The 142,573-nt window shown below is 48.3% G+C and overlaps 2 protein-coding genes across 5 annotated transcripts; one reads left to right on the plus strand and one right to left on the minus strand.

Moving 5' to 3' along the window:
• Window positions 1-14,605: 14,605 nt before the first annotated feature.
• On the plus strand, window positions 14,606-51,590 carry PTPRE (protein tyrosine phosphatase receptor type E). Of its 3 annotated transcripts, XM_069461020.1 has the most exons (20): window positions 14,606-14,744; window positions 18,331-18,430; window positions 18,697-18,770; window positions 20,435-20,571; window positions 25,466-25,556; window positions 28,759-28,835; window positions 29,499-29,535; window positions 31,220-31,317; window positions 33,786-33,905; window positions 35,025-35,188; window positions 36,651-36,786; window positions 37,187-37,336; window positions 37,698-37,791; window positions 38,917-38,993; window positions 39,905-40,039; window positions 42,000-42,125; window positions 43,045-43,211; window positions 44,625-44,760; window positions 48,641-48,749; window positions 50,869-51,590. In XM_069461020.1, exons 1-19 carry the CDS (start codon window positions 14,633-14,635, stop codon window positions 48,713-48,715), a joined length of 2,106 nt encoding a protein of 701 aa, XP_069317121.1. In that variant the 5' UTR covers window positions 14,606-14,632; the 3' UTR covers window positions 48,716-48,749; window positions 50,869-51,590. The 3 variants fall into 3 exon arrangements, with proteins under 3 accessions (XP_069317121.1, XP_069317119.1, XP_069317120.1); XM_069461018.1 differs by lacking the exon at window positions 50,869-51,590 and having other exon boundaries at window positions 14,633-14,744; window positions 18,703-18,770; window positions 48,641-48,724; XM_069461019.1 differs by lacking the exons at window positions 14,606-14,744; window positions 18,331-18,430; window positions 50,869-51,590 and adding an exon at window positions 18,564-18,616 and having other exon boundaries at window positions 48,641-48,724.
• A 6,973-nt stretch (window positions 51,591-58,563) lies between these two features.
• MKI67 (marker of proliferation Ki-67) lies at window positions 58,564-85,187 on the minus strand. 2 transcript variants are annotated; one of them, XM_069460297.1, is made up of 15 exons: window positions 85,096-85,187; window positions 82,974-83,052; window positions 82,767-82,882; window positions 80,042-80,108; window positions 78,073-78,118; window positions 76,503-77,582; window positions 74,976-75,151; window positions 73,692-74,007; window positions 73,485-73,603; window positions 73,196-73,367; window positions 71,179-71,334; window positions 69,366-70,234; window positions 63,144-69,005; window positions 61,846-62,289; window positions 58,564-58,642 (listed from the first exon to the last, which is right to left on the minus strand). In XM_069460297.1, the coding sequence occupies exons 1-15, from the start codon at window positions 85,185-85,187 to the stop codon at window positions 58,577-58,579; spliced, it is 9,660 nt and encodes a 3,219-aa protein (XP_069316398.1). In that variant the 3' UTR covers window positions 58,564-58,576. The 2 variants fall into 2 exon arrangements, with proteins under 2 accessions (XP_069316398.1, XP_069316399.1); XM_069460298.1 differs by lacking the exon at window positions 76,503-77,582.
• Between the last annotated feature and the right edge of the window lie 57,386 nt (window positions 85,188-142,573).

Genomic DNA, 142,573 nt, shown 5'->3' on the forward strand with positions numbered 1-142,573 from the left:
TGTAGGAATGGAGGGAGAGTCCTGTTTGTGAGTGCCACTGGGTGTTCGGAAGGAGTGTGACAGAAGACAACTTTAAGGGACAGAGCCTGTTGAGAAAAGCGATCCTATAAACAGTCCCATAGCAGACAGAGGTGTGTGCCATGTCTGAATGTTTGTATCCCCTCCAAATTCATATGCTGAAACCTAATTACCAGTGTGCTGGCTTTGGGGGGGGGGGCTTTGGGAGATGATTAGGTCATGAGGGGGTAGCCCCTATGAATGGGATTAGTGCCCTTCTAAAGGAGACTCTGGACAGCTGCCTTCCCCTCTTCACTGCGAGGACACAGCAAGAAGGTGCCGTCTGTGAAGCAGGAAGCAGCCCCTCGCCAGACATAGGACTGCCGGCACCTCGGTCCTGGACTTCTCAGCTTCCAGAACCGTGAGGAATCTCTGTTGTTTATAAACTACCCAGTCTAAGGTATTTTGTCATAGCAGCCTGAGCTGGCTAAGTGTGTAAAGGGAATTTTCTAAAGACAGGGCCATGTTTCTGTTCACTGTTGAACATGAGTAGATGCCGGTAAATAGATGAATGAATGAACCAAAGCAAGAAGCTCCCACGGACTGACTTTCCGTAGACCCGGATGTGGCCCTGCCTCTGCCGTCCTCTTGGGTGTGACTCGGACCAAATTGCCTGTACTCTGTGCCGTGGTCATGTCAGCTCTAGAAAAGGACCCGGGCCCTCCTTCCCAGGCTGGCTGAGCACAGGATGAGGGGCTGTGAGATCGCCCAGCACGTAGCGCTCCCGGCATCCAGTCGGCCCTGCCCGGGACATCGGGATAATTCAGGTTGGGGTTGGAGGGAAGCTGCCCTCGCCGCACCCCGGATTGGCGGGCGAGGCGGGAGCTGCACCAGCAAGTGTGCAGCGGACCAGGGTGGGGACTCCGCCCCACACGTCCCCGCCAATCCCCAACAGGGTCAGTTACTGTCCAGGGAGGTTCTGAGGCGGCTCCTCTGAGTGATGAACTATAGAGAGTTCTTTCCTGAGCTGCAATTTGGGGGCAAGTTTTTTCCCAAATAACCAGCGGAGCAGTTATAAATAATTCATGTGCATTGTTTGGCCCAATTAACATTCCTCAGAAGATGGGGCAATTCTTTGAAGTCGTTTCCTTCCAGTGTGTGTCGAGGGGGACATGGGCACACCCCTGTTGCGCTGGGCCACGCTGCTGCCCTAATTAGATATTTACACAAGAGACCCAAGCGAGGAGGGCAGATTTATTTTTAATAAAAGAAGATCAAAATCTGTGTATCTGTGGCTCTTTCAGGAAGACTGAACCAAATTAAAAAATCTCCTGTAACTGAATAGTGGGGGGCTGAAGAGGAAGCGTTTCATGGGGGATTACTAAAACACGTTGCTTTGCGTCAGAAGAAAACATCAGGCTTCCCCCCCCGTGCCAGCCCCAACTTGGAATTGGCTTGCTGGAGCTCTGAGTTTGTGCTGGTGAGGGTCAGATGTGCCCTCTGCGTCTGGAGAGCCACCTGGACCAGACCTTGTGGCCGGGTGTCCTCCTGTGGGGTGGCAGCCAGGTGATGCAGGAGGAAGGAGGCGGGTGGGGTGATGCAGACAGGAATGGGTGGAGTGGGGGCCAGCTTGGCACTCCGTAAGCTCAGGGACCAGCCCAGCGGGTCACACAGGAATGCAGCCCACACCTGGTCTTCCCAAGAACAGACAGATCTCCAGACTTTCATGTGGGACCCCCACTTTTAAATATTTCAAACTAATTTAAAACCTTTGAACATGCAGGGATACACCTGCTGCTTCAACCCAGCAATTCCACCTACAATAAACCCTAAACACATGAAAACCATTTGTCCACAAAAAGATTTGTATCCAAGTGTTCATGGCAGCTTTGTCAGTAAGAACAGACAAGTTGGAAACAGCCCAAGCGTGTGTGAAGCGGAGAACGGAAGGCAGGCTGCGGCACGTCACGGGACAGACGCCGTCCAGCCGTGATGAGGGTGGGCCGCTGGCGCCCACGCCCACAAGGACCACGCTGCTTCTTGGCGCAGCTGGGTGGGGGCCTCCTCCCCGCTCCCTGGGCTGGTCCTGACAGCGCTGGTAACAGCGCCCGCCCTTGGGGGAGCTTTCTGACAGACCCATAGATGAGCTGCGTCTGCAAAGCAGTTTCCGGCCTTGCTCTCTGCATGACTTGCCGGTCACGTGGCCTTTCTGATCCTCAGTTTCCCCAGGTGAGAGAGAGGAGGTGGCAAGACCTGCCTCTTAGGGTTGTGGTGAGGATGAAACAAGAAAACACGTGGAGTGTGCAGCCTGGCCTCAGAAGGTCCCCAAATGGTGCCGTTCTTGCCGAGTTGCTGCCTCCCTCTCACCCAGGCTTGGCCTCGGCCTCAGAGGGGCCTCGAACCCTAGGGAGTGAGCAGTCGGGACTGGACGTGGCTCCAAAATGCCCAACGTCCAGGGTCCTCTATGGGATTCACCTTGAGAAGCATTAGCCTGGAGCATGGAAGTGCCATTCTGCGGCTCTTTGATGGTGTGTCCAATCATTCATTCATCCTGTCCACTCATTCGTTGACGCGTCTAATCATTTGTTCACCAAATATCCCCTGAGCATCCACCATGTACACGGGGGTGGTCCCCAGGGCTCGGGCGGCAGGGCTTTCAGGTGGAGGCCAGGCTCTGCAGGGGACGGGGGCAGGGGCCAGGCAGGGTCCTGCAGGAGGCGTGTGGTGCTCGGCACCCGTGTGCCCCTCCCTGAGGACCCTGACCCCTGCATCTGGGCTGTGAGGAAGGTAAAGGTGATTAGTCCAGCTTTGCCAAGCCCAGAGCACTTGTCCCTGGACAGTGACCATAGTCACCTTCTCAAAGAAATGCCCAGGGTCTCTCAGGACAGTCAGGAGTTTTTCCTTGGACGCCCCAAAGGCTTTGCTGGAAGGTGGGGTCTGTGTGTGTGTGTCTGTGTGTCTGTGTGTGTGAGAGAGAGAGAGAGAGAGCACACACTGGACACGGGGCCATGGTGTGACTGTCAGGTGGGAGGCAGAGCAGCTGTGTTCAGAGCAAAGTATTGAGGACACTATCTTTGGTGTCTGTTAATTATTGTTTACTTAGTATCTGTAGAGGTAACTTTGCTGTCTTCAGGGCATTTTTTTCTTGATCATAAGTAGTCTACTCTGTAATAATAATTTGGTTTTGGTAAGATCCAAAGACTATCCCAAACAGAATCATCTTCTCACGGCTTAGGTGGTAATTTTTAATGAACAAAAGGATTTAATGCTGTTATATCTTATTTGAAATGACAATCAGCTACTACAAGGGTAGGAAAAAATAATTATTGGTAATTTTTGAAGGTCATGAAAAATTGTGAGACATTGTACCTTGTAGCCTAATACTTGAGATTGGGCAACAAAACCTTTGTCTCTCCTCCTTGGCTTTATGTGACCCCGTTCAGTATCCAAGAGGTACCACCTGTAGATTTCCAGGGGCTCCTTGCTTTGTTCTTTCAAGACAAGAAGGATGGTTGTCATCCATACGGAAAAACTGATCCAAGAAAAGTCTAGCTGTATAGAGTTCATTGCTGCCTTACTTGGCCCCAGCAACAGAAACACTGTAAGCGTCCTGTTCTCCGCGTGGGCAATTGGTCGTATGGCTTTAGGGTGTGTGAAAATGTGCTTTTGAGAAGCTTCCTGTGTCTTCAGCTATCTGTGGCTGTCGTCTTTATTGGAATGGAGGAGGAAGACTTAATTCTTACAGAATAAACTCTTCACTTTCTATTCATCTTCAAGAGGACACAATGCATAATTGAAATTATGCAAATTAGCATGTGGTACATAGGAAATTGAAATTATCCCTTGGCAGACTTACTGACGTGCCAGTGTGCTCAGAGGCCCTTCCCGGTGACCTGGGCAGAGTGCCGCTTGTCCTCAGGGGCCCTCGCCCATGCTGGTGCCGCCCACTGAGCACCTGGTCCTGCCAGACCTGGGGTGGGAAGCCCAGTGTGGGCAAGCGCGTCAGGGTTGGGAGGTGCTGGGGGCTTTAACATTTTCTGTGTGTGTGTGTGTGTGTGTACGTGTGTTTTAATTCATTGATGAAATCAAGTCTAGTGTAAAATCCTTAGTGTACAATCCACAACAAGCATGCACAATGGACTTCAGTAGTGGTTTGGATTTTTGTGTGTTTTTTAGACACAGTCTTGCTCTGTTACCCAGGCTGGAGTGCAGTGGTGTCATCATAGCTCACTGCAGCCTTGAACTCCTGGGCTCAAGTGATCCTCCTGCCTCAGCTCCTGAGTAGCTGGGACTACAGGTGTGCACCACTATGCCCAGCTAATTTTTTTTATTTTTTGTAGAAGCGGGGTCTTGCTATGTGGCCCATAATGGATTTTCTGAATTCTTGGTTGACAGATTTCTGCTCTGTTACTCTGTCAGCATCAGGGAACGAGGTCAGTGTCACGACTCCCCAGGGAGGACACAACGCTTGGGCTTCCCTGTCCTAACCTCTGACGGAGCTGCTCTTTTGCTCAGGGAAACCCCTTCCCCAGCCTCTGAGCCTCCCCAAGGAGGTGAGGTCAGCACGTAGTCAGCTGGGTGTGAGACTAACAGCAGGTTTTATTGCTCCACTTCAACATGAGTGGACTGAAGACACTGCCTCCATGGTTGCCCACATAGTCAGGAGCAGAGCTGGGGGGCAGGCAGGACCTCCGTGCCCTAATCCTGACCCTGTAGCTTCTCCACACACAGCCCCACGTGGAGGGAGCCGGGTGCCACTCCTCATCCCCCGGGACCTGCCCAAACTGTGTGCCCTCCCTACCATGCTGGGTCCGAGGGCTTCCCCACTGGGACCTCGTGCAGGGATTTCAGGGACACAGCGCTCCCCAGCTCCCACCCCGCCTCCTGGGGCTCCCCCTCTCCCAGGGCATTCATTCTGTCTATGCCCGTGGACCTCGGACATCTCTGAGCACACCCACCTCTGTGTATGGGGGGACAGGGGACATGGGAATGTGGGAGGGAGGCAGGTCTTTGTTTCCCTGACTGTTTGCCTGACTGTTTGACTGTTTCCCTGACTGTTTCCCTGACCACCACATCCAGGTACTTCCAGAGGTACAGCCTCCCCAGCTGAGCTCAGAGTTCAGTTTCCTGAGCCCTGGGAGTTCCTCCGTGTGTCTCAGGGAACCCCAGCAGGTCTGGACCCTGGCAGGCCAGGCGTGTGTGCTCGGGGGGGGGCAGACATCAGGCCACAGACGAGGAACATGGCGCACTGTCCCCCTTCCCCCTTCCCCAGAGTCTCTCTGCTCAGCCAGCCAGGTGCCGGGCAGGTGCCTCACCTTCCTGGAACTCCCTGTCCTCATCTCTCCACCTGTCTGAGGCAGAGTGGCATCTGTTTCTCTGGGGGTTTGTCAGAGGAGAGTTAGACGAAGGCACCCCGTCACCCTTACTGGCCAGAACAAAGTAGGCAGGCACTCCTCCCTCCCTTCCTCCCTCCCAGCTGGCCGGCACCTGCTCTCACCCTGCCCGTCTTCAGTGCAGGAAGACACAGGACAGCGCCCACTTCCAGTGGGTCAGCTCACACTTGTCCAGAGCCCAGCTGGTCCCCTGCCCAGTCCCTGGAGGACACTGTGGGCCAATTCGGGTCCCTGCCCACTGACAATAAGCCAAGCCAGAGACACTGCCAAGCCTCCTGTCTTTCTTTCTCTCTGCCTAGTAGCCTGGTATTTTGTTTCTCTCTCTCAACACGTGGACTGCTTTGCCCACCTCTTTTAATGTTGTTTCCATGATTTTACACTTAGGTGTATGCAGTTACTTTTGTTCAAAAGCAATTAAGTCCCGACCTTCACCAGTGGAGATGAAAACACACTCTTTGTTTCTTTTCCTTTTTAACAAGCAAAGCCTTCTCTGAAGAGGCAGGTTCACTGTGGGTACATCTGAAACATGCTGAGTTACAAATTTTACTGCTAAGGGTTTTAAAAATTATTATTTAGATCTCTCATCCATGTTTGTATAGTCACACCTGAAGCTTGGAAAATGTTTGGATTTTTTTTCCTCCTTTAGAAATCGTATCTTTTTTATTTGAGTTTTTGTTTTTCCTCAAAGCATTAAAAAATAATGATCTTGTCCTATGAGCCATATTGTCCTGATTTCATAAAAGTAGGTGCAGACCAAGAGTCACCCCAGCCGCAGTTCCCCTGCCTGTGGGCGAGGCGGCTCATGATAGAACTGACTGCCCAGGCTCCACCTGGGGGGAAGGTGAGATCGGGAGGGGCTCACGGCGCCTGGTACGTAGACAGCGCTCAGAAAGGTAGGGTTGTATTATTAGTGATTATTCCAGAAAATTAACGCATCCTTCCCAGCCTGTGCTTCCTATGTGAGCATCCGATGACGCTCACTTGTCTGTGTGGGTTCGACCCAAGCACCGTCCCCTCGTGGCTGCCTGTGTGGGCCTGTGGGGGAGGGATGCCCAGCACCCCAGAATTTGGCCCTCGCTGGCCAGCGCCCCACGGACCAGGCGAAGGGGAGCCCCGAGCGGTAGTGGGAAGGCAGCGCCCAGCGTCCGGGATGCTCATCTCCCCATTTGTGAGTGTCCTGGTGGCAGCTGAGTGACTTCTGCTCTAGGATTCATCCTCGGGTGACAGGGTCTGCCTCACGCTCCTGGCCTGCCCAGACACGTGTGGGTCGGCATCTGTGCACGGTTGTGGGAGATCCTGGGAAAGTGGGCAGCGGGCTCCTTCCAAAGGGTCTCGTGGTGGTGTGTCCACCTCCCCATTCATGCTAGTTCCTGGTCTTGAAGGACCCCAAAAGCAGGTTGAGATCTCTGACAGGGGAAGCTCAATGGTTGGTCTTTCTCTTTGTGCTTTCTGAACAAGCCCGGATAGAGGGGAAACTGGTCTAGACCAGAGATGCTGGCCCTGCCTGAGCCTCGATCTGGCTGAGAAAGGGCCCCCCAGGGGCCGCTCAGGGAGCCTGTGTCTCAGGCAGAAACCGGGAAGCTGAGCGGCGTCGCAGGGTGGGGGACCCTGGGCACTGAGGCCTCCCTCTTCCCCAGAATAGAGCAAAGTCATGGGGACCCCAACTTCGGCTGGGGGCTTGGGAGCCTCCAGAGGCAGGAAGCCAAGGACACTCTCAAAGCAAAGCTTTGGGCTTCCAGAGAATGCTGTGCTTCACCAGCCCATGTCAGATCCTGGGTTCACAGAACTTTCTAGAAAGATTAGCCATGTTTTTCAGGCGCACGGGGAAGTGAGGAGCTCTCCTCACCTTCAGGTGAGATCTGAGTCACCCTGCACCTGCTCCTTTCTGAGTCCTTTCTGTGAGGTCAGGTGGCCTCTCTCCTGGCAGGCACAGGGGCTCCTGGATCTCATGCAGCCACACCTGGGGTTTGGTACCCTGAGTGCCTTGTTGAACCCACCGCCCACCACGGGGCCGTGAGCCCCCTCTGTCTCCTCTTTCTCTGGCTGTCTTTGGAGGCAGAGTGACCTGCACTCCCAGGGAAGGTGGGCAGGTCCACAGCACGCCTGGCCCGGCTGCACCCTCCCTGTGGGCAGATCTCAGAAGGCCGCTGCCCAGCGCAGGAAGCTCCCCCAGAGCCCAGGGGAAGGGGCTGCCCTTTGCATCCCCGGGAGCCACAGTCCCCTCTCCTCTGTTATCCAGGCCTCTGAGCAGAGGGTCAGAGGGGGTGCGGGCCTCAGAGTTGTCGAGTGCCTTTGGTGGGAAATGGCAGGAGGACCGTGTGGTTTCCAGTGTTTGCCGCTGTCACTGTCCTTTCTCACCATTACTGCTGCGCCCCGAAGGGGGTGGATGGGCCGCGTCGCTCGGGTCCTGCTGCTGTCCTCTCAAGGTGGTTCAGGCAGTGGTTCTGCCTCCCGTAGGACCTTTCTGATGGGCCCCCAGGGTGGCCCCTGGTAGAGCACGTGTCTTCTGAGTGAGGCGGGACCAGGCCCCCGAGGAGCATGAAGCACCTGTGGGGGTGACTCCCCCAGATGAGGGGCGAGCACAGCCACTGGTCAGACCTGAGCGAGGCCGCGTGCCTCACCTGGCTCAGGTGTGAGCCTGCGGGACAGCAGAAGGTGGAACAGACTGGGTAAGGTGAGGATCAAGATGTTTTAGGGAGAGAAGGAAGAACAAGAGCTCGTGTCAGGATGGGTCTAAGAGACCCCCGGCCCTTCCATCTGCGTTCTCTCCAGGGACCGGGGCCCTCTGTGGCTGAGACAGGCCCATTTTCTGCTTGTTGGTCCTGGGTCCTGTCTACTTTCACAGTGGCCCCATATTTTTCACCTTATAGTAATTAAAAGTTAAACTTTTAGTGATAAAATGATATTTACATTAATGAAACCCAGGAAGGGTTCGGTAGATGGCCCACCTTGCTCCTGCCATGGTCTTATCGTAGGAGGGGAAACACGTGCAGGGAACGGTCTCTCTTCAGCAGTGACTACGTCTGAGAGATGACAGCCATAGTCCTCTCTCTTTTCCCCTCCCTGTCCTGACGTAACATGGGTGACACTGCCCCCTCCAGGACCACAGGCAGGTTAGAAGAGAAAACGTGCCCTGGACATGACGCTGACTCCTTTCTTCCTCCTGCCACTGTGGGAGAAGTCCTTGAGCCTGGGCTCCGCCTGGCCACGGCTGCACCAGCCCCTGAGCTGTGGCCCACGCCGTGGCTGTGAGATGCCGCTGGTCATCAGAGTCCACGGGAAACGTGCGAAATGACAGGTTATGTGTTTTGAGATGTCTGCAGGAAATAGAGGCTGAAGAGTTTTCCATAGAACTTAAGAGAACAGTCTGAACTGTCATCCTACACACGCTGGGGCATTTATTGTTCAGTGTGAATCTACAACTCTTTATTTAAATCATTTTAGTAACACTTTCTGAATGTGCATTAAACGTGTGGGTGAGGAATAAACTAAACAAGGCAAAGTAATAAAGTTGATGATAAAGTTAAAATTTGTTATAATGTGCACAATATATTTATCAACATTTACCATCTACCTCAGGGGCTATAATGGTATCACTGACCACATAGAAGCCAGAAAGAAAAAAAAGCTGCTAAGAGAACGTCAGCATCTGCTCAGTGGCTAGTAGAAACTTGTGCCTGAGGAGATGAATGGAAGAGGCATTGGCTGGCCAGAGGCATGACTTTCCCTTTAGATCAAATGATGATTCTCAGTCAATTTCGCTCACCTTCAATTCAAAATTTTGTTGTGTGCTTACAGAAGATGAAGTGAAGGCTGCTAATGCTCCCGATAGTTGAATAACTTCACAAACCATCAGATGATGCCAGTTTTAGATCAGTGTCATTTTCAGTGATTTTCGAACAGAAAATTAGTTTACTCTAATAGTGGTTTCATTATTTTTTCATGTATGTCATGAAATTCAAATACAACTTAGAAGTTCCTTCTGCCAAAAGTGAACCCTTGACTTAATTGCTAATGTCATTGGACATACAATTGATGATAATATTGATGATAAAATTATTTGTGTGAAAATTATGAATACAAGTGTATAATTGTTGGTGAAGCTCAGCGTTTGTGATCAATGTGTTACACTTGGAATCGATTGTGCTGTATACATCATTTGTAACTGTGTCTAAACAAATTGGGTATGTTATCAGTTGAAACAGAAGCTGTGGATTTCAACATTTATAAGTAGATATATTAATACATACACAGAGTAACTAAATTGCAAATTCATGGTCATGAGGCTGATGTTGAATTTTCAGAAATACTTCAGCATGGTAGCATGCACTTTCTCTCCACTGCTCACCATCAGTCAGATCTTAGAAATGTTTAGGCATTTGGAGAATTTCTTTGTAAATCAACCTAAGTGTTTACAAAGATGGTGAACTTTTCTGCAAACAAGGCCCTAAACGTTGGTTGCATTTAGTTCTAAACTAGTTGTAAATATATCACAGAAGAATTCAACAAATAAAGCACCAACACACACGCGCACACACACACATGCACACACACAAACTCTGGACTTTTGAAATTTTATAGAGTTACAATTATTGAAAACAAAGGTTATGAACAAGAAGACATTAAAACTTATTCCTATAAAAGTAAGAAAAGAATAAAGTGAATTAAATGATGGAAGTTCACAAAATGCTAATTTGAAAAACTTGCAGGCAATTTTACGAAAAAATTAAAACGTTAAAGACACATAAAAATACATTAAGAGTAAAACATATTATTAACAGATAAAGCTAAGAAAGTGAATGTGTACCGAGAATATTCTGTTTACATTCTCATTTTTATTAATAATCAATACATAAATGTTTTTTAAAATATTGCTGTAATGGATACAGATGTTAATTTGGTTTTTAGAAAGTTTTTTTTTTTTAGTTTTTAAAAATAGTTTGTTAATGGAACTACTTAATAGGCTCCCAGTTTAATAAAAGCAAATCCCTGGTCAATACATGTTTTTGAGAAGCATGTAACCCTGTTTCAGTGCCCTCCTTCACTCTCAAAGGGGTCCTGGTTTGGATGAGAAATTATATGCACCCATTCCAGAGGCTCTCTTTAAGTGCAGTGGCTTTGAAACCTGAGTGTAACTCCCAAATTGTTATCCCCTGATCACTTGTGAAGGAACCTCATCTGTTTCAGAATCAAGAGCAAAAGAGCTGCAGGTGTTGGCCACGCAGGTGACGGGTTTGGCTGCAGAGAGAAAACACTACCCTCTTGGAGCTGCAGGGGGCAGTGTGACCAGCCCACCCCTGGACACCCGACCAGCTGGAAGGGCAGGGTTCCTGGGGGCAAATGTCCTGAGAGCCCCAGTCATTGGGGTGGCCAGGTGGGGAGGAAGTCGGGAGCTGAGAATGGGGAGGGGGGCACGAGAGACGGCCCCTGCCCTCGGGAAGCTAGTCTAGAGCCCCAGCACCCAAATCACCTTCCCCAGCCCCAGGTAGTGTGGTCCCAGGAAGGAAGACTCTGTCTCAGGTCGTTCGACGTCAGAGGCTGGTGGGATCGAGGATAGGGAGAGGAGGGGGCAGGGCGCCCCAGAAAGGGGTCACTGAACAGGGCTGTGGGGTGGGGGAGGGGGAGATGGGGGGCAGGAAAACCCCTCTGCTGCCCGTGGCCTCCACCTGCCTCCCAGTCTCCCGCCAGCTCCCTTGCTCTGCCCCTGGTGTGGCCACTTCCTTGGGCTCCTCTCCTGGAGCCCCCTCCCCAGCAGCCCCCTCCCCAGCAGCCCCCGGGAGCCTCACCCTCACACCACATCTGCCAACCACCCCTCCCTTCCGACCGAGCCCCAGACTCAGCTCCTGCAGGCAATCTCCCCTAGCATGTCCCACTGTCCTCTGAAATTCCATGTCTTCTTACTCCAAGGACAACAGGATGTTGCTCTGGATTTCGCTGAGGGCTGATGAGGTCATTTATCTCAGAACTTCAGGTAGCTTATCATACTTCATAGGAGATCCGTAAATCATAGCTTACATTTTTGCTTTACGTTCCAAGTTAAAAACCATCTTTATTCTCAGACTGGAGGCCCCATTCACCCTGTCTCAGCTGATGAATGGGGCCACTCCTGCTTTACATCCCAAGGTGGAAACCCCAATACCTCTGGCACCCACTTATCACCCACACCTGACTGAGGACCCTGCGTGAAGTCCACCTCTGAAACCCCTCTCGCTCCATCCCCCTTCCAGTCCCCCACCCCAGCTTAGCCCCCTAGCCCATACTCAGATGAGCACACCCCAAATGTTCACGAGCATGGGACCCACCCAGGAATCGTAAGAGGTGGTGGGTCTGGGGGCCTGAGACTCTGCATTCTTCTCCGGCTCCTGGACCACTCCGGGGCAGCAACAGCCTCCCCTGTGCAGAGCTGAGGTCTGGCTTCCAGGGCTCGCTCAAAGCATTGCTCACAGCCAGGGTTTTCAAACTCCATTCCGTACAAATGATTCACCCTCCAGATGTTCAGATTTCCTACATTTGGCATTGGGCCCAGGAACGGGCATCTTCCCTTAGCACCCTCCGGCAATTCTAACAGTGTAAGTTGTCGACAGGCCCAAGCCTGGCTCCACTGGCAGTTTGCCCCAGACTGTCCCTCCGCACTCATCTGGGCTCCCTCACACGCCAGAGGTGCCGCAGACTGAACTGTGAACTGCCAGGGCAACGGGGCCTGCCTGGGCTTCCTTCACGCCTCTGTCCCCTCCGCCTTCTCTTCCAGATGACTCTCTCTATGCCTCATTTCGGGGGAGGGGTTGGTGGGCTGCCCTGGTGGAATCCCTGTCCCCCACCCTGTTCCTTGGTGCTGTGGCCCAGCTCCGGAGCATGGCAGGGGGTGTCGGGGTGGGCGGCTGCAGCCTGTTTTCCCCCTTGGTGGGCAGCTTTGGGGCAGAGACAGACTGCCCGACTCGAATAGCTGCCCAATGAAGAGTATCAAAAAGGCCTCCGATGGAATAAACAGACAAATTTCTAATCAAGTTGATGGCTGGTTGACTTTTGAGAGGAGTAAAAATAAAATCTGCCTTGTCAAAAATAGCCTATTTTGATCATCTCAGTTCTGGAGATCACACATATTTCATGCCCTACATACTTAGCATTTGGTAGGCTCACGACAGACCCTGATTAAATACAAATTCTTAAAATTCTGCATGGTTTTAATTTCTGCTTCAAGCGTTATTTTTGTTCGGATTTGTGTCTGTGCCTAGCAGGGAGCTTGTGCAAGCCCTGGAGAGCAAATGGCCAGGGAGGGGCGCTGTCCTCGGCCTTGGCGTAGAAACAGGGCGGTAACGGGGCTCGGGTGACAGGACGGGCTTAAATGCTGCAAGGTATCGCCCTCTGCTGGTCACACCGGGAAAGCCAACTGCCGCTTCCGAGCAGCGCTTCAGACCTGGGTGCCCAGTAGAAGGAAATGATCTCTGTGTTCGCATGGGTGCCGGCCTCCTAAATCAGCGAGCATTTGGAGGGGAGGATTGTCAGATTAATGCATGAGGTGAGAAAAGATGGTTCAACTAGGAATTCTGCATCTCTGGAGTTGGATTAAACCAATGAATACTGCCCAATTACTCTGTCATTTACTCAAGCGTATTGAAAGTGTCAAGGCAGGGTGCAAAAGGATCTTAAACTGTGTGGCAACATACGCAGCGCTGCCTGTGCAGGGCAGGAGAGTCTCCAGGGGTCCTGGGTTCGGATCACGGCCCCTCCACGTCCTGCAACCTGACTTTGAGCCAATCCCTCTCCCTCCCTCTCCCTCTCCCCCTGCAAGGGCTGAGAAACCCCCGTTTCTCAGCCCTTGCAGGGATAGGACCCACATAGAGGGCCCGGCACACAGTAGGTGCTCACGCAAGGAGAACTATCTGTGTGTCTAAGCCTCACTTTATACATCTAAAATGTATATTTTGGAAATAAAAACGAGGAAGGAAGTAAAAGTGCTGATTGCCGCTATTATAGCTGTTCTGGGCTAATTGTTATAATGTGCTCGTAATGGTTTCATCTTAATAGTGGCGATTACTGAAAAACAATTAGGATTTCTCACGCTCATTCAGATGCCTTCTCTAATTACAAGCATTAGTGTTCACCGTGCAAGCAGCCCCAGGAATGAATGTTTCTTGGCCTCAGTTCTGAAATGGGGTCCATTCATGTCTCCAGGGGAGGCTTCCTGGAGGAACGTGCTGTCAGTGGGGACAGAGGCTGACCTTGGACGGGGTTCAGTGGATGGGAAGCGGGAGGGGCCCACACCTCCACCATGTGTCTGCATTGTCACCAGCAAAGCTCTTTGGGCAGGTGCCACTGCCCAGCCTCACCCATCAGTGAACCTCTCCTGGGGGTTTCTGTACCACCAAGGAGTCCCTGTCACGTTCACCGATGACCTAAGATGTTTTGGCAAAGTGGAGCTCCAGGTGGGGGTGGGAGGTAACTACCTGTGGGTTCCACTTTGCAATCTGGGTCTTCCCCAGTGCACCCCCCTGCCCCCCAATAAATGCTCACCTCCGTCCCCAAGTGCCTAACTGGCTCTGTCAAAGATGAGCCAGCTGTGGCCCCTTCTCAGAGGGAGCTGCCTCTGCCTCACCTGAGAATCTGGACCCGAGTGCAGGCAGATGCGAGACCACGCGGAAGCTTCCGGAGCCAGAGCGAGAGTGTAGGGGCAGCGGAGAGCAAGGAACTGGCTCTGCTGGGTGATGAGACACCTTCCAGGCCCAGGCGACTTCTGAGCTGGGCTGAAGAGATGATGTTTCCCAGGCAGAGGAGAGAGAGAGGAGGACGAAGGAACAGATGTGTGAAAAGGGCAGTGTGGCCAGAGAACAGGGTGTGAATGGGAGGTGGGATTACCCGGGGGGGTGGAGGGCAGATGATGAAGGGCCCAGGATGCCAGGCTGAGTCACCCAAATGTGACTTCTGCCGAGTGCCGTGTGTCTGGGACACTCAGCAGGGGTCTGGGACACAATCGCCCTGGGTCCAAGTCCCTGCCTGGCTCTCACTAACCATCAGCAGAGGTGGGCCTCTGAGCCGCAGTCCCCTCCCCTGAATGAGTGTGAGTGGTCACAGTGACTGCATCACCCTGGTGTCCAGAGCTTCAGTGAGGTGATCGGGAACATGACAGGCAAAGCTCTTGCTCAGAGGAAGCCCTGGCACAAAGTCAGCTCTTCCTGCCCCCGTCATCGTGCCGAAGGCTGGTGGGCACGTACCTGAGCCTGTCCCTGCCTCTCCGCAGGTCCGCCATGGAGCCCTTCTGTCCGCTCCTGCTGGCGGGTGTTAGCTTGCCGCTCGCCAGGGCTCTCAAGGGCAACGAGACCACCACAGCAGAGAGCAACTGGACCACCACGACCTCAGGTAAGGACCCGCTGCCTCACTCTCACCTGTCCTGGCTGCACAGCTGATGCCCCAGCTCAAGTGCGGTGGCCGGGGCTGCCGCGCATCCCAGAAGAGCCGATGTCACAGTGTGGAGGGGTCGGGCAGGGGACTCCTCCTCGACTGGGATGGGGGCTGCCTTTTGTTCTGTTCAGGCCTCCCCTGATTGGAGGAGGCCCACCCAGACTGCGAAGGGCAATCTGCTTTGCTCAGGGCGCCAGTTCAAATATTAGTCTCATCCCAGACACCCTCCAGACACACCCCCAATAAGGTTTGACCAAATATCTAGGCAACCATGGCCTCGTCAGGTTGGCACATAAAACTAAGCATCATACTTGGTCGTAGCAAGGCTTAGGGAAGACAGAAATTATTAATATCGGCCTCCCTCCAGGAAACCCTTGTTAGAAAATGCTTAGAAGATGGCACCATGCAGGCTGGGTCAAGGGTTCAATCCCCACTCAGCTCAAGGGCCACAGTGTGGTTTTCTAACCCTGAACAAATGTCCTACGCTGGCCCCAAGAGGAGGGAGGAAGTGAAGGTCCCTCGCTGGCAAAGCCCCCAGCCAGGAGAGCAGTTGTCAGAGCTCACCCACCTTTTTCCTCCTCACGTTGAAACTCCAAAGAAATCCAAAGCTGCAAAAAGGAAGGCCAGAAGCTGCCAGCAAATACTAACTGCATTCCCCGTGCTGCCCCTTGGCAAGCCGGCCCTCCAGGTGGGGTCATTGGTGGTGTCCAGGAGCCTGGGACACTCAAGACCTGGGGACCGTGAGTCCCTGCACTTGGCAGAGGGGAGCTGGGCTCTGCGGCTGGTGCCCGGCACCCACAGGGATGTTCAGTGAAACAGTTCAACCCACAGTCCCGGCTTGTCTTCCCAACTCTAACCGATTGGCCATTTACACTGCCCTGGCAAGCTGCTGGGAGGCACCTGTTCCCATTCAGGAGCCATAGGGCAGAGCATCCGTTTGCCCAAAAGTGCAAAGGACCTGCTGGAGCTTCTCGGGCACTCCTGCAGGTGGCGCCGTGGGCACCGTTGGAGTGATGTCCGCCCCACCCCTGGGGCTCTTTAGTTTATCGGAGAACAAAATTATTGGCTCATAATATTGCATGAATGGGAGGGGGGTTGCTTTCAGGAAGAGGGGACTGTCATGTGACCTCAGCACCCAGAACAGAACCACATGTGAAAGTCAGCTCGGCACAGCCTCTGCCAGGGCCTCTGGGCTCAGCCGCAGCTGCTGGTCCCACAAGCCGGAGGGAAACGGGTCTCGGGCTGTAGATGCTGCTTTGGCCTAGAATTCTGCGGGGGCGGGGGGGGGCGGGGGGGGGGGGAACCGCTCTTCAAATGGTCCTCTGATCCCTGAAAGAAGTATGAAGTATCATTTGAGAGGATAACACGTTGCTACAATGTGCTAAAGCAACAGGAAATTGTTTCATTTGCTCATTGAACACAAAGTATTCAATATTCATCAGGACACAAGAAATTGAAGGTAAATATTTACAAATTACATAACAGAGTGTCATTACCCATATTATATAGGAAGAATTCCTAAAAGTTAATATGGCAAAGAACACAACAGGAAAATGGGGAGAGAATATGACCAGGAAATACAAATATCGAATGAATTAGGTTTCACTAATTATGGGAAAATGCTTAACCCTCTAGAAATTAGAGAAATGCAAATTAAAATGACATTACCATTTTACCTATCAGATTGAACAAAATGGAAAGGATTGCTAATACCCAGGAGAACAGAAATTGGCTCCGTCATGCACTATGGTGAGCATAGACGTTGGAATCTTTGGGGCTGGCAGTTTGGCAAGTCTACAGAAACATGGGCGAGATACATAAAGATATATAAATAATTTGCAGAATTATAGGTAATAGTGAAAAGGTTGGAAACAACCTAAATGTCCATCGCATTTGGTCGACCCGAAAAGTGTGATTACACAGAATGAGGAAGCTCCCTGGGACGGACGTGGCGCCTCCCCGAGACAGACAGCGGATGAGGCGGGCAGGCCGCGGAACCGCCCGATCCTGCCTTTCATCTGTTTTCTTCACATTTAACGTCGCTATATCAGGACGTGTCTAAAAGTTGGTAGCTCTTCACAATTATAATTAGTATCTTTTTTCCTTTCATAGTGGTTCTTAAAATAACTGTACTTCTTACAATCCACCAAGCCTCAGATGAAATGAGAGAGTAGTATGAATCTATTTATTTGCCAAACCTACATATTTATGAATGTAAATTTATAGGAGAAAATGTCAGGAAAAATACACTGCAAAATTTTAACTATATTTAACTCTTGGATAGAGAAAGGTTTCCTGAAAATTGAAAATCCTAGGCTTGAGTGTGAGTTGGGACCTCAAACCATCACCTACACTTGGGTGAGCTGCATCTCTCCAACGAGGACGTTCTCTGTCTCTGGGGGTTCCTGGGGGAGGGGAGACTTGGGGTGAAGGCGGGAGAGGAGAGGAGGGAAGGACAGGAGGGAAGGACACAGTGGGAGCAGCTGTGCTCTGGGGCAGAGACAAGGCGGCCCCTGGAAGACCCGGCTGTTGATGGGAGCTCAGACACAGGGCAGTGGGCGGCCACACTCCAATCAGATTGCCCTTCTCCTGTCTCCTCCCAACTCACACTCAAGCCTAAGATTTTCGGTTTTCAGAGCCAGAATATATGTAAGCAAACACGCACACATACGCACGGCAGCACGGGGGTCTGTGCTTTGAAGCATACGCAGGAGAGGAGCCCAGGGGCTTCCTGGAGGAGGGGGCCTTTGAGGAGTGGGAACAGTTTGGTGAGGAGGCGGCAGTGCGGGAGACTGGGTGGAGCAGGAACGAAGTCAGACGTTGGGAGGGTAGGTGGGGTGTGAGGGTGGCAAAAAGCTGCCGGTGCCCATCGGAATCTGGGCGTATGGGGCAGGGCAGGTCCTGGGAAGCCACAGGCCACAGGCCTGCTCTCTGGAGCAGGGTGTGAGGATATGGATCCCTCTCTGGCTGAGGAAGCTCAGCCTGGCAGGTGTGCAGGACAGAGTTGGAGCGAGGGTGGTGCCTGGTGACACTTGCCCTCTGGCAGGTGGAATGGGGAGCAGGCAGCTCTGGAAGGTTGGTCACAGCATGCCAGGCCGCAAGGCCTCGCCCTGCCCCAGGGCCAGGCAGCTTCCCCAGGCCTTGGGCTGCTTCTCACCACAGGCCCTGGCGCTGGGCTGCGCTGAGTCAGGCTCCCCGCGCTGTCCAGGGTCCGAGCAGTGAGCACCTGCACCTCCGCCCTCCTCCACCTCGCTGGGGGAGAGCCAGGAGCCCTGCTCAGGAAGCCGAGCAGCTGGGCCAGCAGGCCACACGAGGGTCTGGGGGCCTTGTCCCTGTGGTGCCTTCCCCAGGGGCCTTGGACAAGTCACACCACCCACTCCTCAGTCCCGGTTTCTTTCTCCGTCCCTCTGTTACTTCATGGGGATGGTGGAACCACTTTGCAAACTCTAAAGGGAGATTCTGTGGCCAGGAAGAAGGGCTGATGGACGGACACCACTTTGCAAACTGTAAAGTGTGTGCCGCCATGTGTCCTTTCCCCCCGCAGGCCCTGGGGACCCGGGCACCGCCCAGCCGCTGCTGGCCTGGCTGCTGCTGCCCGTACTGCTGCTGCTCCTCTTCCTCCTGCTGGCCGCCTACTTCTTCAGGTAGGAGTGTCCCCGGCTGCTGACTTGCCCCGACCGGCTCAGAGGAGGAAATGAGCCTTCTCGAGGCTGCGGGGCGTGGGCCGCGCGAAGAGGGAGGCCGGGCAGCCGGGCGGGGGGACTCGCGTCGGCCGGGCCCTGGCACGGCTCAGCCATGAGCAGCAGGAAGAGCTTCTCCCGGCCCTCCTGGTGGGTATCCCTGTGCTGGGGGCTCTGGGCTCTCTGGAAACCGAGATGTGCTGACACCTAACGCGTCTTGTGCCCCTAAGGTTCAGGAAGCAGAGGAAAGCCGTGGTCAGTGCCAACGACAAGAAGATGCCCAACGGAATCTTAGAAGAGCAAGGTACGGACAATCCTCTCTGGGCTGGGGTTCGGGAGAAAATATATTCTTTCCTAACAGACGGAGGGCAGTTTTCTTTCTTTCACAACACTTAAAGTAAATTCTAAATGCCTTCAGCTTTGCCACCGTCACCTCGCTTTACCTGGTATTATGCCATCGTTTATTTATGACTGCAGAATTTCATTATTTCAAAACTTTACTTAAAGGCTCAGTTCCCTCTGGTGTGGAACAGACGTTTGAGACATTGTGTCTGTGGCTTTTTTGGAGACTGTTCACATCCTGTCGTTTTCACAGGGCTGTGACATGTAGCACTTTTCAATGAGCCTTATGAGCTTCTTAGCTAAGACTGATTCGTAAACTCTTCCACTGAAATTGCGCTGTCTCGGGGTCAAGCTGAAAGAAGGGAAATTGCTCTAGTGAAGTATTCGCAGAGGATCAGAGTCCGTTTGGGGCATTTCCAGCGTTTAGATTCAGAGTTCAGTTTCTGACGTGTGAGGGGTTCTCACACAGAGAGATGGCAGAGGAAGGTGTGTCAGGCAGAGGCTTTAAGAAAAACAGTTCACCCCGTGACTACAGCTGCTGTAGTCAGCTCCTACCTCACCGTGCTGTGGTTTGGGGGACACATGTGCCGCCAGACTTCAAATAGAATGTTAACACCGACCCTGCGTTCACAAAGAGAATATCAGCAAAATACCTACCCGAGACGCAGCTTTGTAGTGCTTGGGGGACCCGTGGCCCTGGTTAGAAGGCAGAGTGTCCCCAGGTGCCACCTTCCTGCCCTGCTCCTACCCTGCACGTTGCCACAGCGGGATGGGAGGGAAGAGGGTGCGGCTGGCGGGCAGCTGAGAGGCCCAGGGAACTCATTCTCCTCCCGTCTGTCATCGGAGCCAGCCTTGGGCGAAGCTTTTGGCTGGGCTTCAGAACGGCTCGACTCCGCAGGTGGGAACAGGCTCTTCTGCAGGTATGACAGCCAAGTTATCACGTTCACCTCGTCAGAACCAGCTCATTCTGCAGGAAGAGAAGCTCATGCTGGTGACTTCTCTTGCCTCTCATCTGAGCTGGTGGAGGCGATTGGTCCAAGCTCTCCCTTGAAGCCTGTCCTCCTCCTCAATGCCTCTTGTCCCCTTCCCCAAACAAGGATGTTCTCCTATTTCCCTTGGAGCTTATCGAGTTTGGAGAACCAGGACTGATTATTACAAAGAAGAGAAGGCTGCCAGGGCCTCCTATCCTAACCGATTTCCAGGCTGCTCTGAGCTCGCACCCAGAAACTATAACTGCTCTTCTCTGTTTCCAAACCTGGAAACCTGAGCTGGAACATGGAGCCGCCTCCAGTCCTTCGTGGAAGGGGCAGGAGCCGAGGGAAGGAGAGGTGGGAGGGAGGGTGGCTGGATGAGTGGTCAGGGGAGGGCACAGACTGTCCACGAGGGGGGGACCAGCTAGTGCTGGACAGAGGGACACCACCACTCGCAGATGTCATGGACACATCACAGCAGGCAGACGCTGGGATTTAGCGGCTCAGGCCAGGCTTATCGGTGGCTACGTGATCCAAGACGGCTGTCCCTGCCTGCCCCCTTGCCATTTCCTCAGGATTGGCAGTCAGTTTGGTTACTGAATCACCTGCCCAGGAATGTGGCTAAATGGCCCCCGTGTTTCTTTCAACCCCACAGAGCAGCAAAGGGTGATGCTGCTGAGCAGGTCCCCCTCCGGGCCCAAGAAGTACTTCCCCATCCCCGTGGGGCACCTGGAGGAGGAGATCCGCATCCGCTCGGCCGACGACTGCAAGCAGTTCCGGGAGGAGTTCAACGTAAGTGTGGCAAGGTCGCCTCTGTTTTCGTGCCACGTGGTAGAGACCGAGGAAATACAGTGTCACAGGTGGGAGGGGTCATCCCAGAGACTCAGAACCCTTCGTCAACGGTGACGCTGGGCCACAACCTGCTCTCTGGTGCGACGCTCCTTCCAGGACACGTATTCCTCGTTTGTAAGATGAGACAGTTGAGGTTTGTGAAGGCCCCTTCCAGCTCAGACACTGAGTGTCGAGTTCTAATATCAACTGTGACAGAAACACTGTCATCTCGATAACCTGTAGGGCCAGGGCCCGAGCACGGCACAGTGTGACGGTTTCATGGTGAAGGCGGCAGAGCCCCAGGCCATCCTTCATAGCCTCGGGCGCTCGAGCCCCCAGCTGGAGTGGGAAATGTCCCTCCTCTGAGCCACCCCCTCGGGGGCTGCCTTGAGGGGACACTGGCCCCGTCTGCCGTGTGTATCTATGTGACTGTCAGGTGGAGGATAGATGGGCAGACAGACAGACAGACACAGAGACAGACCCGGGGCGTGTTGTCCCGGGTTTTGCTATTCCGTGTTTATCCCTGGCAGTGTTTTGAGTTTCGTTTTATGAATCTTCACCTTTCTGTACACGGCCTGGTGCGAGTGTCGCGCTCGGACGCAGAGAGGTTTTCAGCAGGTGGCTGACCGGCCCTGGCCCATCTGGCTCCCACTGTCCAGGACGGGGGCATGGGCTGGGCCCGTCTCAGTCACCTCAAGCTGGAACGGGAGGCGCAGCCCACGGATTGTGTAAGCGGCGGGGCGTTGTTTAATGGTCACATCCTAGGACGGCATGAACGCTGCTGCAGCTATGTGACTTTTCACACCGGAGCAGCGTGGGCGGGAGGGGGAAGGCCATGGTACGGCGACACTGTACGTTGCTTAGTTTTTGAGCACAAGCCTCATCTGCCTTTGTCTTGCTTCCTTTTTACTGTTTCCAAATGTGTCCCCCTTTTTTTTTTGAGAAATTAGGTCATATTGAAAGACAGCTCCAAGCACTATTGTTTTGCAATCTCTCAGCTGACAAGAGAAGTTAATTCTCCATTTTCAAAATAACCCTCCAAGTTTGCGGCTAGATGTCCCCTCCCTCCTTGTCCCATTTCCCCTCGCATTTTTGTTTCTTCGTGCGGAGGGGCTGGAGGCTGGGGGGCTCGAGGGTGGCGGGCTCTGAGCCAGAACCAGCTGGCTCTGCCACCCGCTCAAAAGTGGGGGCAGCTCCCTGGGGGGGGGGGGGGGGCTGGTGAGGCACTTGCCCCAGGCACAAAATTTAAGTGGGCAACAAAAAGCTCCATAGTTAGTATAAATCATATTTTAATGCAACCCTTAAAAATATCAAAATTAATGCGAACAGAATTGTAAGTGAAGACAGGATCTGCTGACTGATTTTTTCTGTTGCCTCGAGCTGTGATTTGACTTGTCAACACACATTTACTGATCCTGTCATTATTCCAAAGTTTAATATTTTGGTCAGCATGGATTTTGTGCATTAATTTGGACTTAAAAAAATAGAAATTGTCTGCATTAGAAATTTATTTATCTTAATTCCTGAGGTTTGGGGCACCCCTTTAAATTTTGTACCTCACACACACCACCACTCCCAACCCCTCAGCTACATACTCTCGTCCCTCTGCCCAGTGATGGGTGGGGGATGCGACGCAGGCCATGAGCACTGGAGTCGGAGTCGGGACTTCGGAGCCTCGTCCTGCCCCTGGGAGGCCCTGGGTGAGCTGCTGCTTTGCTCCTCTCTCAAGCAAGGGGTTGGCCACACCCTCGGGCCACGTGCCTGCACATCCCTCTTCCGAGAGCACTGGAGCCTGCATGGCCAGCCCGTCTTGGGTCCTCAGCCGGACACTCGTGGCTTTGGCTTTAGAGCCCCTTCTTTCTCTTCTCTTGCCCGCTGGCCTGAGTCCGCTCCCACAGTCTCGAAAATGAGACACAGGAGTCTCGAAGAAGAGGTCCATCCAGCTGAGCCTGGACATTTATGTTTTCCTGATCCAAAGTTCAGGCGGATTGGATGAGGGTAACAAGGGTTTGGTATTGGGGGCAGTACAGTGAGTTGGATGCTGAGTGTTTGTCCCAGCTTGGAGGACTTGGGAAATGTACTTAACCTCTGCCTCAGTTTCCTCAGCTGTGACATGGGGATACTCCCTCCCCTCAGGCCTGTGGTGACCTGTAGATGAGGCGACATAACAAGGCCACATGCAAGCCGGTCCTTACTAGGATGAGCTCTGTGGTCCCCGCCCTGCAGTGGCAGAGCCCTGTCCTGGTAACATCTGCTCCCCAGGCTAAGTCCTGGCAAGCGAGCACCACTGGGCCAAGGACAAGTCCCCTGTCCAGACAAGGTCGTCCCTGCCTGTCCCAGCCAGTTGCTTCCGGCCGGGTGCCCGGGCCCGACCCACTGATAAACGCTGTGGAAGTGCACAGGGAGGTGTCACCAGGAAAGGTCCCCGCACAGTAAACAAACCGGAACCGTCCCCTGGGCCTGCTGAACAGCTGGGGCCTCTCACAGAGCTGCCGTCTGCCCAGCACTGCCAAGGCAGGAGGGGAGGGACGTGGCGCCTGCGTTCATGAATGAAATCTCGCCTCCAGAGGACAGCAAACCCGCTTTGGACAATTTGCATGATCAGACATCGCAGTCCGATCGCAGGCTGTTTATCAGTCAGTGGCTATGTGCAAGGCTGAAGTGGGTGCTGCAGGGCTGGGTACCAGAGCCCTCCCCAGCGTGCCCCTGTTTCCCCCGGGCCACCTGCGCAGCCCCGAGACTTGAGAACCTGGCAGACTGACAGCTGAGAAAGTGCTGCCTGGTGCGCGTCGCTGGCAGTCCGTGTGCTTGGCTCTGGCGTGCGCACGGGGCACAGAGCCGGCTGCTCCCCTCACTGGTCCGACCCTCTGTGCAGCCGGGCAGCGCTGCGCCGTCTCTGTGTCTGAATCTCGGGCAGCTGCCAGGGCCACACAGCTGGGGGTGTCAGAGCCTGGTCCGTCCTCACCACTTGGACCCCTATAGGGAGACTTCTCGATTTCTTTTATCTTACCCTTTAATAAACTTCAGTTTAGAGCAGCTTTAGGTATATAGAAAGTGCAGAGTTCCCACATAGCCCATGTCTCCCCTGCACACTGTGTCCCCTGGTGTTAGCACCTCATACTGGGGTGCTGCGTTAGTCACGGCACTGGTGCAGTGCTCCTAACTGGAGGCCGTACTCAGGCTCCGCATGGGTTTCACAAACGCACAGCATCATGTGGCCACCAAGCATCATGCCTCCTTTGTGTGCTCAGCACTGGGGTCAAAAAGCTTTGGAGGGTAGACAAACAGAAGGCTCTAGAATGTCACCACAAATGTAATGTGCAGCTTTGGTCAAGAAGATCAGCATTAAGACAGCTCTGATGAAGAATCAGGAACTCCTTGGGGAGAAGGTGCTGGTGGCTGCGGATGAAGCTGAGAACCACCCGTTGGCCTTGGGGAGGCGTCCCCCAGGCCTGTCCCTCCACGCCAGCCATGGCAGAGCCTCAGCCTGTGGCCCCAAAGCTGAGGAAGGAGGGTGGCCGAGGGTGCCCTGCTGTGAGCACCAGCTGGGTGGGACTTTGTCTGCGATTGGAGATGCTTCCTGCCCCTGAGAGGAAGGCTCAGGGCACCCGTGGGTGGCAGGCCAGGCCCTCACTGCCTATGAGCAACCCCCAGGCCACGTGGCTCTGACCCAGGGCCCACCGTGAGGCCTGCCCCACTCTCTTGGGGACTGACGGGGACGCACAAATGCCTTCCCTTTTTCCATGCCTGAAGAAGCCAGCGCCCTCCCTGTGGTCCGGGTGCCTGCAGCTGCAGCCAGACTGCCGGGCCCCCACCCAGTGTCTGCCCCTAGCCCGCCAGGTGACCCTGCCTTCTTGGCTTTCTGTTTCCCCATCCACAAAATGGGGTGATCCCAGTGTCACCTAATAATAGGTGAGCTGTGAAGGCTGGGGCGGCTCTCCCCCGGCGCCTCGCACGCTGTGAGCACTCAATAGATATTCACGCTTGTTATCGAACCCCAGTGACCCCAGGGTCCAGCCAGCGGTCAGGTTTAATGTCGAAGGACATGACTCAAGGGTTCAAAAGCTCTTCACGCTGTGCCCTGAGGAGCTCACCTGGGCTCACCAGTGAGCAAATGCACGACAGCTGGGGCCAACCAAGGCTCAGAGGCCGCGGCTCCAAGCAGCAGAAAGAACCGGAAGTCAGGCCGCTGAGTGTGCACTCGGCCGTGCTGCTTGTCGGGGCAGGGTCCTGCGAGGATCCCTCTCACACCCCAACCGCTTGGTCGGGGTGGTGCTTCTCAGACGCTTCGTGCACCCAGTCCCCCGGGGATCCTGGTGACGCGTGTGCTGGTCCAGGAGGTCTGGGGCCGGCTGGAGTCTGCACTTCTAACACGCTCGCTCCCAGGCCCTGCAGCTGCGGGTCACAGAGCACAGTTAGAGCCCCTTCCCCCTCCCTTCAGCCCAGCGCCAGGGTCACGTCCTGCACGCACGTGTCCCTGCTCCTCAGTCTCCTGCTTCAGAGCCCGTCGTGCTCAGTCCGTACCAAGCTGTGGGGCAACTGCCCTGCTGGCACCCACAGGCGCTGAGCTAAAGTGGGGACGCGGCAGCAAGTCTCTGCCTTCATGTGCTTAGGGTCCAGCCTGTGGGACCAAAGCTGTTGGCTCAGGGACAGAGCACCCTAAGGACAGCCGGGTCTGTGTCTTGTCCATTCTCTGGCCCGTGCCTGGAACGGGGTCCGAGACAGAGCCGGGCCGTGGACGGGAGGCAGTTTGTTCAGAAACTAACTTTCCCAATTCCTATGCTCAGTGGGGAAACTGAGGCAAGCATGGTGCCTGGATGCATCCCCTCTGTGCTAACTCTACGTTTCCTTCCAGTCACTGCCATCTGGACACACACAAGGAAGCTTTGAACTGGCAAATAAAGAAGAAAACAGAGAAAAAAACCGATATCCCAACATCCTTCCCAGTAAGATTTTACTTTTTTTGGCATGATCGGTGTCGTCTGCACTAAACTCAGCATTGCCTTGCGGCTCCCTGAGACCGTGACATTCCCAGTGTTCGGATGACTGCTCAGCTGGGGCTCCAGAAGGTTCCTGCATGGCCTTGGGCACCTTCGTTGCTGGTGGGTCTGGCTGCGAGGCCTGTGCTTGCTGTCGAGGCCTGGGCTGCTGGGGGCCAAGCAGGCTAGGGGGCTGTCTCCCTCGTGGTCATGGCACCCCTGGGGCGCCCTGCTGGACTCGGGCCTCCTGGCGGCCCCAGGCAGCCCCTTCCCTCACACTCAGTGCTCTTGGCCACAGGCAGCAAGTCCCCCGAATTGTCTGGGGTCCTGGACCGAGGACAAAAATGACAGAATAAGAAACCTGTGGGAGACCAAGGCAGGAGGATTGCTTGAGCTCAGGACTTCCAGACCAGCCTGAGCAAGAGCGAGACCCTGTCTCTACCAAAAATAGAAAAAATTAGCCAGGCGTGGTGGCGCATGCCTGTAGTCCCAACTACACAGGAGGTTGAGGCAGGAGGATCGTCTGAGCCCAGAAGTGTGAGGTTGCAGTGAGCCATGATGATGCCACTGCGCTCTACCCAGGGTGACAGAGAGACTCTATCTCAAAAAAAAAAAAAAAAAGCAAAAATTAAAAAGAAAAAAGAAACCTGTAGGGGCCTCAGCAGCTTTGTGGGAGGGCTCAGAATCACCCCGATTTAACCCCAATGACAAAAGGTGGCCATGGGCTGGTGAGTGTGGGCGCAGGCCGGCAGGGCCAGGCAGCACACAGACGTGTCCTGGGGCTGCAGCAGGGCAGGTGGCGTCCTGGCGCCCACCTTGGTGCCCAGCCAAACCCGAAGGTTCTGATTCCCTCTGCAAAGGCTGACCCTGGAGTGTTGGGACCTCCTTGGCCCCACCTGGACCCTCTCACGGTGGGCGCTGCCCGTGGGGTAGCAGAATGGCAGCCTCCAAGGGCTCTGCTAAGTCCAGGTTCGAATCCTGAACCTGAGGCCTCCCCTGGTCCACGGGGTCGCCCCTCCCGGACAGGGCCTCAGCGGGATGGAGGCACCGGCTCCTAGCTGCATTTGTAGGGTTAGAATTGAGTCCATCTGCTCTGTTTGTCAGAGAAGCTGTGGACTGTCCAAATTGGGATGTCTGGAAATCAGTATCAATTTTTAATTAAATTACTTAGCTTAATTGATTAGTTTAAGTTATGCCCTGACTTGGTGGATGTGCAGGTTAAGCACCTACTCAGTGCCAAGCGCTTCCCTAGGTGTCTACGTCCCTTTCAGTCCCTAAACCTTCACCCCTTAAAGGTTGCATTTACCTTGTTGGTCAGTGCTTAGGTGGGACCTCGGGGGAGCAGCGTCAGGGGCCAGGTGTGGGAATAACCTACGCTCGGCCCCTCCTCCCTCACCTGGGAGTCCCCACCTGGAACAGACTGAGCTTACCTCCCCCTCCGCCAACCTTCCGAGCTGCGTCCCCAGCTCGTACTTCGGAAGAGACCTGGCCTTCTCGGACCCCCACAGCACAGCAGGATTCTGAACAGGCCTTTTCAGCTTCCCCCTTAAATTTAAATTCTTTCCCCACCTCCCTGCCCAGGGGTGGGGGGGCGCCACACCCCGGGAACTGGAGGGTACCCACAGCCATCCAGGGCTGGGGCCTCTGCCAGGATGTGGCATGTGTCACATTGGCGGGACGATGGGCTCAGGGAATGGTGGTCTGGAACCACCGTACCCTGGCAAGGACCGAAGGGGCAGCGTCTGGCGTTCGGCATCGGGAGGGCTAAAGGCCGCAGGAGCCGCGGGTCTGGGCACAGGGAGCAGTGGGTCGGGGTGCCCTGGGGCCTCTACTGGGGCCAGGATGGGTGGGCTGCGCCCTGGGGCCGGGCAGGGGGCTCTCAGGGCTGCTCCCCAGGCCCAAGCTGCCCCCCCGACTCAGGTTCGAGCCCCTGCTCTTACTTGGGGTGGGGCTGGGTGAGCAGCTGGAGGGGGAGAGGAGACTCCGCAGCCCCGTGCCCCTTCCCGACCTTCCCCAAGCCCTGGGCAGGAGGTACCAGATTCACAAGGTGACCCTTGGCCGGGAGTCCAGTCCGTCTGTGCCTTGGGAGCTCCAAGGACAGAGGCAAAGGCGCTTTGGTTGTCAGGCTGGCTGGACTTCTGCCCGTGGAAAGGCTCCGTGGCCGGCGGCAAGCAAGGCCTCTTTTCTGGAAAGATGCCAGCAGTTGATAATTTTAGGAAATAATATTTTGAAAGTCAAGTGTGACTTTTTTAGAAAAAAAAGACAGGAAGCTCTTAGAAACGGCAAGAGTCGAAATTGAACCAGAGGGCTATTTTTTACCCCGCTCTGCTCTAGCTGTGCTCCCGCTAATGGCTCCAGATTGTTTTCAGCTGGCGCCACATGTGTGCAGCCTGCGCTGTTTCTGCCTCGAGCTGTCAGCCCCTGATCAGAGGGCCCCACGGCCAGGTCCGGGGCTGCAAGTTCAGGGTCTGACTCCCCGACTACCCCTTGTGGCCCCCCAGCAGCAGAGCAGCTGTGGCTGAGCAATGGGGGTCCCAGGCCACCAGCTCGTGTCCCCCCCACCCCTCAGCCTTTCAGGTGAAGGTGACACAAACCACGTGTGCCCTAGGCTCCACTGGGCTCCATGCCACCAGTCCTGAGGGGACCAGGAGGGAGACAAAGCAGGGACAAGGACCGAGGATTATCCAGTGATAACCCAATACAGAGCACCAAGTACCCACCAGGTGCCAAAGCCTGTGCCCGGGGCTCCATCCCACGCCCTGGCCACCCACCCATCACACGGGAGGTGCCGTGCCCAGGGCCCCAGAAAACATTCTCATTTCTTCTAAAATTAGAAAAGATCATAGACACAATCCAGCCTGGATTATAGTCACCTTTTCACTAACTACTAACAGCCTAAAATAGCATTTGCCGCTCGTTATGGAGGAAGCAGCTCCTGAGGGCAAAAGGGGCTGGGCCACGGGGTCACATGCTCATATATAGACATCAACACCCCACCCTCGTGGCACCACGGTCTCTATGGGAAGGTTGAAGAAGTGCGTCCCTTCCATCCCGGAGTTGCCATGGGAGACCTGCTGTGTCGTCTCTGGCGGCTGATACTGTAGATGGGGAAATACGCAGCACATGTGACGCCTGATCCTAATATCGTGGCTTTCTGGGTTTTTTCCAGATGACCATTCTAGGGTGATTCTGAGCCAGGTGGATGGCGTTCCCTGTTCCGACTACATCAACGCTTCCTACATAGACGTGAGTCGGCAGCGGCCCTGCTCCCCCGGCCTGTGTGACGCGCTCGCTGGGCCACTTGGGGGCCGGGAGTGAATCATGAGCAGGGGGCACTTTCTCCTCTGGCACCAGGAGTGTAAAGTGTCACAACCTTTCCGAGCTGTTTGGCCCTAAACACTGAGAGCCTGGAACCATCCTCGCTTTTTGAGGGAGCATCTGCCCCTGGGAATCTGTTTTCAAGACAGAGATAAGCGCAGAAGTTGTTTGTTACAGGATTATTTATATTACTGACAAAATAGAACAGGAGGGGCCCAGTGAAACAAATTGTAGTTTATGGATTCTTAGGAATCCATGTTACTTGGTCTTTAAAAGATCATTTAATATAAACTGTAAAATTCTCATTAAAAGTATGATATAAAAATTTGTACACATTAACCCAATCAGAACATACAAATATGTGTGCATGCCTGGGAATGTATTCACAGAAAAAAAGACTAGTGAGAGAACATGTGATATAGCATTTGATATTTCTGAAATTATTGATGAGGGTTTTTTTTTTCTTACTTTTTCCTGTGTTTTCCAAATTTTCCATGGTGAATATGTGTTCCTTTGCTAACAACAGCAATTAAAAAATTCTTTCACCAAAAATAACACGGAAAAATCATCAATCTGATTTTGTTTTTCCAGGGTTACAAAGAGAAGAATAAATTCATAGCAGCTCAAGGTAAGCTTTTTATTAAGTTAATTTCTGAACATAATTTTGGTAAAATGCGGTGAATAGCTATTGTTTCCTTATTTGTATGCCAGCAATACCAAGGATTTACATCAGGTTTTTTATGTGTGTTTGTATTTAACAGGCATGTTAGATGTCTGTGGATGTGTGGGACACACACACGTATTTCCACACCCGTGTGATTTCAACACAGGCACAGGGTGGCCCGCTGGGTGCCATTCCAATCGCGCTGATGCTCGCGTTAGATAACTGACTTGCTCTCGGCGGGCTGAGCGCTCCGGGGGCCCCAAGTCTGGGGGACGGAGGAGCGAGCAGCTTTTCAGATCAAATCCATAACCGAGAAGTGGCTTCAGCCATGAACACATACCCTAACCTCACACGGCGTCCTCCCTTGTGTACCGAGGACTTTCAGCCCAGTCAGGTCGTCACCTGCAGGAACCGGATCTGCCTGCAGTTAGGTGTCAGTGGAGCTGAAACTAGACTTCTCACCCATCCTCACTCTTAGGCCAGGAGTCTAAAACTGTACATCAGTATCACCTGTGGAGGCCGGGTATGGTGGCTCACGCCTGTAATCCCAGCACTCTGGGAGGCTGAGGCAGGAGGATCACTTGAGGCCAGGAGTTCAAGACCAGCCTGAGCAAAAGCGAGAGCCCATCTCTACTAAAAATAGAAAACTTAGCCAGGTGTGGTGGCACGTGCCTGTAATCCCAGCTACTTGGGAGGCCAAGACAGGAGGATCACTTGAGCCCAGGAGTGTGAGGTTGTAGTGAGCTGCGATGACGCCACTGCACTCCAGCCTGGGTGACAGAGTGAGACCTTATATCAAAAAAAAAAAAAAAAAGAAAAAATCAACTCGGGAGCTTGTTACCTCCTGAGACAAAAGGAGACACACAGACATGTCACACACAGAGGACAGCAACGTCAGCAAGCCTGACACACTGGCAGAGACAGATAAAGCGCATTTCTCTCTCGTAAGCAGACGTCCAAAGGGAGGGTTGAGCTTCTCGACCTTCCTGCATGTCCTCAGCCTCAGCTCCCACCCTCAGGCCGCACAGTGGCTGCTGCCCCTCTGTATTCAGACAGAAGGTGGACAAAGGGCACAGGACTTTCTGCTAGACCTTTTGTCTTTTGTTCGGATCCCCTTCCCAGGGACTTGTGCTCTTATCTTACTGGACGGCACGTGGTGACAGAGAGCTTTTCACAAAGGAAAGGGGGTTAGAAATGAAGCACGAGCCAGCCTGGAGTCAGCCCCTCTCTCTCTCACACACACACGCACACGTGTCTGTCCTGATTCGGGTTCTGGAGTGGGGCCGTGTACTCTGAGGCCTTGACAAGCACGTGGACACGCAGCGTAGACCCAGCCCTCATCCAACACCTCCTTGCCCACGAGTGGGGAAACCCAAACCGGGTGCGACCGCTCAGCTGCCGGGGACTTCCCGGCCGGAGTGGGGTGAGCGTGGCAGGACAGGCGGGAAGGCAGGAGGCCTGCGGCTCCCTCGGCCTCCGCGGTTCTGCAGTAGCTCAGGGCACGCACTGTCCTCACCAGCCCACGCCCCCTTTTGCGCCTCAGAGACGGAACCGCCATCCCAGGGATCCCAGGGCCCAGGGCCGGGTGCAGGTGACCCCAGCGACTTCTCTTTATGCCTTTGACGTTGGAATTGTCCTCCTCACACAGGCCCTAAGCAGGAAACCGTTAACGACTTCTGGAGAATGGTCTGGGAGCAAAAGTCTGCGACCATCGTCATGCTGACCAACCTGAAAGAAAGGAAAGAGGTGAGCCGGCGTGATGTAACTTCCTGTTGGCTGCGGCCTGGCGGGGGGAGCTCACCACTTCCTCTTCCTTCTCCCTCTCTTCTTATCACTGCAGGGGAAAAAAAACCCAAAGCACCCGCTGGCAGCGTTTTTATCATGAAGTAAATCCCCCGGGTCCGCAGTGTCTCAGGGCTGTGACCTGCGGTGTAGCAATGGCACGAGAGTTTACTTTTGTTCCCAGCTGAGAGCGGTCCCGGCCCACCACTGGCTCTGACTCCGTGGCCAGAGCAGTGGCTGGTAGAGTGTAGACTTTTAGCGTGTTGAGCATATAACGTGGCGGGCCTGGACTGTAAACGAAAATGATTTCATGCTTATCGTCCAGACTAGAGAAAGCATGTGACAAACGAGGTATATTGAAAGAAGGTTGATTTGTCATCATGTACATTTAATTAGCTGTTTCTAACGCACAAAGGGATGCATGCACGTTACAGTGTAAGAATTCGGAACGGCTGCAAAGAAGAGAAGTTGAACTGATTCGTCTCCTGATGCCACGAGTGCTGATTGGCATCTGCGCTGCGGGGCCAGCTGTGTCCCAGCAAGGACAGGGCACGCTGGCCCGGCCCCAACACATGCAGGCGATGTGGCCAGGACTCTGGGGAAGGGCTGCCGCTTTTAAACGGAAGTGCCAGGCCTTGGAGGGCTCAGCTGGGACAGAGACGAGGCAGGAGCCCCCGGAAGGGCAAGCCCTGAGGCACAGTTGTCCCCACAGCGCCACCCCTCTGATTGTGCCCACAGCAAAAGGCACAGGAGAAAAGCCTCCAGCCACCATTGCTGGTCAGGGATAGGATGGGGGCGTTGTTTCATTTCCAAGAGAGTTGGGACAGGGCTGGGAAGGGCCACCCCTTCTCACTGTGCAAACCCTGCCCTTGTCAAGGCATCTTTGTCACCAGAAAGAGTGACAAGAGGGAAGCAGGGGATTCCCAGTGCAGGACACTTAACCCTGGCCTGGCTGGGGCGGCGGTGGAGCCCCACACAGTGGAAAAGGAACCCAACCCTTCGCCGGCTAAGCGGGGCCCACGGGGACCGGTCTTCCTGGGGCTGGCTCTGCAAACACGGGACCAGCGCAGGAGCAGTGGGACGTGGAGAATGCCCCCGTTTCCCCCTCAGTCACTCTGTTGCTGTGTCACTTGGCATTTTCTGTCTGGATTTTTCCACTCCTGTGACTCAGAGCTGGGCTGCTTCTGTGGCTCGATTCTCACCATCTCGGATGAAATCATTTCTCAATCAAGTTCCTTTTTCTTAGTTGCTCACACGCCTGTCGAGGGCTCCTCGGCCTCCACATCCTGGGGCCGCGTGTTGCTCAGTGCAGCTGCCCTGACACTGTGTGGTCTGGCTGGGGGAGGGGAGGCTGCGGGCATCAGAGCAGCTGGGAACACTGAGCCCTCTGGGGCCTGGAAGTGTCCTCTGTCCCCACCGACAGCCTCTCCAGGCAGGACTTCCCAGAGGGTCTCCAGCCTCCTGGACCTGGAACTCCAGGACCCTTGGGTGTCTGCTGCTCTGAGACCCCCTGTGAGCACAGAGCAGCCTGGAGCTGGCTGCAGAGGGGGCGTCTGTCCCATGGATGTCGGAACACAAGGAGGCCGGTCGCCCATAAACACCAGACACTTTTTGTTTCGTAAGATTGTTAATCCCGTGACCTGACCAGTTAGCTGTGCCACGTGTGGGCCCTCCCAGCGTAGGTGTCCGACGTCCGGGAGGCCTGGGAAATGCCAGAGACGATTCTGTGGCACGTTGAGCAGATGTTTTCCCATGTCAGGTGGGTCCTCATCACTCGTGAAGGCCCTGCCGACAGAGGACTTACGGGAGGGGCAGAATAAAGGGCCTCCTGGAACTTGCATGTTGGGTCACTTTGATTTCGGAGGGCGGGAAGGCGAGAGAACGGGCCCTGTGGAGCAACGCGCCGTCCACCGCATGGCAGCTCGGCCACACTGGAGAGAGACCAGGGTCATTAGGTCCATCACAGGCTCATTACTCGTGCACAGCAAGCTGGTGGCCGTGATGCAAGTTGTTGGTCTTGGTGAACTGAGCAGGAAAAAGCAAAGTGCTGGATTCAGTGGGAAATGTTCGGGGAAGGCGTCCTCACACCCCAGCCCGGGGGTCGCTTTGGGTTGGGGGCCCGGCTGTGAAGGCTCAGCACTGCCAGTCTGTGGTCAGTTCCATGCAATGTGCGGATTAGTGAATGAGTGAAGAAAGATGTCATTGAAATCAGAAACCTCAAGGGTTGTAGGCACGGTCTCAGGGCCACCTGGAACCAGGTGTGTGGCCTCAGTTTCCCCCTTTATAGGGCAAGCACTTGCCATGGGCTGTCTCAGCTCCAGGAGCAGTCTGACCCTCGGCTGGTGTGTGTGAGGCCTTGTGTGGATGGCTGCGGGGACAGGCCAGGACAGTGACTGAGGATCTATTTGTTTCCATTACATTGTTCTGTACAGGAAAAGTGCTATCAGTACTGGCCCGACCAGGGCTGCTGGACCTACGGAAACATCCGGGTGTGCGTGGAAGACTGCGTGGTTCTGGTGGACTACACCATCCGGAAGTTCTGCATACAGCCGGTAAGCACTGGGAGCACACGTTTTGAAGACGATACTTGCCCCCACCCCAGCACTGCCCTGGCCGTGGCCGAGTGTGGCCCTGGCCGGGCTGTGACAGGGGTGGGCAAGTTAGTGGGCTGAGACTTGAGAGGCGCATGCACCTGGGTCTGCAGAGAACGCCGGGCACTGCTGGCCCCCGTGACCATCCGGGCCTACCCAGGAAGGAGACAAGTCAGGCGCAGGAGCCCAAGGCGGGGCCCCATGGGAGCACAGTGTCACTTCACACACTGGAATTGTGAGGCGGGATTTTTTCCAACATTTTCTATATTATGTCTGAAACCTTCTCATAATTTTTCACACTTATTTCCTACTGCTCCCTCCACAAAGAATTTAAGGCAGACTTCAATAAAAATGCCTGTGTACAAAGCAGGTGAAATGGAGAATTAAGAGAGATTTAAAAACCATAGAGGAAACAGAAGGTCATGTTATCAAGATTTGAAGATAGAGTGGTTGTCATAATTAGATCACACACAGTGAGTCTGAGGTTCCTAGAAGGCACAGCAAAGAAGGGAAAAGGATGAGATTTATTGCTCTTGTTATCCCTGCTCACCCCTCTCCCAGACATGGGCACACAGGTGTGCACACACATGCATACATTGTACTTCCAAGTACACCATGTGTAACCTTCCATGGTCTAGAGCAGGAGAATTAAACTCGTGGGCTCTGGGTACGAAAGCTGAGGGGGGCTCTGAGGACAGGTCTGGGAGTCTGCAATGAGTAGACCGACCACATCATCTCTTCTCCCAGATGTCAGATGCTTTTGACATGAAAGGATGTGCTTTGGGCAATTACTCAGGACCCCAGGCCTGCCGTGGGACTGTCCAGGCAATGTGGGGCATGGCCACCCCGCCTGCAAGTGGGGTCCGTGAGCATTAGGACCAGCCTTGGGCGTGTGTCTGGCTACTCGGGGCCTACCGGGGGCCCTGCTGTGTGGTGCCCCGTCCAGAGCTGGCAGTAGGAAGCACCGGGCCCCTCCCACACATGGCCCCAGCTCAGGGAGCCCACGCGTCCTCAGAATGAGATGTTACGGGGCAGGCAGCGGCCGTCCCACCCGACTCTCGTTTCCCGTGTCCCCTGCAGCAGCTGCCCGATGGCTGCAAGGCCCCCCGGCTCGTCTCACAGCTGCACTTCACCAGCTGGCCCGACTTTGGGGTGCCCTTCACCCCCATCGGGATGCTGAAGTTCCTCAAGAAGGTGAAGGCGCTGAACCCCGCGCACGCAGGGCCCATCGTGGTGCACTGCAGGTACGCCGGCGGGCTGCCGGGAGGACGTGCCCCGCGTGGGAAATGACCCGGGCACGATGGTGAGGTGGGCAGAGGTTGGCAGGGGGGCGTGAACGCAAATGTGTGGCGACTGCACGGTGGCCCGGAGGACCCCACGGGCAGAGAGCTGCAGGGGGGGCTGGCCCAGGGGACCCCACGGGCAGAGAGCTGCAGGGGGGGCTGGCCCGGGGGACCCCACGGGCAGAGAGCTGCAGGGAGGGCTGGCCCGGCGCATTCTGTGGCAGCAGAGCCCCCTCCTCACCCCAGTGTGGGAAACCGACAAAAGCTGAGGGGCCTGGTTGATGGTGGGAGTGAGGCTCTGGGCACCTCCCCCAGGGACTCCCAAGTCACCTCGGGGAACCGAGGGGGAAACCACGGGTCTGCAGGAAGGACACCCCCCCTCGACACACACGCACACACACACACACACACACGTCTTTGTAGATGAGCACGCTGAGCCTCGGAGGGGCCCTGGAAGCCTCCAGAATGCAGCGTCCCCTGGGCATGCCGTCCTGGGCACCGGGGCAGAGGACCAGCTGCCACTTCCCCACTCTCAGCCTCAGTTTCTCCATCTGTAATAGGAAGGACAACCTCGGAGGGGCCTGTGACCTGTGTCTGGGTGGGCTTTGCATGACACATCACTGTAAGCCCAGGCCACCACCACAGTCTCCTGGCCACGCTCCTCCTGAGCCGTGGAGAGCCCTGCTTGTTCCTGCCGGCGTGTGCCTCACCCGGGGGCCGCTTTGCTTCCAGCTGTTACAGACAGGTTCATTCTGAGTATCACAGCACTGCCAGGGACAGAGCCACCTGCATGCAGTGATGCACCTGTCACACAGATGTTCAGGAGAGGCAGTCTGGAGACTCGGGCAGAACTGGCTTTCGCCAATTCTGAGCAAGACCCCGTCAGTGGGGCCAAGCAGGGCGGGACCCCCCCCCACGCCCTCCAATGCAGCCGGTGCTGGTGGAGTCTGCAGGTCAGGCAGCAGGAACGAGTCAGATGACATCTCGCTTAACACAGGTGAAATTATCCTCAGTTTGACAGAGGAGGAGGCAGAGTCCCAGAGACGCTGCACAGTTGATCCAGGGTCCCCAGGGCCAGACCCAGGATGCCAGTTACACAAGTGATAACAAGAGGTAGTGTTTGATAATTGAGGAAAAGTCCTCCACGCCGCCGTTTGCAAAGCGGGCCGCGACAGCGCTGTCTGATGGGTCTGGTAGTAGTTTCCTTCGCGGTCGGCGGAGGACGGCCGCGGTCGCCTGGCTGGGACTGCAGCGCCCTCTGGTGACCTCGCCGTAGATTTGCTGTTCATCCGCCAAAGAAAAGTTGTGCTGGGGACCGGGATGCGGGGCGTGTCCTTCGTTTCCGTGCGCAGGCTTCTAGGGCCTGCTGTTTACCTCAGGGGGAATGTGACTCACCGGGGGGCCTCTCCCTTCCTCCCTGAAGCGCGGGCGTGGGCCGGACGGGCACCTTCATCGTCATCGACGCCATGATGGACATGATGCACGCGGAGCAGAAGGTGGACGTGTTCGAGTTCGTGTCCCGCATCCGCAATCAGCGCCCTCAGATGGTCCAGACCGATGTGAGTCCCTGCCTTCTTCCCGTCCTGGTCTGAGCTTCACAAAGCACCACCTCGGCATGTCCAGGGCCCCCCAGCTTCACTCCCCACTCTGCCCCCTCCCTGTGGAACCCCGGGGCTCCTTCACTCCCAGCACTCTCTTCTGTTGCCCCCTGCTGGGAGACGGGGTGACGGTCCTCCCCCCAGGTGGTGCAGAACAGCGCCTGGCATGCTCGGGAAATGCCAGCTGCCACCACCATCTTCACTCAGTGGCGCCGATGGTCATTATATGTGGCCGTCAGTCTGACTCTGCCCCAAGCCTCCTTGCGCTGGCAAAAGGAGAAGGAAAACAGAACGGCCCCCTCGGGCTGCTGAGCTCCGCGGGGGCAGAGTCGAGGGTGTGGGCGCGCCTGTGTCCCCGCAGATGCAGTACACGTTCATCTACCAAGCCTTACTCGAGTACTACCTCTACGGGGACACGGAGCTGGACGTGTCCTCCCTGGAGAAGCACCTGCAGACGCTGCACGGCACCGCCACCCACTTCGACAAGATCGGGCTGGAGGAGGAGTTCAGGGTGAGTGCGCCGCCGGCGTCTGCACCCTGGGGCGCGAGGCCGAGGAAGCAGGGCAGGCCGGCTGCCAGCCCTGTACCTGAGGCCTCTTTTAGTCCCTTGCCCTCTTGATCGACCCCAGAGAAAGCAGGGAGCTGCCCGGGCCAGTGACTTGCGAGAAGTGTCAGGGGCCTTTCAGAGCCTCCCGGCGGCCGGGCAGGGGCGCGTGCCCGGCATGTCTGTGCCCCAGTGCTGAGGAGACGTCCTGAGACAGGACAGATGTTCCCTTTGCACAGGAGCCCTCACGGGTAGTGTGGCCCAGCGGTGAGCGCTTTGCTCGTGAGTGTTAGAGTTGTAACTACGTCATTATGTCCTTCTGGCGCAGAAACTGACCAACGTCCGGATCATGAAGGAGAACATGAGGACGGGCAACCTGCCGGCCAACATGAAGAAGGCCCGAGTCATCCAGATCATCCCGTGTAAGGCCCGCGGGCGGCACCGGCTACCAGGCCAGGGCCACTTACCTCCGTCAACCGGGTCACGGCAGGGTGTCCTCCGGGCCCAGGCTAGGGGTCTTGGATGCTGTGTCAAGTGTCAGGAAGAACAGGCCCACCTGTGAAGCACCGGGTGACCGAGACAGGCAGCTCAGATCATGAGCTTAGAGGGGGAGGGCAGCTGGGGCCGGACGGCCAGGAGGGCTTCATGGAGGTGAGATTTGCGGCAGGCCTGCCTTGGGGCCTCCTGAATCAGAATCCGGGTCCACACATCGTTCAGTGCTCCCCGAGCCTGGGCGGAGGCGCGTCCCCTCTTACACAGAGGGGAGCAAGTGCTTTAGCTAAGGCCATGCCAGTGAACTTAGCTGAGACCTCTAGGAAAAGCCTCTGGCCTTGGGGTGGGCAAGAAACGGGCCTAGGGTAGAGTCAGGACACTGGCCTGCGCCCAGGTTGGGGCGGGGAGCAGGCCTGGCAGGGCCTGGAGGAGCAGAGGCTGAGGCCAGCGAGGAGGCGGACTCTGCAGGCATCCGAGACACACTGAGGGGTGTGGGACACTGCCCCGCTTGAGGAAAACAGGGTGTGTGTCATGGACTTGTCCTCAATGGAGTTGCAGGTCAACAGTTATTTGCCGCCTTCAAAGGGCTGTACCCAGGCCTGCTTTCCAGGGCCACTCCATGCGCTGTGGGGAATGGAAGGTTCCTGGGGGCTTGGGGAAGCCCTCTGCAGCCTCAGACACCCGATCCTTTGTGGCTCTGGTGTCCTGCTGGCTGCTCTAGGGCCCTGCCTGGTCACATGCCTTTTACTCCTTAAATGCAGTGTTTACAGTGCTTATATTTTGATATGTATTATGTTGATTCATGAAAAATGAAAATGATAACTGGATTATTTTTAGAGCTTTCCTACAAAAAAAACAAAACAAAACAAAACAAAAAACAAACCCACTTCCCTGGGTCACTTTAATTAACCTATTTTATAAGGTAAACTTTCCAAAGAGTTGGCTTTGCTTAGCAACTTTATTAACAGGCTCTATTTTGAAAGCTTATAGTAACAGATTAAAGTTTGCAAGGCAGGACAGTATTTGAACTAACTAAAGAAAATGCTGCTTTGCAGATGACTTCAATCGAGTGATCCTTTCCATGAAAAGGGGACAGGAATACACGGACTACATCAACGCCTCCTTCATAGACGTACGTAGAGTGGCCTCAGTTGTGCTTAGCGCGAAACTCTCTCCTTCACATCTGACCACACAGACTCTTGATAAAATCAGAAAGAATTGACATGTTTCCAGAAACTCAACAATTTTGTTAGCAGAAATACTTGCTTTAAAAAATGATAATGTGTCATGGGATTAAGAAAAAAATGAATAGTAAACTCTGGAAACAGAAGGATATAGACTCACTGCTTAGTAATTGGCTCATTTTTCATTCTGCTTTCAATATATAGCTATTGTTCTTTTACATAGCTATTACACGTCAATTATATATCCAGCACTTCTGTGAACTTTCTCTTGTGTGATTTCTGCAAGATTTACTCATGTAGACAATACAATTATGTGTTCAGAGCACATAGACACAGGTTTTCTTCACACACAAGGGCATTAGCAGAGAAGCGGGCAAGAGACAGCATTGCAGCTGAGTGTGTTAATGTTACTGTTTGCAGATGAGAAAACTGTGGCAGAAGTCAGCAGGGTCCTAGTGGATGGACTAGGATTTGAACCCCTTCCTCCAACTCCATGCGCAGGGTCCTCTGCACAAGTGTGATGCTAATCTAACTGAGACACACAGAAATGTGTTAGAACCAAAGCCACCGGGTGCTTTCAGGTGGTCACAAGCCACTGGTAGTTCGAAATGCCCATTCATAGCTGACTCAGGGGTTGAAGGTAGAGGTGTATAGTTTTCAGAGAAAGTGAGCATCTTGACCTCCTTCTTGGTCACATGCCATGCTTAGTGGCACCCCATGCCCGCTGGGGTTCGGTTCAGGGCATGGAAGATTGGAGGGTTTCCCTCATCAGGCCTCTGACTGTCCTGAGCGCATGTGGCAGGGAGTGGAACGGGAGTGGAAGGAAGTCAGATTTTAACCCCTGCTCCCCTATTTGAAGGGCTACCGACAGAAGGACTATTTCATCGCCACCCAGGGGCCCCTGGCGCACACGGTGGAGGATTTCTGGAGGATGGTCTGGGAGTGGAAGTCCCACACGATCGTGATGCTGACCGAGGTGCAGGAGAGAGAGCAGGTGAGAGCCACCCAGCCCGGGCCCTCTGGGGGCCATCTGGGCACCTGTGGGGACCGTAGCCACTCTCAACAAACGTCTCACCTGCTGTCAGTTCTGCAAACACATGGGTGGGCAGAGCCAGGACGACTGGGCAGTAAGAGAGGTTGGAAATGAAAAAGGTTTCATTCACCCTTTCCTTTTGTGGGAGGACATGGGTTTAACTATAACTACCCACCATCTTTTATTCTTAACCTACATTTTATTTAACCTGCCTTGACATTCTGCCATTTTGTATTGGCCAAGATCATAGGCTGTGGAAGAAAAAGACATTATTAACTTTTTTCAAGACAAAGACACAGGCACTGATGTGTGTACCTAACTGGTATCATCCTGGTTGAATGGAATGAGCTAAATGTTTCCCTTTTCGCAGAGATCCATCCCTGGCTTTCTTGTATTTATTTAATAACAAAACAACAAACACCTGTAAACCCACCATCCAACAGAAAAACCAAATTTTAGCTATAATGTACCTCTAACTAGATCATCCCCCAAGACATAACTACTACCCCAAATTTGTGTTTTGATTTCTTTGCTTTAAAAAAACAGATTTATTGAGATATAATTCACCTACCATCCAATTCATCTTCTTAAAGGGTACAATTCAGTAGATTTTATTATAGTCACAGAGTTGTGCAACCATCACCTCTGTCTAATTCCAGATCATTTTCATCACCCCAAAAAGAAACCCCATCCCACAACAGTCACTCCACGTCCCTCCCTTCCCACCACCCCTGGCAGCCACTACGCACAACTCCACGTTCTGACGTTCTGGACACAAATATAAATGAAATCATATCATGTGGCTTCTCTGTGATTGAGTTCTTTCACTTAGCATGTTTTCAAGGCTCACCCATGTCATAGCATGAATCAATACTTCATTCATTTTATTGACAAATAGTATTCTACTGTATGGATATACATTTTGTTTACCAATTCACCAGTTGATGGACACTGGGTTGTTTATACTTTTCCAAAGTGGATGTGGTTTCAAAGTGGAGACCAGCAATGCATAAGAGATGTCATTCATCTACACACCTTGTATGGCATTCTCAGGCATCCTGATTTTCATAATTGAACAAATGTAAATATTATCTCTTTGTGGCTTCGGTTTGTGTCTCTCTGATTCCTATGAGGTTGCGCATCACTTCGTAGACTTGGGGACGGCATGTTTCCTCTTGTGCACAATGCCTTGCCTTTCACCCATTGTTCTTTGAGTTGTTTGCCCTTTGTTATTGCCTTAGAGGAGTTCTTTACATATTCTTGGTACTAGTCCTTTGTTAGTTTTATGTATTGTAAACATCTTATCACAGTTTGTGGCCTATCTTCTCACTCTATTAATAATGTTTGTTGATGAAGAGAAGTGAATTTCATTGTAAGCTCATGTTTCGATTTTTCTGTGTCATGGTTGGTTAGCTCTTTGGGGGTCTTGCTTTGTAAATCTTTGTATACCTTAAAGTGAAAAAGTATTTTCTTCTTCCAAGGGTTTCATAGTTTTGTTTTTGGCCTTAAGTCTTAACCCATCTTGGTTCATTTTTATTAAGGTTCAAGACTACTGTATATGGTGGTGCAGGTTGTACCACTGCCCAATTCTAGGCAGAGCAGGGGCATTCATATCAGCCCAGGTAGGGTTTGAGTCAGGGATCCAATTTCACTTTTCTCAGATATAAAACCAATTTTTCCTGCTCCATCTATTGAATAATCTCTCCTTTTTATCATGTGGCGGAGTTCCATCTACATGTGTCTGTTTCTGGGCTCTATGCTGTTCCCTTGATCAACAGGCATTCACAGGCATTTGTATTCATATTTTTTTGGTCAAATTTAATCCATTAAATGATTTCAGAGTTATTCTGCATCATAGAGTCAAAACTGCTGGCAGCAAATTATTTATTATGAGACTTAAAATTTTATTTTATCTCTGAAGGATAAATGCTACCAATATTGGCCAACAGAGGGCTCAGTTACTCATGGAGATATAACAATTGAAATCAAGAGCGACACCCTTTCTGAAGCCATCAGCATACGAGACTTCCTGGTCACGTTCAATCAGGTACCGTTGCCATGCCTCCTTTAACTCTTGTAGACCTAATGAACCGCCACCATCACTTGGGGTTCTGCTTGTCGTACCAGAATGTGGCTCTGCACCTGTCGTGCTCCTCTAGAGTCCCAGGTGACTTTGAATGCCTCCTGGGTTTAATACAGAGCCACACTATCCAGTGGCAGGTCTCTTGTAAAATGCACACCTCCACAGCCACCTGCTTCCTTGCTGGGGGCCGAGGATGGCAGGGCGGAGAGGTGACCTCGAGGGGCATCCACTGTGCTTCACTGCTTCCTGCTCCTGTCTGGGGAGAATGACATTAGCCAGGGCAGGAGGCACAAAGGGGACAAATGAAGCCACAGAGGCCTCTCAGCACCCTCAGCTGTCCCTATTCCCACTGGAGCCTGGGCTCTGCTCACACTCTCTCCCTGGCAAAGAACGAGAACTCCAGGTCAATCGCGGGTAACATGACTCACCTGTGGGACTTGGGGCTGAGCTCAAGGTGGTCAGCACAGCAAAGTGCGCTTGCCCGGAGACTTGTTCTCCTCCACGCCAGCAACAGAACGGCCTGGTCCATTAACTAGACTCATCTCCAGCCTCTGATGGGGAACGCGGCTCCCCAGCTTCTTGGAATAGATGATTGCCTTCCCTCAAGCAGAGCCGCAAGGATCCCTTGAAGGGTTTGGGGGCTGTCGGAACACCAGGGGACATACTCTGGATGTCTTGCTCCCCACTCAGAAGGAAACAGCAAACTGCTGGCCTCTGCTTTAGGGCGAGCACAGCAAACAACCTTCAGGCCGCCCAGAGAAGGATCCTGGTGGTGCAAAAGACCCAGGGAGGACTCCACACCTCAGCTGATTCCTGTGAGGGGAGGGCGGCGGGCTTGGGACTGTCCCTGGGGGCAGCATTGAGATGCCCCTTCCTCCCGCAGCCGCTGGCCCGCCAGGAGGAGCAGGTCCGAGTAGTGCGCCAGTTCCACTTCCACGGCTGGCCCGAGATCGGGATCCCGGCGGAGGGCAAAGGCATGATCGACCTCATCGCGGCCGTGCAGAAGCAGCAGCAGCAGACGGGCAACCACCCCATCACCGTGCACTGCAGGTGAGCGCCGGGCCTCTGGGCTGGCGGCTCAGGCCACACAGCCCAGCACCGCTGTGTATTTTCTGGACTCTTACCTTCCCTTACACACACGCATAACTGCACATAGATGCATAAATGTCATCTTATCATACATGCATTTTGGAGGGAGGAGTTAGGAAGTGACTCATGCACACATTTCCATGTGCTTTTGAAGTCATGAAAAATTGCCAAGCAAAGCTCAGATGAATGCCACCAGGTACTTCAAGTGGCTTGTGTTCATTGTGAAAGACCACCCTGGTTCTGGCCGCAGCGCCCACCACCGCCCGCTAGTCCTCTCCCTGGGCTTGGGGAGCGAGGGGCCAGGCGGGGACTCCTAAGGGAGGCTGGAGCCATGCTGGCTCCCAAGTCAGGCCCAAGGTCAGAGGGACGCAGCCACGGACACCCCTAGGGACAGCCGAGCCCCCAGCGAAGACCTGGCACACAGCATTCGCCTCTCTGCACCTGTGTAGACCTGGGTCTGCCTTCCACACCCTTGCAAAGCTCTTCCAAGCGGCAGTTTGGGGTGTTTTTATTCTTGAGTGGTACTCGTTTGCTCCAAGACTGTAACTCTGTTTCTCTTCTCACACCTTGGCTTGAGGTCTTTGTGGCTGCCGTCTACCCGGCCCACTGCCCACCCCTTGCAGCCACGGAGCCGGGCTTAGGCCGTCAGGGGCTCACCTGTGGGAAGGCAGTATGGGGACAAGCCACTCAGCAGGACAGGAGCCTTAGAATAAACCCACACAGGACATTCTGGGGCCCAGAGGGCAGCCAGCCCGCCTCCTCTAGCCCTGCTCACTTAGACTCCCCTGAGCAGGCCTGGGCTCTGCTCATGGGGGGTTGGTCAAGCAAATGATCATTTTCAACACAGGTCACTGAAGTCGTCATTGCTGGGAGGTGTCGACTGTCTGACTGTTCCCGGCAGTCAGTGCCCTCTTAACATCCCCCAAATCCCGCCTTGCAGCATCAGCCGTTTCAGAAGACAGACCCTCTTTACGGTGCCAGGGTCACCCCTCCCTAGACCTGAACCGGGCGGGTTTGCGCTTCTGACAGGTTCCCAGGTGATACTGGCGGGGCTGGTCCAGGGACCACACTTTGAGAACCACCGGCCTACACAAGGAGAGGGGCGGTGGCTCCCGTCGCTTAACACGCATAAGTGGTCCTGACCCATGTTGTGACATGTCCATCTGCTGTAATCAGGAGAGTGTTTCAGGAATTTTGTGTTTGCTGAGTCTTGCTCAGAAACTAAGCGACACACAGTGATCACTAAAAACCCGGTCAAAGGCTGACCGTTTGCAGCGATCCTTGCTGCAGTGCTGACGTGCAGGGGTTGGGGCGAGCTGCCCACTTCCCCGACTGCAAGTTTCCTTGTCTGCATTAAGCGCTCTTTCTCCACAGCGCTGGAGCTGGCCGGACAGGTACCTTCATAGCCCTCAGCAACATTTTGGAACGAGTAAAAGCAGAGGGACTGTTAGATGTGTTTCAAGCTGTGAAGAGTTTACGACTTCAGAGACCACATATGGTGCAAACCCTGGTAAGAATCTGAATGACGAGGATGTTACAGAAGAGTGAGAATGGTTTCATGTCGTATTTGATGTATGTTTCATTAGAGGAGCTCAAGCGTATGGGGAGGTGGGAAGGTCCCAAGGAGAAGAGTCACTGCCACTTTTCACGGTAAAGCCGTCCTTCTGCGGGTCGCTGACTGGGTCTGTCCTCTGGGCGAGACTCGAGAGGAGGGGCGGTCGGCACATTTCAACGACTAAGACCACCGGTGCTGATGGTGTGAGCTTCTGTGTCAATGTGAACTATTTTATGAAATCCTAATGTACATTTAAAAATGCACTGTTATCAAGTTCAACAGTGGCACTGACGTTTACAATCCTGGTACTTGTAATTTTCAGTTTTATACTCTTGCATCTGGTCTGTTGTCCTTGGCGGGGTCTCACTCAACCTCCAGACGCTGCCGAAGGGGCCGCAGGGATCCCAGGTACCCTGCCCTGCGCGTTCTCTTTCATCGTGCGGACACACTTTCTGGTTTCCAGAAGAGATCCCTCCTCACCAAATTTGACAGTGGCTCATGCTAAACCAGCGAGTACCACTTTAAAGGCTGTTACAACTCCTTATTTCCCCAAAGCTTCCTATTTAGGACCTGTCTTCTCAGCCTGCTCCTTCTCCACCCTGGCACAGTCCCGGCTCCGGCAGCCCCGTGCCCAGAAAGGCGGGCAGGAGGCCCTTCCGTGACCTCCCATCACAGCAGAGCACCCAGCTCGGGAGAGCCAGGGCAGACAGGGCTGGCCCACGGTCCCCTCCCCTGGCCAACCGTCAGACTCACCTGGGGGACGTTCACCCTCCTCTCGTCATTCAAGCTGCCCCTCAAACCAAATAGGTGGAATCTCTGGGGTGGGACCCAGACACCCAAATATTTAGAGCCCCCAGGTGGTCCCACAGTGAATACAGGCTGGGGAGACACGAGGCTAGGAGGGAATCGTGGCCTGCTGGCTCCCCTGTGGCCGTGGAAACAGCCGAAGGAAGGGCACCTGGAGCTCTCGCGTCATGGAGCTCCGGTCCCAGCACCGGCGTCCTCGCTAGGCCCCCAGGGAGATGCTGAGAGGCTGATTGGTGCCTCCTAACAGGCACGCCCTGACAGCCCAGGTGCATCACAGGCTAGAACAACTGTGGGCGTGGAAAAACTGGCACCCCACACCACAAGAGGTGTTTCAGACCAAAATAGCAATGATAATTAATAAAAACTTAATAGGAACCCCCTCAAAGAGAAATTGAAGAGAAATAATGATGAACCAGACTCTTTTGGGTTTCTTTCCCTGCTTTGATTCGACTGCAGGCGTCCCCAGGCAGCGTTAATAGCATTAGCCCCACCTGGCCAGCCGTTCGGTGTAAAAGATACGCCACGTGGTGCCTTGGAAGCCGCGGCTGCGGTGATCGTCCCAGCTTCAGAGCTGGACTTGCTCATGGCTCTGTGAACTTGGACAAGCTCCTTCCACTTTCTGGGCTTCAGTTCCTTTCTGTGGACATGGGGTTGACGCTGCTGCCTTTACAGCCACTGTGCAAAATTTGCTTTCAGCACACCAGGGGCCCCACAGTGCTGGCCCCAGGGCGGCGCCCAGCAAACCACAGCCAAGAGCATCTCAGAGCAGCAGCACACGGCGCTTCCTTGGTTTTCTGGGGACTCGCAGCTCTCAGTAGCTTGCCTTGTCTGGCTGCCATGTCTTAGTTCCAAGAACGTCTAGCATGCAGGTGCCCTCCGGTCTCAGCTCTGCTCTTCCTGGCCCTGGCTTCTCTCTCCACGCTCCCGTCCTGGGAAGCTGTCCTCAGATATTCTCTGGCTTTCTTGCCTGGTGACAGCTTGAAGGAGCACTTTGTAACCTGACTTTTAAAGTCAGCGTCCAGCCCAACGCCCAGCCCATAGCAGGTGCTCCAAAGCAAGCAGCGAATTAGCAAACAAACGAGGGAGAAGTTAGTCGTTGAGTAGTAACTGTCAGGTGTCGGCGCTGTGGAATCAGGTGTTTGCAGACACCTTTCTCGTCTCATCCTCACCATACGCTGGTGGCCACTTCTGTGCACAGAAGTGTTCTGCAGCCTCCTCCATCTGGGACAGCTGCATGGCCTGCCCGAGATCCTCAGGCACTGTGTCAGCATGAGATTCTAACTCGTTCTGTCTGATGCCAGAACTGAAGGGCTTAGCGACTGCTCCGTGCTGCCAGACCTGACATCTGGCAGGGATGTTACGGCAGGAGCCGCAGTGGGCGAAGACACGCCTGCTTATGTGCAGGCTGACTGTCCCTGCAGGTGGGCTCACGCACCAGAGTCTAACTGCTGACCACTCAGGGCAGACCTGCTTCCAACTTCCCCGATGGGCTTTAGTCAGACCTGGTGTTCCAAAGGCCACAAGTGCATTTGTTTTCCCTGAGCCTTGTGGCTTGGTCAAAAATGTCTGTCTGTGGCCTGTGTCCTCCCAGCACTCTGCCAAATACGCTTTATCGGTCACTGGCCACCAGTCACAGGTGCTCCAGACAACACCGGCTGGCCAGCATTAGCCCATGTGTTCCCTGTGGCCACAGCGAGTGTGCGTGACTATCTCTGCGTCCCTCCCAGACTGGAGCCGGCTTGACATTCAGCTGCTGTAGCTTCAGATAGAAGAAGTTGGAGAAGTTGAGTCAAAAGCCAGTTTGTACATGTAACACTTTATGAGGGTCATGAGAACACTTATTCCTCTAAAGAGAGCCTATATTTTTATTAAGAATTTTCTGGAAATTCACGTTCCTTTTCCTTGTGAGGGTTGGGTGATCAGGTGGGAATCTTAGTTGCCAGAAATGAGGACCCCTGCAATCTGGTTCTCCCAACTTCATGCAAACTCAGGACCACCTTTTCTTTCTCTGGAAAACCCAGCTCCACCCCATCCTGCCAGACCGAGAGCTGCGGAAGGGCTGAGCTAGCTAATGTCTGGCACCTGCCAGCCTAAAAGGCTTCAGACGTTGGTTTGCTGTGTGCTGAGAAGAGGCTGAGGATACCGTGTTGGAAAGAAGAGGGGTGGGTGCTGAGGACAGTGCTTGGCCTCTCTGGCCTCCCGAGTCCCTCTCCTGGTCCCAAGCTCACAGGTCCCACTCAAGGGTCTGCAAGTAACCAGACCCTTCCATGTGAGAGGCAGGTGAGCTGCCGTCTGCAGTGACTGGAGCCCTGGGGGCCCCTCCCCTGCCCATTGTCCATTACACCCACCTGGTTTTCTGAAGACCCACAGTCAGCTCTTCCAGTTTGGCAATTGTCACTCTCTCTGCCTGTTTCATTTCTCCCCACAAGACCTTGTCATTGATGGTGCCACCGGCACCACCCAGCGGCCACCCTTAACTCGCTGACCTGGCTGTGTCCCCCACGGGGCTGCAGGAGGAAAACAGGCAGACAGGTGCAAAGGCATTTTAATGAGATAAATGCCCTACATAACTGTAAGGCATTATTCTTTTGACCTGTAGTAAAATGTATACAAAACATTGTCCCTTTTGTGGAGCAAATTTAGACTTAAAATAATCTAGATTTTCATTTTATTTAACTTTGATTATGTTTTGTTGAATTATGAAGTTTATCTGGCAATGTTAGTACTCCGTTGCTTTTTTTTTTTTTAGTTCAACAATGGTTGTTTTCTAGTTAAATGTGAAAACTAAAGACAATTTACTCAGATCATTCTAAAATACACTACTTTGAAACTAAACATTGACATTTTCTACGTAGGAAAACAGCTTTATTTGGAAATTTTCATGTGCCTAAATTATAGAAGCTGATGTGCATAAAGGTATCCAGTATTGTAATAAATAGATTTATTTATGTCTTATTTTTTAGTGTTCTCCTAAGTTAATCAAATATATTTTTTGAAATATTTTAATGTATTCTTGTTTTTCTTTCAGGAACAGTATGAATTCTGCTACAAAGTGGTACAAGATTTTATTGATATATTTTCTGATTATGCTAATTTCAAATGAAGTTTCCTGCCTTAAAATATTTTTTAATTTAATGGTCAGTATATTTTGTAAAAATCATGTTAATTTATTTCACAGTTGACATTAATATCCTTCTTAATTTCTTTGTATATATTTTGTTATGCCTTCCAGGCCACCTGCTATAAAGTTATTAAATCTTAAATACCCCTTTTAAAATTTGGAATAATGTATTAAGGTGAAATAATATACCATAAAATATATATTTCTGCTAATATCAGTAAATATCTTAACTTTTCATCACATTCATACTATCTAATTTCACACGTTCAGCACCTCTAGACGCTCTAAATCTTAACGTGCCCGTGTGCTTGTGCCAGTACTAAACACAGTGCTCATTGTTAAGGAAACAGCCGAGGACTCAGAAGTCATTTGAAAGTTCTCTCTCCTAACACTGATTTATAACTCTGAAGAGCAGCATTTTTCTAAAGCAAACTGTTTGTGAAGATACTATGTAAAAAGGGACTTTTGTAAAGTCCTCGGTCACCACCCATGAGGTTTATCTTCACATTGTAAAGATCCATGAAGATGTTGCACCTAAACCCAGGTGTAGGACACATTAGAGTAGTTGGTGACTACATAGTAATATTTAACAATGCATTTATTCAAGACCATGTCTACACCATGGTGGCTGGATGAGAAGAGAAGTAAATGCCGTGTCGTCCGGTTGGCCCATGGCCTTGGGTACACCAACACCAGACACCGGAGCTGCACTCCGAAAACCACTTGCTGTCCATCTGTCTGTCTGTCTGACCCAGATAACCCTCAGAGAATCCAACCAGCTTTTTCTCCCACTCTCCTCTCCCTTTCTGGCACCGCTGCCCATGCCGGTCCTGAGCTATGCTTGGAGGCTCGAGACAAAACCACCTCCCATCCAAACATCCGAATAAAGCCAAGCGTCTTACGCACACACAATCGAGGAGCACACACTGGGGTAGAAACAGTAGAATAACCACGAGTGATTACACTTTACATTTTCTGAGAAGCATTTTGGTATTTAAAAATTTCTTGTACAAAGCTAAGATTGTTTATAAGAAAAGAAACCTTGAAATCTAGATTTATACAGTTTTTTATAGTCCCACTCCTCCATGTTAAATAAAAGAAAAAGAAAGAGAAATCCTTACTCTAAAGGCTAACTTATTTTTGGATGGAAATACTACTGAGACCTTTGACACTGGATAAATAATGATCCCACTGCCAGATAGGATTGGCTTATGGGGCACAAGAAGGGCAGGGGGCATGAATATAGAAACATTTAATTTAATACCAGTTATCTCTCTATGGCCATTAGATACCTAGCAGATGAGCACAATATAGATAAGAAGACATCTGGTCTACCTTACTCAAAGCATTTAATGTGTGCATTTTTGGTACATTTTTGCTGTTTAAAAGAGACACATAGATTTAAAGGCCTTATCTGACATTTCCACGGACAACTGATTGCACCCCCTGTTTCAGTGTTTATCCTCTATTCAATGACGGCGTGTGCAAATGCAGCCTGGGATAGGTTATCGTTCTAACAGTAGGTCACAGGTAACAAGCCTGCTCCACGACTCAGAGCCGCAGCCCAGGGCAAGAGTCGGTGCCACACAGGAAGGATGAACCACACTTTGTGACTGCCACCGTCACCACCAGTTGCATCCCTGGGCTGCACACGCTGAAGTTCATTGTCCCCTCCCCTGCTGTGCGGCGACGAAGCATAGAGGTGGAAGAGGACAATGGAAGGAGCTTTTTGATGCTCCACAATTGGTCCCCTTTGTTCTCATTGTTAAAATCCCAAACCCAAAAGCCTTTCTTTGACTAAAGGAGAAGAGAGGGAAAGAAGCTTTTCTCAGCACCGAGCCCTAGAAACAGGGACAGCTTGCGGTGCTGAAGGGGACATTACGCTGCTGATTTGAGAGTTCACAGTCAACATTGAGGGGCACAGGCTTTGGTCCAAGTTTAGGAGCCCTCCGTCGGGATCCTTGAAGCCCTTTGGTGGTCTAACTGGCATCTCTTGTATCAAGAAGTACCTTTAAGGTAGACCGTTTTGGGGTGTCCTCAGGAAAGTGCCTGCTTACGTGCCGTCCTGCCTCTTGGCCCGTCCCAGATGTCCACCGCAAGGTTTCTGCCTTGTTCCCAACCCGTTCTCGTTCCAGAAACAAGGCAGAAGCCACTCTCCCTGGGACGCAGGACCTGCCCCTCCCCAGTCTGGGGCAGCACCTGCCCTTCAGAGGGGCCTCTGCCCAGGCCCCGGTGCAGACAGTCTCCTGGGGTAACTGCGTGCAGAGGGAGCGGAATCTTCTCTGTGCAGCCTGGAAAGTTCATCTCTTCTTCCCTTCAGTCAAAGAAAGTCCCTTGTACAGAACAAAACAGCCCACTGTGGACAACATCATTGTTCCTTTCACGTCCTTCTGTGTTGCATGCTGTTGCATTCAAATGCCAAATAGCGATTAGAAGACGACCGTTCTGATCTATATGCTTTCTCGGTCACTGTGTGACTGACTTTAGGGTTTCTCTCCATGTGCTACATGAACGAAGAATGCATACCAGTGTTTTAAAAGGTATTTTTATGTGTTTTTAAAAACTTTTTTAAATGAGCCTGACACCTGTGTTTCAGCATTTGGAGACATGCCCATGTTATTTTTTTAAATGTATGATTACTGATACTTCTTTATTTGTTTAACTAAGTTGTGTTTAATTTATGTGCAATCTTTATAATATATGTATGTATGACAGTTTCAACTATATTTTCTTTTGTTACATTTATAATTTGATCTTGCTCTGATTATAATGCCAGTGAATGTTGCTAAATTCTTTGTATATGCAAATTGCAAGATCTAAACACTCTGATGCAAGGATAAACCTTTACTTTGACTACGAGCCTGTGTCTCTCTGCCTTCATGTCTCTTCATTCCACTGCTGTGCCTTACGTCCTTTCAGACGTGACATTCATTAGGAGGTGAGAACGGTTTGCACAGATGATTTAACTCCGACCTGGCACAGAAACAGCCCCTAAGACATGGGTGGGCACAGTGGCCAGTGGGCCGGCGGGTCTCAGCCAGTCCGCGTGAAGCACAGAGTAGCAGCGCCTCCTCCAGGGAGCCCGTGTTCTTCCTCAGGTCCAAACAGGACTCAGCTGTGAGCAGTGGACCCCTAAGCCTAACCCCAATCCCAACCCAGAGTTTCTGAGGAAGATGACTTCACACTTTGAAGTCCACAGCAAGGTGGAATCAGAAAACATTGTCTTTCTTCTTAAATTCTAAAACCTGACTAGGCCTCCCCTTGAGCACCCTTCTCCTGTGCTTCCAGAAAGATGGAGTTGACATACATTTTCCTGTTTTTCCCACTAAGAGCAATTAAAACCCTGGACACTGTATATAAAACAAACATTAAAAGCCTCTGAAAGGTGGAGAGAAGAGGGCAGACCAGTGAGGGACCTCGGGAACAGAGGAATGACATGGTAGTGAGTTCCTTGGGAGGACGGGGGCGGGAGGAGTGTATTTTTATTTTTACTTTTTGCTTCATATGCCCCAGACTTGCATCTAAAGAAGCCAGCAACCCAGAAACACTAATGGGCACAGACCTAAAAGAGCCCTGATAACAGCCTGTTCTCAATAGCCAAAGAAGCAGGAAAGGGCAGCTTAGCAAGGCAGAGAACTTGTAGACAGTCATCGCTCTGCTCCAGCCAAACAGCATAGGAAAACACTGGCCCTAGGCCTCCCCTCACCTCCACCAGCAGGGGCTGAGTGAAGAGTCCAGACTTCCGAACTCAAGGAATCTCATCCCCTCCTTCCCCACTGGGACGGAACCAGAGAAGGCAAGTAGGCGGTCAGGACATTCACCCCCACTGCATGGTAATGCGCTCCCTGCCTCCCCCCTGCATGGTAAGTGGAGGCGCCCCGGGGACCCTGGACTTCCACATCCACCGGGTGGTAACAAGGTTCCCTCCCTCTGCCCCTTCCCATGGGGCTGGTGTCAAAGGAGGCCTAGTGGAGATTCAGGGCTGTCACCACCACACAGAGGTAGCAAGATCCTTCTCCCCCCATGGTGTCGGAGTCAGTAGTGAGGCCCTCCTGCCATACCCAGCCAGGGGGCATTAGTGGGGGCCTGGTGGGGACCCAGAGCTCCCACCCTGCTCAGCGTAACAAGAATCACCTTCTCTCCTCCACCTCAAGGGCCAATGGACGCCACACCAGAAACTGAGCTCCCACCTACACCCAGTGTAATGAATGAGGCTGTGCTCCTCCCTCCCCATCTGTTTGAAACACCAGGAATTCAGCAAAAGCAGAAGGTTTAAGTAAGATTCAGCATCTCATAACATTATACCCCAAAATGCCTAGCTTTTAATACAAAAGGATTCATCATACCAAGAACCAGAAAACTCTCACACAGACTGAGAAAACAAAATCATTAGATGCCCACATCAGGATGACAGAGTTGTTAGAATTATCTGACCAAGATTTTAAAGCAGCCAAAGTAAAAACACTTCAACAAGAAATTACAAACATGCTTAAAACAAAGGAAGAAATAATATCAGCAAAGAAATACAAAGTATCAGCAAAGAAGATACAAAGAAGAACCAAATGGAAATTCTTGCACTGGAAAATACAATAATTGAAATAAAAAGTTCAGAATGGAGGGGACAGAGGAAAGAATTAGCAAATTGAAGGATAGAAATTAACCCATCTAAACATGGGAGAGAAAAATACACTGGGGGAGAAAGAAGAACGCAGGTAGAATTAGCATCTGATCCAGCAATCCCACTTCTGGGTATATTTTCAAAGGGATCGACAGCAGGGACTTGAAGAGACACTTGTACATCAAAGTTCATAACGACACTACTCACAATAGCCAAAAGGTGGCAGCAGCACAAGGTCCATTGACAGATGACTGGCTAAACAGTATGTGGGATACACGCCCAACAGAATCTTATCCAGCCTTAAAAAGGAAGTTTTCACACATTCTACAACGTGGATTAACCTTGAGGATGTCATGCTAGGTGATATGAGCCAGTCGCAAAGGGAAAAATACTGTATGATTCAGGTCAGTGAGGTGTCTACATAGCCCATCTCACAGAACAGAGAGTAGAATGGTGGGGCCGGGGGCTGAGGGGAGGGGAGATGTGGAGTTAGTGTTTAATGGATACAGAGTTTCACTTTGAGAAGATGAAAAAAGTTCTGGAAATGGTTGGTGGTGATGGTTACACACAATGTGAATGTACTTAATTCCCCAGAACTATACACTTAAAAATGGTTAACACGGTAAATTTGTTGTTATGTATATTTTGCCACAATAGAAAAATGAACTCAGCCTTAGTTAGGGGCCTATGGGACTATAACAAAAGCTCTAATACTCAAGTCATCGAAGTCACAGAGGGAGAGGAGAAAGAAGGCAGGGCTGAAAAAAGTACTCAAAGAAATAATGGATGAAAACTCTTCAAGTTTGGCAAATGAATAAAACTAATAGCCAGCTTATGACGTGCTACAGGGGTCTGCTGATTTCAATGTGACATGTCCTAGGAGGCATATATATTAAATCATCCATTTCTCTGGATCTGGGATTTCCAAACTAAAGCCCTTTACCAAAAGTGGGCCCCCAGTCTGGTTTTGTGAACAGCTTTTTGGGAACACAGCCACGCCCATTTGTGTATGCAGTGCCCGTGGCTGCTCAGCCTTCCAAGGCAGAGCTGAGTCGTCATAGACAGCACTGCCCACAAAGCCTAACATATTTACTGTCCTGTCCTTTAGAGAAAACGTTTGCTTATCGCTGATCTAGATTAAAACCTATAAAACCTTCTCTGCGGAGGGGTGTGCTTCCCCACATCCCAGCCACGCTGGGACCCACGGCAGGACATCGTTCCTTTTAGCCAGACTTGTATGCCTGGGCCAAGCTCACCAGCGTTCTGTGATCAGATGTCATTTAAAGACACTATTAATGTGGTATCAGATTTCAGCCACCACATCACAGATATTCACTTTTGTCATTTTCTTTTCTCCTGCAGGGACCATATTCAGCTTGGATAATCCTGAAACCTGGTTACTCAGCTCTTAGTTATATCATGTTTCTCTGCATCGTTTGTGGCAGGGTAGTTTTCCTCAATTTGTGTGACACTATGGGGGCTTGATGAAGACATATACACATTATTCAGAGTTTTTATGTTCCAGATTTTCCCTTCACCTTCTCCAAAGAGAAATCCCTGAGGACACAGAATGTATGAGCCACAGGAAGAATCTCGGAGCTTTAGGCATCTGGAAAATATATTCATCTTCTGACAGTGATGATAGTTAGCATATACTGATGTTTACCAAGCTCCAAGTAAAATGCCAAGTGCTTTATACACATTGTCTCATTTAATCCTCTCAACAACCCTGAGCCTGGGTGCTAAATAGCCTTTCACAGATGGGGAAACTGTCCAGCAGAGTTTAAAGAGTGTCCAAGATCACACAGCAACAAAGTAGCGAGCCAAAATGCACCTAAGCCATCCGAGGGCAAAATATAGCTTCCCCATGGCATAACAGAAACACTGTGTCAGCCTGCAGTGCTCAGCAAAGTTGTTACAAAGTAGACTGGGCAGGTGAAAGATAACTCCTGGGCCAGGGAAAAGCACCCAGCACTTTTCTTGGGTGCCTCAGCACTTCTTGCCTCGAAACGGCCGCTCAGGCTGGCCTTGACTGCGTTAGAGCTTTCGCTGTTCTGTAGTGCCCTTTAGCTGATTGTCATCCTGAAATCCAGGCCTAGTGGAAAACTGTAGTATCATTAACACAGCATGGGTTGCATGACAACATATGACGACGGTACTGAGCCTGTGTTACTTGTTTCACTGTGAACAAGCAAAAATACAATGTAAAAACTTGGCATTACTCACTGGGAAGGGATTTAAGGCCACAGCACAGGATGGGCAGAAAGATCCCAAGGAAGAAACGGAAACAGAACACAACGAACCAGTCTCTTGCAGTGGCCCATCTGTCCCACCCTGTGATTAGTTTGTGTTTTGTTTTCTTTTCCCTACTCTCCCCATAATAAAAATATCGTGGGTTTTAGTACTATTTCATCTCACAGACACCTTATTGGACACCTCCTGTGGCTGGTCACTGGGATATGGCTGGGATATGGTGACCAGGAAATGCATTTGTCTGCCCTCATGAATGAACACAACTTGCAGCCCTGGGAGGAGACAGAAACCCAACTAGTGGTTTAGTTTCCGCTGTGCTGTGTGCTACCAAGAGCTACCGGATGATTCCAGGGCAAACCCGGGACCTGTCCCAGCCTGGGAGGACAGGCATGGGGGTGAGGTGGCCCGTGGCCAAGAAGACTGCCTGGACCTCAGGACTAGATGGAATCACCCACGTGGAGCAGGAGGGGGACTTCCAGGCAGGGAGAGCAGCAGGTGGGGGCACCAGCCTAACGGAGGCAGGAGGTGGTGAGGACAGAATTAAAGAAAGCCCAGCAGAGCCTGAGGCTCCAGATCACACAGGCACCTGGAGGCAAAAAAGCTAAAAACCGCTTGTTTACTGGGACGTTCCCATCAGAGGGAAACTGGGGCTCAGAGAAGTTCCGGAACCGTAAGGAAGGCGCGTGGGTATTTGTTTATTGTTCCTGTTCTCACATACGCAATCAGCCAGGGAATGGGTAAGATTTGTCAGATCCCGCCCCCCCACACACTGAAAGTTGTGTCGTCTGGAAATGTGTCTTGGCTAGCCCTTTAGTGGTCTTTTATAATCTGGCACCGCAGCCCTGTGAAATGAAAACCATCCTAGTGCGCTCCTGAAATGCTACGCTGACCCAGGCGAGAAAAGGGGCTGATACATTTCAGCAAGATTTTTGTTAGAATTGAGCTCTAAATGATTTTTCATCAGGCAGAATGCTCCATTCCACAGGCATACAGTTGGCTGAAATTTTCTATTCCTGGTTTATAATCACTACTAAATCTGAAGTGTTAGTAGAATGACTTTGAAATGCCACCTCCCTATTGCTTTAAGGGTTTAGAATTTGGCCTCTCTAAAAGGAGACGTCTATGCCTCACACCTTCCAACAAAGTGTCTTCTCTGAGGGGGCCTCCCCTCGGACACCCTCGTCCTTCTTCTGCTCTGGTGTCCTCCCACTCTCCTTTGTGGTCCCCTGCCCTGCTAAGCCCCTCGGATGTCCCCTTCCTCCTCCCACCCCAGGCCCTCCCTCAAGCAGAATCCATCACCGTCCCTTCTGACCACAGACAATGCTGTTCAGAACACTATGACAACAGCTAAAATAGCAACAGCAACTGCTACCAACTCAGCCGGACACCAGTAGATTTCCACACTGTCAGCAGAGGCCCACCATGGTGTGCACCTGGCTCCAGGCCACACTGGGGGAAGGAACGTGGAGAGACAGGGTGCCACCCACCCTGGGCACAGGCTGGGGACAGCTGCCCCACCCTGTCCTCCCTCCTCCCCCAGCACCGGGAAAGGCAGGCAAAGGGGGAAGAGTCCAGACAGGTGACTAGAGGATGGCAGGCTATTTTCCAGCTTAGAGACAGGGAAAGAGGAACATAGAAGGCAGCTGTAAACAAAACTGGAGAAAGGGTCACACCTACGGGTCTGGGCCTCAGATGAGACTCAGGAGGCCTCACTTCCCAAGTCAGCCATCCTGAGATGGTGGGGGGAGGAGACTCGTCCTTGGTCTGTCCAGAAGAGCAGTTATTCTGAGTATCTGTGTTGCTTCCTATACCAGGTGACATCAGGCTGCCAGGCACAATCAGAAAAGGAATAGGTGGGAGCAGATCCATTAAGAGCTCCGAAAACGTATGTGACAGGAAGGCAGAAGCTGCCCCGGTCTGAATGTGTCCCCCAAAGCTGATGTGCTGGAAGATGAATCCCCGTGCAACTGTGTGGGGAGGTGGGGCCTGAGAGGGGACCAGGTCCTGAGGGCTCTGCCTCAAGGGATCAATGCTGTCACTGCAGGAGGGGTTCCTCACAGAGAGATGAGTCTGGCCTCCTCCCCTTCTCTTTTGCCCTTTGCCTCCTGCCAGGGAATGATGCAACGCTGGCCCCTCGATCTTGCACTTCCCAGGCTAGAGAACCGTAAGAAATAAATCCCTCGTTCTTTATAAATTACCCAGTCTCAGATATTCTGTGATAGCAGCACAAAAGGACCTGAGATTTAGTGGGGTGGGGCCGTCTCAGATGAGAGCAGTCCTAGTTAGAAAAGTATTCTTAAGAAGAAAAGGCAAGCCACTAGTCACTCCCTAAAATAGTCACCCTTTGTCCCTGCAGATGTATTCACAAGTCATCCTTCAAGTCTCAATTTTATTCTCTCAAGGGACAAGGACACCAAGTATTGGATTGTCCTCTAGAAGTGACCAACAGCCTTAGTGCAGGGACCAAATGCCCACCCCCAGCCTCCATCCTTTGTCGAGACAGATCTTGTGAGTTTCACTAATCTATTCCCCATCAATTCGTAAATATTTACTCACCTGTTCAGTGCTCACCTGTTCAGTGTTGGGACTGAACCCGGATAGGGGTTCCTGCCTTGCACGTTCTGAAGGAAACACAGGCAAACACATCAGCAGTGGCACTTGGGGTGGCCAGGGCTGCAGTCACAGCTGATGTAGATGCTGTGGGAGGCGACACCCTTCAGGGCTTTAGTTTGCAAAGTTGAGGGCAAACCTCAGTGGAAGCTGCTCCCCCACACCCCATGTTCAGTTGTTCCCACCCAGGAGCCCCAGGGACCCCCTTCACGAGCTCCCTGTGGGGCTGTTTGTTCTGATAAACTATATGATAAACTGATAGCATGACTTTCAAAATACACTTTCAAATCGATGGCAAAAACTATACTAGAACTTATCACAAAACTAATTTTATTATATTTTTTTCCACTTAAATTTCTTGGCTAAATATCTTCACTGTCCCGATGACTTCTGGTTCTTGTTTTCTTGATGGACACAATGTCTTTACCCTGTTTGGGAACAAAAAATATAACTCTTAAGTAACTTAAAGAACCATTTTTGTAATCGACCCTACTCTGCAAAACCCCAAACCCTTACTAGGTATTATGCAGGTCTTTAATTCTAGAAAATTAATTTTGATGTTGGAAATGAGTTTTAATATATATGCTGTTAAAGATGTTTTTTCTTATTTAAACTGTTTTTATTAGTTAGTTTTTTACATTTAAATATTGTATACTTTCATATAAAAGTTTCTAATGTATTTTTAAGCTAATACATCATACAAAAAAACCCACAAAATTTCTTCACCAATGTACACATTTTCACTAACTAAAAAATGGCATTAAGAAAACCTGAATTCAAATGTATAGTCAGGATTAAATCTTTTGCATCTCCTAAACCCACCTATCCCTGTGAGGAGGACAATATCCTAACTGAATGGGCCCAGGGGCCTTCTGAAGTACATGCCCTGTGCAGGGCAGTGTTTGCTTAGGAGCAGCTGGGAGGTGGAGGCATTTCCATTTTGATTTTGGATCAAAGCCAAAGAAAACAAAAGATCTTGCCTTTCCAGAATGGGTGCCCTCAAACCTTGGTGTCTGTACTCTGACTTAACACAGTCCCACACAACAGCCAGTGAGAAAAAGCTATAGGCGTATTTTAGAAACAACTTTGTGTGGTGACCATTGAGAGCAGGGAAGATAAGAGTTAGAAAAACAAAAGACAGGAATTCAAAAAGTCTATGACTTAGTTTGGATGCAAATGATGGTAAATAGATTCACACTGTCTGAAGGCTTCACCATATCACGGTGCAACACACATGTTCATCCTAATGACTGAAATATCCATCAGGAAAGGTCAAATGGTAGACCACACACTCTGTCAGGTGGGAGTGGAGTGTGAAAACCGCATTCCACATGACAATTGAGTGGCAAAGACACAAGCTAAGTCAGGGAAGACTCGCTCCTCTGACACATCTGCTGGGCTGGAATCCCTCTTGCTGCTTTGCCTTTACAGAGCAGGGCAGGAGGTCACCTCACCTGCTCTGTGGCTGTTTCTTCATGACTTTGAGGGTGGCAGGGACATTCGATGAGGTCCTGAATGTGAGTTTAGGTCAGTGTTATTACCGCTATCCTAGCAGAGAGCAAACAAATTCCTGCCTTTTCAGCTGGTACCAAATGAGACAGTCATTTGTAAAGCAGCGAATTCACACATTACAGCTGTGGCCACAACTCTGGCCCCTATAGTCTCCAACCGTCCCACCCGGTGGTCCTTCCTTAGCTTACACATCACACTTCGAGTATGAAACGGTATCTGCCAGGGCGTGTTCCCTTTGCTCAGTAAGGCCAGGGTGTGTTCATCTGAACCCGGGTCACTTCCTTGCTGCTGCCCTTGGTGTTCACTATCGAAGTGGTTCTTATTTCTTTCAGCTCAGAGGGGCAGACACCACTGTGAAAAGCCGGGGAAGTTAAAACTTCTTCCTGGAGAACACATCCATGTCACACATGCATTTTCTGGGCCTGCAGACGGCCATGGACACCCAGCAAGCTCAGGAGAGACGCTAGAGAAGCACGTCTGTGCGGGTTAGGGCTGTAATCCCAAGCCCTGGGCCGTGGACCAGTACCAATCTGTGGCCTGTTAGGAACTGGGCCACAAAGCTCCACCCTCCCCCACCCCTGGTCCATGGAAAAATTGTCTTCCACGAAACTTAGGGAGCAGGCTGCACAGCAGGAGGTGAGTGGTGGGTGAGAGCGAGGGAAGCTTCATCTGTTTTTACAGCCGCTCCCCATTGCTCACATCACCTGAGCTCCGCCTCCCCCTGCCCCCATCTGTGGAAAAATTGTCTCCCATGAAACTGGTCCTTGGTGCCAAAAAGGGTTGGGGACCACTTAGGGTTAGGGGGCTCCCAGGCGCTTGTGCGTGAGAAAGAGGCCTGAATGCCCCCATGCAGAACACAGGCCTAGCTCAGTTTTGGGGATTGGCCATTGTGTGTTTAGTAATAATCCCAGTTAGAAGAATATTTGTTTTTATTCTTCTTCAGTTTTGCTCTGATAAAGCACTATTTTCCAGACTGTGAAGCTGGTGTCTACAGCCTGTCAAGCGAACACCAGTGAACGTGCTGGCCCACGTCGGCTGTCTGCATTCCTGCTGCTCTTGTGGTCTTGAGTATCTCATCTTGCCCTGTCCCCAGTGCCATCTCTGACTTACAACATCTGCATGAGCATCAGTGTACTCTGAGCCTCTCCTCCTCACTCTCTGGAACATTCTATTAGTCCCTCCCCTTGAACTTCCATCCCACCATCCGGAAACACAGGTCCTCCTACTCAGCTCCGTGCCTGTCTGTATAGCAGGTACTGGGGGCATCTGGGCATCTGTCACTCTTCTTGGCAAACTCAGTGTCAGCCTCCGAGTGTTCTCTGCAGGGTGCGTGTCTGGACAATCACACCTGCCTCAGATACTCAGTCTGTCTCTAAAGAGGTTCTCACTATATTAGTTTCATTTTCTGAACTCAAAATATAGTAATTTTAGGTCCAAATTTTGTGTCCCTAATGGTATAAATCAAATTTATACCACTCACAAAAAGGTAGCAATTCAAGCTATCTTAATTTTAAACTAGCTAAATCAAGTATCCCCTAGAAGACTAATTGAATGTAATCATGAATTATGGATTTGTTCATATGACAGATAATTTATTAGCAGCTAAATCTGGCATTATTTTAGGAGCATTTATAGATTCTTTGGCAGAGGGAGGGCGAGAGAGCAGCACTCTGTGCTGAACGGGAACTCTCACGTAGCACCATTGGCCTGGTGTTTGTTCAACCTAGCTTTCCAAAGAACTCCTTGGACATCTGTACATGACCACCTTTCTGCATTAGCAAGTTTTTGTGAACTATGGAAAGACTGAAGCTATCTACCTTCAATTGTGGTATGACTTATGCCATCAGCAGTCTGAAAGTAGCAGCTAGAGAAGTTCCTAGTTCTTCCTGAATAGTCTTCAGCGTGTGAATTTGCTATTTGAAGTGGTATTCCCAAAACAGACAAAATATAGCTAAAATGACAAAACATATGGCTTGGATTAGTGCTCCTTCCATCGGTATAATCGGCAGCTGGCAGGGTGGTGTTTTATATCAATATAATGCTTTTTGTTTGCCTTTGCAACGTTGGGCAAAAATATATTAAGACATTCTATGCTTTGAAAAAAATTTAAATTACTCACCTCCTTTGGCTTTTCCGCACATCTCTTGACAGCCCGGGTTGCTCTCTGCTCAGGTTCGCTCTCCAGCGAGTTTACTGCAGGCTGGATTGTAACCTTCCTTGACCTCAAGCGCATGAAGTCTGAATTTCCTCTTACTCCTTTCTCTCTCTGGTTCTGCATGTGGGTTCCCACACCTTCCATGGCTCCCTCCTCCTGCGCTGGGCTGGGCTGGGAGCTCTTACTCTGCCTGAGGGATCTCGAGCACGCTCTGCTTTCACCGACTTTGCCCTTTGCTGTGGGTTCCTTGGCCCCATCACCTGGGTTTTCAATCTCCAGCTCTTGGGAGGTCTTCACAGACTTCTTTTCATTTCTCTTTATTTTAATTTTTTCTGCTACTATAGGAACCTCAGCTTTTTGCTGCTCTACATCAGTTTTATTTTGGCGTCTGGGGCGCAGGAATATTCCCTAAAGAAATGAGAAGATAGCCAAAAAAATTCCAAAAATTAGTAAAACAAATCTCAAAATTCAACAGGGAAAACAACAATCCAAAGTAAACTAAAAGAAATCCTTTAAAAATTTTATATCGATTAACTTACTAAGATATATTTCTAGACTATCTCATCTAAGACAGTCAAGGTAATGCCTTGGTACTTTGATCCTATGGAGGAATGATTATCTCTACTAACAAATTAGAAATAAGAAATTCAGGATAAATTTCAATAACAAGCCTAATATGATGTCAAATCTTTACAGTTTACATTATAGGAAAATGCCCCCATTTTACAGGCAGTAAATGAATTCCTAATCCTTTAACAATCACTGCTAAAGCAGAACAGCTAGAGTTTTCCCAAATTTCTCTGGATGCAGTAGTGAGCTAACAGTCCCAACAGTGCTGTTCTTCTCAAGGACACACACTATCGACATTGTTCTGATTCTCAGCAGTGACATGGGTAGTATTTGTACCCGGTCCTGGTCCGTGGTGTCAGTGTCTGGGACAACTCAGAACTGAATTGCCCACCTTTTCTTTGACCAAGTTTTCAAACATTTGAAGATGAACATAACTCATTGGATTCTTGAGAACAATTCTTCTTAAAGTCTGTATTAACCATTTTGACTGTTCTTATCCCAAACTAATCTATTCCCTCTATAGATGTCAGGAAGATTCTTTACCACAGCCTGCAGTTACCCACTGTGTTGCATGACACCCCTTTGGGAAAGGATATCCACTTACAAATTCAGGTTATATGCAAATTATTATGCAAAAACTGACAACATCTATCCAAGATGACATTTAATGATTATGTAACACCTTCCATTACCTTATTTGGAATGACCAAGCCTTCAACTTCGTGTTCCTTTTTCTTAGTTTTCACGTTGTTGCTGTTCAGATCTTCCATGGGTTCCATGCTCTTTGCAGAAGTTCCCAGACTTTTCTTCACTACTGCCAAGGGTTCAGGTGCAGTGCGTTTCTCCCTGGGCGCAGACCTCTGTTTCTTGTTGGCTGGCTCCTCCTCTACAACTCCCTCTGTGGCAGACATGCAGCGCAGCCTCTTGGTTCCCGAGACACTGTCATCTTTTCCGCACTTCCTCTTGGAGGTCAGGGCAGTGTTGCTTTTGCTCTGCGATTTTACAGGGTCTCTGGTGCCCACCATGTCTTCCATGGGTTGTACTTTAGGGACCCTAAGCACCCTCCTGAATGTTTTCACAGGTTCCCCGCTGTTAGGGGGATGCTTTGGAGTGGTCTTGAGGCTCTCGGCGTGGTTTCTTGGTTCCCCAGGTTGACCTGGTGCTGGGACAAGCTCTTTGAAGTGGGCCAGAACTTCTAGGGCTTCGGCTTCTTCCTTAGCTGCTCTTGGCTGCCTCTTGCTGCCATTTACATTTTCTGCTGGGTCCAATTTCTGCTTTGCAGATTGTTTAGCCACTCTGATGTGTTTATCCCCACCTTGGGGTTCTGTGGATGTGTGTGTGGTTTTCCCTGATGTTTGTGTGAGGTTCTGCAGTGCAGAGACTTTCCTGAGACTTCCCTTGGGCTGTCTCTTCATGCTCACTGTGGTGTTCACTGGTTCCGGTAGTGGGGGTCCAGTGTTTTTAACGTTAGTCATCAATTCCTCAGTGTGACCTGGTGTTTGGAAGGGCTTTCTGAAGCCAGCCAGGTCTTCTAGGGGCTGGGCTTTTTCCTTAGCTGCTCTTGGCCTTCTCCTGCTGCCAGTTACACTTGCTGCCAGGTCCAGTTTCTGCTCTGCAGACTGCTTAAACACGCTGATGCCTTTGTCTTCAACTACTAGAACTTCATGCGTGTGTGTGGATTTCCCTGATGTTTGCGTGAGCTTTCTCAGTGCAGAGACTTTCCTGAGACTTCTCTTGGGCCATCTTGTTATGCTTACCACAGTATCCACTGGCTCTGGTTGTGGAGAAGTGCAGGACATTTTTGTGCTTTTGCCAACAGTCGTTGACTCCTCAGTGTGACCCAGTGTTTGGAAGGGCTTTTTGAAGCCAGCCAGGTCTTCTAGGGGCTGGGCTTTTTCCTTAGCTGCCCTTAGCCTTCTCCTGCTGCCAGGTACACTTGCTACTGGATCCAGTTTCTGCTCCGCAGATTCCTTAAATGCTTTGATGCCTTTGTCCTCACCTACTAGAACTTCGTGCATGTGTGTGGATTCCCCTGAGGTTTCTATGAGCTTCCTCAGTGCAGACAATTCCCTGACACTTGTCTTAGGCCGTCTCCTTGTGCTTACTGTGGTGTCCACTGGTTCTGGTTGTAGAGTTATGCAGGGCACTTTTGTGTTTTTGCTAACAGTCATTGATTCCTGACTATGACCTGGTATTTGGAAGGGCTTTTTGAAGCCAGCCAGGTCTTCTAGGGGCTGGGCTTTTTCCTTAGCTGCCCTTGGCCTTCTCCTGCTGCCAGTTACACTTGCTGCTGGATCCAGTTTCTGCTCCGCAGATTCCTTGAACGCTTTGATGCCTTTGTCCTCACCTACTGGAACTTCATGCATGTGTGTGGATTCCCCTGAGATTTCTGTGAGCTTCCTCAGTGCAGACACTTCCCTTAGACTTGCCTTAGGTCGTCTCCTTGTGCTTACTGTGGTGTCCACTGGTTCTAGTTGTAGAGTTGTGCAGGGCACTTTTGTGTTTTTGCTAACAGTCATTGATTCCTGAGTGTGACCTGGTATTTGGAAGGGCTTTTTGAAGCCAGCCAGGTCTTCTAGGGGCTGGGCCTCTCCCTTGGCTGCCCTTGGCCTTCTCCTGCTGCCAGTTACACTTGCTGCTGGATCCAGTTTCTGCTCCGCAGATTCCTGGAACACTTTGATGCCTTTGTCTTCACCTACTGGAACTTCGTGCATGTGTGTGGATTCCCCTGAGGTTTCTATGAGCTTCCTTAGTGCAGACACTTTCCTTAGACTTGTCTTAGGCCGTCTCCTTGTGCTTACTGTGGTGTCCACTGGTTCTGGTTGTAGAGTTGTGCAGGGCACTTTTGTGTTTTTGCTAACAGTCATTGATTCCTGAGTGTGACCTGGTATTTGGAAGGGCTTTTTGAAGCCACCCAGGTCTTCTAGGGGCTGGGCTTTTTCCTTAGCTGCTCTTGGCCTTCTCCTGCTGCCAGTTACACTTGCTGCTGGGTCCAGTTTCTGCTCCACACATTCCTTAAATGCTTTGATGTCTTTGTCCTCACCTGGTACCTTGGGTGTGTGTGTGGGTTCCCCTGGTATTTGCGAGAGCTTCCTCAGTGCAGCCAGCTCTTCCTCTGTAGCTATTTTCCCCAAAGGTCTATTGGGCTGTCTTTTTGTGCCTATTGGTGTGTTCACCTGTTCTGACTGTAAAGATTTGCTGGGTATTTTAGTAGTTTTGTCCTCAGTTGTGGGCTTGTCATTGTGTTTTGGTGTTTGAAAGAGTTCTTTGAAGCCAGACAGGTCTTCTAGGGATTGGGCCTCTTCCTTAGCTGCTCTTGGCCTCTTCCTGCTGCCAATTACACTTGCTGCTGGGCCCAGTTTCTGCTCTGCACATTCCTTAAATGCTTTGATGCCTTTGTCCTCACCAGGTACCTTGGGGGTGTGTGTGGGTTCTCCTGCTGTTTGCGAGAGCTTCCTTGCTGCAGCCAGCTCTTCCTCTGTAGGTACTTTCCCCAAAGGTGTCTTGGGCTGTCTTTTCATGCTTGTGGTGTTCACTGGTTCTGGCTGTGGAGATTTGCTAGGTATTTTAGTAGTTTTGTCCTCAGTTGTGGGCTTGTCATTGCGTTTTGGTGTTTGGAAGAGCTCTTTGAAGCCAGACAGGTCTTCCAGGGGCTGGACCTCTTCCTTAGCTGCTCTTGGCCATCTCTTCACTCCAGTTACAGAGTTTTCTGGGTTCACTTTCTGTCGTGGAGTTTCCTGAAGCATTGTGGTGCCTTTACCTTGAGACACTGGTTCTCTGTGTGTGCGCACAGTTTGCCCTCGTGTTTGTGCGAGCCTCCCGACTGCTGAGAGCTCTCCTTTCATATCCACTTTCCCGTGAGATATCCGGTGTGGTCTGTTCGTGCTCGTTGGAGTGTTGCTTGCTGCTGGTTGTAAAGATTTCCAGAGTGTTTTTGTGCTTTTGTCAACAGCCATTGACTTCTCAGTGTGGCCTGGTGTTTGGAAGAGCTCTTTGATGCCAGACAGGTCTTCTAGGGCCTGGGCCTCTTCCTTAGGGGTTCTTGGCCTCCTCTTGTGTCCAGTTAAATCTTCTGCCAGGTCCCATCTCTGCTTTGGAGTCCCCATAAAGGCTCTGATGCGTTTCTCTTCACGTACCAGTGGTTTGGGTGTGTGCATGGCTTTGCCTGATGATGGCGTTAGTTTCCTGAGTACGAAAAATTCTCCCTCCACATCTGCTTTCCCGAGACTTGTGTTGGGCTGTCTCTTCGTGCTTACTGGGGTGGTCACTGGTCCTGGTTGTGGACACGTGCAAGGTAGTCTAGTGGTTTTGCCATCAGTCATTGACTTCTCAGTGTGACCTGGTGTTTGGAAGAGCTCTTTGAAGCCAGCCAGGTCTTCCAGGGGCAGGGCCTCTTCCTTGGCCACTCTTGGCCTCTTCCTGCTGCTAATTACACTTGCTGCTGGACCCAGCTTCTGCTCTGCACATTGTTTGAATGCTCTGATGCCTTTGTCTTCACCTGGTACCCTGGGTGTGTGTGTGGATTCTCCTGCTGTTTGCGAGAGCTTCCTTGCTGCAGACAGCTCTTCCTCTACATTCATTTTCCCCAGAGGTGTCTTCGGCCATCTTTTCATGCCTATTGGGGTGTTCGCTGGTTCTGGCTGTGGAGATGTGCAGGGTATTTTAGTAGTTTTGTCCTCAGTTGTGGGTTTGTCATTGCATTTTGGTGTTTGGAAGAGCTCTTTGAAGCCAGACAGGTCTTCCAGGGGCTGGACCTCTTCCTTAGCTGCTCTTGGCCATCTCTTCACTCCAGTTACAGAGTTTTCTGGGTCCACTTTCTGCCGTGGAGTTTTCTGAAGCATTGTGGTGCCTTTACCTTGAGGCACTGGTTCTCTGTGTGTGCGCACTGTTTGCTCTCGTGTTTGTGCGAGCCTCCCGACTGCTGAGAGCTCTTCTTTCATATCCACTTTCCCGTGAGATATCCGGTGTGGTCTGTTCGTGCTCATTGGAGTGTTGCTTGCTGCTGGTTGTAAAGATTTCCAGAGTGATTTTGTGCTTTTGTCAACAGCCATTGATTGCTCAGTGTGGCCTGGTGTTTGGAAGAGCTCTTTGATGCCAGATAGGTCTTCTAGGGCCTGGGCCTCTTCCTTAGGGATTCTTGGCCTCCTCTTGTGTCCAGTTAAATCTTCTGCCAGGTCCCATCTCTGCTTTGGAGTCCCCATAAAGGCTCTGATGCGTTTCTCATCACGTACCAGTGGTTTGGGTGTGTGCATGGCTTTGCCTGATGATGGCGCTAGTTTCCTGAGTATGAAAAATTCTCCCTCCACATCTGCTTTCCCGAAACTTGTGTTGGGCTGTCTCTTCGTGCTTACTGGGGTGGCCACTGGTCCTGGTTGTGGACACGTGCAAGGTAGTCTAGTGGTTTTGCCATCAGTCATTGACTTCTCAGTGTGACCTGGTGTTTGGAAGAGCTCTTTGAAGCCAGCCAGGTCTTCTAGGGGCTGGGCCTCTTCCTCAGATGCCCTTGGCCATCTCTTCACTCCAGTTACAGAGTTTTCTGGGTTCACTTTCTGTCGTGGAGTTTCCTGAAGCATTGTGGTGCCTTTACCTTGAGACACTGGTTCTCTGTGTGTGCGCACAGTTTGCCCTCGTGTTTGTGAGAGCCTCCCAACTGCTGAGAGCTCTTCTTTCATATCCACTTTCCCGTGAGATATCCGGTGTGGTCTGTTCGTGCTCGTTGGAGTGTTGCTTGCTGCTGGTTGTAAAGATTTCCAGAGTGTTTTTGTGCTTTTGTCAACAGCCATTGACTTCTCAGTGTGGCCTGGTGTTTGGAAGAGCTCTTTGATGCCAGACAGGTCTTCTAGGGCCTGGGCCTCTTCCTTAGGGGTTCTTGGCCTCCTCTTGTGTCCAGTTAAATCTTCTGCCAGGTCCCATCTCTGCTTTGGAGTCCCCATAAAGGCTCTGATGCGTTTCTCATCACGTACCAGTGGTTTGGGTGTGTGCATGGCTTTGCCTGATGATGGCGTTAGTTTCCTGAGTACGAAAAATTCTCCCTCCACATCTGCTTTCCCGAGACTTGTGTTGGGCTGTCTCTTCGTGCTTACTGGGGTGGCCACTGGTCCTGGTTGTGGACACGTGCAAGGTAGTCTAGTGGTTTTGCCATCAGTCATTGACTTCTCAGTGTGACCTGGTGTTTGGAAGAGCTCTTTGAAGCCAGTCAGGTCTTCCAGGGACTGGGCCTCTTCCTTAGTCACTCTTGGCCTCTTCCTGCTGCTAATTACACTTGCTGCTGGGTCTAGTTTCTGCTCTGCAGATTGCTTAAACGCTTTGGGTGTTTGCATGGATTCCCCTGGTATTTGCGGGAGGTTCCTTGGTGCAGACAGCTCTTCCTCTGTAGCTGTTTTCTCCAACGGTGTCTTGGGCAGTCTTTTCGTGCTTATTAGGGTGTTCACTGATTCTGATTGTGGAGATGTGCAGGGTATTTTAGTAGTTTTGTCCTCAGTTGTGGGCTTGTCATTGTGTTTTGGTGTTTGGAAGAGTTCTTTGAAGCCAGACAGGTCTTCTAGGGATTGGGCCTCTTCCTTAGCTGCTCTTGGCCTCTTCCTGCTGCCAATTACACTTGCTGCTGGGCCCAGTTTCTGCTCTGCACATTCCTTAAATGCTTTGATGCCTTTGTCCTCACCAGGTACCTTGGGGGTGTGTGTGGGTTCTTCTGCTGTTTGCGAGAGCTTCCTTGCTGCAGCCAGCTCTTCCTCTGTAGGTACTTTCCCCAAAGGTGTCTTGGGCTGTCTTTTCATGCTTGTGATGTTCACTGGTTCTGGCTGTGGAGATTTGCTAGGTATTTTAGTAGTTTTGTCCTCAGTTGTGGGCTTGTCATTGCGTTTTGGTGTTTGGAAGAGCTCTTTGAAGCCAGACAGGTCTTCCAGGGGCTGGACCTCTTCCTTAGCTGCTCTTGGCCATCTCTTCACTCCAGTTACAGAGTTTTTTGGGTCCACTTTCTGCCGTGGAGTTTCCTGAAGCATTGTGGTGCCTTTACCTTGAGACACTGATTCTTTGTGCGTGTGCACGGTTTGCCCTCGTGTTTGTGCGAGCCTCCCGACTGCTGAGAGCTCTCCTTTCACATCTACTTTCCCCTGAGATACCCTGAGCTGTCTGTTCATGCTCATTGGATTGTTGACTGGCTCTGCTTGTGAAGACCTGCGGTATAGGTTAGTGGTCTTATCCTTCTCATTCCTTGGTTCCTTGGTGAGATCTGGTGTTTGGAGATCTTGAGTGTCTGTCATGTCCTTCATGGGTGCTGTTTCAGGCCACCTCTTGAGACCTGCTGGGTTGGAAGCTGGCTCACTTTTACGTCCCCAGGTTCTTCTTGATCCCCTCCTGGCTGCGATGATTGCAGAATTTTCTTTTGACTCGATAATTTCCTTACATGTTTCAAAAAGTCTTTCAGTTTCCTTCATCTCTCCTTCTATTTTCTTTTCTCGTAGTGGTGGCCTTCTCAGACACTGGCCCATGATGTCCTCAACAGTGTCAGTTTTTGTGTCTTCATTCTTACTTTCTATAGGCAGCTTCTGCAGATTTCTGAGCTCCATGGACCCTCTTAATCTATTTGCACTGGATACTGTCTTTGAAGGCTCTGTCTCATTATCTGAAGTTTTCATCTCAACAGGATTCGCTTTACAGATGTTCCTTGGAGTTTTCACTAGAGTTTCATTTTCTTTTACACACTGCAGCTGTAAGGCAGGGCTTGCAGAGTTTGTATCAGGCTCTTTTGCTGCATTCCGAGTATGGAAGAGCACATTTTCTTCTGTGAGAAAGAAACAAATACACAATAAATATATTCTGCTCCCTGTCTGATGCCAATGTAGTATCTTATTCTCATGAAAGACAGTCTGAGAACCAAATATTCAGCTTTATATCTCCCTGACTGAGGACATGAGGCTACCTATGTGGTTAGAAATCTATCTTACACAAGAGCTACGCACACTTAAGAATATGTTATTTGGTGATATAGTGGGGATGTCAGGCTCTGTACTGATTATATAATGGAAAAAATTCCTAAAGAAGGATCCTCTGAAGGCTGCCATGCCATGTGTACTCGACCTGAATACAGCCATTTTTTTCTTCAAACATTAGAAACAAACAGCTGTTTTTTGCCCCGAACCACTAGTGAAATAACATGGCTTATACTTTGGTATGGTTAGGGTCTCTATTACACAGCCAATATTTAACTACAATAAGTATCTTCAGGGTAGCAAGCCATTCCCTCCATGACAGGAAGCCAGTGACCAGCACCAAATAAGGGAGGAAGACAGATTCCCCTCTCCGATCTCACACTCACCCTGGGCCTGCTCCCACTTAGAAGACTATAAGGAATAACTGCATAGTACACAAAATGGTATCTTTCTTTTTTGTAATTTGTAGTAATTTTGATTTTGAGTAATTTATATATAAGTATGAGACACCATTGTACCTTTCTTCTATATCACCCTCTTTATTTATAATAAATAAAGAAGCTAAAAGTGTACACAGGTCATTTAAACTTATTGACTGAGTCAGTCTTTCTCTGTAAGTCAGTGAATGCCAACGTTAGTTCAACTGCTGATGGGAATCTCCCCTTCAAAAAAAGAACAGAGAAGACAGAATGGTACTTTATCAGGATCATCTGTTTTAGAAAAGTAATACCAAAAAAACACCATCTATAAGCTTCTATCCCAAAACATCACAGTCTAGGAAAACAAGGATACCAACCAAAACTCTCTGAAGTGGGTAACAGAGGTTTTTCTCCTGAATTAGTCACTTGAAACTTTTTTCCAAGCAAATTCTCTGAACTTGAAAGAGTGACAGGACCAGAGCTCATCAATTGTGACTTCTCCTTCACTGGTGTCTTGAACATTTCACTTAGTCCTGTTGAATGAAAATATTTGAAAAACGATTGACGTATTGCTTACACATGCAAACCACCACCCCAGTCCTTATATACAACAAGCAAATTACGGGAAATAACAACAGATGCTTCCCTAGAATTCCTGGTATACAGGATCTCATTAAAAGGGTGACTCCATTAATAGTGGACTTATTTTGTCAAATGAGAGCAAAGAAAAGATACATTATGTTCTTTTCTTTGCTATTCTTGGAAGCAAATGAAGTTAGCTGACCTCTGTGGTCTTGCAGACATGAGTTCTGGTCACAGCTCCTGTCCTAGAGGGCTTCCCCTCCAGGATACGGAAGCCAAGTGCCTTCATGCTATTTTCTAAAACTCTTGGGTTTCTCAGTTTTAGATTTGGGTATAAATAACATGCAACCACATTTTACAAAATAACAGAGGCTGGCATTTTCAGTGCTGTCAAGTAAGGAAATGTATTTTTTAAAAATCTAATATCATCATCATTCCATTTTAACATCAAAAAAGTAGTACTGACATAATCTCAGGAAAAAAAGAATAATATGGTACTTTATATAGAAGGTGTAACTTTTTGAAAAACTCACATAACCCTACATTCTCCTTACTTCTATCATTTTTGCGTCAGTGGATGACAACGCCACTTCCATCTGGCAGTCCCCTCCCAGCGTGTTTGGGAAGCCTGTTCTGAGGACTTCCAGAACACTTCCTTCACTTAAAAATCTCCTCCTTCTATAGCCTTTCAGGTCTAAACTTAAAATGCCCAGGATTTAGTAGTTCAGCAGATAGTAATGTTTTGTAATGAAATTGCCTCACACTGAAAGAAAGAATTGTTTGACTCTAAGGAAGCATCTTTGAAGAAAGAATGCTTAAGGCAACCCACGATCCCAGGCACAGACTATTTAACATTTTATTTTTTCTTAAAAGTATTTTTGAGGGTTTGTTTTGAACATTTTGTAACATATATATTAGTACATTGGTGCATGCTCATAAATCTGTAAGAATACATGTATATAAGTCTATCTACATTTTTTTGTTTTTTGTTTTTTTATAGTCTTGTTGGATTTTTTTGTTGTTTAAAAAAAAAATGAATTAATCCAATTATGACTCTAATTAGAGGGTAACTTGCATGCATTATACTGAAGAGTATAACAATTCTTCCAACTCAAAACCTGCCAGGAAATAAAAATAAGACTCCACCTATTCAGTTCAAATCTCACTTCCCTTCCAAAGTGTAAACCACTGGACAAATTATACCCTTTGAAACCTAAAATCTGCTCATCATTCATAACTGGTATGACATTAAGCAAGTCAGGCCACACTTTTACTAACAGTGGGGATTGAGTGGAAACATTTGCTCAACTATTAATTGTTTAAGGGAACCTCCTCGTAGGGCTTTCTTTTAAGAAACAGGTTTTAAGAAATAGGTTTTAAGAAACCTAGAAAAAAAGTAAATCTTGAGAAAGCAAAATATTACTAAAAACAATTGATCTACATCTACAATAAACTATTAGTATAGCTGTTGGGAGAGGAGCAATTTTAAGAATAAGCTGCCTTTCTTTATTATAAAGCACTTTCCAGTTTTCTATAGGCAGGCTGCTCTCCAGGGTAAATGTAAGCATTTGGCATTTCCATGCCTACTTCATGCAGGACACCTGATCCCAAAAATTATCAGAGAGCTGTCCTCATAATCCAAACCAGTTTTGTCTTCCTTGAATACCATGACCCCAGAAAGTTGACTCAATTTTTTATCTATAATCTTGCTCACAGCAGATTAAACAAAAGGTAGCAAAACAAATATCCACAAAGTAAAAAAATAGTAGGACCCAAAGGGTTATGCTTTATAAGAGCTAAGGCTGTTTTTACCTGAAAGATCTTCCTTAAAGTCCAATTTTTGGTTGGAAACAAAGTTGCTCAGCATTCTGTAGGGCCGAGCAGGCACATTTACCTTTTCAGCATGAGCCTTCCCTATTACTATGGTGCAAGGAGAGTTTGCATGGCCGGTACTAAACTGATTGTGAACATCACCCACAGGCTTCTGTAGAAAACAGGAAGGAGATGAACAAAACATCAAAGCATAAATACACAGGTCATGCATGCAATCTTAAACAATATCAGCATGTGCAAACATGCAGTTCACAGTGGAGCCTCATACCCTCGGGGTGTTGGGTCTCCTTTGTTTTTTCTTCATTGGCCTTTGAGGGCTATGTTTTACAACTTTAGTTTGTGTTTGTTTCGCACCAAGTTTCACTACATCCGCCCACGATTTTGCAACTGTCAAAGGAAAAAGATGATGTAACTTTTCAAAAACTAATTAATGAGAAAATTCATCTTAATATATATTTGCCAATACAATACTAACCAATTAAATTGGCTTCAGAAGCACCACTCCTCCTTTTGGAACAAATCATCTGTAAAATACCGTGTTGACTTCGGCCGATGGACGTTCTCTTTGATGGCAGGTTGCCACTCTTTCTCCCTCCTCTCTTAGGAATATCTGTCTGAGATTTGCTGCCACTCGAAGCAGAGGAAGCTCTGCATGACCTATGGCTTTGCGTACTGGCAACCAGAGTGGTGCTAGGACTAGGAACTGGAGAGCTCACGAACACGTTTTGTGCCGTCATTTCCACGTGGATTTCGGAAGCAAACTCTTCTTTGCATAATGGTTGAGGCTGTTCCTGACGAGACAGAAACGGTCATGAGAAACCTTACCAAGGATGTTAACATCTCTACAATAAATATTAGAAACCTATTTAATTAAAAATTTCAGCTGTTTAAATCTTAAAGTATCAAATGTTTAAACTATTGTCTTTCAAGACTAAGGTAGAGGTAAGACTGCCCTGGTCATGTTAAGGAAAAGAAAAGTGAAATAACAGCAAACCAGTCCGATTTGAGATATTTAGGAAGAAGGACTGAAGGAAAGTCCTGACCAGTGAGACAAGCCCGCTCTGATCTGTCCCTGCACACACCAGCTGGGTGCCCCCCGCACCGGTCCTATGAAAGGAGGGCTGCTCTCCTTGGGGAGCCAGTGCGACATGCAAAGGGCAACAGGTATGGCTTTCCTCCCTGTTGGTAAGACAAGAAAACAAAGACTGCCCAGGCCCTGTTTTGAAGGTGGGCTACGGGGCCAGTCCTTTCCAGAGATCTAAAAAGGGGGACAGCACAATATAGGTAAAGGTGATTGAGTTCTAAAAAGCTGACTGTGTCAACAACAGATGTTTTACCACCAATGATCTGCCTTTTCCCCAGTTAAATGCCTTAAGCATAACCTTATGATTCTAAAGAAAATAAAACCATCCTTATGGTTATATGTGGTGATGTCTTCAGAATCTGTTTAATTTGCTGTTTTTACTGTAACCGCAGGGCGACTGTATAGGGCTGCATGTGTGGGTGTCGGGGACCTCTGCTCTGCAGAGAAAGTGCGGAGGATGCTCTGCTCAGCCGCCTCAGCACCACAGTGAGGGACCTAGATGCTACTTCTCCAGCATCCAAATAAATGAGCTTCATTGAGTCTCTTAAAAATCTTAATTATTAAAAAAATAGGGTCTTAATTGTAATTCTAACTTGTGCCAGAACTTTGGAAGGAGTACATACCTGCGTGAGTGAGTCATCAGGCAGGAATGGGAACACTAATTATTAAACTCACCTTCATGATTTTCTTCGAGACAGTTGGGGTGTGAGAGACCAGAGACTTTCTTTTTGTTGGTGTTTCTCCTTTTTTGAGAGGTGTATTAGGAGGCAGGTTTTCATCAAACAATTCCGGTCTTAGATGACCACCAAAGGACACACGTCTTCTTTTCCAAGGCCCTCCCTCATTTTTATCTGGAGTAATGAATACAAACGTGGAAAGAGCAATGAAAAAAACCGTACCAAGACTTACGGTGTATTTCACATTCGTACTAAAGATGAACCAGTTGAAAGTTCATTAAAACGAACACTCACAAAACACCTTCATTCTCTTGCAATATTAATAAAGCTAAAGCTGCTTCAAGAGTCCCTGACAGATCTCAGGAGAAACCACTAGACGTCAGGTACAACTGGACATACAGAAGTTTTCTTTAAAACATTGGAAATTAAGAGAGTGATCAAGTCTGCAATGGTAGCCTTCACTTGAAAGTGTGCATGTGTATGGTGGGGGTGGGGCGGGGCACGATAGCCTGAGAGAACTTTCTAAAAAGACATGCACTTGGGCCTCACCCAGACCTACCTAGTAAGGACAATGTGAGCTGTGAAAACTCCAGGTGCTTCTGACAGTCAAGTCATGTGACCCGCCCCCACCACACATCTTTCTGAAGAACTAGTCGTTGTAAATCCCTTATCTAAGAGATGCCACCCCTCTGCGAGACTCAGTGGAGCATGGACTGACATTCCAGGTCCCATTTTATAGTTATCCATGTACCCCAACACTATGGGCCGTCTGCAGAAATAGAGTCCTGATATTAAGATTATTGTCACAGAATGTCTAGAGATATTTTCTTTCTTTCTATAAGCCAACCCTGAAAAGTGTAGGAAGATGCCACGAAGCTGCCACACTGACCCTGAGTCATCAGTTTCCTCATTTACAACACAGAGATACAAAGGAAACCAATCCATGGACACTGGGAATGTACTGAGGGTCATTCTGTTGATGTCTGGGAAGCACCTAGACATGTGCCTGGCATTTATAATCCCTTGGTATGATCCAGTGTTGATGCCAAATTGTCTGTAGGAGACTCTGAGAACAGCATATAAATACCTGAGAGCTACCACTATGTTCTATGATTTCCAAGGGATTTCCAGTGATTTATTCCAAATGACCAAACCCATATGATATAGTTAATTGTAGTTCAGAATTAGACCAAATGTGAAAGCAATTATGATTATTCTCCTTTCTGTTTTGTGACAGAAGGAAAAGGAGAATCAGATATGCTCTTGGACTACCCTATCTCCTTAACTAGCCCCTGACAACCTGCACCTCCCCTCTCATTCCTTGTTACAATTACCCAGGCCTTCAGTATTCATCTGTCAATGAAAACGACAAACATGCCTGTCTCACCATTTACCCTAGGTGCTTAGATTATCTACCACAAAGATAGTCACTAATGATTGCAAGATAGTCTCATTAATTCCTGTCTAAATATAAGGTAGGTGTTATTCTTTTATGAAAAATAAATTTACAGTTAAATAAACTTACTAATGGAATCACCAAAGTTGCTGATATCAACTGAACTAAGACCAGGCAAACCAGAGCAAATCTGTCCAGCTGTAGTGCCCAATTTCTTAAGCTTGTGGAGAGAATCCTTTTGAATCTGCCTTTCAACTTCAGTGAGCCATAGAGTTAAAAAAGGCTCATTCTGAATTTCCGTTTCTGTAGGCAGAACTTGCACATTTGTAGGAATACTCCTCCTGTTTTTGGAAGAGAGATTTCCTGGTTTATTAGCAGAGTTGGCAGCATCTTCAACTTTAGTTGGTGTTTGATTTCTAGTTAAAAGCTTCCTAGGAGTCAGTGTTTTATCATCTGCCTTGAAGTCTTCAATGTTACCCAGATTCACAGACGTTCTTCCACTAAGAACATACAGGTCTTCACTCTTACGTTTCTGTGAAGAACTTAGTTGTTGTGAATATCGTCTTGTGGTCTTCATTTTAGTTGTGTCACAGAGAGGAATGTTGGAACCCACGGCCTCTTTGGAAGTTGGAACAGACTCCATGTCACTTCCTTTTCCCTCCCTCTGGCCAGGATCTAGTTCAAGGGAAGCAGGGGCTGCCTTACTGGGGGTGCTTCTGTCAGATTTTTGTCTCTGTTGACCTGAGACCAATAGTTGGGTCTCCCTCTGTAAACCATTAGCACTCTCTTTTTCTGTTGTGTAATTAGTTTGTGATCTTGATTTTCTATATTGTAGAACATTTTCTTTTTGTGATTTTACTTTCAACTCTTCCTTCATTGACTGATAAAGCTTCCTAAAGGGAGAATCATTTTTTTTGCTACTGTCAAGACATTGTATAGAGGAAAAAGACTTCAATTCTCCGTAACAGCTCACTGATTGTACCCTGGACTTTTCTTTAACGTCCCCAGAAGTGGGATCATTTGCATTTCTGCCATTATGTCCAGGACGTTCTGAGGAATGAACATTAGAGGTTTCCTGGGCAACATTGCCTTTTGAGCCACCTGAGGTAGAACTGTCTCTTCTGACACTCTTGACATGGACCAGAGGCCTTCCTGAAACATTTCCTGCAGTGACTTTTGGATGGGCTTTGGAATCTTGCTCTTCCCCATCTTGGGAATGAATAATATAAAATAAGAAACAGAAGTTCAACATTTTCTCAATGATTAATATTGGAATATAATATTTTAATTGTTTCAAATTATCTTATAACCTAGTTTTTCACTTAGTCTACAAATTATTTAATGCCTAAAATTTGTATTTCTTAGGAATCTATTATTACAATCCAAATAAATAAATCACATTAGTCTCCAATAACCAGTATGAAAGAAATATCATATATGCTATCAAACTACTGAAAATGGAGTTGACAACTGAACAAGCAATTTTCTTATACTTGGACTCACCCCTAAGCACAGTACCCCAGCAATCACCAAGGGAAAAACTTACCTCAGGAATCTATTTTTCACATGTTAAATGACACCTCTTAGATTTTCAACAGATGACACATTGAACACTTGCATTCTTATTGTCCCTTCCTTGCTATTGTTTCACAAAGATCTTATCTTTCAGGATCCCAAACAAAACCAAACCACCACTCACCAGGGTCAGAAGAGAAGCTAGATCTTGACACACTGCATGATGGTCCCTATAAATTGGGAAAATAAGAATAGTGACTTAAATGCCTTCTAAATACTGATAGTCATAACAAATGAAAATATTCTTCTTGTTGGCTGTTTCCTTTACCAAACTTCTCTTATGTGACTTTTAGAGATTTTATTTGAGAAATGGACCCAAGGCATTTGGGAACCAGTGGTCATAATATAAGTACTTCTTAGCTGACTTTTAAAAAAATGTAGTAAGTGATCTAACAGGAAACAAATTCTAGGCTTAACATTACTGAAATCAAACCTCAGTGAGCTTTTACAACTTCCTTAGTTGTTTCCCAACATCATACGGAACAAGAACCAAAATTAAACATCACCTACACTGAAGACCTGTAACGTACCATTAGGCATAGAATTCTTGAATTCAGAATCAATTTTAGCAGATATGGGCCACAGGACCTGTCGGTGAATCAAGGCTCCACTTAGCACATGTGCCCTTTTGGCAGCCAGATATTTAGGGTCCATCTGAGGGCCTAGAAGTGAAGGCTCAGCAGAAACAGTGCATCCACAGGCACTGCCACCCCAGAGCTTGGCAATTGGACCCAGCACCACCACTCACCCCCCATAAATAGTGTCTGCACTTTCTTCATGTGGAATTTTTTGGAAGGGTGGAAGAACTGAACAACACTATAAGCTATAACAGTCTGATGTTCCAAAGGAGGAAAATTATATCATCTGAATTATTAAGAAAAAAATCCAAGAAATATTACCAAAGCCAAAGAATTTAATTTCTTTAGTGAATTGATTTCAAATTTCTTGATACCTAATACCTTACTTCTAAAACTATGTATATGAGGAGAGAGCTTTTTATTTCCAATCTGAAGTGGACCAAGAATCTTATGACTAAATAATATAAATGAACTACTAATAAAATTAAAAATACATAAAATATATAATCCTACATTTCAAATTATTATAACATTTCCTATATACTCAATTTTAATACCTATTTTATCATAGACCAGTAACAAAACAAACAGTTGGGGACTGTTGGGCGCATATGTCTAATCCACAGTTCAACTAGCTTTTTGGTATTTACTTCCACCTGCTAACAAGTTACACGGTGATTGTGTGGGATACCTCAGAAACTAGCTTTCACCACAGGAACTTAGGAACACCAGGCTCAACAGTAAGGTTGCTCCTATAAGGAAGAAGCAATACTTAACAGGGCAGAGATGCTGAAATTCAAGTGCCCTAATTGCTAATTTCAGGTGCACCTAGGATAAGTCTCCTAAGCCAAAAAATTCCAACAAGGTCTTATGAAACTAGCTTGAGGAACAACCTCAAAAGTAGGAAAGTAGGAATTCTCAGAACTTATCCAAAACCTACTAAATCCCACTAAATCCCCAAGCACATGTCCACAACTGTGTTTTAACAAGCTATACCACTGGAATGCCTGTTTGGCACTGATGTATTCAAGCTATAGGATTTTCTCACAGGACAAAGTATAGGAACTCTCTTCCAGTTTTATAAGTCATCTGTCTATCAAAATCAGGAAGCATCTTTGTCACTCATAATTTTCATAACATGATTATTTCAGATGCATAAAGATGTATGAGTATAATGACTGGGAGACAAAATGAACTGCCAGATATTATAGTTCCTGAATTTTAGTTCTGTATGTTGGAGTTATCCTAACCATAGGCTTGCCAGAAGAGATCTGAAATACTCTAGTAGACTATTTGACCAAAAGTGTAAGACTCGCTTAGTGCTTTCATTTTGAAGAATAAAGAGGAAATATAGCTTTAGATTATCTTAATATGTCTAAGTTCAACTTGTTTTAATACTTTAGTTATATTTTCCTGCTATAACCAGTAAGCCATTCTCCTTTCTCACTGGTTTGAAGTGAGAAATCATTCATCAAACAGAATCACAGCCCAAACTTGGAAAATATTAACGATTACCTGTTCTGCCATTTTTCTTGGAAATTCAGTTGACTTGTTTCCATTCTGGCAACTTTCATTTTCATACCTGCAGTACACAGAATGACAGACACAGATCCAGGTTAAAGCTCTGTACCCTAGGAACTGAAGTCTCTATATTGGGTTATGTGCAAGGATTAAGGAACAAACTTCAGGCTTTGTTGAAGATATTACCTTATACAAAGAAATAAATTTAGAGTTAGAAAAATGTTTTTACACTAAACACTTAGATAAGTTGCATCAGGTTAGTTTTGAGACACCACTGCCAGAGGATGGGGACCGATTAACTTCTGATCACTGACTAGCCTGGGTATGATTCAACCATATTCCTGAGCATTGTCTATGTGTAAAACTGATCCATATGAGGTTGAAATCAGGTTTTCTCTAGTTGATGTCGAGCTTCGAAGTCATCTGATGGCTTGGAAAGTCAATCAGGAAGCCTGCAGGCAACTGACTCTTAATCACATTGTGAAGCCATATACCTTAGGGTAACTATAAAGCTATATATCAGAACACTGTGATCACTCCAGTTTCCCACTTACTCAATCCGTGCCTGAACAATACAGGCACATCTCAGAAAGACTACATTTAGTAAGATACATAATTGTTCTGACAGATCTCAGTGATCAATTCACAGAAGCAATCCTTTATTTTGCATAATGAAAACTTTTCAACCTCAGAAATGACCTGATTTCAATTTAGATATGACCAAAGTAAGACCTAAAGCAGTCAGGCACCCGGAACATTTCTCATGGTTAGTAGAGTTCTGAATCAAGTCCCTCTTTTTAAAATCCATTTTTTAATCTTTGCTGGAGGTCTTTAATCGTATCAGTTGATCTCAATTTGAGCAGTATCTCGTTTTGGGGAAGTATAATAATTCAGGTCTCCATTCCACATCAAATACTTCCAACCTAGAAGTCTATATTCAACAAAAAAATATCCTTTAAAAATGAAGACAAATTCCCAAGAAGTACAGTAAAAGAAATGTCCAGGGAATTTAAGTGGTGATTAGGAAATATCTACTTAATACAAATGAAGGCAGTAATGTAGGCAGAGATCCATTTAGCAGAATGCTTCAAAAATTCACCTGACAGTGGGTTCCAAGAGACAATTTAAACCATAAGAATTAAGAAAATTTGAATTTAAGAGGATGGAAAAAGTTATCCTATGCAAGTGCAAATCAAAAAGAAATTAGTTTAGCTACATTTATCATCCAGAAGAAACATTAAGGCAGAAAGCATTACTAAAGGCAGAGGACATTTCTAAATGACAGAGTTCTGTGCACCAGGAAGACATGATTCTAAATTTGTATGCCATGGTATAGTCTCAAAATATATAAAGCAAAAACTGACAGAGAAGAAAAAGAAAAATGAATCCTCAGTCGGTGATTTCAACATATCTCTGAGAGCAATTACTAAGAATATACGAGATTTGACTCTAACAGGCATATGTAGATAGAGCACCAAACCTGGTAGCTGTAGAACATACACTGTTTTCAAGTACAGATCAGTAAAAAATTTAACTATATCTGATTATAAAGCAAGCCTTGACACATTTCAAAAACTGAAAATTAGTCAAATGTCCAGACAGAACGAATGAATTCTGTATAATCATGTATATTATTGTATATATTGTACATATTTTTTCAATGTAACACATATGCAGCGAGAAAGAACAAACTACAAAGACATCCAACATGCTATGAATCCCACATGCATAAGAGCAGAAGTTACACATAAATATGTACATTATTAATTCACTGTTACGGTGTTTCAAAAAGACAGACAAAACTACAGTGTTTAGAGATACATGCTTAGGTGGTAAAACTCCAAAGACTTTCATGGTATCATAAAAGCCACAATGGTGGTTTACTTGGTGAGGGAAATAAGTAGTGATTAGATGACAGCATGAGAAAAACTTCTGGAAATATTCTTTATAAGTTGAGGGTGTATTAGTTTGCGAGGGCTGCCATAATGAAATACCACAGACTGTGCCTGAAACAACAGAAATTTACTTCTCACATTTCAGGAGGCTGAAGTCCATGATCAAGGGTTGGATTCCTCTGTACCTCTCTCCTGGTCTTGCAGCTGATCTCTCCTCAAGGCACCTGCTCCCTCGGTGTCTCTGTGTCCTAATCTCCTCTTATTATAATGACACTGGTTGTTGGATTAGGGCCCACACTAATGACCTCAGTTTAACTTCACTGCCTCTTTAAGTGCCCTCTCTTCAGATACAGTCACATTCTAAGATACCAGGGGTTAGGGATACAAAACATGGATTTTGGGAAAGTACAATTCAGTCCCTAACAGGTGGTACTTACAGGGTGTTCACATCATGATAAATTGACCTACACATCTTGTTTTGTACCTTTCTCTCTGAGTCCATTTTGCTTTAAAATAAAAAAGAAACTAAAAATCTCATGCAGTTTCACAGCACTCACAAGGAAATAACAAACTTCTTTAGGACAAGGTCACCTTTCTTTTACATAATTCTGTGCACTCAAATCCTAGGATTCTATCAGATTTGAGCCCCATTTGTCATCCTTCTAGATCCACAAGCTTTTAATTTAAGACTAGCATTAAAAATAAAAACATGGAACATTTTGACATTTATCAACATTAAAAAAGGATCACTGTTGAACTGTGAGACTAGTTTGTGGTAAATCAGAAGGTGCCACTCATTGTTAGCAAAATGAGTCTTTACCTACCTGAAAGATCGATCAATGATAGTTATTACATCTCCATGTTTTAGTTGTACAGGCTTATCAATAGCAGACCCGTTTACTTGTGTAGGATTTGTGGAGCTGAAATTATATAATATTGCCTACAAGTGAAAAGAAGAGGGAAAATATGTAACTAATGAATAAACAGTAAACTAAAAAGTTTTAAAAACTGACTTCTAGAAACCGACTTACCTCCTGCTCATTGGTTTCAATTTTGCAATGTTGTTTTGACACAACAGGAAGCTGGATACGGATGTCACATTCGATACCCCTTAACGCAAAAGAATTAAGATTTTTTTTTTGGTTCTTGCAACTTTTAAAAAAATTACCTTAATTTCTCAAAATCAAACAGAATTTGACTAGTATGCTTGATCTGTAAACGTAATGACATAAAGGAACAACAAAACAAAATAGGCAATGTAAATAATATTTGTGTTTTGCAAAGAATTTTTGTAAGTATTGCAACTATTTTAGATATTTAAAACTTAGAGTACATAAAAATATAACAGAAAATGCTAGAATATAAATATCTTTTATATAAACAGCTATACTTAAAAGACACAAAGAAGTGAGCTTTTTCATTGTTGTTTTAAAACTACATTGTATTAACTGACAGTTTTCAAACTTAAAAATACTAATTTGCAAGCAACAAAAAACAATATCTAGATTCAACTTGTCTTTGCACAGAAAGCTAACATCATGACAAAACAGAGGAAGTGACAATTGCTAAACCAACACATAAATTAACAGTCAGAAGAGTTCATTAGCAGGTTCCTGGAGTGACTGGTGTTCTTGTTCATCCTGAGACCTTAAAAGTTTGAACAAACTGTGCAATGGCCTGTCTGTTCTCCACATGAACCTGTGGAGTCTAAAAATATCTCTTCCTACCCATATCATGTGGCCAAACACTTATGAATTAGTTTCTAAGTTATAAAATCTTGCACAAAAATATACTTAAGTACTACCGTACAAAAAGCAAAATGACTGCAATTTGAGACCCAAATGTCTATTTTTTTTTTCTTTTGAAGAGGAAGGAAGCTATGGAAAATGAACAGCGTCTTTAACACTATAAAGAGAGTTAGATTTTAAGATATGCAAAATATCCCAGCAAAAGGAAGACTATCTCCATATAACTGAGAATTAATTTGGTAGAGAATCAATACAGATGAGTGTTTCTTAGCCTCAGCACTGTTGCCATTTTAGACCAGACACTTTGGTATTGTGGGGGGCTGCCCTGTACATTGTAGGATTCTTAGCAACATCCTTGACCTCTGCTCAGTGATATTAATAATAGTACATGCCCTTCCTCTATTGTGACATGGAAAAAAATTTCCAGATCTTATCAAATGCCCCTGTGAGAACCACCACTATCAACTGATTGCAAATCTAAATCTCCAACCCATATTTCTACTGGACCCTTACTAGAATGCTAGATATTGATCACATATAATATGCCAGACACCATACCTAGTCCTGTGTCCATGATTAACAAGATAGTCCTTGCCCGTGGGGAGGTTAGTCTAGTGGGAGAAAGCAACCAAAAGCTCATCCCTGAACTTGTGCTGTTAGAAAGACAAGCTTTCATGAAAGGTTAGTTTGAGGTGCCCTTTAAACAGACATTTCGATGATGGAAAGAAAGCACTCATGTTTGAGGGTAGGGTACACTTTCCAGTCATAAACGTCCAACTGTGTAAAAGTACCAAAGTGAACAAGAGGTTGGAATGCCTTAGGTGGAATGAACAAGGTAGGTGATGTTGGGAGGATGGAGTGAGGCCAGAATGGGGTTCAGGGGCCAGACCACACAGGGAGGGCAACCTTCTCACACCTCCAGAGGGACACACGTTGGAGGTTGATAGGAGGAGCTGTCAGTAATTGTGCCTGTCCTACCGCAACAGGGTTAAGACACCACCAAATATGAAGGCAGCAGAAGTGGCAGGAGGACTTTCCCTTCCATTTTCATATTTCCAAAAGCAACTAAAATCCAAGTATACAACTTCTTCCCTTCCTTCTTACAGCCAACGGAGTAACCAGCCATGTCCTGTGAGGAGGGTCGCAGATGCACACTGTGATTTCTAAAGGGTACCTGAAGCCAATTAGTCACCTGCATCTTCCTCCGTGGAAAGCTTTATACCAAATCAATTTTTAAATTTTTGTTTGATTAAAAAAACTACTTAACTACATAAACTACGTTGACAATGTATAGGGAAAATACCAAGGAAATTTGAGCGCAGGACCTAATCCTAAAGCCTGTTTCTGGGTACCGCTGTTGAGACATTTCTGTCTTTCTAAGCCAAAACCTCCGCGCAGGGCTCACCTTCCAAACAAGCAGGTGCTGAGGCTCAGGGGAAAGTGGGGGCCGTCGCCCCCGCTCCTTTTGATGGTAACGAGGCGTTTGGAAGGCCCCATTTTCTAAACAGTGTTGAGTATATCCGCAGAGGAAGGATGGTGTCCAAAGGCTTGCAGAACCAGATTTGCAACAACTCTTCCGCGGCAGAAGAGGTGGGAGTCACTCTGAAGGGAAAGGAGGGCACTGAGAAGTGACTGGAGAGTGACCGAACAGGGTGGCCTGTACGATTCACTCTGCCCTGCCGCCCAGGCCCGCACCTGACTGACCTGCGGAAACCCCCGCACGTCGGGGCTGCACCCCAAGGCGCTCCCAGCGCCCCAGAATCCGGCGGCCAAGACGCTGTCACCAGGGCCAGCGCCGTCCGGGATTCCTACCGCGACCTCCAGTAGGGCCCAGGCCGCGTCCCCTACCCGCTCCTTCAGAGCTGGGAGGGTCCCCGTGGCCCAGGCCCCTCGAGAGCCCCGCGTGACCCAGGAGCCCCCCTCGCCCCTCGACAGCCCCGGGTGCCCCAGGAGCCCCCGGCCGCAGCTCACCTGGAGCGAGTCCGCCCGCTCGGCCGCCAGTCGAACCACCGCCCGTCACGTCGCACCCAAATCCGCAGCAGGGGCCGGCGCCGCGACCCCTAGCGTCACGGGCCTCCGCGCGCGCCCCAGGCCCGCCGCGCGCGCCTCGCAGCCGGGGACGCCGCCCGCGTGGCCGCGATCGCCCCGCCCGGGCCCGCAGACCCCGCTCCTCCCGCCGCCACCCCCGACGCTGACCAGCGGCTCTGCCCGTCGCGTCTCCGGACGCCGGGCGTTGGCTCCCGCTGCGTCAGCTCGCCCGCCGCCGCCGCAGCCAACCGCCGCCAACTGCCACCAACCGCCACCCACCGCCCGATTCAAACGAAAAAGGCGATTCGAATTCTGGCGCTGAGCGCTGCGATTGGGCGGGGCGGCGCGGGGCGCGACCAATAGAAGGGCAAGCTGGGCGTGGGCGGGGCAGGAGGCGGGGAAACGGATCTGTGCGGAGGGGGGGGGTCGCCTCGCGCCGTGGTTGTGCTGCCAATGGGAAGAAAAACAGCTCATTGCTGTCCTCAAAACAGCACAGAGAGCACAGAAATGGGACAGCCCCATTGCCGAGATAGCCCCTCTTGCCACCCTTACTGTAAGGACCGAACACATGGAACACCCTAGGTTACTCACTGCCAGGAGATCGGAAACTTTTAAAAATTAAAAACCTTCTCCGTTTCACCAAACATAACCAGTTATTTAAAGTAGTTTCTTGTGCCTTTTCCAGTCATACATATATTATTCTCCTTTTCAAAAATACACAAAACAAGATCATAATATACACATTGTCCTGTACTTTGTGTTCTCTGCATTAAAACAGCCCTACTTCCATGGAGCACATCCTCTCATTTCTGTTCCATGGCTGCAGAGTATTTGGTTTAGGAAACCATAATTGCCTTAGTCATTACTACTGCCACACGTTTAGGTTTACAATGTCTTGGTATTAGAAAAAATTCTCCAGTTAAAATAACTTGTGCATGACAACGTGGATGAATCCTAAAATAATCCTGACTAACTAGAGCTGGGCTTCCTTGATCAAGAGAGGGAGTTCTCACAGTGTCAGGGACCCAGAGGTTTCCTAATCCTGGCAGAGGGGTCTGTGAGATCACATCACAAGATGCAATGACACTTGATATTGTTTGCCCTTTCATTCATTCTCTCAAGACTGTGGGGTGGAGCTCCCCAAATGCAGAAGTAGTTGTGAGAATCCAGCTGTCTTCTATTAAACCAGGTATTGGAGATTTGCAAAACTGTGAAATAATGCTATTTTTACTATTTTGTTTGTTTGTTTTGGATAACACAGATTTTTTCATAAAAATAAGTTAGTGGTGTTAGCATGAAACGAGTTCATCATTATTTTTAAGTGAAATAATACATGAATATTTTTTAAATTCCTCAGTTGTAATTTAAAATACAGTAAGTATAGATATAACCTATGTTAATAAAAATTCTAGGTGGTTCTCAATAATTCTTAAGTGTAAAGGGACCAGGAGACCAAAAAGATTGAGCTCTTCCTCAACAACAAAGAAACAGACTGCCGGTGGAAATGCAGAAACCCCAGGAAAGCAAAGGACTGTGTAGGACAGCAACTAAATTGTATGGGCCACCCCTGATGCAGCAAAATAAATGTGGGGATACTGTAAACCATTTTGGGGTCCTTGGTTTCCATTTCCTCCCCCATTAAACAATCAAACAAAACTCAGCACTGAACACACACACACACACACACCCTAAAATGCTACTTTTGTCACCCTAATTACTGCTTGCTTTCAGGGACAATTCTTCCACCTTTAAGAAGGCAGCCTACTTAGAACTAGAAGGTGCTAGAATATGTGTTCAACAATCTTACAAACACTAGAGAATACAGACCAACAATTCTAGGAGAGAGCAGGAAGTTAAAGACCGGGGAATGGTTAGAGAAATGGGTCTGAGATCTGCGGGAGAGCCCATCTTTAGACTGTTTTATGACAGACTTTTGCAGTGCTGCTCTCTGTTGAATTTTAAGTGTGGCTCTGGGAGGAGAACCCCATGGGCCCCTATACCAGGCTGGCTTCTGGCTCTGTGACTCCTCCCAGCCTTATCAGATCTCTAATAGGGCTGGAACCCAACCCTGCAGTTAGAGCACTGACGACTCAGGATGGGCAGGGAAAGCTTTTCCAGGATTATGTGAGCCCGGGGCGTTCAGGGACTGGATTTCCAGATCGTCCTGCTCTTCAGGCACTGACACCGGAAATCAGTCAGCTAGAGACAATGTGTCCAGGGAATGCCTGCCCTGGGCCCTTCTCACTCTTCCTTCCTTCTCCCACTCGCCAGTCTTGCCTGCCAGTGTCCAGACTGACAGTGGACATTGGCCTCAGGCAAACAAAAAAGGGCCCCTTCAACAATTCTCTTAACTCCGTGCCCATCCGAGTAGAGGGTATATGTCCAATAAATTTGAGTTTATTGTCAATAAATATTTATTAAAATTTGAAACATTCATGTTGTTTCATCAACTGCTTTAGTAAATATCGTGTGCAAATATGTGTGTATTGTCTATATACACATATATAAACATAAATAGTATAGAGGGAGGGGAGGAGAGACAGAGACAGAAATAAAAACAGTTGCAGATAAGAAGAATGAGCGTGAATAAAAGATTCTTAAGCACAAGTCTGTGAGTTACCTTAGGATAAAACCTGGTGGGGGAATTGAAGTAGAAATGCGCGTTGGAAGGAAAAAGGAAGGCGGTCGAGAACTGCACTCTGAGATCACTGCCTCAGCCCAGGCAGGTAGGTTGGGGGGAGGGGGGCCCTATTACCAAGGCCGTCTCTTTAACTTCCGTGTTTGTCTTGTTTGTTTGTAAATTTCCTTCTTGATCTTGACCTGAGGCTCCTTCCTGCGCCACCACTGCCAGCCAGAGGCCCGTCGGAGCTCGCTTGGCTTGGGGAGGGGGTTTCACGACCACAAACCGCGACCGCGCCCCCTGCCCCGGCGGGAGACGGAAGCGCAGGGCGGGGACGCTCCGAGCTCCACCTCCCGGGCGGCTGAGCTCCTGGAAGTGCCGCCCACAAGGGCGGTTAATCTGGGTGGAGTCTCAGCCCATCCCCGAAACGGTGGGTGGCGGGCGACAGGTGCCCCCGCGCTCACCGGAAGGCTCCGCTCAGCGCCCGGGCCGTGCGCCGGCAGTGGCTGTCCGTAGGGGTCGCTGCGCCAATCGGGGGGCTCCGGGCTCGCAAACGTCACTTCCCCACCTTCTCTCTTAGTCTGTGCCCACGAGCCCGCTCCAGATTTCCAATCAATGGAGAAGAGAACGACCCTAGTGTGTGTGGCAGGAGGCGGGACGGAAATGGGCCCCGCTAGTCAAGGAGAAGTGGAGAGCGGGGGCCTTCTGAAATAGGGACTCTCAATAGCCAAGGGGTGGGGGGCGCATCACTGAGACCCTGCAGACGCCGGATGTCCGGATGCTGTCAGCTCCGGCCTGGAAGCCCAGGCACATACAACACCCAAGAGCACCTGCCTGTCTTCAACCCTGCCCCAAAGCTGAACTCACTACTGGGGGCTCGAGCTTCTGTTGGCCCCATGTCCCAGGCTCCCTGAACAGGGCCCAAGCGCCCTCACCCTGGTCAGGAGCTGGCTCCTCCCTCCCTTCCCCTTCACTAGCACCCCCAGGGGATGGGGAGTAGGAGGTGACCAGGGTCTGCAGGATTGCTCCTCCCTGACTTCCTAGTCTCTGTGCCCGCCTAGTCCCCTGGGCCTTTGTACCTGGGCTGTCTGTCCCGGATGGGACACACCTCTTCCCCACATGGAATTCTGTTAGCACCTCTCCACTCCATACATCCCAACTCTGCTCTAGCGCCCCGGACCTCAATGCGGGCTCCTATATAGGGTGATCGCCCTTGACACAGTGATCTTCAGCCTACTCATGCCAGATCATGCCACTTCTAGGCTTACACCCTCAAGAGGCTTCTAATTGCTTCTACAACAGGCTCCACACTGCAGGAATGTACACACCATTTGAATCTTCATGCTGCCATTTAGTTTTATAATTTCAACATTAGCTCATTCACTTTTGTGAGTATCACTTTGATAACCCTCCCCATCCATGTGTTTTAATAATAAGTTTTTTTCCCTAATATTTTATTATTACAAATAATGCCATGATGAATGTATTGAGAAAAATTTGTTTGGGTATTACAGATTATGTTCTCAGTACTTAGGGAACCAGCAGACTCAAAAACAAGGGACTAAGCTATTATAGAAAGGCATTAGTATTAGGGTAACCATCAGGTGATAAATGCAAACTCTCAAATATGAAATTATACTAAAAAGAGACACACAGACAACACAGTGAAAGACTAGGTGTCTATATGTATCTTAAATGATGTAACAGAATTGGTACCAGACATATCGACTGATTCAATAAATTTAAGTGGCCTTCATTAATCTGTTACAATACATTGCTGTGGAGTGACTGCCTCTAGATATTATCAGGTACAAAAGGTAAGGTGGAAAAGTTGTGTGTAGAATATTATGCCTCCCTAAAATATAGGCTTCTGAATATATATGCATATTTGCTTTTATTTTAAAAAATGACAGAAAGATAAACCATGCAATGTGGAAATGGAGAAGGGAGGGTTAGGGATAGAAGCTCCATGTCTCTGCACCTGTCTTCTTTGATAGATTTGACTTTTCAACCATATGAATATTTATAACAATGTAAAACTAATTAAATCAAAAAAGGAACAAAAGAGAAAACCCTAAAAGTGGAAATAAAAATAAAACTAAATGTGTATCAGGCAGCAGAGGAACAATTTATTCATTTAAAACACAACAATTTAAGGGCACATCCCTAAATAGGCATTCCCTGAGAATAAAATGAAATGAAAAATAATACCAGTTTTCAATAATTGTGTTGATAGTAATATTGATGTCATTATTCTGAACTTATAGATTATAATAGAATAATGCAAACAAGTGATTATGTGAGTATTTCTAGGAATGGAGTTTTTCAGTCAAAGGAAAAAAGAATATAAATATAAAATCAAAAAGTTAAGTGTTCTGTGGCCATAGTGCAAAAGCAGAAGGGATTCTCACTCAAAATTTGGTTTGTATTTTGGTTTGGATGGTGTCACATAACCACCAAGAGGATATGAAAGGGTTTATTACTCACATAATTGAGGTCTCTGGGTGGAGGATGCAGGCCTCTGGCGCAGGTCTGGAATGAGGCTTGAGAGAGCTAGACAGGGGACTGGCCTGTGGGTAGGGGTGGGGCTGGTGAAGGCTGGTGGCAGGTGGTGGGGAAGGGGTACATTGGGGGAGGAGATGGGCTTTCTTATCAGCTTGCCCAGATGTGGAGCAGAGATGGGGAGGGAAGGGCGAGGCGTTAAAGCTACCAGGAATCAAACATCAAAAAATGGGGTCTGACCCCTTATTATATTCAGTAAATTTTGAACTGAAATGTCAGTATGAACCCATAGTGTGTTATCTCTTTTAAAATTTAAAAGAAAATATATTTCCTTATATATTGACTGAAGAGACCTCGAATTTATTAATAGTTATGAATGTCTTTGCCTCCTAGGCTATGGTCTTGAAATACCATTTTCCATTAAAAGGAGCCAGGTTTCCCTGTAGGAATGGCAGATTCCAGATGGAAACGTACAGGATGACCCTAGAACACTTTGTCACACCAAGGAGCAAGGATGCTCTCAAAAACTACTGGGATCATGTCTGAAGGACCCAGGAGCCATTGTGAATAGGCTCCCTCTGTTCAACACTGGGAAACTTTGATCTTCAGCAAAAATGGTGTGAATTGAAACACATTAAATGTGTTTAAATTTCTAATTTCTGCAATGATACTGTAAAAAATGGAAGAAAGGAAGAGGGGAGGAAAACAAACTCACTGGAGAACTTTGACCATATGAGGAAACCAGCCATCCTAGGAAAGAAAGGAAGAGGACCAAACTTTCACCTGCCCTCCTGGAAGGACTGCACCCCAGGGAAACCACACAGGTGATCCTGGGGAGCTTCTCTTTACAGACACACTCAGTAAATGAATGGAGAAGGAAAACTGACATGGAATATCATGACTATGCAAATCCATAATAAAAAAAATAAATCCAGGCAGTCATATAAATCTAAGGCTGCTCACATTACAAAAAGAGACAGACCGAACATAACATGCACACTGTGGGAAGTGTCTCCCTCGACCTCTGAGCGGTCTGGAAAAAAATCAACCTGAACTGAATCCAGCCTCCCAACGGAACTACCAGTTTACAGGAACCACGGGGGATGGGTTTCTGTTAAACAACAGTAGTGGGTTGCAGTAAGCAAAGTCCAGCATGCGGGTGACGGTGATGGGTGATGCAACAAGACACAGAACTTATCTTCAAGGTACTGCAAGGAAACAAACAATGAAGGCAAGGGAACAAACATATTTAAAATGCAGATCAAAGGACTTGGACTTCAGCCATGAGGGGGCAACTGGTTTCAGACTTACTTTCCCCTGGCAAACGGCTCTAAAACTGGACAAAACAGGTGAGGCAGATGTTCTCAGGTATTCTAGCAGAGCCAGTGTAAGCCCAGCATCCTTGAGAGGAGGAAGCACATGATGTGAGCTCCAGAGCTCAGGGCGGGTGCAGGGAGGGGAGACCGTGTGGACAATGCTCTCATTGTGCTGAGGAGGCAGAGACCACAGTTCCAGGCTGCTGGGAATGTGGATTCCTGGGGCGTGCTACTGTGTGGGAGAAAGCTGCAAGGGAAAGGGACAGACAGCGATGTGACTGAGGGTTGCTGTGGGTGGCCAAGGGCTGGATTCCAAAAGTCCAGGGGAAGACTCTGCCAGGAGACTCTGCAGGGAATAGCCCCTGAATGAACAATCTTCCCACCTAGATTTCTACACCCAAGGAAGATAACTTGTTAAAATAACAGTGAAATAAAGACATTTTCAGATGACTAAAAACAGAGAGAACTCATTTCCAACATATCATGGAAATGCAATTTAAACCCACAGTGAGATACAGTTATACACTAACCTCAATAGCTCAAATTAAAATGATGGAGAACAGCAAACATTGGAGGATGTGGGGCAAGTGGAACTCTCACACTTTGCTGGGAGGAACATAAATGGTATGACCACATTGCTAAACTCTTAGGCAGTTTCTTATAAAGTTAAATTTGTATCTTTCCTATGATCCAGTGGTTCCACTACTGGGCATTTGCCAAAGAGAAAGTGAAGCATATTGCTGCACGATGACTTGGATAAGCAGCTTTACTCGTTCCATCCCAAACCTCGGAACAATCCCAGTGTTCATCAACGGGGTATTTCCTAATGGGATATATCACAGTATAAACCGTGTTATATTCATATAGTGAAATACTGCAAAGGAATAAAAAAGAATGAAATACTGTATTGGTAATGCAGCACTGTGGCTGAATCTCAAAAACATTATGTTGGGTGAAAGTCAGGCACAGAAAAGTACATATTGTTTGATTCCATTTATGTGAATTTCTAGAACAGGTGAAAGAACTCTCTGATAATAGAAACCAGGTCAGCGGTTTCCTCTGGGCTGGGTTGCTGGGTGGGAGGGAGGCAATTTTCAGGGGTGATGGGAACCTTTATGCTTTGATCAATGTGTTGATCACACAAGGTGTTTACATTGATCAAAACTCTTAGAACTATACACTGCAGATCTGTTCATTTCACTATGTGTAAATTTTTATCTTAATTCAAAGAACTTTTAAAATCAACCAGATGTCATTTATGGGCCTTATTTGGACCTGACTTGGAAAAAAAAATCAACTGTTAACAACACTTTTATGAGGCAGTTGAAGAAATATGGACACTGATTGAAATTTGATGATATTCAGGAAATATTTTTGGTGTGATAATAGTACTACTAGTGTGACAATGGCATTGTTATATTAAAAAGAGTCCTTATGTATTAGTGATACGCACTGGAATATTTATGGAGGAAGAGATAGGACGTCTGGGATTTGCTTCAAAACAATTCAGCAGGACGGAGACAGTGACGGTTGCAGTGTATGCAGGGGCAGGGTGTAGGTGACACCAGAAGGCCATGAACATCAATTGTTGAAGCTGGGTGATGGGTACATGGCGTTCATTTTGTTACTCTTTCTACTTCTGTATACGTTTAAACTTTTCCATGAGAAAAAGGTTTTTAAATTAAGTGTTTCAAACATCAAGAGTGTTATAAAGTAAGTCATGGTGGGAATGGGGTTCTTTGGGTGCAGTGGGCAAGGTGACTCCTGGGTGGCGCGCAAAGTCTGGAGGGACGCGTGGAGACCACCTCCTTCCTCGCCGGCGACCTCTTGGTCCTGACCGCTTAGTCCTCCCTGCTTCAGTGCAGGCTCCGGACAACGGCGTGGACGCGCCTCCGGGCACCGGGCAGCATCGGTCCCGCTGCGTCCCCAGGCAGCTTCCCCCAAGGCCAGACCCACCCAGGGTCAAGCGACACCCCGCCCACCCCTCAGAAAAGGAGTTTCTATTAAAAACTTCGAAGTACACTAATGGCTAACATTGCAAATAAAATCCGGCTTTCTGGCCTCACTAGAAAGAGCGAAGGGTCAGGCCACATTCACTAGGCCCAGCCTTCACCACCCGCTGGAGCTCAGCGGGCGGCAGCGGCGGCCGGAGAGCCGCGTCCCCCACTCCCCGACCTCCAGTGTCGCCTGCGCCTGTCCCGCGCTTGAGCCGGGCGGAGCCGGGCGCAGCGCGGTGGCTGGGGGCGCAGCGCCATCTGGCGGCCCGGCAGGGCACCGCGCCCTCCAGGTACCGGACTGGAGCTGCGCCCTGCGCTCTCCGCGACTGGCCGGCGGCCTCTGCCCGGCCAGCTAGGGCCGCGTTTATGCAACATGACGAGGAAGACAGTTCCAAGTTTCCACCTGGAGTTTGTGTCGGAAGTCATCGCACTTTTCAGGGATGTACCTATGTCAACGCGCAGGGACTATGGCTATTTAGCATGAGCCCAGCTCTTGTGTGCACATCCCTCTAAGTGTGTTATGGTCCAGTAAAACATTCCAAAGGGGGAAAGAAAAAAAGACAAATGAAGCTGAGCTTCAATTTTATTTCCTGGAGGAGATAAAGCTTCCTTAGTAAGCTTTTTTTTTTTTTTTTTATTCTTATTTCAGCATAATGTGGGGGTACAAAAGTTTAGGTTACCTATATTGCCCTTGCCCCCCCGACCCCAGCTTTTTTGATAATTATTTCAGATTCAGTAACTTCTGAACTTCCAGAAAAAGAAAAGTCCTTAACAGAAATTTCTGAGGAAATCGCTCCTGCAAGAGAGAAATGAACTCACTCTCCTCTCCTCTCTTCTCAGGGAATTTGCCCACCTCAACCTCCCCACACCATCTCCCCACACAAGGGCCTCTGCCTGGGGAGGCTCTGGGGTGCTCCAGCCCCTCCAGAAGGGGGAGGCCCTGGAACCCTTGGCTACGCTTCAGCGGGAAGCGGCTCAAGGGGGGGGGGTGTCCTCTCTTGGGTTCTCCGCCCAGAAAGGCAAATGCAGCTGAAGTGCCTCTACTCCAGAGAAATCCCTTAGGCTCCTAAGATGTTTTGACCCAAAGACTTCCTGGTCAGTCAGAAACTGGCTCAGCTGTCTCGTTAGTAAATCAACTTTACGTTCTCTTGTTTTAGGGGTAATTCCTACTCCTGTTAGCTCCATCTCCCAGTGAGGCTTTGTCCACGGAGGGAGACATCTCTGGGTGCTTTGTTGGTAAAATACTGGGGAACTCACAGCTGGTGGCCTTGGCTTGAGGTAAGCTGGGGTGCGTGTGTGGGAGGTGGGAGGGTCCATCTGTGCCCAAGGCTCCTTCACCCATCCCTGCAGTCCCTGTCACAGCCCTAGAGCCCACCTGAGCAGAGCAGCCTCCACAGCCCTTGCTCTACCTGGAAGCCATTTTGGGGAAAAAACAGTGACTGGCATTTATTGGGTGCAAACTATATGTCAGGCATCTGCTAAATTCCATGGGTTATCTCAGTTTAGCTTTGCAAAACTCTGTGGGGAGGGTCCTTTTGTAGAGGACCCTAGTCATAAAGGCACCCCCTTGCTGGTGGGCACCCGGCTAAGGGCCAGTGGAGCAATAATTTAATGTTTTCTTTTAAAATCAAAGCTGTACATGCACCTGATTTAAAGAACAAAACAGTTCTAAAAGCACACAGACGTCCAACTCAGGGCCCCCTCGGCACCCCCCACCCATTACTCTTTTCCCAGAGGTAACCACTTTTGATTCTTTTAGCTAAATACCACGGGTCTGGTAAATTCTGTGGTTGGGCATCCCCTTTCCCTGGGGAAGACCGCAGAGCAGCCGCTGTCTTCCCTGTGCCCGCCTCCCCTGAAACACGCACCGTCCCTACCCACCCGCACCCGCATGGACTTCCACTGTGGTTTAGGTCAGAGCAGTGCACGTTGTCATAGCTACGTAAATGCTATTCACAGGCAAGCCATGTAGTAAATTATGGTTATTGCACATTTTTTGTTTTTCCTGGAGTCAATTTGCTTTATAAACTTTTCCCCCATTTGTTCAGTTTTATCCATTCATCACCAAGTCATTTGTCATAACCCTCAGGACATCTTGAGGAAAAACTCTCCCGGGGCTTTTGGCCGAGGCATCCACCTGCCGCACCTGCCTCCCCATCGCCCTGGGGTTCTCTCCTCCTCCTCCTCCTCCCCGGGCTCCACCCTGCGTTGCCTGTGTCCCCAACACCTTCCTTCTTTCTTGGTTTACTCTCAGTCACCCACAGGCCACCGCCTAAGAAAAAGTGCCTGGGAAGTAAGTTTAAAGAACACATGTGTCTGAAAGCGTCATTATTCTCCCTACGCCTGCTTTCCTAGGTAGGAAATAATTTCCCTCCAGAACTTTGGCGGCTTCAGTTCATTGTCTTTTGGCCCCCGGTTTTGTCGTCAAGAGGCCTGAAGTTATTCTGGTTTCTGCCTTTACAGGTGATCTGTTTTTCTTTTTACTTGTTCTTCTCCGGAAGTTTGAAGGATCTTCTGCTTGTCTTCAGAGCTTGAATTTTCCTTATAACGTGCGTGACCGTGGGCCCGTTTCCTTCAATTGCGTTTGGGCTACTTGTGAGGCCCTTTAATGTGGAATTTCACAATCTGGGACGTTTTCTACCATGATTTTGTCAGCTAAATTCCTCCCTTTGGTCTTCTTCACTGTTCTTTCTTTCTGGAAACTCCTGGTATTTGGATGTTTGACCTCCTGGATCTATTCTTTAATTTTCTTATCCTTTCTCTTCTATTATTAGTTAATTTCCTTTTGTTTTTGCTCAGTCTGAGAGACCTCCTTGATTTTTTTTTGTTCCAATATTTTTGTTGATTTCTTTACCCTTTGTTATAATAATTTTAATTTCCAATAACTTTTTGCTCTATAAATATTCCTTTTTATGATACTCTGTCGTTGTATGATTTTAACATCTCTTGTCTCTCTGAAAATATTAATGGTAATTTTCTTCCCTTGTTCCTCTCAAGTTGCATCTTCGTGTTCACCTGCTCTGGTCACTCTCTTCCCTGTCATTTGCTTTTCTCTGCTATCCGGTTCTTTCTATCTGTTCACCTTTAAACACAGACAGAACGCCCGTGGCCTCTCTGGGTGCCGGGGACTGCTACTGTGAGCTTGGCCGTGGGGTGGGCGGCCTGTGCGGTCAGTTGGAGCATCCGCCCCCACGTGGGTGTCTGTGGGCCTTTCCCTCCTCCTAGGTTGTCAGATTCCCCAGGGAGGATGCTCCTGGCCCCCTCCCTGGAGGGCACAGACTTGCAGCCAGTCTTCTGAGAGCCCCGGTGGAGAACAGGCTGCCTGGGTGCGCTCAGCCCCTCTGACTCTGCAGGAACTCCCAGTGCTCGACTGTGCCCTGCTCAGCCTCTCTTCCCACCACGGGGTGTGTTCGTGTTGGAACTTTGGTGATTTCATTGCAACGCTTGACTCTTGTGGGCTCCAGCCCCCGGACTTTGAGCTATGAGCTGTGCCGCTTCTGCGGTTCTGTCCCTCTGGGTGTGGAGAGCAGAGACAGACAGGGCTAGCTAGGGTGAGGGGCTGTGGCTGAGGAGAATGGGGAGAGGGGGGCCAGCTTGCATGCCCAGCTGTTGAAGGCAGAACCAGAGAGAGCCACTTTGGTCAGTGCCAAGGAGGTGTGAGGGAGAGAGGAAGCCAGACATCTGGACACCAGGGTACTGGGCCAGGTGGAACCAAGCAAAAATGGGTTACATACACGGTCTCAGCCAGTAAGGTCAGAAATGCAGAATTCAGCTCATTGTAGATGATGAACAGGAATAGTCCAATAAACTTGAACTCAGAAATGGAGAAATGGCTCCACAAGACCAGCACGGGCAAGGGAACCACATCAGGGAGGATACCTAAGTGAGGTCTTGATGAGAAGGTGAGACAGGTCATTAGTGGCTGTTTTAACAAGCCAACAACCTTCAACTGGAAGGTATTCAAAGAAGTATGAATCACTGGAAGCAGAAACAGCTCCCCTGCTGGTGAGCTCCATATTGGCTTAAGGCTCCTAGAGCTAGAATTTCCCATCTGTGGACTTTGGGTGATGCAGGTGAGCTGGGACGTTGGTGATGGTGGGGCCTGGAGTGGCAGGGGGCTCCCAGGTGGTGCATTCTTTGGGGACCAGATGTGTCTGTTTGCCCTACTGTGGCACAGCGACTTCATCATTGCCTGTGTGTGCCATGACGTGGAAACGGTGGAGAAGCAGCACAGTGAAGGTCTGAACAGTCTGTGCTTAATATATTTTAGGAAGAACACAGAGAAGTTTTTAAAAGGCGTATAAAGTATTTGCAATGGGAATTTGATGAGTAAGCCTAACGTATGGGAGCTAAAATCTGAGGGACAGCAGGAATGCAGAACTATGACAGCATGCACCATTGATTGATGACTTAGGGTCCCCCCTATGGCATGCATGCCCCCAATTTCCAATCCTGCTCCTGTGTCAGACACTACCAGTAAATAACAGCGCCCTTCCCTGCTGACATCAGCCAATCTGAGCTTTCCCCTCGAAGCAGAGCCCCAGACACCCAGGGGGTTCTCACCACTGTCCCCTCACGTGTCCTCACTGTGACTGGGCACAGAATCGCCGAGGGGCTTCGGACTCTTCAACTCGGTCCCTGGAGATGCTGACTCAGCAGGCCTGGGGTGGGGGTGGGGCACATTTGGGAAATGTCTCAGGGAGAAGAGATACATGGAAGAAGAAGAAAACATAATCCGTAAGAAGTATGTCTGTATCTACTTATCCAATAAGTATCATATATAAAATATTTCAGAAATTAATAATTTTACATCTAATACTTTAAAAATAAGGAAAAAAGTAAAGAACAGCAAGTTATATTTCTAACTGTGGAGATACATAAAAACCAATAGCAAATGGCCAGTGCTCCATTCCAGATGGTTGGAATTTAACCTGCTCGTGGGCTGGGGGACCTGGGACAGCTCCCCACTGGTGGCTCTGTACGCTCTGGGTCTTCATGACTCGGGAGGAAAAAGGAGTTATCTTCTTGGTTCCTTCCCTGCCTGGCCAGCGTGGCAAGTGCGTCAGCCTCAGGTTCTCGTCTGTGCAGGGGTAACCGTGGCAGGTACTCAGGGGCTCTCGTGAGGGTTCAGTGAGTTGACACACAGGAAGCTTCTAGGATAGTGGAGCCCACACAGGAAGAGCCCAGTAAATAGCATTACTATCCGTATGCTCGAATGCTGTTCTAGCGTATCAGTTGTTCCCACGCAGGCTAAATTCTCCCAGTTGCGGAGTAAATTATCTGGCTGACCTTTAATCTAATGCCTATGTGTATAAGGTGCGGCAGACACAGGGTTTCAGTCCTCAAGGAATCCGACATTTAGTTTGAGAGACATAATTAAATCAGACACAAAAGGAGCTACACAGGCTTACATAGTTGAGGGGTGGTGTGGGTAGCCCTTTCTCCGAGTTTGGGAAAGGTTCCTGGGGAGGGAGGGGTGGGTTTGGAGGGGAGAGGCTCCTGGTCGGCAGGGGCAGCAGGGAGTGGGAGCTGCGCAGGGCAGTGGGGGACGGGCCAGAAACTGGGGGGTTGCGAAAGTTGGATGAGAGTGTGAACCCGGCAGCAGTTTGCTAGGGCTGTTGTACCCGAGTGGCTTAGACAGCAGACTTTCATTCTCTCCCAGTTCTGGAGGCCAGAAGTTCAAGGTCAAGGTATCAGTCACGGTGGTTTCTTCTGAGTCTTCTGCTTGGCTTTTAGAGGACCCTCTCCTCGCTGCGTCCTCGCTGGGCCCTGAGCCACTGCAGAGGAGGTCAGGGCAGATACTTGGTAAAGGAGGCTGGTTGTCTGAAGAAGTCTCCAGAGACTTGGCGTGTGCAGGTGAGAAGCTTTGGCTTTAAGTGTTCCTTTAAGCCACGTTCCCCACATGTTCCTCGGTGTCTTGTCTTGCTATCCGATCACCTCCTTTCCCCTTTCTTCGAAACCAGAGGAGGGCAAATGAGCACAGGAGCGCTTTCGGAAGCACCAGGGGTCCTACGGGCTTGGTCCTTGGCCCAGTTTGTGGCCCATCACAGGGTCCCTTTTGGCTTTGGCTCTGAAATTCAATGCACAGAAGCAGATACCACCAGTCATCCCAGCCTGAGTGAGAGGCCTGCAGGATGGTCATTTATTATGGAAATGACCTTCCATTTCAGAAGCCTTCCTGCCTCCCTCCTGTTTATAAAAGTTTGCATTTCCGTGGCTCTGTGGCTCCCACTTGCTCCTAATTGCTCAGGTAATGGGCGCAGTAATAAGGCAAGTGATGATGGAGGAGGCTATTATGTGCCTGGTTGCCTGTCTGCACGCTGCAGAGAGCTGTGCACCAGGAGGGAGCAGGAGTCTCCTCTCCCAGAGCAGAAAGCACCTTTGTTTTGCAACAGGAAACCTTGTATAACCTGAAGGCAGCATTAATTTTAGGCAGGGAGTTACCAGGTGAGATGCAGCTGAAGTTGAGATGACTGTTTGGAGTTGTCTATCATCATGACACTTGCACCAAGGCGATTTCCTTTGTAAACACAGAAAGTGATTTTATAAATTGCTCTTAGGCAACCGACAGGGGAGGGGGGGGACTGTTTACTTGTGCATTTTTAGAGTAGCTAAATCAAGTCCAGGGCTTTTCAGAGCTCAGCAACCCGTCAGTATTAAAAACAAAAGTTATTAGTTTCAACACCAAACAGTAAATCAATGTGAATACTCCGCTGGCTTCATAAAGAAAGATCTCTGCGTCCTGGGCCCTAGGAAAGCACAGTTGGCCTGAGTGTGCAGGGCACCTGCCGGGTGGGCACGGGTGGTGCTCACGTGGCTTTGACAGGCCACCTCCTGCCGTGGTTTGCTACTTGTTGCATCTGCAGGTTTTCAAAGGAGTCAAGTTGACTGCCTTTCCTTGATTGGCTCGGTCACGCTTATGAACACTATTCCCCTTTTAGTTCCCTCCTGAAATGGGATATTCTGCAAATTCATGGAGAGCTGAATTAAACTCATTAAACCCATGGAGAGTGAGTTAAACCCATTCCCACGTTCCCACTTTCTCTTTAATCATCCTGCAAACCTTGATCCTAATTTTCAATTTCCTTTTCTCATTCATGTTCTTCTTTGCCCTTCTGTAGTCATTGACTTTTTTTTTTTTTTTTTTTTTTTTTGTGAGACAGGGTCTCACTCTGTTGTTCAAGCTAGAGTGCAGTGGCGTCATCACAGCTCACTGCAGCCTCAAACTCCCGTCCTCAAGCGGTCCTCCTGCCTTGGCCTCCCAAACTGCTAGGATTACAGGCATGAGCCACCATGCCCAGCTTACAGTCATTGATTTTTACTGATCTGTCCCTGTCTTAGGATTTGCACAGGTGTGTCCATGGCCCTGCCAGCTCTGAGCAGTGGCAGGTGCACCGTTGGCCCACAAACTCTGCTTGCTAAAGAAATGAGCAGGAACATTGGTCCCCGAATTTGCACCGACCACTGGGTGCTGGCACTGTGTGTTCTAGAATTACTCCAAACCAGCTGTGCGAGGAGGGGGCACTGGACCCCTGTGGTGTTGGGCAGTTATTGTCCTCTCTGGCCCTCAGTCTCCCATCATTAAACCTTGATGTGGTTTTCAAACCTTTTTCTTTACCCATAAAGCTCATTATTCAAATGAATAAAAGCTGGGGTGTGTTTTGGGTGGGGTGGGGTGAGTGGCAGGGAGAGGGACCCTGTCAGCTCTGCCTTTCCCTGTTGTCCCACTTCATCACTGAGGTCCCCGGGGATCCTGGGAGTACTGGCAAGAGCCAGTAGTCTAGACAGTTCCTAAGATCCTTCACAGTCTTGCACTCAGTGGACCCAGGGGTTTATGTCTACAACCTGACCCATCAACTTCAGCCTCAGGGCAGCTGCCACCTCCGAATTCCTTGTGTCCACTGAGCTGCTAGCCATCACCCAGGTGCCTCCCTTCTGGACGCAGTGTTTGGGGGACCCACAAGACCACCATGATGCAGAAGGGCTCCCTGTGGGTGGACTTGCTGCCAAGTCTTGCCGCTTCCCCACTCCTGGTGCCCCAAGCGTCTGGCCTTCTTGTTCCGGGCACTGTCCCCCAGCTCCCGCCTCCCAGCTGTGGGTCTGGGTGGTCCTGGCGGCCTGCTTACAGCTTCTTGCTTTTCTCTCTTTACAGTCTCTTGTCTTTCTTCCTTTTCTTTCAGAGTCAGGAACACAGCTACCAGATCGAGCCTTTTAAAACAGAAAGGCTTTCTTTTTTGTGACACTTTCCTCTTCAGAAACTCTCAGCACACACACGAAATATAGTGCTCAGTTCTTGGCCCCATGCTCAGGGCTGAGCACGCCGGTTACTGCGTCACTCGGGTCTCGGGGACCAGCATTCCTCACCTGCGGCCAGGCTGGCCTGCTGGGCACCTCTAGATGTTTAGAAGCAGGAAATAATGTAAAGAACAGGCGGGGAGAGAAACAGAACCGGCAGCCCCTCACTGCCCCACTGGTCGCTGGCGGCTCCCAGGCCCCCCTCACTGCCGGAGGACAGACCCGAGACACCACTCACCCCTTGCACTCGTGGTAGAGCACCCAGAATTCAAGATTTCATTGGAAAAAAAAAAAAAAGAAAATAGAAAAAAAGAGCTCAGAATAATGGCAGAATGGTGGTATCTAAATGAGTTTACAGAGATTTAATTATAATTCATTAAAATCTCAAAATCTGTCTCTGTTTTTTGGTGTGCTCTAATATAAATGAGAGTATGGAAGTAGATGTGGGTAAGCTCACTACTCAACCAGCAAACGGAAATACTGCGCATGCGGTACACAGTGCCCGCCGGGTTAACAGCAGGGAGTAGGCTGCCTGCCTTTGACTCCCAAGCCCTGCTGGGGCGACAGGGAGCAGGACAAGCAGCAGGAGCATCCGGCCTCCTGCACTCGCGCCAGGCCCGCACAGAAGGCCCTTCGGTCCCAGCTCCGCAGGCAGCACAGACCCCTGGTTCTGCGGGGAGCTGAGCTGGGTTGTGCAGGTGGAGTGGGCTGGATGAGGGGGGCCCGCGAGGGCACCCAGAGAAGCAAGGCACTGGGCTGGGTATCTCAGGACAAGGCACTCAGGGCTCCTTGGATCCCGGCCCCTCCCCTGCTTTGGCAGCCACGCAGCCTGTGTGGGCCTCAGTTCTCCATATTTAAATGGGGATAATAGGGACTCTGCAGCCTTGGTGGAGCCTTAGGGGACTGGATAATTTCTTTACAAAGTGTCCAGCACAGTTTTTATTTGAGCTCTAGTGTTTTCACTTTTCAACCAGTCTGGCCTTTGGTTTGCCATTTATAAAGTCCCCCCCAAACAGGGAGGACACATGGATCTGCCTCATCCTAACCTCCTGGGCTGGTCCTGATCCATGGGGGCATCCCAGTGGGGTCTCGGACCAGCTGGTTTGAGACGTCAGTTTGTTTAGCAGAGGATCCAGATTTCTCAGAGCTCAGGTTTGATGCTACAGTGGAAAGGAGTTTGAAATGGGGCAGGTTAGGTTTAAGTCCTGGTTCTGTGACAGGCTGTGTGGCCTTTTGTGAATTAGTTAACCTTGCTGAACCTTGATTTTTCTCATTTGTGAAAGGGTAAAGGCTGCTTCCCAGGGAAGCTGTGAGAATTAAATGAACCAATGTGAGGAGGACACACAAGCAAGCCGTAGGCACCCGACAGACGGGTTTTCCCTCTGCCACCCCTCTACCAAGGCTCCCTCTGGTCTCTGCTCAGAATCCTCGTCCCCTGTGATGCTCTTGGTGGCCCCACAAATTCCTGGGCTCTCAAACTCAAGGAGGGAAATGGCAGTGGGAGATAGTTCAGTGGAAAAGCTGAGGAGCATCTTCCTGGCACAGGAGGGATGCTTACTTTAATTAATTTAGAAATTGGCTGGGTGTGGTGGCTCACATCTGTAATCCTAGCACTTTGGGAGCCACAGGCGGGAGGATTGCCTGAAGCCAGGACTTAAGACCAGACTGGGTAACATAGTGAGGCTTTGTCTCTACAAAAAATTTAAAAAATTAGCGGGTTGTGGTGACGTGAGCCTATAGTCCCGGTGTGAGCTGTGATCACACCACTGCACCCCAGCCTGGGTGACAGAGTGAGAACCTGTCTTTAAAAAAAAAAAAACCTTGGATGTGAAATAAGCAAATTAGGGATTTATTCTTCAAAATGTGCACAGAATTTTGAGTCTGGCTCAGAAAGTCTACCCAAACTCCAGATTATTTTGAGAAGCTGCTGTAATAAAACAAAGAGTTAGAAAGACCATTCATAACAGCTTTAGGAGGGTTCAGTAATTTAACAAGCAATGCATACGGTATTTTGTTAAATGAAAAAAAGAATTTCTAAGACAAGAATGTGCAATATGATCCCATTTTGTGAAAATAAATAAAAATACAGGGAAGAAAAATACAACATATACAGACAGTAAAATACCTGGTAGGATGCACCCTGTTGCATTTTTTCTTTTTTTGAATTATTTGTAGTGTTTACATTGAATATTCACTGGGAAATAAGAAATAAGCAAATGTAAAAGTTCCTACTTTTATGTAACTCTTGGTGAAAATATACATCCCCCCATGAAGCAGTTTTGCCAAAAATTAAGCCAGAGTCTGATGCATGCTCTGGGTTCAGCTACCAACTCCCAGGAAACACAGAGGGCAGAGGGAAGTGGTAAGGACTCCGCAGGGCACGGTCAGCAGAATCCAAGCTGAGGGAACTTCTGCAGGACAAATGACCCGCTTCTTTAACAGATAAATACATTGAAGACAGAGCTAGAGATAGGAGGAGAGAGATGCAGAGAGGGAGAGTGGGAGGGAGAGGGGTGGAACTTAGAATTTAAAAGAGACTTAAACAAATCAGCCAATTACCATGTGAAATTTATTTGCACCTTGACTCAAACTGTAAAAAACTCATTCAGGATATTCATGGGACAATTGGAAAGTTGATCTCTGGTTATCTAATTGATATTAAGAAATTCTTACTAATTTTCTAAGGTGTAGTAGTTTTTATGTGTTTAAAGTATTTTAAAGACTTTGAGATGTTTTAAAAATATCTACGGTTAGAATAAGTTCTCCACGATTTGCTCCAGATAATGTCGGGGGAGGAGGGACAGACGCCTGAGGTGCTGAGTTCTCAAGCTGGGGGCCTGGGGTGGTCGGGAGTGTGGGGTCCACGTCCCTGCCCTCTGCTTCTGTACTTGTTGACATTTTCCATAATGACAAAGTTTGAAGGAAGCTGCTTTTTTTCTGGAATGATTCAGGCCAGCTCCCCAGACCTGAGGTCTCCGCCCACCTGTCTCTGGGGGCCCCCGTGCCCTCCCCTTTGCGGCTCCCCTTTCCTTCCCACTCACTCTTAATCATCTGCAGAACGCCGGGGGCCGACCCGCTGGAACCTGGCCTCCTTGCGAGGCACTGGGAGGTCTTTCCATTTCGAAAAGATTTCTCTCTGGAGTCCCCAAGGACCTTAGCTTTCCCTGGCAGGAGGTCTCTTCCCCGTGGCCACGGCAGCACTGCCACTCACAGTGACCAGCAGGACAGGGCGCCACCTTGGCCGTTCAGGTACTTTAACAGCAAAACCCAAATTATTAGCCTTAATACAATTTTAAAACAATTATTGAGCTAACTGGATGCAAATTAAACAAAATGAACCTATAAATATATGTGTTTTTCAAATTAGTAATTGGATTTTTTGATGATCTTTGGCGTGACATTGATAAGCTGCCTCTCATAACAGTCTAATTAGGCAATATGTAAACTTTGGCATTCGGTTCTGTCCTAGTGGCTTTTTCAAATGATGTTTGTAAAATTTGCAATTTCATATTACAGATTAAAAATTAAAAACTGCAGGAGGCTAACATTAAAATGAGAATTCATTTCAGGGAAAGCCCTGTAGACAAAATTCACCCTAATAGAATTGTGCATAAGGGGCTGCAAATCACGATGTGTGGTTACACAGGGGAAAGCTTGTCAAAACCAGTATTGTTGGTCTGTAGTTCTATTCACAGCATTAAACCCATCAGCAAAGCCACTTTGGGGAAAATGTGAACATTATCAAAGAACAGTAAATTAGCAAGAAATTAAAGCATATACCCTTGCATTTCCAAAACAAAAGATCCCTTCATTAAAAACCTTTCATCAGTGGTTTAATATTCATAGCAGTGATTTGCATAACTAAATCAGTTTTCACTGATGAGAGACGACCAAAGTTTTTTCACTAATTTCTTTTTTGAATGAGCTCTCTAGTTTTTTGATTAAAATTTCACACCAGTAGTTGAACAGAATTGAATATATGGCTTAGCCATATTTGCAAGTGTCATCTTTTAAAACACCAGATTAAATGTTACTTCTTAGGATGGAAGGTATTGTTCAGATAGCTTTGTTTACCTTAACTGCATATATTTTTCTCTGCTTAAAATTTAGACCTTGTGTAGAAAAACTTTATAACAGGCAGAAGCAAGTTGATGGCATCTGGACTTGTTTCTTGTCCTGTTTTGAACCGGCAGGTAGGCATTGTGTAGAGTGGCCACTGGGACCTGCTAATCAAGGCAGGGTCATCCGCCTGCATGGCCTACGTGCATTAGCAATTCCAGTATCTTTTTGAAAGTGCACTAGTCTTCCAAGATTAAGCAAAGGTGGTCTCCCTGGTGAAGGAAAGGGAGAAGGTGAGCTGTTTATACCCTGGAGGGGGCAACCGGGCACCTCGGCTTCCCCCGTCCTTAATGTGTGCCTGGTGTAGCTACATTTCCTGATAACTGCAAATGAAACACAGTGAGGATGATTTGTGGTGCTGGGCGCCTTCCTTGTGACACGTCCATCTGTCAGTCTAGTGATCTGATCCCAGGTAAAGACAAACTTGCAGCCTGCATTCAGAGCGAGCTGGTGCTCAGTCGTTTCCTTCTCGCTTCCAACCAGGGGGGCTCAAAAGCACATTTTGTGGGGGAACGTGGTCACGTGACTTTAAGGAGTTGTGGGTGATTTTCAGACTTTTGAAAACTGTATAACTGAAAACACCCACGGCTGGCAGGGGCGGAGAACCTCGTTGCCCCCCTGCAAAGCCGTCTGCTGGAAGGACGTTGCCGCTCCTGCGGGGGCTGCACAGGGCAACTTCTCCAGCCTAGGAAATCCTCATGATTTTCCAGTGATTCTTAAATTTTTTGACTGGTTATACTTCTTGATACTCAAACCAAGAAACCTAAGCATCAACATGAGGACCTTAGGAATAAATTTTTTAAAACGCGTTGCTGATGGATCTCCTTATAGACCTTTTATCCATTCAGCATATTTATGGGGAACCTATTGGATGTCCAGCACTTGCCTTTTATTTCGTGAGTGTCGTGAAACAAATACTGTGTGCTGTGGCTTCAATACACCACTGTGTGAGACAGTTCTTGTCCAGTAGTCACACGTATGCATCAGATGGATGGCAAGTTTGACTCAGAAGCCGATGAGATTATTTAGACCAGGCAAAAGCCGAGTAAATTTATTTCCCCTCACCAAATTATCAAGCCAGGATGCCAACCTGTTAGCCTTATGTAGCCCAGACCTCCCTGGCAGCTCACTCTTAATACCTTTGAAATTAGAGGAAAGAGATCCTGTTTCATGAGAACTTGACTTAAGAAACAGCTTTTTTTTCCCCCTTTGACAAGCCTGTCCTTCTCATTTCATCCCCCATTTCTCTTAAACAGGAATTTTGATGTGCTGGTTGCTATGGCAGCACATATTGGACCTCTGACCCCTGGAAAGTGGGGTCAGAGAGAGTGGACGTCTCCACCGCTCCTGGAGGGATCAGCACAGCAGTGGGGGCGTGGGTGGGGGAGGAAGGAAGGGAAGTGTCTGGCAGAGACTGGGCTGGAACTGGACCAATGGAGAAAGATGGATCGGGGGCACCGTTGACAAAGGGCCTCGTGGGGGGCGCATGGTCTGTCCCTGGAGAAGTAGAGAAGGCAGAATGGAGGGACCCTGGCCCCGCGCCATGGGGCACAGTCTTGGACAAGCCTTGGAGCCTCTCTTAGCTCAGAAAGCATCATCCTCGACCTGCCCGTGACAGCACCGAGGTGACGACCTGGCCACAGGATGCTGAGGGAGGAGCGTAGAAAACCCTGATGGTCTAAGCTGAGCTGAGCTTGAGATGAAGACAAATCCAGGAGAACTGCCCCAAACCAAGTGAGCAAGTCTACAAAGTAGGACTGTAAATGCATATTGTTCCCACCTTTCCTCCTGTTCCGGTCCGGATCTCCCGCCTTCCGTGACATTTCTGTGTGGGCCGGCTTCTTCTGCAGCTGCTTGTGTGCTGAGGAACAACCAAAGCTCTTTTATTGAGATGGTCAGGGAATTAAGTAGAATTTTTGAAATAGAAGGAGGAATGAAGAGGGCTGTGAGGGAAGGGAAAGGCGGAGCTGAGGGAAGGAAACATTTAGTGTGACTGCAAAGGCCAGTCGAGAGGTCGGACGGTGACCCCGAAGTGGCCGTCAGGAGGAATCTGTGCTGTCTCCCGGCCCTGCAGGGAGGCTGCCTGGAGAGGGTTAGCTCTGTTCCCTTAAAGATCAAACACTGCTGTCTCCTTACAAAAATACATTTGTTGTTGGAACCAAAGTTTTAGAGCAAAGTTGCCACAAGGACAACTTCCCATGCCAATCCCTTTATTTTGCGCTGATGTCCAGTTCCGTCTTAGACCAGGGTGTGGGCACAGCCGGTGGCCCGAATTCACACCCGCGTTGATTTTCCCCAGCAACCCTTAGATCGCAGCACCGTTGACGCTTGACGCTTCTAATCTCTGACACCCTGCCAGCTCAGGAAAGATTTCATAATTAAAAATGTAAAAATGTTAATTACCTGAAGATACTTCCTGATGGGTAGCACTGATCAGGAGGGAAATTGATGGTATTAAAACAGGGAAAATTATTAGATTAAGCAATATTCATGGGAAATGTATCTCATAAGAGCTCTGTGTGTGGCCATGCATGTTTGGTGCAGTTTTCTGCTTTGTGTTTCGTCTGTGGATTAGAGCACATTGAACCAAGAGAATGAGATGCCGTAAGTTGGTCCAAAAGAAGGGCGAGTCCTCCTGGTCAGTGAAATATCTGGAGGTGCAGGAATGGTGCAGCGAGGAGAGGGAAGAGACTCTATACCTTGATACTCTTGTGGCCACAGGACAGAAGCATCACTTGGGGCAGTTGGGAAGGCGATTTTCCTGGGAATCTGGGCTGGGGTTGTGTGTGGGAAGGATGGAAGGTTATTTCTCCGGCTGGTGTGGACCAAGCGCCTTGAAGGCGTGTCGTCTGCCCCTTGTGCTCCTGGTTGCCCGACAAACTTCTGCGAGGGCCAGAGAGTAAATACTGTGGGCGTTTGCAGGGCCGTACCTGCTGCTGCAAACACATAGCTCTGCTGTTGTGGTTCAAGAGCAGCCATGCGCAAGTCACACAGAAACGGGATGGCTGTGTTCTAATCAAACTTTACTTATGGAGACTGAAGTTTGAATTTAACACAATTTCTATGTGTGATGAAATGATCTTCTTCGTTTCTTCAACCATTTAGAAATGTAAAATCCCTTCTTTGCTCAAGGGTCGGATTTGGCTTGCAGACCCTCGCGGTTTGCCACCCCACTGTGTGGGAACATCTTAGAGCCCCCACTGGCAGGTATCCTACTTGATCAGTTTCATCTATTTTAAATTCTAGAACTTGAAGTTGCTGTGTGACTTGAACAAAACCACACCATTGATGAGAAGGCAAGAATCAAGAGGTCTTAGTGGGTCACAAGTTGAATAATTCAAGGTAATAATACAAGTTGAAATCAAGCTGAATAATAATTCAAGTCTTTTCTGAAATTCCGGCATACTATCTGATTGGTATCATGCATTGTTTAGTTAGAAACTTACCTGGACATTCACTCATTCATTGATTCATGTATTCATTCATTGAAAAAATATTAGTTGGGTGTCTTACTTTGCATCAGACGCTGTTAGGCACTGGAGATGCAGCTGTAACTCCTGCCCTCATGGAGTGTACCGTCTAATGAGGCACATGACATTAAACAAACACATACCCAAAAGCCTATGTCATTATGAGTTTGACTGCTATTTAGTAGTGCCTCGCCCGTATCCCTTGAAACTTTCAGGGTGCCCAACTTCAGCTACTGGTACCTGCCTCTCTGTGCCCAAGGGCTTTTCCTTTCCTGCCTCCTCCCCTACCTGTGGGAAGCCCTCCTGGCAGGTGTGGCAGCCCTGCAGTGCCTGGGAATGGGCGCCCCACCCATCTCGACCAAGCACTGTAGGAGCTGATGTGTAAGTACCCTCGCTCCCCTGCGCCTTGAGCAGGAAAACACTGAGGCGTTTCCCCCATGGGATTAACCTCTCATCACCTATGTTGGGCACTGGCTTGAAAACACAGAAAGACACGCAGGGCGCTATGGGAGCTCCTGATTAGTCGGTTGGATCAGGGAAGCAATATTTAAACTGAGAGCTGCAGAGGAAGTGGGGTCTAGCCAGGCGAGGGGCAGCAGGGGTTCATGTGTGTGGGGGTCCAAGTTACAAGCACCCACAAGGTGGGGAGGAGCTGGGCTGTGTGGCCCACCTTGTGGTCCTATTCCAAGAGGAGTAATTTCTGGAATTTGTCTAGATTTTTAAATTTTTATATTACCTTCTGATTTACTCCTCTTGCCCTAACAACTACCCTGTGGGGGTTGGGAGGGGAAATATTCTGTGTATGTAGAATGTGTTGCAGAGAAGTTGAAGATCCAGGGACCCACTGGCCTCTTGGCTCTGATCTCCCTTGTGTTTCTTCCTCTGTGATGGTGGTGGTGGTCACCAAGAAGAGAAAACCTGTCATCCCCAAAGCAGGGAAAACCTTCCCACTGTGCAAAAGATTCGGAGCCCTGGGAGATAACCAACAGTCAGCATCACCTGGAGTCCCACCACCTAGCAGCACACGTGGTAACACTTTGTGTAGAGCCTTCCGTACTTTTACGGTAGAGACCCACAGTTACGTACACATAGTGCTGTGGTTCGGATATTTGGCCCTCCAGATCTCATGTTGAAACGTGGTCCCCCACGTTGGAGGTGGAGCTTAGTAGGAAGTGTTTGGGTCAGGGGGCAGGTCCCTCATGAATAAATTAACGACCTCCCTGGGGTAGGGGATGGGAAAGTTCTTGCTCACTGACAGCTGGTTGACAAAAAGAGCCTGGCACTTTCCCTCTCTCTCCCCACCTCTCTCTCCTGCCTCTTTTCTGGCCGTGCAACCTCTACTCACGCTGGCTCCCCTTTCCCTCCCGCCACAAGTGCGGGCATCCTGAAGCCTCGCCAGAGCAGGTGCTGGCACCACGCTTCTAGTGCAGCCTGCAGAACCGGAACCAAATAAAGCTCCTTTCTTGATGAATTACCCAGCCTCAGGTATTCTTTCACAGCAGCATAAAAGGATTAAGACACAGATGCACACGTGTATGTGGTTTTCAAAAAAAATGAATCCAACAAGATGTTACTCTTTTGGTATCTTTTGACCAGTATATAGTGAAGCAACTTACACATCAATAATTAGATATCTGCGTCATAATTTCAGATGGGCGTACTGTACTGCATGACGTGGGTCCTAGGGTATCTTCACGAACATCGTTTGCTGTTATAAACAGGGCTTCAAGGAATGTCCAGGTGTGTTGAGTGGGGCCCGCACGTGCGCCTGCCGAGGCTCAGCTGGTAGACGCGGAGCCCCAGCAGCTGTGCCTGGGCTGCTTGCTGCTCTCCTGTATTCTCCTCCCGCAGCCTGCGGAAGACGCTGCCTTCCCCATCACGGTCAGCCCCAGACAGACATTTCTTTGGTTGCTACTAACACATAATAATAGCTAACACGGTTTAAGTGTTGTTTGCTGAGCTCTGAATTTGGTGCCTTTTAAGTATTGACTCTTTTAGTTCTCTGTGGTAGACAGAATAATGCCCCCTCCCAAAGATGCCCACATGCTAACGCCCCCAAACTGTGAATATACATGTCACCTTACATAGGAACAGGGACTTTGCAGATGTGATTAAGTTAATGATCTTGAGAAAGGAAGATTATCGTGGATCCTCTAGTTGGGCCTGATGTTATCACAAGGATTCTTAAAAGACGGAAGGGGGAGGCAGAGAGACAGAAAGTGCTGTGCTGCTGGTTTGGAAGATGGGGAAAGGCCAAGAAACTGGGAAAGACCAGGAAAGAGATTCTCCCCAGAGACTCCAGAAGGAGCCTCCCCCCCAACGACAGCCCTGCTGACACCATCATTTGAACCCGGTAAGACTGATTTTGCCTTTCAACACTCAGAATTGTAAGATAATGAATCTGTGTTGTGGTAAGACGCTAAGTTTGTGGTAACTTGTTACAGCAGCAACAGGTAAATACATTCACACGTGAATGTACAAATTCTGCTGTGATCCCCATTTTACAGAGGAAACAGGTGTGTTTAGAGTAGTTAAGTAATGGGGCTAAGTGAGGATAATGAGATCGTTTGTAATTTGTAGCATATTTAGCAAGAGGCAAAGCTGCATTGGGACCCAGGTGCGTTTACCTAAAGTCCATTATCGATAGACTTTAGTCTGTTTCCTGTTACCAGTTTGAGAGGCCAAAGGCTGTCATCTCATCATTCAAATTTGCATTTCTTCAATTTCGTCTTTTCATGTTTATGGGCCATTGGTACTTTTCTTGGTTATTTTCTACTTATACACATTTTTATTGATTTGCATGAGGTTTTTATATTTTGAGGGTAAAACCATTGTTTGTCAGCTATATTTCGAATGTTTTTCCATTTTTGGTTTTATCTTTGGTTAAAGCATGTTTTTCTATATAATTTTTTTAAAATGTCTTAATATTTTATAGAAAAAGTTATTCATCTTTTCCTTTATGGTTTCTACCTTGGCATTATGATTAAAAAGACATTTTCCACTCCAAGATTAGAAAAATATTTACTTATGTTTTCTTTTAATAACATAAGGATTTATTTTTTATATCTTTAACTCCTGTGGAATTTGTTTGGGTGTAGAGTAATAGCTAGGGATCTAAATTAATTTTTTTTCTTTTCCTTTTATGAAGTCCCATGAGTTCTTAGATTGTCTGTGCTCTCTATATTGTTACCTATTGCTCTGTCTTTCCCTGCACCAGTGCACGTGGCCTTGATTACTGTCACCTGGTAACATCCTCTAATATACAGTAAGGCCAGAGTTAAGGTTGAGTGATTTGATATGCTATTCCTATTACCTTATTTTATATTTTCAGCTTATAAATAGCCTATATTTATGTCTCTTTGTGTTGTGCTTTGTTGTTTCCTTTTAATATGTATTTTATTTCATTTTAAAATTTTCCTGTTTTCATTTTTACCTAATGATATCCTTTGTTAATTTTAAAAAAATTCCTTCTGGTAATTTAGAGACTGCCCATGTTCATCTTCTAGGAAGGCAGTAGCTATTCTCACTGGATCTTTGTTTTACAAAATTAAAATAATTTCATTGGTTTGAATTTTCAATGAGTATAAAATTAATACATGATTATCAAAATTATCAGACAATATCTGAAAATGTGAAGAAGTGAAAATCATCCATCATTTTCTCACCCGGGGCTGACTCCTGGTAATGGTTCGTGGTGTAACCGACAGAATTTCTGGGTGTCTGCCCGGGTAGCTCTCTTAGGCTGTTTGGTTGTGTTTTTTTATTTGTTTAACAAATGTCCTAGCTGTGTCTCTATGCAAATAAACAAAACTGTATATATTTATCCTTAATGGTAACATAATATTCTACTGTATTTATTTATCTATACTTCTGTTGTTGAGTATTTAGTTTGTTTCTACCTTTTACTTCTATAAACAACACTGCGGGGAACATCTTGATTCAGTTGTTCCTTTACTGTGTGTTTCTGGTTATTTGTTCAGAGTCGCTGGTATGGTTGAAGCTTGTGTCCAATGTTGCCAAGTCGCCGTCTCAGGGGCTGTGCCGTGTTGCGTCTTCCCCAGCAATGCAGAAGCGGCCTCTTTTTCCTGCGCCCTAATCAATACCGGGCTTTATCTGTCTTTTTGATCTTAGTCAGTCTGTTAGGTGAAAATGGTATCTCATTATTAATTTATCTTTAATTGATTATTAGGAAGGCCAAACATCTTTTGGTGTATCTATCCCCCACTTGTATTTCTTTCACATTTGAATCCGTACTTTTCAATCAGATAAAGAATGCAATGGTGTCAATCAATGTCCCTCTGAGTGGGATGAGAACAAGGTTGCACTTTTACACACAGTATCTACTGTGGCTGGTGTTGGGGGCAGGGACCAGATGGTGAGTCCACCCCTTGGCCCCCAGAAGTTCTGCTACACTCTGTGCCTGATCCGCCAAGCCTTCTTCCAGACGGTGACCTGACCCTGGATGGTCTTGTTGGTTCTTCCAGACGGTGACCTGCTCTGCATGGTCGTGTTGGTTCTGATTTGGCACTTCCTGGAGATACTGTTTTAGCAACACATTCTTAGCTCCACAAGGCCATCTGAAGTGGCTCCATGTGACTTGCTTGGCCAAAATCCAGGCCCCCATGCTCCAACTAGGACTGTTCAAAGCAAAGCTCCAGTTGCTGTAAGAGGAGAGGATTCCACAGCATAGACTTGTCTAAGATCATATGACTGGCTTGGCAAAACCATGACTAAGATCCAGGTGTTCATTCTCTTTCTCCCACATTATAGTGTCTCACCTTGGAATATGTACTTGCGTTGCCTAATCATTATCGCTAAGATGACGGCTCAAAGTCTGCGTTCTTAGCTGCATTCTCTTCCACGTTTCATTCATCTATTCACTCACTCACTCAAGAATATTTACTGCATTCCTGCCATGCACCAGGGAATGTTCTAGCCCTGGGTTTGAACCCAGGCTTCTTACTGATCCTGTTCGAGATACGCTCTGCCTCAGTTTCTCCATCTGCGGAGTGGGGTGAATTTGAGTTCTAACTGGCATCACAGGGTTGTGTGAAAATCAGATGAGATGATGATGCAGGCAGGTTGCCTAGCACGGTGCCTGGCACATGCCAGATGAAAGCTGGCTTTTGCTATTTGAAAAGAATTATTTTGGCTCCTGTGTATGATTCACCTGCGGTTCCCCCCTAGGGCCTCTGTCCTCCTGCAGGAACTAAACCCCTTTGCATGGGGTAGCAGGTAGAGATGCCTCCTGATGAGAGGAACACCCAGTGGTTCCAACACCCTCCAACTATAAAATCCTTCCTTTCTGTGATCTCTGGTTTCCGGTCTTGGTGGGTGCTATAAGGGTTTCCAACATTCAGGGTCTGGTTTATGAGACTCTGGACCTCTTGTGGGTAAATATGGACTATAGCTTGTTGTTTTCTTTTATGCTGCACACAAAAAATGTCAGGAGCTGAGCAGCCGAGTTTGATTTCTAATGAAGTTAAAGGACGTTGCTCTCTCCTTCTGCTATTCTTGGGCTCAATTCTTACCCTCGTGTCCCAGGTGCCCACCCACCTGGAAATCAAAGGATGAGCTCCCTGCAATTCTGGGAGATCTGCCCTGATTGAAGACCTGCAGAAAAGCTGAGGTGTCTGGGGTTTTGGAATAAAATTTCTTCTTCTGCCTACAACAGATCCGCGTCTAATCAAAACCCTTAATTAAAAAAAAATCTCAGGTACTTAATTTGATTTGCTTATTTGCATAATATTGGAGGACAAAAGAAATCTGCTCCACAGCCTGCATTTCTGCTGCAGGCCAAAGGATGGCCCCTTGCGACCTGCCCCCATAACCGGCTGGCCTTGGGGGAGACAGCAGGCTTGCTCTTCTCAGTGCAGTTCAGTTGCTCTGGGGGAGTGGAGTGGATGCTCCGTGTGTGGGAAGATTCTGGAAATGTCTTTGTAGGAAAAAGCCTTTTGTTCCACATTTCCACTGCTGGTTTAAAGTGGCTGATTCCCCACCAGTGGACTCCTTTTGCCTACTTTGTGTCTGCTGCACAAATGGAATTCAACGTCAGATGCTTTAGGGACGAGCTTGATGGAGGAGGTGGCACTGGGGAGTGAAGAGGAGGGTCATCAGAAGCAAGTGTCTTCTTGACATTTTTGCCAGCCCCAGGTGACATTTGCTGCTTCTTGTATTTAATCCATTTTGCTACCCTCAGTGGAGTCCCTTGTAAGCATCTAATGACAAAAGCTCTTATCAAGTTTGTCCTAAAGACCACTCGCCAAAACCAAAAGGGGTGAAAAGTCCTGCTCAAGCATTATGACATTAAGCACCAAGCTAAGGTGCTGCAGACTTGCCCGGCCGGAGCCGCTGGTCTGAATCAGCACAGGTGGTGATGTGTTTGCTGGCCAGCAGGGGGAGGCCCAGAGTCCCAGGGAGAGCCGGGCGGGCGGCTGAATTCTAGCCACGAACAGAGAAAGCCAGCTCAGGAAAGCTTTTGTCCTGAAAAGGCAACTTTAGGAATCTTAAATGCTATTTACATTGCACGTTAAATGCTATTTGGAAAATGAGATAAAATCGGGCTATCAGAACTTTGAACAAATGTTTGTGTCCATTTTATTTTTAAAAAATCCCATTGGATGAGAGTATTTTTTCCCCCTCAAATGGCCTAAGTGATAGCTTAGAAGAGCTTCATTTCATGTCTTTTAATTTTGAATTATTCTCTTATCTGTAATAAAGCACCAGTAGAGCACAGAAATAGAATTCTGGAAGAAAGGACTTAATGAGCTAAAACATTTCTATCTGGGGTAGTGAGAGCATCTTATCTTGCTGAAGTGTTTCAGAAGAAATTTGTAGGGAAAGAGGCAGAGTATTTGGTGCCACTAAATGGGAAAAAATACGTTGATCTCTTCTCTTTTCCCATGCGCGTCACAACTCAGTTCACCTGGCAACGCCTAACTGTACCGTAGGTTCGACGTAGAGCAGTTAGTACAAACCTGGGCTCTTCATTTCAGACACACTGGATTCTTTTATTAACAAGAGTTGAGCAAAAACATAGCCGACTTTTCCCAGTTACATTTCTGGCATCAGATGCTCCATAATGTATCATCATCTGCAGCAGGCGACTTTGGAAATAGCTGACTATTAGCAACTTAATTGCCCCTGAATATACAGTGCACACCCGCGCGGAGTCTTCCTGGAGAGGGCTGCCAGCAGACAGTGAAATCAGAAAAAATGGCCTCTTGGGGTATGGCTGCATTGAAGTTTTCAAGAAGAAGTAAAAGAAGCCGTGGCTATAAATGAAAGTTTTAGCAGGAGTTTAACAACTGTCACTCCATTATAGGCACCTACTAGGAGTCCCACTATGCGTTAATGCGTGTGGATAAACAGGTACTCTGAGTGTCACCCAAGTATCTATTAGTTCACTGACCTTTTGAATTATAGGTATAAGAAAAATCTTTAAGGTATATATTGGATAGTAATGGTTTTATAATAAAATATATTTATTATGTGTATTTTATAAACCTCTGAGAATTATACCTGGGATTAAATGTCAGTGCATACAGCAAGACCTCAATTATAGGACTGTTGGATTTTGAAACCTTCAAGTATCCAGAAAAATGCAAGTCAGAAATTTACACAGCTAGGTACTTGAGGTCCCATTTATACCCATAGTTGCTCCGAACGGATATCTTGTCTATACTGGCAATGTCTCTGGCGATGAGCAAATGCCATCATTTACATTTGGGCAAACTACAAAAAGACAGAGTTGACTTAGAAAGCTGATTGGTGTGCAGATTTTTTTATATATGACATTAAATGGGCCTGTAATCCTTGGGATTTTCTATGCAGACAATCATGTTGCCTGTGGATAGACACATTTTTATTTCTTCCATTTCAATCTATGTACCTGTCATATTAGTCATCTTGGAATACTATAACAAAATACCACAGACTAGGTGGCTTGAATAGTAGAAATTGATTTTCTCACAGTTCTAGAGGCTGGCAAGTCCAAGACCAGGATGCCAGCAGGGTTGGTGTCTGGCGAGGCTTGTTTCCTTGGGTTGCAGATGGCTACCTTCTCTGTGTCTCTTCTTGTAAGAGCATCAATCCTGTTGAATCCTGGCCCCAGCCTTATGAACTCATTAACCTTAATAACTTCTATAGAGGCCTCATCTCCAAATATGGGCACATTAGGTCTTCAACATACGAATCTTGGGGAAACACAAACATTTAGTCTGTAATATTTTTATTTCATTTTTTTGCCTTACTGCAGTGGCAGGGGCTTCTAGTACAATGTTGAAGAGGAGTGGTGAGAGTGGACATTTTGCCTTTTTCACAGTCTTAGGGGAAATATTCAGTCTTTCATCATTAAATGATGTTTGATGGAGATGTTTTTCTAGTTGCCATTTATCAGGCTGAAGAAGTCCCTCTACTTCTAGCTCTCTGGATTTTTTTTTAAATCATAAATGGATGTAGAATTTTGTCAAATGCTTTTTTTTTACATCAATTCATATGATCATGTGGTTTCCTTCTTTATACTTTTAATATGGTGGACTATACTGATTGGTTTTAAAATATTGGACCAGTCCTGTATTATCAGCATAAACTCCACTTGACTAAGGTGTGTAATTTATTTTACATCTTGCTGGATTTGATAATATTTTGTTGAGTATTTTTACATTGCTGTTCATGAGTGATATTAATTTGTAGTTTTCTTGTGTTATCTTTGGTTTAGTCATCAGTCATCAGGATAACGACAGCCTTAGAAAAAATGCACTTAAACATGTTCCCTCTTCTTCTATTTTCCAAATACACACTATATTTTCGAAAGATCTCTATAAAGTATCACCAATTTGCCTTGATTTTTTTCAGAACCACTATTGTTAGGTGATGGTGTATTACCATGTTGCAGTCAGAAAACCTTTCAGACCCATTACAGCTCCCAAGGGAACTCAATGCTTATGATAATTTCTCTGGAAAAAAAATCAAAACTATGCATAAAATCCTATTTCTACAATGCTTTTAAGAAGAATTGATGTTCACTTAGTCACCAGAGCTCTTGTCTTTCATTCCTCTGAATGGTTTGCATTTTGGTGGCCTCTTTGGATGAGCAGAGCCTTCTCTTGGGCATCATGCAGATTCTTGTGCGCTCCTGGTACTTACCTCTTGGTACTCTACTCTTGGTACTTCAGTCTTGGTACTTCAGACACTGAGTTTGTCTGTTCTCAAGAGAGCTGGAAGTGCTCAACAATGCCTCTTCCCCTTTGGCTATTTTTTTTTTTTTTTTTTTGGATGGACAAATTGTTTTTATTGTGGTAAAATGTACATAACATAAAAGTTACATATTATGTATATTTTAAGTGTACAGTTAAGTGGCATTAAATATATTCACTTCATTCTATATCTATCGCCAACATCCATCTCCAGAACTTTTTTCTCTCAAGAGTGTTTTCATCCTCCCAAACTGAAACTCTGTTCCCATGAAACACTAATTACCCATTGACCCTTCCTCAGCCCCTGGAAACCAACATTCTCCTTCCTGTTTCTATGAATCTGAATATTCTAGGTACCTCTTAAAATATAAAGTGGAATCATACCATATTTATTCTTTGGTGTTGGCTGATTTACTTTGCATGATGTTTTCAAGGTCCATCCATGGTGTATCGTGTCAGAATTTCCTTCCTTTTTATGACTGAGGAGTGTTCCATCATATATACATTTTGTTACTCCATTCTCCATCAGTGGACATTTGGGCTGTTTCTCTTCTATTAATGGATCATTTGGCAGCAAAACATTCTGGGTTTCTTTTCGGCATATAAACATGTAGCAGAAAGCGCTTCTGCAGCCTTTAAGCTATTACGAGATCTTGGACTTATTGGAGCACTAACCACACTTTGATACCTCATTACATCTGTAGCACAGAGCTGCAATTCTCCTCGGGGAGTGGCGGGGGACGCATAGGAACCTCCCAGGGAACTTCCTCTAACGTTGCTTCACCTTCCTCCCTCCAAGCGGCTTTGCTGTTGGGTGTGGGCCACAGAGCTTACCTGTGTTGGGTGAAATGTCTTTGAGAGCAACTACTGTGGACTCAAACATTTCTGCAATTGGTTCCTTTCACTAACACTTGACGTCATGATAAAAGAGTATTTATCTTGGCTTGAAACATCCAATCATGCTCATTATTCACGATTTTATATTCTGTCTCTGGGGGTTCATTAGTTTTTGCAATGCTTTATTCTTAGTGCACTCTACAGTCTTTTCCCATGTGGTTCTCTTTGTGTTTATCTGTTTCTTCGGAGTAGAAGTTATGTGAGTCATTTTGAATCCTTACTGGGCACCGCAGGAAAAGGGTCAGAGAGATCTCGTTGCTGGAAGTGGGACAAACAGGAGGAGTCTGACAGCGATGGATGCGGGCATCAGGCATTTCAATTTAAGGGCACAGAATTAGCAAATGTGTTGGGGTTTGGAGGTATAGAACTATTTAGGGTTGCCAGAGAGAAGATGAGGTAGAGGAGGAAAGAAAAAATATTCTATCCTCTAGAGTTTCTTATTTTTTTTTTCTGGCTTGAATGTCCACTCGAGTCAACCTAAACTCACCTGTAAATTGAAATCTTTCCCAGTTGCCCCAGGCAAACTTTATCCAACACTTTGTTAAAGCTCTGGGACACCCTGTACACTTTATGCAGGAATTAACCTTTTCCCCCTTTCTTATGAGCAAGGGTAGGGACTCCCACCTCCCTGAAAAGTCTGTGAGGCCCCCAGGCCTTTTCTTCCTGGTTTCTCTATAGTCTAACAAGCTTCTAGCACCACAGTAGTTTGAAAAGAAACAATTCTGAACTGACCGATGAATGAAAATGCTGGAAAATATTTTGAGACATTAAGCCATTAAAGATGTTCTTATAGATGAATATTTAATGAAATAAAACAAATAGTATTTCATGGAAAAATAGGCTCTGTAATATGACGCAGAATATTTAATTTTTGTAATCACCCATTAATGTTGGAAAGAATCTTCACCCAAACATTAATAGTTGTTATCTCTGAGGGAAGTTCTGGATGATGATTTTTTAAAAAATTTTTTAACTTTCCTAAACTATCTGTTTTGTTTTGTTTTTATACCACTGTAACAGACCTTGTTTCACAAGACAGGCCCTGCGTCTTTTGTATGCCTGGCCTGAAACAGAGGCCTGTCCCTCAGTTTGTATTTGTTGAATGAATAAATGACGGATTAATATGGTAACCGTAAAAAATGACTAGTTAGGGTTTAAAAATCTACGAGAGGGTTTACAATTCATAAGACAATGTGAAAGGCCTTTGCAGCTTGTCCTGTGAAGCACAAAAGCGAATGTGTCCTGGCTATTGTCATTGCGGAAAGGCTGCCGGCCCTTTGCGCTCCTTGGGGCGCTGCGTGGTTGGCTAGATGAGCCCCTTTCAAATGTTCCCTTGTAACCGTCCTTTCTGGAAGTCTGAGTCAGGTAACTTGAGCTCATGTTTAACTCAGATTTATTTTACTTTAAGTTGTCCCCTTTTAGAGCTAATTTAGCAACACGCATGCCCTTTCTCAAGATTTTTATCAGGTGGTGGTGAACTTTTAACAAATATAATAAAAAACATTTCCCCGTCCTAGAACACCGAGGGAATGTGAAATGCAGTTTGACCCCATCAACTTCTTTCATCTGGTCTCTGTAATCAGTTTTATGAAAAGCACATGGCTGCCCTGCTCTATCTTGATAAAGAACAGTTTTTGTGTTCCATTAAAAAAATCACTGGAGAGCTGCTTTCGATCTTGAGAAATCATGAGGTGCGGCAGAGGGTGATGGGGGGACCCCTCTCCTACGCGCCTCTTCTGGGGCAGCGAGCTGCGCACTCTTGGGTCTGCTCCCTCGTCACGACACACAGAGGGGCACTGGACAGCATCCGCTTCATCCCCCCAGGGCTTTATAGACGTGGAAAGCTCAAACCCAAGGGTATCGGGGGATGGGGAGGAGGCGGCTGCAGCGCCTCTAATGGAGTCGAAAGGTAGATATTTATTCTCATCAGTGTCTGCTAAGAAGAAAGACAACTGGTCCTGAAGGTGTTTTCAGAGTTTTTCCAAACAGGAAAAGTTTTGGTGAATGTGGGCTGTCTTCCCAGCCACTCCTAAGGGTCCTGACTGTGTTTTCTTTAGTCATATCATAGCTGTTTTTTCAACAAATATTTATCATGTATCCACTAGGTACCAACCTTGCTCCACGTGCTTAGGACATATCAGTGAACCAAATGGAAAAAGAACCTTCGCTTGTGTAGGTAGCACAGTCTTCGTAAGCAAGCGAGGACCAGCGCCGGGGGCTGCAGCCATGTTGGAAGGTGACAGTGTCACAAAAAGAAAGGAAACTAGAACCGAGCAGGGATCAAGGGGGCCAGCGACGGAGGTGCCAGGGGAGCAAGTTTGAAGGATAGTTGGGGATAAGTCTTACAGAAAAGGTGATAATATTCCTGAGTTTTATTTTACAAAAATGAGGGTCATATTTTATATGTCTTTATTTGTGTTTGTGTATGTGTGTATATATGTATTTTTTTTGCCTAAAAATAACATCAATATCCAGTTTATTTAGCATTTTTCTTAAACATTATTTTAATGGCAGCATAGAAGTGCTATCTATCAATCTATTCATCCTGTGACTAATTTAACCAATTTCTTATTTGTGAATACTTATATTGTTTCTGAATTTTAGCTTCCACATGCAACCTCTGCAATGAAAATCCTCTTTCAGTATTTAAATATTTATATTTTCTTAGCTCAGGTTTGTCTCAAATAGTATCAATTTAGAACTGATTTATTATTTTCTTAGGATAAATTTTTGAAGTGGATTCGATGGTTCAAAGGATGTAAAAAATCTTAAGGCTTTGTTACATGTCGCAAATTGCTCTTTAGCAAGGAATACTAAATTGCATTTCCACAAGAAATGAATAACATTTTCCCAGTTATTATGAGTTTCCAAATCTTTGCCAAATTTCATTTCCTGGATTACAGGTGAGGATGAACATTGTTTCATATGTTAATTGGCTAGTTGTATTCTTTTGTGAATTGCTTGTTCACGTCTTTTGTCTGTTTTTCTATTGGGGTGTCTTCCTTTTTTGACTGTTTTTTGAAGGACTTGTTCTAATTAAGATTTTGGAGATGCAAAAGACAGAGATGAGCTCAAGTTACACCAGGTAAAAATGGGAGTTGGTTGTGAGGGGCAGTGATTTCAAGAGGACCAAGAAGAGAGGAAACTCAGGCTCCCTGAGCACGGGGGCTGGGAGCTGTCTGGAACCCAGCAATGTGTTATTCTGCTCCCAGCTCCTGACGGTCACACAGCCTCACCTGCCGTTGTTCTCCTGACGTTGCTCCAGCCCCCACCCCAGGGGTTTCCTCTGCCTTCTCCTCTTGCTGGTGACCCAGCATGGTGAAGCCCAACACGAGCCCACTCTGCAACTTCCAGCTTGACTTGTCTTGTCTCTAAAGACACAATCTGATCAGCCTGGCTCTTCCCTGAGCCAGGTCACACAAGTCCTTGGCCAGCCAATGGGTTGACTGTCTTGAGGTCACACATTCATCCTTAGCTCCATCGGTTGATGTTCTGTTTGTCAAATAGGCTATTCACATTTTCCACCTGTGATGTATGTGTATTTCTACAGTTAATTTCTCAACCTATTTCTTGAATGTGTTTATTTCTCTTCATCTCCACTGATGACATAGCCTTAAATCGGTGCTTTGTTACTTTTCGGCTGGAACACTGCTCCCACAGGTCCCACGCCCCTACGCACAGCTCTTCCTGTCCTGTTCCCCCGGCCCTGCCAGCAGAGAGATTTATCCATCCCAAATGAAAACCTGGCCAGGAACTTCACCCTGTCTTAAATCTTCCAGTAGCTCCTAATAACCTTCTGGATAAAGTCCAAGTCCTGATATGACAAGATAGTCTTTCAACGTGGCTCCACCTCCCTCTGCATCCTGGTGACAGCCCCAGACATCTTGTGTTCCAGCCACGCCCTGGGGGATGTGGGAAGTGGCCACGCTTTTCACACCTGGCCCCTCTGCCTGGGCCGTCCTTCTCACCTTCTCTCTCTGGGAAACTGTTACTTGTTCTTCAATAATCATTCAGATGTCACTCCCTGTCTTTTGCTTTCCTTGACACTTGCTGGGTTGGATTAGTTTTTCTTTCTTTGTACTTATACCATTTACCCCCCAGTAACATACTGTGTTAGAATTGTTTTTCTGTCAGCCTCTCTTCTGAACGGGATGTCCTTGAGGATAAATGACCGTCTTCCTGTTTCCCCAGCACTGAGAAATGGGGTTCAGTGAATGTTGCCCCGTGAATGGACGGAGGGTTGGTACCTGGGCAGTTGCACCTGATGGAATATCCTGGTAACTGAGAGTCACCGTAAATACTTATTACTATTTTTTATGTATTAAGGGAAAATGAAATCCACTTAACACCAACAATCTCCTACATCTGATCCACTCTCTGATGAATCAACATAGAGTACAGGTGTCTGCTGCAGTAGGCTGGGTAGACAGGGCTTGAGAACAAGGTCTCTTGGGCTGGCAGCCCGGGTTTGAGTCCTGGCTCAGCCTCCAGCTGTGAGACCTCAGGCGAGTCAGCTGACCTCTGAGCTGGAGGCTCCTCTCTGTAAGACGGGGCTTGGAAGTGCTGGTCTCACAGAGCTCTGAGGGCTGAGCCAGCTCACGCAGCTCAAACACTGCTTATGCCTGGCGAGGCCGATACACGTTAGTTTATTAACGTGAATTAGTATCATGGTTCAATATATTAGTATTAGAGTGCTTCTCAGTGTTGGAAACATCTCATACAGCACCACAGATACAGAAGGAAAACGGGGTTATTTTTCATTTTCTAGTTGCTTCAATTCTGGACAAGAAGCAAGTTGAATTATATCTGGGAATTCCCTGTTGTATAAATTTCCCTTTGCTTTAAAAGGCAGCTCCGACTGTCACAGCAGACTTGAACACTACGTTTCCCCCTTTTCCGTCTTCGCGTTTCAGAGGATTCTGACTGCTGCTCGCTTAAGTGGGAACAGCACTGGCGCGGAATGCTCACCGCGCGTCTGCGGATGTTCAGCGGCTCATCAAGTACGACTTTCTGGCAGTGGTGTGGCATCTGCATTTTGTTACTGCTGCCTGCCGTCTACCCGAGCCTTGCCTGCTGTAAGCCGCACCCCCTCCCCACCTTGCCCTGGACAGCAGGGATTGGATGTGAGATTCTCTCTGCAGAATCCGGCCCAGCACTCAGGAAGAGGCACTTGCACGTGCATTTTGCTGGCGAAACCAATTCATCTGCGCAGACAGCAGTCCCAGTCCTTAATGCACTTGGAAATGGGGTATGTGGCTTGTTCATGTCAGCCCAAGCTAAGACAAAAATCATTTGTGTAGACACCAATTATGGTGCAGTGTTGAGGCATGCTGACCTTGAGAACTCTGATTTTCTCATTCCAACTACATGAAGCGTTTTGTGTGCAAGCCTCTTGAGTGACATGAATATACACATGTGCTTGTTTCTTTCTTGAGTCCAAGCTCCTCTTCTTCATCCTTACCTTGAGCTAATGTCCAAGATCCCTCCCAGTTTGGTTGGGATTAAGATATTCCTTTCTTTAAACCAGGGTTCAGCCAACTATGGCCCTTGGGCCAAATCTATCTTCCTGTCTGCTTTTGTACTGCCTGGGAGCTAAGAATGATTTTTAAATTGTTGGGAAAAAGAAAGTCAAATGCATAATATTTTGTGACACATGATACTTATTCATGCATCTACTTATGGCCTGTGACTGCTTTCATGCTACGAAGGCAAAGTTGAGCTGTTGTAACGGAGACTCTGTGGCCCGAAAAGCTGAAAATATTTACTATTTGGCCCTTGACAGAGAAAGTTTGCTGAACTCTGCTTTAAACTAACAACAATTCTTTGCAAATGTCTTTTCAGCTTTGCCAATGATAATAGCTAGTTAGCTTTCTGTCTGTCCTCTGAAGGGGGTTAAAAAAATAGTGCAGGAACATAGTGAGTGGATAATCGGGTTTGTTTATGACCAGGGAAGAGGTACTCACCTTCAGCATTTTGGCTACCTTTCTGGTAGACACTTGGGCTTTGCCACTGCAGACCTCAGGGTTACGCGTGCCTTGCAGGGCCAACCATGCCTCCAGGAACTTTGCAGGCACCTGGGTGTAGTAGGTGTGGGAAGGCTTTTACGTTGCCTGTAACTCTTGGTTGTTTTCTGGCCAAGCTGAGAACACACGCTGAGCCTCTCAGGCAAGAGCAGGCCCCATGAGAGCAGCAAGAGGACTGGAAGTCATGGGGTCTGTTCTCCAAAGCCAGCCTGCCTGATAGGCCACCTCACAGAAACAAGAGGGTTGCCTACTGAATCCGAAAACTCCAAGGACAGGCCACACTCCTTCATCTGCAGCGTGGACGTGTCAACAATACCAGCAGGGAGCAGCGATCCCGTGAAGCTCCTGGAAGCACACAGGCCAACTCCACTCCATGGAGCAGGGCAGCCAGCTGAGAGCCGCCATGCTCAGACCCATGATTAAAGGGGACGGAGCCAGCCCAGGTCCCCTACTGCACAAAGTTCCTGGCAGTTTCCAGGCTGCTCACCCTGAACCCGGACAGGGGCTGCCCTGAGGCAAGGGGACTGGCGGGCTGCTGCCTCTGTATCTGACCACCAAGTCATTCCCCCTCATGCAGAAGACCAGGCCTTGTCTCTGGGATATTAAGTCTCCCTCCCAGTGACGCTGCCCTTTAAAAACCTCACAAGGATGGCGATGTTTGCTTGTCACTGAACAAACACCAGCCTGTCTGGGGGTCTCGTGCTGGGGCCGTGTTGTGTACTGGGCCCGACTGGTAATGCAGAAGTCGAGTGACAGCTGTCCTGGTTTCCCATGGACCGAGGGGTTTCCCAGGATGAGGGGCTTTCAGTGCTAACACCGGAAAAGGCCCAAACAAACTGGGACAGGTTGGTCACTGTATGGGGAACATAACCTAGAAAGAATATTAAATGCTATTCTGAACCACTGGACTTTGCCCTGTGACTGGTGACTAAACATAACTTTATTCAGTTGCTTATTCAACAAATGGAAGAAGGCCAGACACTTAGAGGTTGAAAGCATGGATTTCAGAATCAAGTAGTTTGTTGCCTCTCAATTTTCCTAAGCCTTAGTTTATTCAGCTGTTAAATGGGACTGATATAGACTTGAGTTGGAAATTAAATGAGAAAATTCATGTAAAGTGCTTATTGCATTGTTTGGTACTCACTAAGTTCTTGAAACATGTTATAAAAAAAAAACCCCAAAAATAAAAAACCATCAAAACCATGTCTAAAATTGCTGGTAGGTACGGGCCCAGATTTTCACTAATGTTAGGTCATCGAGATGCAATTTGTGTACCTAGAAAACATTTCCAAAGGGGAAATGAGTTTGGATTTTCATGACAAAATGGCCGAATAGGTGGCTCTGTAGCAGTGGTTCCCAAACAGGACAGACTCTGTTCCTACTGGCATCCAGTGCCTAAGGCCCAGGAGGCCACTGAACACAGTCCTCGCGCCAGAACCATCCAGCCCAGATGTCAACAGTGCCGAGGCCGAGAAACTGCTCCAGGACATGGAAGGAAAGACTCCGAACTAGAAAACAGAAGGACGTTATCGTCTATCTCAACTATTTAGACGGCTTGACTTGCACGTACTTGCTTTCTCGGTCAACTCTGTTACAGGAAGTTCCCTGAATTTCCAATCAGTCTCCCCGGGAACAGGTCTGTGGGTGTTAGAGCAGGATAGCTGGGCATTCTTCCGAAGCCCTAGAAGATTCTACTGAGGAATTTTGCCAAAGAGCCTTTCCAATGAGCAGAAGCTCCTAGGACTGCTCTGTCCTAGACAGACCCTCTAAGCAGAACCAGCGTAGTTTTAGGGGGCTGGCTGGGAGGCCTAAATGACATTAGTTCCAAGGGGCTTGTTATAGACCATGTGCAGAGACACCTGCATTTTTTAAAAACTTTCTTTTTTGGGATAATTTCAGACTCATGGGAAAGTTGCAAAGATAATACAAATGATCTGTTTACTCGGAGTACCCAAATGTTAATAATTTACCACATTTGCATTATTATTCTTCCCCTCTCTAGATAGACATATTCCTTTTTTCTTACCATTTGAGAGTACATTGCAGACAAGATGCTTCTTTATCTCTAAATACTTCAGTGTGTATTTTATAAAACAACAACATTCTCTTGTATAACCATAAGCTCTGCTATGAGAATACTATCTCATCTGCAGACCTCTCTCCGATGTCACCAGTTGTCCTTTAGAGCACTCTCTCTCTCCCTCCTTGCCTGTGAGCCTGTCTGGAGTCACACGCTGTGTTTCCTGGTCCTGGCTCCCTGGACTCCTTTAACCTGGGACCATCCCTTGATTCTTTGTCTTTCATCACCTTGACAGGTTTGAGCACAGGCCAGTTATTTTAGAGAACGTCCCTCGATCTGGATTTGTCTGATGTTTCCTTCTCACTAAAGTCAGGTTGTGCATTTTTGACAAGAATTCTAGAGAAGTAAAGTGAGTTGTCCTTCCCAGCGCGTCATATCAGGGATAAAATAATGCCGGTTTGTCCCATTACTAGTGATGTGAACCTCTGCCTGTTTAGAGTGTGTCTGCCACCCTAGGGGTTCTCCACTGTTACAGTTATTTTTATAGCTATTTGTAACCATTAAATATCCTGGAAGTGGTTCTTTGAAATTCCATAATTACCTTTTTCTTGTGAAATTTTCACTCACTAGTTTTAGCATCCATTGATGCTTTTTTCCTGAAACTATTATTATTATGGTGGTTTTTAAAAAAAAACCAAACACCATCATTCCTTCTACATTTACTTAGAAGCTACTGTAAGAAAGAGTCTTTCTTTATTATTTTTATCTATCTCTGTGTGGACTCATGGATTCTTATTGCTTTCGACGAGCTGTGACTTATTACTATTATTATTTATTTTGGAACTCAGAGTGCCCCAGATTAGGACATTGGAACCCCCTTCGAGTTGGCTCCAGTGTCCTTCTGACTTGCCCCCATCTTTCTTTGCACCCTTCTGTGATTTCTGGCACAGGATGATATTCCAGGTTTCTCTTGTCCTTTCCCTGTGTCACCCTGGAAATGAGTAATTTCCCCAAGGAGCCCTGGTTCCCTTTATTGGAAAATGGTAGTTAGAAACCAAGATCCGGGCCCTGGGTGCCCATTACACCTTCTAGAACCTCTCATCAGCAGACAGAGCTAGGAAATGTGTGTGTGTGTGTGTGTGTGTGTGTGTGTATATCTGTCTGTCTGTCTGTCCATACTGATACCTCCAATTCCAATCTGACATCACAGGGTTCGTTCTGACCTTCCCCTTTCCACTTTAGCAACTCCATTCTCCAACAGTGAAAAACCTGGCTGTCATTATTTGCTATATAATTTATCTATTTGCTCAACCCTAAAACATACATAAAATAGTTTTAGAATTGCTAACCACACTACTGTGAAAAACAAATTGACTAATTGGAGTTCAATCTTTTATTTATTTATTTTATAGTTTTTTGTTTCTTTTTGTTTTTAACCTGAAGTGCTAAAGTGTGAACATAATCAATGCTGTGTGCAAAAATTAGCTTGAGTTAGTTTTTTTCTTTTTCTGTGTGGTTATGTTATTTATTTGAAATACATAATGTAGTCACTTGTTTCTGTTTTTATTCCATTTTGAGTTTCTCCCCTTTCTTGTTCACTAATTACTTTTTGAGTATGTGAATTAACATGGTTCTAAAAGCCAGAACCATACAAACAGAATCCTCAGGGACACGGCACTCCCTCCCTCCCTCTCCCCGTTCCCATCCTCATCCTAGTTAACTCTTTCTTTCCGATCCTGGTAGGTACCAATCTCTTTAGTTTTTGGTTTATCCTTCCTGTTTCTTTGTGCACAAATGAGTAGATATAGGTATATTTTATTTCCCTTTTTCTTACAAAAAACTATATATACTATATTCACTTTCCTTTTCTGCACTTGACAGTATCCCTGAATGTCACTAACAGTTCTCAGGGAACTTCCTCTTTCTTTTTACATCTGTGTAGCATTGGATTGCATAGATACACCCTAGTTTATTCAATCACTTTCTTCCATAGGGCCACTAGGCTGTTTCCAATACTCTGCAATTTAATGCTGCACTAGATAACCATGTGCATTTCTATCTTCATATTGTTGGAGTTGTGTCTTTAGGGTACATTCCATCCGGTGGATTAATGGAGCAAAAGGTAAACACATATAAAATTCTGTTAGCTATTGCCATATTCCCTCTCTAAAAGGGTTTTATAATTTGCGTTCCTATGTGCAATATATGAGAGTCCTATTTCCCCACAGTTTCACCTGCAGAATGTGTTGTCCTACTTTTTAACTTTTGCCACTTGTGTAGGTGAGAATTTTACCAGGTATGTCCTCAGTGTGGATGCACTCAGGACACACCTGGTGAAACTCTCGTCTTTCTGAACATCCCTGGGTGTGATATCATATGTTCCCCGCCTATGCTATCAGTACCCAAATTCAGGGGGCAAAGTCTCTGATGGCCACCAAAGTATAAAACCTTCCCTAACTGCACCCACAGAGCTTCAGATCTAGAAGCTTCTCTACCTTCTGCTGGGTGGTTCTTTCCAATAAACAGCTCTTCCTAGCCCAGGCAGGGAGGGGATGGACAGGCCTATTGCATTCTTGGTGGCTCAGTTTCCCAAGGAAAACCTTTGTCTGCAGACAGACAGACAGACAGCTTGAAGCATCTACGAGGGTGGGTTGTTCTTCCAGGTTCTGTGTAGTCTGAGGAGGGCAAACTGCAATCATCTCAAGCCTGATGGGAGATCCCGACAGAGAATCTGGGCAGCTTACCCTGTAAGAATTGAGCAGAGTGGCCCAAATGTCACCAGTGGGGCCTTGGTGACTAAGCTGGTTTTAACATGCCTTTGCTGGTCTATGGTCTATGGTAGAACAAGGAGGTAAGAAATGAATTCAGGTGTAGAAGTTTCTGTAATGCAATTGATAAAGATGTAATGATATCGGTGCTGATGAAACTGATTGAGAATATGTCATGTTTTCAAGTGTCATCAAACATACACCTGCACTCAAAGAAAATCTTATAAAGTTCCCCAAAGTAGAAACTGACCAGGCCACACATTCCCTGATTAGGAGCCAGTAAAACTAGAAATTATGAATGTGTATTTGCACAAACAAAAAAATACATACATAATGAGTGCGATGCGCACTGTCTTGGGGATGGACACGTTTGAAGCTCTGACTCGGGGGAGGGTGGGGGGGCAAGGGCAATATACATAACCTAAACTTTTGTACCCCCACAATATGCTGAAATAATAATAAAAACAAACAAACAAACAAAATGTTTCAACCTACTAATCAGAACATTAAAAATCACTTTTGTAAATAAAAATTGTGAAAGATAATATAAAAATACAATTAAACATGGAAAATATAAAAAATAATTGAAATAAGAATCTTACACATCAAAATATGTTGTTTTCTCCCAAGCAGAAAGCAGAGGTAAATTCATACCCTTATTGTTTTCATTAACTAACAAGAAAGAAGAGATGAAGTGCACACTGAAGTTTTTTTTTAAAGTCTGACACAATCACAGATATTATATTATATTACAACTTGTTTCCCCCTCCCCCTCCCACTACTGAACAACACTTCGTGAATATCCTTCCTTTGCAGGACATAGGGACCCCCTTATTCCTTATATTAATGACAGGACATTCTATAGCATGTAGTATTATAGATTATTTAAACCATGCCCCAGTAATGTACATTTAGGTTATTCCACATTTTTTCAACGAGTAGTGCTGCAGTGGGCATCCAGTTAGATATTTTTTGCAATGAGCAAGAATTTCAATACATAAAAATTCCAGCTGTGTAACTGTTGAGTCAAAGGATGTGTGCATTTAAAACATTAATAGCTATTGCAAATTCCTCTAAAAAGATATATTGATTTAAATTCCCATCAACATTATATGAGTGAATCTGTATCTTTACACTGTCACCAAGAAAATATATTCTCAATGCTTTTCCAACTGATAAATAGAAAAATGCCAATCCATGTTTGTTTTAATTGCATTTTTCCTAATTAAGTTGTATGACTGAACATTTCTGGCCAGTTAAATTTCTCCTATGAACTGTCTGTCCATATCCTTTACTCACCTTTGTCTCTTTCCTATTGATTTGTAAAGATGCTTTATGTAGAATAGATATTAAACCATTGTTGGTAGTTCACATAGATAGAGTGCTTTTCACCATTTAGAAATTTATGTGACCAAATCTATCATTTTGTTCTATGAGTTTTGACTTATTTTGAGAGGACCTTCCCTAGCCCAAACACTAGGAGGGGTTGCCCCAGGTCCGAGCCAGCGTGGACCCTTAGTTCCAGATCTGGCCACTCACAAAGCTTTCTTCACCCCCACGGCAGGCGAGCTGCAGCCCAGGAGGTGACCTGGTCCTACACCTTCTTCCCTGAGTGTGCGGCTGGGGCCAAGGGCGGGGGAGGACGGGAGGGGCAGCAAGCACAGGCAGCCTTCCCCTTGGCAGCCCGGGGCCCTGGCTCTGAACTTACGGAAGGCCCAAGGACCCCTACAATTCCAAGAATGGACCTGATAGTGGAACCACCAGAAAGCTGAATAGACCAGAGAACTTGTCCCAGACGATAGCAAATGAGGGACGACTGAGAACAGCCCTCTTGGTCCAAAAGCAGAACTCACATTTCTGATGATGACATTGTAAGTAGCAGCATTTTAGCAGTTCTCAAGCAAATTCATTTAAAGGAATTGATCGAGCACCCTCCCTGGGCCCTGCATACAGCAGTGAACAAAACAGCGGTTAGAACAGCCCTCGTGGAGTGTCGCTATTCCCCCGTGAGCCTGTCAGCCCCCAGAGACCACCGGCCCTACCACTCACTGGGGCGGGGGGTGGGCAGCAGCCCGGCTGGGGGAGGTGGCAGCACTGGCCAGTTCGTGCCCAGGCACAGCCTGCAGGTGCCAGAGACTGGGACTCAGATCCGCCACCTACCCAGGTCACGGCCCCTCCCATGGGTTGGCCTGGCATTTCAGAAGGAACCTGTGGAACCCTCCAAATATCCCAAGGCAAATCAGCTCCTTTCTTCTCTTAGCTGTCAAACATTCTTTTAAAATAGTTAAACATAGTAAAGAATTTATTTCAGAAAATTTAGATAAGCCCAAAAAGAATAAATACAAATTACCTATAGTACCCCCACTCAGAGATGAGGACAATGAATATCACAGGACACATCAGTCCAACTGCACAAGTTAATTCCACAAGATATATAATACTATAAATATAAATCACCTTCTGCGGTGCACACACATGCAGTTATATAACAAAGATGGGATCATACGATTCTTGCCATTGTTTAGCTTGCTTTTTTCATGTAACAATACAGCAGATGATAATTTACATTCACGGTCCTCTGTGGTAGTATCTCTAATGCTACTCTGTTGTACCCCGTACCACCTTGGGTCTCCATCAAAGCCCTTCTCACAGTGCAGCATAATTTTTCACAAGTGCATCTTTGCCCCAGGCTGTGAGTCCGCTGAGGGCTGATGCCATGTGCCAGTCAGGTCCCCTGCCTTTAGCACAAAGTCTGCTACATAATAATAACATTAGTAACCAACAGTTACCGAGCAGATACTGTGTGCTGGATATTTTAAAGCCCCTCTTGAAGCCATGACTTCCCAACAGCAACAAGCATGCCCCGTGTCCAGGTCTTGGTTTCTAATCCCGTTCTAATCCCATTCTCCAGTGAAAGGAAGCAGGGCTGCTTACGGCACCGGGTGCTTACAGGACTGGGGCTGGAAATGCACCAGAGGAGCCTGGAGCATCTTGTAGTGCCAGCAAGTAAGACAGAGCTCAGGACGCAAAATGAGGGGGGGCGTGTTAAAGGGACTCAGGAACTCACTGAATGAGCTCCTGATGGCCAAAGCGGGAACAATCTGAGCAAAAAATAATGTACTGAATTAGAACTCCAAGTATAAAATAAATATCCAGGGGTCCATACTGATATAAATAAACAACTGAATAAATAAATAAATAGGGGAGAAGAGGCAAATCTTTCGTGCGGAATTCTAAGTAACGTATGTAGATACTCTGCGTCAAGGAGGTGCTGCGTAACTCCAGCTCCCCGGCATGGGCTGTGCAAGACGCTTGCCCAGGGTGCAGCATGACGGGGGAGGGTCGCTTTCCAGTGGAGACCCCGACCGCATCCCACCCCGGCGGTCAAGGCCGATATCTACTGCCATAGGTCATGTGGACAGTACACAGCTGATGTGATGTCATGTGAGTGGTACCCCAAACCCCACAAGCCCAATCTAATAGTTAGAAAAACATCAGAAAAACAAACGCAAACTGAGAGACAGTTGACAAGATACCTGAGAAGTGCTCCTCAAGACTGCCAGGATATTCACAAAACAAGGGGAGTCTGAGAAACTGTCACAGCCAGGAGGAGCCTAAAGAGATGTGACAACTAGATGTCACCTGCGCTCCTGGATGGGATCCTGGGACAGAAAAGGGGCATTAGCTAAAAACTAAAAAAGATCTGAATAAACTGCAGCTTCTGTTAATGACAAGGTATCAATATTGGGTCATTAGTTGTAGCAAATGTACCCCGCTCATGTGAGATGTTAACAGCAGGAGAAACTGGGTGAGGGTTAACCTCTGTACTACCAGTAACTTTTCCATAAAACTATTGTAAATAAAAATTTATTTTAAAAAGTGCCTTTCATCTATTCTTCATTTAATCCTCCTGATAGTCCTGTGGGTCCCTGAGGAGTGGGGCACGAAGAGCTGGCATTTTGCCCCAGGTCCCAAGGTGAGTGTCACTGTGTCAGCCAGGGGTACAAAGACAGCCCGGTCAGAGGCGACTGCTCAGTAAATACCGGGGAGGTGGGCCCAGTGCTTCCTGGCTGGTTTAGCCCACCCAAAGCTGCCTGGGAATTGCTGCTCTGGTCCCCAGGCCTCCGGCAGGAACATCCTGGGACCTGCAGTTGGAGGAGCGCTGAGCTCCCCTTGAAACCCTGGGCGTAGGCACACTGTAGCAGAGAGCTGGGCCGAGAAAAGTGGAAATGAAGTTGTTTTCTTTCCCAAATTAATATGAAGCAATGAGCAGCTTTATCACACACTGGGTTCAACAGTTTCTCCAGTTGCCATAGTAACCAGAGGAGGCATTCACAAACATACTCGATTTGACCTTGTTCCTTTTAAGTCTGGTCCACGCTGATGGTGTCTCTATAGTCCGACCACCAGAGGGCGAGCGGGAGCCCAGGACGTTCCCGCTGGGCAGCTGGGCAAGCCTGGCTGCAGGCTGGGGCCTGGGGTGTGGTCATCCGGCTCCATCATCCCTCCTGAGAGCAAGTCACTCCCTCGGGTTCCACTTCCCAAGCCCGCAGCGAGGACGCCCACCAGCCCTTGGTTCCCGGGGCATGTGACCACCCTGCGCTTGGCCGGCTTGGGCACGGCCTGGGTGCCCTGCAGCCCATTGGCACGAGACAGCAAGGTGCAGGACAGCCAAGGCCATCCCCGAGGGCCTGCGGGCATCACCCTGCTGCCCATGCCTTTGTGGCCACCCGATGACCAGTCTGTGCCTGCAGACGGCCACGTGTCCTGCCACTTCCTGCGTTGGCCCCATGCTCAGTAAGAGGCGAGGGGGGACGTACCGTGAGTACAGCTCTGGGTGAGGGCCTGGGCTCTGCGTGTCTCCGAGGGCCAGTCTGTGCGCTGTCACAGCCTGTTTCCTCCTTTGTGAAGCGGTGGGTGGTGGAGGGGGGGAGTGTGTTTCTCTGATCCCTCCTGTTTCCATGGGGCTCTTCTCCCCCTTCCTTCTTCCCCCTTGGGACATCTCCCTGCCGCTGGTCTCTGGGTCTTCTGAGCAGCACTCTGGCCTGCCCTTCCCACAGGGCCTTTCAGTGGACAGTTTCCACACCTTTAGCCACAGGATGCTGCTTACCACATGCACAGTGACCTCGTGTAGCTGGAGATCTGCCACGGTCTAGTATTCTGTCCTGTGCCACCCCCCCGACCCCCGCATGCCTGTCCGTCTTGCAGCCTCTCCAGCACCTTCCCCTATCCTGGCAGGGAGCCCCACCTGAGGGTAAGGGTCCCCAGATGGTGCTGCTCCCCCAGAACCCCCCCTCAGCTCAGGCCACAGTGGCCTTGCCCTTCCTTGCAGGGACAGGAGGCACAGCCTTGGAGCAACCGCTGCTGGGGGGGAGCAAGAACACAGGGTGACCCAGAGTGGGAGGAGCCAGCTCCCTACTCACCTGGGCTGGGCGCCATGCTCGCCCTGGGAAGCCGCCTCCGGAAAATGGTGTTGATACCACAAGGGGGTTTCAGTCTAGGTCCAGTTCCTTGTCACACAAAGATCCAATTATTGAGACAAAGATTGCCAAGGAAGAAAGAAATTTTTAATACAGCAGACGTCCGGCCAGGAGAACAGGCGAAGCTGCCTCAAATCCATCTCCCGACTAGGGCAGATGATGGGCTTTTAAAGGAGGGGCTGGGTGGCTCGCGGCAGGTCTTAGTGTATCTCAGGAGGGGCCCCGTGCGTGCATGGGGGGCGGGTTGTGGGGGTGGTGAATCTTAGTGTCAGGAAGTCTGCCCAGGGGCCTTCAGAATGTCATCTCCTTTGTCTTGGAGAAAATCCACCATTTCTGGGAAACAACTCAAAAATCAAGTAGTTAGTTAAGGGAGAGGATTATATAGGCGTCACTGAAATTTGTTCAGTGGGGGGCCGGTTACAAAAATGCAGATGCCTTCTCACCTTCCTACTCTAGTTCCTCTCCCCACATGGTGGGTTGGCCTGGGGTGGCCCAGACAGCCCGGGGGTGGAGGCCAGCGAGGCCCAGGCCCTGCTCTCAGTTGCAGGGAGACGGAAATCCCTCCACCCCAGCTGGCCACCCTCCCTGTCTGGGGTGGGAGTGGGCACCCTGGGGCCTTGCTCCTTGTTCCTGTTCGGGCCTTCTCCACCTGGCTCCTGTTCCCTCATGGCCAGGGAGGCAGGTGACTCACGTCCTGGGGGAGAGAGGTGACAAGGGGACAAATGTCCCACCTTCAGAACCTTCAGCAACAGCCCTGAGAAGTATTTCTTTCTGAGGGACCAATGTCAGTGAGATTTGATCTCTCTAGAAGCTCTGTATTTCTGTGCTTAATATTATTCTTCATACATCAATATTGATATTTAGTGTTGATAAATATGTGGTACCTGTAGGTGAAAAAAGGCATCAGATATGTAACATTATTTGTATGCAGTAAATATTTAAAGACTCCCGTGTGTTTTGATTGGAAAATGTGTATTACTGGACAATTTAGTTTCAAAGGTTTCTCTCTAATGTAGGGTTTATTGAGATTTATGAGGTGGCTGTGGCAGTGTGACTTGCACATGCAGGTCCTGGTGGCTCTGCCCACTGGTTTTGCCTTCCACGGTCCCACTTAGGAGCCGGGCTCGTCTCTGTTTGTTATTAAGATGCAGTGATTTGCTCTGCATGAGTTAACGGCCCATGTAAGATCGCACAGGGTGGCTAGTGTGAACAGTTTGCGCTCCTTTCTGAGTCCTTCCTCCTGAGGTGGCCAGGTTCCCGCCTGGGCTGGAGAGAGAGGGAGCGAGGACGTGCGCTTCCCAGCATGACCGCTAGAAGGAGCGTGCCCACGGCCCTGGGGAGCCCAGGGGCCCTGGAAGGAGCCCACAGCCACCGGGCCTGGTGCATCTTGCAGGGAAGGTGGCCTGCTTCGGTCTGGTGGTAATTTCAACAGGGCGGTGAGGCTGCCCCTCTGAGCACCAGCATCTTGGAGGAATTGCTTTCGTCTCCTTCCGTCTGGACCCTCTGCACAGCACTTGCCAGCGACTTCCTCCCTCCCGGAGGAGTTCTGTCTGGAGCCCCGAGGGGCTTCCCGGCTATAACTTCCATGCAAAGGTGACTGCATTAGTGGAGGGGTGTGAGCTAGTAATCAGGTGAGTAATGATGGAGGCTGCACCCAAGCTGGCGCTCGCTGCTCCGCTGCGGGTTGCATGGCGTCTCTCTTCCCCCAGTTCTCAGACTGTGACTGTGTTTTGATTAGGTTCTTTGCAGATTTAATTAGTTAAGATGAGGTCATACTGGAGCAGGTGCGTCTCCAGGTCCGTAACACAGTGGGTGGTGCCCTTGTAAGAAGATGCCCCTGAGACGCACAGAAGCACACAGGGAGGACGCTGTGTGATCTTGCAGGCAAGGACTGAAGTGACGAGGCCACCAGACCAGGAACTTCTAGAGCTGCCGGGAGCTGGAAGAGGCCATGCAGGATGCAACCCCAGAGGCTTCGGAAGGAGTGTGGCCCTGCCAGCACCTCGGGTTTGGGCTTCTAGCTTCCGAAACTGTGAGACAATAAATTGCTGTTTTAAGCCGCCCAATTCGTGGGACTTTGTTACGGCAGCCGCAGGAGGCTAACACGGCACAAAGGCGGTGAAAACAAGAGCAGCTGCTGGCTGAGAAAGGTGCCATGCGTGTGCTGTGGGGGCACGGACGCAGTTTCCTACTCTCTGTGCCCGTTGTGGAAACAGGAGGAATCGCAGGTTCCTGCTTTGGAAGCAGTGGCTCTGGATTGAGCCCCGGGCGGTGGCTGGAGGGGCAGGCGAAGAGCCTTTCCAGTGGGGCGGAGGGTGGCAGAATGAGCAGGACAGAGTGACGCTTATGCTGGCCTTTCTCTCTGTTCATGTCTTTGGAGTTATTTCCTCCACGCAGGGACAGAGTTGATCATTGGGAGAGCAGGAAGACTTATTTTAGTCTTTCAAAACTCAGCTCGGAGTCTGGGAGCAGGGAAACGTATGGATTAATGCAGTACGTCAGGAGGGCCGCCAGGACGCGCAGCGCCACCGCCGATTTCTACAACTTACAGGGCAAATAACGCCTCCAACCTGTCCCCAGGTTCTGTCCTTGAATGCCGCCATGTTAAGCAGCATCCTGAATACTCTCCATTGCCGGAGACTGGTGGTTCCACCCATCCGGCAACGTGTGCCCACCCCGTGTATTAATAGCTGAAGCAGGCAGTGCTCATTCTGCTGACGTGTGGTAGAGGCTGTGGTTACCTGACTAGGCCAGGGCCGCGGCTCCACCAGGCCCAAGGATGGAGAAGCTGGTTGTCGGGGGAAGGGGGATGGGAAGATGCTCAGGTGCCTGTTTTGTTTTGCAGGTTCCACCGGGATCTTAGCCTGCTTGCAAACGCCCCCACCTCTCCTGGGAGCCTGCGGTGGGTCCCTGCTGCTAATTTTTGATTGGATGCAGACTGTTCACAACCAACCATGCACCAGGCAGGGTGGGCATTTGACATTCACTGAGAAGACAAAGCACCACCTCTAGGCCTCGGCGAGGGGCGCAGGCATTGTGTCACGCTCCGCACCGCACGGAGGGGGCAGCAGTGGAAGTCGTCGCGGTGGAGGAGAGTGGCATCTGCTGTCCCATGCCCCCACCTAAAACTGCAGTGTAATTACGGACTTGCTGGTCTTTGTGCAGTTGTTGGTTCCGGTAAATATTAATGGGTTGCCTTTTATTCATTTAGCTTATGTTTTTGAAAGATGGCCTCAAACAAAAAGATCATATCTGTATGTTGTGCTTTAATTTATTTTCACCTTTTTTTCTCCTTTGGAGACCCCTAGTGTATCATCACTTTGTTTACCACAAATTAAACCGGGGCTGATTGTTTACCAGACTGTGGGCCTCTGTGTACTGCGCCAGGCACTTCCCTTTTTTTTTAATAATCACAACCTGGGATTCATTTGCAAGCGGCCCTAATCTGCATGAGAATTATACAATTAACTTTTGATTAACCACCTAGTTCTTTCTGAAACCACAGTGTATAGGATACTCTGCATTTAAATAATTTTCCTTAAATTGGGAGCAGGCCTTTCATTAAGCTGGTGAGTTTGACTAAACAACAACATTTGGAGATAATCAGGGTCAAAACAATAGGTAAGACGGCAGGGCGAGAATGTCATCTTTAAATAGAACAGTCGAGATAAAGGCCCCCAGATTGTGCCTTATCAAAACACAAAAAAATCAAAGCGCTCTCTTGTCTGTGGCAAAATGCGGAGGCCCCAGCGATGTCGGGCAGCCATTGTGTGGCCGGATTTGCATGGGGGGGCGCGCCTAACACACGTTCCATCACGTACCGCACTTATCTCTGCGTCTGACAATAATTATCGGGAAGAATATGCTCAGAATGACTTTTTTGTGATTTTTATGCTTCCCCGACACAAGGAAGGGGAGATAACAGCATTAGAAGGAAGGGGAGAGTCTCGGAAGACGCTCCCAGGAGCTAGTTCTTCGATTAAATTTGCTGTGCCACTCGGTGCTGCTGAACAAGGCGAGAAAGCCGGGAGCCTTTTATACAGGGTAATAATGGTCCTGAACACAGCCCTCGCCAAAAGATAAGATCCATTGTCGAAACAAACAAAGCGAGCGTATTCAACGGCGCAGGAAGAATATCTATGAGCAAACTTTTAAATCCTATTTCTCTCTCCTGCCCCCTTGCTGTACCCTGCACCTGCCGCTGCCAGACGCCATTCCGAGGGGTCCGGGAGCCGCGGTGGGAGCCCCTGGTCTAAAGGCACCTAGGAAAGGTGGGTCATTCATCTCACGGGTCACTGGGGTTGAATTAGGCTTCTGGAGGTCAAGGTCATGCCCTTCCTGCTGCAAGTCTCACATTTGCTTCTTTCCCGACGTCCTCTGGAAGAGACCTTGATCTCAGATACTGAGACCCCGAGAGACTTGGCAGAAGGTCAAATGAGAAAGACACGGTCCAGCCAGTTGTGCGTTCATCCCACTTGGTCCTGCCAGACTCCCCTGGCCTTCAAAATCCTCAGGTATTTATTTTTCCTCAGAAGAATTATTCTGCTTTCTTCTCCTTACAGGAGATGGTAAACACCCAACTACAGCACAGTGTTGGATTTAAATACTGATGGACTGCCTCTTACGAAAATAAAGTTCAGTAATTCAAATTAGCTGTTTTTCCAAAGCCTTTTGCACCCAGAGTTAATAACATAATGTTAATTTCATATTTGATGCCCTGTATTCCTGCCCAGTGTCCTGGGAGTGAGCTGGTATCATGTTCTCTGTCCTTAGTGGAAGGAACACACTAGGATGCTGAGAGGGAACTTTCTGGTTTGATTGACATCAAAGTACCATTTTGTCTTTCCCTTACCAACTAGAGAGAATCGCCCATCACTGAGATTCCATTCCTATGCATTTTGAGTCTTTTCCGCCACGGAAAGGAACCAAAGCCCTTTCCTGGCCCTGGGATCTGGTTCGGGGTGGAGGGTTTTCCCTGACGTGCTGACTGGGGGTTCTGAGCTGCCCTGTTGGGTGAGGGGGTGGTGGTGAGAGTTCCCAGGCAAGCCTTGGTGACAGTGGCCCAAACAACACGCAGACCAGGAGGCAGCAGGGCTGCGGATAGGACCTGGTGTGACCACGTCCAGCCCAGGAGCAGTGGGGCCCTGGGTTCTTTGCACACACGGTGGAGGGTGCAGGTCGAGGTGGCCAGGGGTGGTAGAGGGCCCTGCTGTGAGCACAGGGTGCGGCTGGGAGCCTGGGAGGGAGGAAGTGAGGCCCTTGTCCCTCCACAGCCCTGCTGTGTGGCCTCCAGCAAGCCCCCTTCCTTTTCTGAGCCTCAGTTTCTCCTTCAAAACTCATGGCTTCTCAGAGCAAGTGCATCTGCTTGGCCCTAAAATTCAACTAGGAACAATTAGAGGTCCTTGGGTGGGTGGGGGCGGGGAGGGGTCTTCCTTCCTGGGCAACTGGTTTACCCTCCTGGTGCTTCTTTGGGGTGGGAGGAGTTGGTGCACACAACAGAAACCTGTGGTGCAGCTTCCCCCTACGGAAACCTTGTCCAAATCCTCTTTGCACGTGGTGAGTTGAGCCAGCACAGACCGGGGGGCAGAGGGGGGGGGTCAGGGGTCGGGGGGCGTGCCAGCCAGGCACAGGCAGTGGCATCTGTGGCATCTTCCCCTGCACTGGCCATCAAGTCTGCCCACACGTGTAGGACTTAGGAGCCTGGACAAGCTGTCCTCCACGCCCAGCGGTGGAGAACCCACCCATTATCTGCAGCGACTGCCACAGAGAAACAAGGGAGCCGGCACCTGGATGCATTTTCCATCGGAGCTGGAGGACAATGGGGGAGGAGGTCTCTGAGGGCCAGGTGCCCTCTGTGCCTGCTTTTGTCCTGCCTCAGCCTGGTTTCCCAGGCCCGTGGAGGGCAAAGCACTAGGAAGTGATCTCGGGCACCATCTGAAGCTCTCTGCTCCCTCCCTCCCAACCCTACCGTGACTTTCTGCAGCAGGGACTTCTTCCCACGCAGGCCTTTGAGCCAGACAGTCTCCGAGGCCAGTTGGGCCCCCCATGGTGGGTGACACCCAGGCTGCATCTGACTGTGCAGACCTCCTCCCCGCCAGGGTTGGGGCAGGGCCTGCGCTGCAGAAATTATCTGTAGCCACACTTAAAAAAA

The sequence above is a fragment of the Eulemur rufifrons genome, chromosome 28 (assembly GCF_041146395.1).
Source record: "Eulemur rufifrons isolate Redbay chromosome 28, OSU_ERuf_1, whole genome shotgun sequence".
Taxonomy (NCBI): domain Eukaryota; kingdom Metazoa; phylum Chordata; class Mammalia; order Primates; family Lemuridae; genus Eulemur; species Eulemur rufifrons.

Coding starts and splice junctions, on each gene's coding strand:
- PTPRE (XM_069461020.1), top strand. CDS start 14,633: ATGGAGCCCTTCTGTCCGCTCCTGCTGGCGGGTGTTAGCTTGCCGCTC. Junction 14,745..18,330: donor CTGGACCACCACGACCTCAG/GTAAGGACCCGC, acceptor TTCCCCCCGCAG/GCCCTGGGGACCCGGGCACC. Junction 29,536..31,219: donor TAAATTCATAGCAGCTCAAG/GTAAGCTTTTTA, acceptor CTCCTCACACAG/GCCCTAAGCAGGAAACCGTT.
- MKI67 (XM_069460297.1), bottom strand. CDS start 85,187: ATGGGGCCTTCCAAACGCCTCGTTACCATCAAAAGGAGCGGGGGCGAC. Junction 82,883..82,973: donor TTGAAACCAATGAGCAGGAG/GTAAGTCGGTTT, acceptor TTTCACTTGTAG/GCAATATTATATAATTTCAG. Junction 58,643..61,845: donor GTGCGGAAAAGCCAAAGGAG/GTGAGTAATTTA, acceptor GTTCCCAAACAG/GGTAAAGACATTGTGTCCAT.